This window comes from Platichthys flesus, chromosome 10 (genome assembly GCF_949316205.1).
Source record: "Platichthys flesus chromosome 10, fPlaFle2.1, whole genome shotgun sequence".
Taxonomy (NCBI): Eukaryota; Metazoa; Chordata; class Actinopteri; order Pleuronectiformes; family Pleuronectidae; genus Platichthys; species Platichthys flesus.
In genome coordinates, this window is record NC_084954.1 from 23,765,141 (window position 1) to 23,909,319 (window position 144,179).

The 144,179-nt window shown below is 39.8% G+C and overlaps 3 protein-coding genes and 7 long non-coding RNA genes across 11 annotated transcripts; 7 read left to right on the forward strand and 3 right to left on the reverse strand.

The window, feature by feature from the left end:
• Positions 1–11,533: 11,533 nt before the first annotated feature.
• On the reverse strand, positions 11,534–91,103 carry adck1 (aarF domain containing kinase 1). 2 transcript variants are annotated; one of them, XM_062397657.1, is made up of 11 exons: positions 90,952–91,103; positions 88,877–89,016; positions 72,644–72,727; positions 51,288–51,491; positions 37,358–37,516; positions 36,386–36,544; positions 31,908–32,024; positions 26,996–27,145; positions 25,324–25,521; positions 17,135–17,328; positions 11,534–14,492 (listed from the first exon to the last, which is right to left on the reverse strand). In XM_062397657.1, exons 2-11 carry the CDS (start codon positions 89,006–89,008, stop codon positions 14,333–14,335), a joined length of 1,557 nt encoding a protein of 518 aa, XP_062253641.1. In that variant the 5' UTR covers positions 89,009–89,016; positions 90,952–91,103; the 3' UTR covers positions 11,534–14,332. The 2 variants fall into 2 exon arrangements, with proteins under 2 accessions (XP_062253641.1, XP_062253642.1); XM_062397658.1 differs by lacking the exons at positions 72,644–72,727; positions 88,877–89,016; positions 90,952–91,103 and adding an exon at positions 66,091–66,161.
• Positions 54,036–57,739, forward strand: LOC133962182 (uncharacterized). Its single transcript, XR_009922087.1, has 2 exons — positions 54,036–54,573; positions 56,785–57,739. It is a non-coding gene; the product is annotated as an uncharacterized LOC133962182 (long non-coding RNA).
• A 748-nt stretch (positions 91,104–91,851) lies between the features above and the next one.
• slirp (SRA stem-loop interacting RNA binding protein) lies at positions 91,852–94,602 on the reverse strand. The gene is made up of 4 exons (XM_062397431.1): positions 94,457–94,602; positions 93,903–93,961; positions 93,564–93,671; positions 91,852–92,246 (listed from the first exon to the last, which is right to left on the reverse strand). The coding sequence occupies exons 1-4, from the start codon at positions 94,521–94,523 to the stop codon at positions 92,178–92,180; spliced, it is 303 nt and encodes a 100-aa protein (XP_062253415.1). The 5' UTR covers positions 94,524–94,602; the 3' UTR covers positions 91,852–92,177.
• Positions 94,603–94,691: 89 nt separating this feature from the next.
• Positions 94,692–106,687, forward strand: alkbh1 (alkB homolog 1, histone H2A dioxygenase). Its single transcript, XM_062397430.1, has 6 exons — positions 94,692–94,894; positions 96,872–96,980; positions 99,912–100,074; positions 101,830–101,920; positions 105,332–105,525; positions 105,695–106,687. Exons 1-6 carry the CDS (start codon positions 94,757–94,759, stop codon positions 106,146–106,148), a joined length of 1,149 nt encoding a protein of 382 aa, XP_062253414.1. The 5' UTR covers positions 94,692–94,756; the 3' UTR covers positions 106,149–106,687.
• A 6,270-nt stretch (positions 106,688–112,957) lies between these two features.
• On the forward strand, positions 112,958–114,455 carry LOC133962258 (uncharacterized). The gene is made up of 2 exons (XR_009922099.1): positions 112,958–113,442; positions 114,161–114,455. It is a non-coding gene; the product is annotated as an uncharacterized LOC133962258 (long non-coding RNA).
• A 5,608-nt stretch (positions 114,456–120,063) lies between these two features.
• LOC133962256 (uncharacterized) lies at positions 120,064–121,561 on the forward strand. The gene is made up of 2 exons (XR_009922097.1): positions 120,064–120,548; positions 121,267–121,561. It is a non-coding gene; the product is annotated as an uncharacterized LOC133962256 (long non-coding RNA).
• A 5,186-nt stretch (positions 121,562–126,747) lies between these two features.
• LOC133962246 (uncharacterized) lies at positions 126,748–128,245 on the forward strand. Its single transcript, XR_009922094.1, has 2 exons — positions 126,748–127,232; positions 127,951–128,245. It is a non-coding gene; the product is annotated as an uncharacterized LOC133962246 (long non-coding RNA).
• Positions 128,246–136,580: 8,335 nt separating this feature from the next.
• On the forward strand, positions 136,581–137,730 carry LOC133962249 (uncharacterized). The gene is made up of 2 exons (XR_009922096.1): positions 136,581–136,717; positions 137,436–137,730. It is a non-coding gene; the product is annotated as an uncharacterized LOC133962249 (long non-coding RNA).
• On the reverse strand, positions 137,461–138,791 carry LOC133962248 (uncharacterized). Its single transcript, XR_009922095.1, has 3 exons — positions 138,680–138,791; positions 137,856–137,907; positions 137,461–137,588 (listed from the first exon to the last, which is right to left on the reverse strand). It is a non-coding gene; the product is annotated as an uncharacterized LOC133962248 (long non-coding RNA).
• A 2,027-nt stretch (positions 138,792–140,818) lies between these two features.
• LOC133962257 (uncharacterized) lies at positions 140,819–142,191 on the forward strand. Its single transcript, XR_009922098.1, has 2 exons — positions 140,819–141,178; positions 141,897–142,191. It is a non-coding gene; the product is annotated as an uncharacterized LOC133962257 (long non-coding RNA).
• Positions 142,192–144,179: the final 1,988 nt, after the last annotated feature.

Here is a 144,179-nt window from a genome sequence, read left to right on the forward strand (position 1 = left end):
TAGCAAAGTGCTGCAATCAGAATTAATGATACATTGATTTCACTGTAAATCTGAAGCCAATGAAGCCAATTTGACTCCATCTGCAGTCAAAGTCAAAGAGGTGATCAAGAACAATGGCACAGTGAAGAATAAAGTTCACATAAAGGACTGAGAAGACAATCATCAATAATAATACACCATATTATAGTCTATAGCATGGGTGTCCAAACTACGGCCCGAAGGCCATCTGCGGCCCGCCATCCATTTTAAATGGGCCTGCCTCAAAAAAAAATTAAACAAAAATAAAAATACTATTTTTTTTAAACTAATAATTTAGTAGCACGTAAATGGCACTTACTTATAGCACTTTGAAGTTTTGCTTTATTTTTGAAGGAATTGTACTTTCTTGATTCTTGTTGTTTGGGGTTTGTACACTCGGGTACCCTTGAATGCATTGATTGTAAATCGCTTTGGATTAAAGCGTCAGCTAAATGAATTGTAATGTAATGGACTATGGCCCACTGTATTGTACTTTTCAGATAAGACACTAGTTGGCGCCCAACTCACCCCAGAACTGACAGCTGTCCCTCAGAACGCCGCCACGCCCCCCGCCCTGAGCGACGCAATTGAGGCGCACTGTCAACAGTCCGCTCCATGTCAGGGGGGCGTGGCGGCTTGAGTGGCCCAGACCTTCGGATTTTTTTCTGTATGTGGCCCTCGGGATAAAAAGTTTGGACACCCCTGGTCTATATAATTCTCCGGGGTGAAGAGTAAGTTTTATAGGTGTTTGCACCCATACCTCATGTTAGCTTGTCCACAGGAAATGGATGATAGATGGACCTATAAGTAACTATCTAAAAAAATCCAAAGTCAGGTCTGCATTTTCTCAATCTTTGAAAATTATGAAGAAAATAAAAAGCTTTCAGGAGACAATAGTTCCAACTGTTCATCACCTCTTAGCTGACCAACCACAACATGAATATCATATCATCAGTTTAGTTTCAGAAGGACACAGATCATTATACAAAACTGTCCGTGTGGGAAAAGGTGTTTGTTTCCTCCCTCCTAACCAGCAGATTCAGATGAAACATCCTGGCAGCTTGAGACTGAGTAGCTAATATTGCTACAAACACATGCAGACACAAAATCGCACGCACAAACACGCACACAATTCTCCTCGACACAGTATGTGAAGCTGTGTGGCCACCGACTGTCAGCTGTGAAATTATATCAACCACCCTCCACAGATATGATGGCTAACTGGAAATGCAGCGTGGCACTTTGACAGACACACGGCGGCAGGAGAATGAAATGCGTACAGGGGCCTCATTTGTTGCCCAGTTGCTACTTTGACTCTAATTCTTATTGAATCAGTGTTTGAATGACAAATGAGGGAGAGAGGAATACACATCCTAAAGCAAAGCAGACAGAAAGCAAAGCAAATGTTAGAAGAAAGGGGAGGAGACAACACGATATGAGCTATGTGGTCGAGTTTGGAAGCATGTTTTAGGTATGCATTCCAACTAAGAATAACTGTGTAGATTTCACACATTTGTATTTATATTTAGTTAAATCAAAGTTTTTCACCTTTGGACAAAACTATCCCCTCTTATTTATTCAGTTTAATCCATCCTTAACAATGGAATCCTGAATGTTGTACATATAAAGCACAGTGTATCTAGGAATTATTATGTCCACGTCTTTTTCTGTCTTTTGTCTTTTTTTCTTGTGTATGCATCTGTTGACCTGCATGGTGAGCTACATTGCAGAGATAAATAATGGTTTATTGAACTGAATTGGATGATTTTATAATTGTTTATAATAACAAGCGTTAAGCAGTTTGATTTGAGAGAAAGTATATACTTTAAACTAAGAGTCAGATGCAAGGACATTGGCATGTATTTTGATGGGCTGTTGCTCTAATCTGAAAAAGGCAAACATGTCTACATGGACCTGAATGTTTACAAGTATGGTTTTTACATAGGTTCTTATGTTGCTATATGTTTATATACGTGTTGTTTCTTACTTTCTGCCTGTATATGCTGCAGTTTCATGATGTAGCTTTAAGAACGCAGTATCATTGTGTCCGACTGTTAGAACATTTTCATTTTTATATGGTGTGTATTTATATTTATAGAAACTCTCTCTCACTCGGTCATCACCACCCTCACATGTCCCTGTCTGATTTGTTGCCTGATGCTCAGCATGCTTTCCCTCAATCTCCGGTCTGGAACCTTCTGTTGGTGCTGCATCTTAAATGGGATTATTAGAATCAGAATAAAGTACATCATTGTCCACTGCATTTTCCACTCAAAACTGCTTTGGCTCAGTAGGAGTACCCTATCTATAGGGTCGACTTTTAACTGTGATGACTTATCATGCTTCTCTTCTGTGGGTGTTTTTGAACACCACACCAGGCACCCAGCTCATCAGGTGGGAACACAGGCTTCAGGAGTTCACCTTGACTGTGGAGAACAAAGGAAAGTACATCACCACCAGATGCCGTATCTTAAGGCCCAACAGAAGATTAGCCAACAATACCTGTGTGTTCTACCATCCTTTCTGCTTCTCCGAAACCATCAAAAGAGCTTCCCATCTCCATGGGCCCTGTACCAAAGGTTTCTGAAAAATAGAAAAGTTGTCATCAACTCAAACATCTCCTTCACAATATTCGGGGATCTCATCTACCCTGTTGTTACCGTCCCACACAAAACCATCTACCAACTCTGCATACCTATCTGCTTCAGGATGCAGCTTCTTGACTACTTCAAGCCCCCCCTCTCTATTCATCTTGTGCCTTACAAGACCTTCGGAAGACTGTAGCACCTGGTCGACTTGCTGATGCTGAGCTAGGATGTCCAACAGCATATACTCAACCGTCTAATATTAAAAATTTTACAAACCAGAAAACAGGTAGGAAAACTTCAGCAAACCATGGTCCAACACCCCTGGGAAATGCTTTTCCCAAGAGCTCTAACAAAATGTCCTCTTACTGGTTTCCATGGACTACTAATACCGGTGGGTGGAACTTGAGAAATGCCACTGCAGAGCCATCTCTCAACTTCTAGTGAATGACATCTCGACCTGGTGGGGCATACAACACTTCATACTCTCCAATAGTTGGACACAGTTAGTCTCTTCTGTCTTCATAGCCGTGTGTGTAACCTGGAAGGTTGGTCACAAATTGACATCCACCGTCTAACGTCCAGTGAACTGGACTTTAGAAGGTGGACAGCCAAAGTGCCGGATGTGGACGTTGTATGGCCAGCAGCCCACATCCGGCACTTTGGCTGTCCCTGACCGGCCCGCATGAGGTCAATGGGAAATTAGAAATCAAACATAGATAAGTGTACATCATGTACAGAATACAACTACATTGCTTTTATTTTGAAGGCAACTTTTTTTTCAGAATTTGTCTGAATTCACGTGAGCACATGATGTGTTGACAAATTTGTTTAGGATCGATGCAAGTTATCTGCTAGTCCTTGAAAAAAACAGCTCAAAAAAAGAAGGATTGATACAGAATGTAGAGTTTTTATTAAGACATGGACTTTTAAGTATGTATTTATTGAAGTCAAAGGGAAAGCTTTGTGCTTAGTTTGTTGAGAACAGATCGCTGTGAATGGGGAATGAGAGTGGACTGGCAGATCTTGCATTTGCTGTTGGTGTCAGTGCACTAATAAATGAGCTGAAAACCAAACTGCAAGGCAAGGACCTATTCGCACATGAAATCGACAGCCTGGTGAAGGCTTTCATGAGAAAGTTGCAGTTTCTTTCAAGCCAGTTGGAGAGCAACATTCTCAACCACATGCCAACACTGAAAGAAGCCACACCATCAGTTGATCACCTCCGCAGGTACTCATCCATGTTAGGGGCACGGCATGGTGAGTTTTCAAGGCAATTTCAAGACTTCAGACAGTTGAAAGTGAAATGCACGTGATTTCTTTGCCCTTCACGTGCAGAGTGGATAATGCACCCAGTGATATTCAGCTCAAATTCATTGATCTGCAGTCTGATATACTACTGGCAGAGCACTTTAAGTCAGTATCACTCCTGGAGTTTTAATCTTCTCCCAAAGAGGAGAACTTCCCATACATGATGAGGCATGCTCAGATGTTTGTTCTCTTTGGATCTACTGTACCTACACAGGTGAACAAACATTTAGTTTAACAAATCCAGGTACCGATCCTCTCTCACGGAAATCACCTGTCAGTTGTCCTTTGCATATCCTACCCAGATATTCAACCGGACTTCAGTGCACTTGATCATGCCCATCACAAACTAGATTTATGGGGAGCGGGGGTGGTGGATTCGGAGGCTGGACAGGTAACCTGCTGGGTGGGGCTGGGAAAAGAATGCGATGCCATGATGACATCATACGTAGAGGAAGTACGAAACGTGGCGTCAAAATATTATTTTGTTAACAATTCTTTACAGTTTTTGTAAATGTTGATTAAATAGTGATATAATGTTGGCCTTATCAGGGGAGAGCGGGTAATGTGGGACATTTTTTACATTTGCTCCCCTCTAGGCGAGCTTAAATGATATATCAGTAAAATGTACACATTTCCCATTAATTCAGGATGTTTTCTACCAATGGAAATGATCAGAATGTCTTCAGGACAAAGGGCAGTGAAAATAAGGTTGTTTTAAAAAAAGTGGTCTTTTGTCCAACTTTACCCCGGCTCGTGTTTTTCTCTGCGTATTCAAATGCCAGTTCACGGCACTTAACTGGAGCAAGGCCATGGAACTGGTCAGTAGATGTCTTCCTATAGGATTTGGTTTATGTTCATCTGCAGTTATAGAGCTCAACAACGATCCACACTGTAGGGTGCAACATGATGATATGGAGAATTTTTATCTACAGGTTAAGGGATGATGGGTCTTATATATGCAAAGTTGTGGCAACATGATTTTTTATGTGAATGAACAGTAACATAGTACATTAATTACAGGTGGGAGAAGAGGCATGCACTGGTGAGTGAATAATTCAAATAAGGCAGCACACAACGGTTTCTAGTATAAAGTCACTCTGCTGCAATTTTGGTGATATTAGCAACAAGACTTAACTTGCTAAAAAAAAAATAACGATAAGTTAGATTAAATACTCTCTACCCAATAGATGCTCTGAAACTGGCATAAAAATCAAACTGTTAATGTGGTTGATTCATTAGAGCAAACTAAATAGAACAGCAAAACCCTGTCTTTTAAGAGGCAGAAATCAAATTACCAGATTTATTTTAATTTCCATCTTAAGGAGGAATGAGGTGGCAGCATGCAAACAGAGGTAGGGTCCTTCAATTAGGACAGAAAGTCACAGCCAACCCCAGAGGCAGTAACCCCAGAGGATCACCACTTCACATTCAGCTGCACACCGCCTCAATGTACACAAAGTGAAATGAAGCATACGGAATCACATCATCTGCAAAGAGCAGGGAAAGATTTGCAGGTCCCCAAAATGGACTATCTCTTCCCCCTGGCTGCGCCTGGAGATCCTATCCATGACAAACACAAACAGAATCACAGAAATGGGTGTGACTTCAAGCCGGGGATACGGACACAAAAACATTGCTCTTACTCTGGTCATACAAGGGTAGAATGGCTCATAGCGACATCACAGTACCTCAAACTCCCCCAGCCCCCCAAAAAATATATTTTTAGTGTCTCCAAAAAACACATGATGACAGGATGGGCAAAATCCCATGACCTGTCCAACCACTCTGCATTAGTGAAAAAAATAATCCCGTTCCAAAGCCAGAGCACAATCACCAGCAGGACATTTTCAGCACATTGTATAGTGACTTTTCCATTTGATGCAGTTTTTGATGTTGTTTATTTCCATGTTATATCAAAGTTTTTTTAATTTAATTAATTAGTTATTTAATGAAAATGCAGGACTTTTATTGATAATGCATATGATCATAAATCATAGGTCTAAACACTCCTGGTTGACCTATCTTTCTGAAACAGTAAAAGCGACCCGCAGTATTGGAGGGGCATTAAGTCAAGACTGAAAGTCAGACTCAGTTCTCAGAACCCTGAATCTGCGCCGCAGCTGCTGCCAAAAGAACTGTTCACCTGTTTATTCAAAGTCCAGTGTCTCTCGTCTCAGTACACAGAACCCTGAACTTCAGTTGTTGTTGCTGATGCCATGAACGCGTCTTTGTCGTGACTAACAACATAACTTTCGCTGGTGAGTCCCAGCTGCCATTGCTACAGAGCGCTTGTATGTTTATTCAAAGTTTATTGATAATGAGAGTATCATTTGTCCAAAATGCACCAAATTTTACATTTCACTTCCTTGGGCCCTTAACAATACACCTGCAAGTGTGAAGCCGATTAGATGAACGGTTATTGAGGCATGCGTTCCACAGGCAGACTGACAGAGAGGGACTTATTTGATAGATAACAACAGTTGCAGAGGCAAATGTGTTGATGATTTGAAGACATCATTTATAGTGTTTTAACCAAATGTACAGATATGTAGGGAGATGTCGTAGAAACACATCACATTTTCATCAAGTAATTAAAAGGTGCATTTTGGCAAATATATATTGAAAGAATTTCACTTTTTAGTTTATTTTAAGTGATAAAAGCTGAAGTCGGGGGAAAGATGAGGTCAGTGAACCCAGCATCCATTCTCTGGGCTACACACATTTCCTCACAAAATAGCACCTCTATTTGTCCAGTAGTTGTCCAAACATCTTGCTGTGGACCGAAGTGTTGGAAAGACAGAGACACTGGGAGGGACCATCACTGCCATTAGACCTGCTGCTTGCATGGAGAACAGTACTAAGCCCTGAGGAGACGTTTTTATAAATTTTTTATGGGAGGACATAAGTGAGCTAAAAAGTGGATTTGGAATCAATTCACCCGGCCTCATCCGACAGACAGAAAGTGCACTATTGATTATTTCCACTATAAATTTCTAATCAAACAAACTGCATCACATCGATCATGCTGTGGGCGGGCCACAGTGACTGGCATATTGGAATTTTAAAAGGAGAAAAATATCAAGCTCACTGTAACTAAGAAACCATCACCCAGAAGCCTCTCTGAGTGAACTTTACTGTCACGTTTAACTGTGCACTTACCTCAGCAGTGAGTTAGGCAGAGTTTGGTTTGTGCTGTGTTGTGAACAGCGTGGGCCAATCGACTGTGACACCTCATTTATTACCCAGAACACACTGGAACAGACAATGACACTACCATCGCCCACACTGCAGCACAGGCCACCGGCATCTTTCTCCAACACGCATAGTGTAACCACATTTACTTGCTGTGTTACCTGCTCGTCAATGATGAATGATTCAGCGTTGGGTTTACCGATTTTCCAACTGAAACAGAGACTGTATAGTTTTGTCAACGGCTCTGCCCACAGCCGTTTATTTTTGTTGATCTACTGACGTGAAAAAAAAGTTAAAAAGATGCACAAAGATGTATAAAATGAAGAAATATAACAGTGTGGGTTGTGGTTGAAGTCGTCATCTTGGATAGCTTTTGTTATGCAATAAGACAGCTCAACAGTGTTGTTCTGGATGTAAAACTCCAATAATGTAGTACTAATAAGTAATAGTATTTTTAACCATCCAATGTAGACTCAGCACAAGGTGAAATAATTTAAATACTCAAAGCCAAAAGACTGTATGATATCAACTGCGTTTTCAGAAAATGATTTGAAATGTCAAGGAGAAGTATTCAGGTGTAATGGCGACCTCTGTGATTGGTGAAGATTACTGTAACCATGGAGATTGTGGCAATTGACGATGCCACTGGGGTCTCCCACACACAGTCAGAGACAAAGGAGTTGCTAATCAGCATTTGATTAATTCCTCAAATGCAGCAATCATAAATTAATCTCAACTTAAAGTTGTTATCTATTTCTGCTGGCGCCTCGGCTTTGCAGCTCAGCCTGGCACGGGTTCTTTCAGTCTCTTCCCCATGCGTCTCTTCCTATGTGTGTCCATGTGTTTCTCCTGAGTGTCCCCCCCGGGCAGCTCTGCGGCTGCCTTTTGTACAAGAGGATCGATCAGCTATCAGCCCTCAGCTGCAGAGTAATCCTCTGCTCTCCCAGCCACCTCCATGCCGACAGATATGTTTATCACAACCGTGAAAATCATCAATTGGCTCTGATTGGCTGCGATGAGCTACTATCAGACCATTTAGCATTACTACACCACTATTACATCACAAGCTTCTTGGCTCCCAAGGAGGCCCCTGATATTATGCCAGACTTGATGGTAACAGTAAAACGGTGCGGACCAACTTGGAAGTCTAGAACTAGGCATATTATTGCAGAACTGGGGCGAACATACAGAGCCTCATCCCTCAGTTCTCAGGCCTCAGCATCCCCTACGCCACACATGTAATATTTACAAGGGCATCTTCTTAAAGGGCCAGGCTTGGCTTGCAACACTAGGTTACTGTAGTATACATTATTTGAAATCGGGTAAACATGCAAACAAGAGACAAAGTACAATATATTTTTGTAATATATATTTCTACTATAAGACTATATTAACAAGGTTAAATAGAAGAAAATCATGCTGAAAGTTGTTGGAAAGGGATCGTTCGCAATGGTTTTTAGGATGTGTAGTTCCCTCACAAAAATTAATATTTATATAGTTTAGTTTATTTGCCTTTTTTACCATTTTCCATAAAAAAAATTGTTCCAAATCACGTTTTATAGTAACGATTCATCTCATACCTGGTCATCTTGGTTCCAGATTTAAAAATCATTTATAAGTAGTTTCTGAAACGAACCAGAGTTGTTAAATTGTGGGGTCTACTCTGTTTAGCAATCAAGGCAGTTGTGTATTTACATTACATTACATTACATTACATTACATTTCATTTAGCTGACGCTTTTATCCAAAGCGACTTACAATAAGTGCATTCAAACCCGAGGGTACATACCAAGGACGACAAGAATCAAGAAAATATAATTTCTTCAAATAAAGCAAAACTACAAAGTGCTATAAGTAAGTGCCATTTAAGTGCTACTAAAGTGTTAGTTTCAAAAAGTTGTTAGTTTTTTTTTTTTTTTTTTTTTTTTTATTCAAGGTTAAGTCGGAAGAGGTATGTTTTTAGTTTTCGGCGGAAGATGTGTAGACTTTCTGATGTCCGGATGTCAATGGGGAGCTTATTCCACCATTTATAATTGGTTGTGTATACATTGGGTTTGGAATTGCTTATAGCTGGTGCAAGTTCAATGTATGCCTATTTCACTGTTGGAGCTCCTGTGAGAAGCAAGGATGTCATGAACCCTGAGTTTTTGCTTCTACTGTTTAATGAGGTTGAAATTACGATATGTTTTCTGCAAAACAAGCGGAACAAAGAAGTAGAAATTAAATAAACAGCCATCAATGTAATAGCACATATTAATCATGCTTTCCATGATCATTCTAGCCACTGTATGGAAATTACTATGAGCAATCGAGTAGTACAGTTTAACAGCTTCCAATAAACATGATACTTAATTAATCCGCATTGAGTGGTTAATGTTGCCAAACAAACATTATAACACTATGTCTGTATGCCAGAAAGAAATTACCCCTAATCCTGAACATGTGCTCTAGCTTGCTAGTTAGCTCAATTACTCTTTTGTCAATTAAGGAAATGTCTGCAAATATATATCACAACTAACATACTAAACCTTCTAAATTTGAAGTGCAATGCTGTGTACAAGCCGAACAACAGGTCGACAATCTGAACATTTAACAATACTCGGACTCAACTCAGAGGGAAACTGTTGCCAAATGCCTGTAACACAGCTGAGGACCCACACAAAGACACCATGGCAGTGTGGACTGCCCTTACCGGGCCTGATAAGGGAATTCCGTACAGAGCCCATCAGTGGAGAATGAAGTTGAGCTGTTGTTCGGTTTGAACATAAGGGTCCAGATGAATGTTGTTCTAGTAGTGTTTGTAATGTTGGTGCTGACGTCACGCTAAAAATACTTACAGTTATAGACTTGACCCTTGTGATTAGTCTCTGTAACACAACAGTCCTCAAGCTTTTCAGAGAGTTTCAAGTGCATCTCATAGCCTTCTTCACAAAACATTGCATGCATTTTAAGGGATAATTCCAGGTTATACAGCTAGGCTTGTATTCTTTAAATAGTTTAGCACATGTTTGTCCAAACTGGCTGTAGGGTCCAGAGCATATTGATATGCACCTGGTCTTGTAAGACCTAAATAATCATACACCCTTTTACTTGTGATACTTTGCCTTGAACATGTGAGTGTGTGACCTTTCATCATCCTCCAGACCACTTCCACAGAGGGAGTGAAGGTGAAATGAGGGAGGGAGGGTCAAGGTGTTTGCTCTTTTTTCTTTCTTTGAAAGGAGTGAGGAGAAAGCTGTTCTTATTAGCAAAGACAGGCCTGGGTGGCTCTGTCTGATAGAGATGGATGCTCTTGCGATGGCTTTACACACACACACACACACACACACACACACACACACACACACACACACACACACACACACACACACACACACACACACACACACACACACACACACACACACACACACACACACACACACACACACACACACACACACACACACACACACACACACACACACAGATCATATTCTGTGTGTGTATACCGTGTGTTATGCTGGTCTAATCTTCTGTCACAGCCCAGTTGTAGGAAACGTGTCACTGACATGCAGAGGATATGCCAACAGGATATGCCAACAGAAGTGAAACTAATTTCAATTCACCCGACGGGCATTGCAAATAAGCACAGGCGATTTTCTGTTAAAATACATTTTACACTGGCTCGGATGTGCAACTTGCAGACAAGGAATACTTCTCCCCTTCTCTTGGAAGTTTTTGCAATTATGCACTTTAGCTGGATGAATCCACAGAGAGCCAAATTATCAGCATGTTGACGAGTGAGTGTATCTGTGAGGTTGGCTGCTGCAGGGATTAAAGCATGTGAGGCAGCAAATGTGGAGCTGATATTCAAGTCCTCAGTAGGATGTCCGGAGGAAAAAGTGAGAATACAAGATTATTTATTTCATCTTGTCTGTGTTTTGTTACTAGAAGAAGACTTCACGTGCTGCCTCAGCCAATCACTACAAACAGACAAAGTTTGGGAAATGGTGATTGTGGGTTGGTCCTGCATTTGAGTTCAAACTTGAATGGAATTCCAATAAATATGGTCCAGTCACAAACACATTTTTTTTTCTTTTTTTTAAAGATCCATTTATTCATCCCAAACACATGCACAGACATGCAAAGGCACACTCATGCAGGTAGGGAAATTTAATCTCTGCTTTTAACCCATCTGGTGCAGGACACACAGAGCAGTGAGCGACCATGTACGGCGCTCGGGGAGCAGATGTTGGGGGAGTAAGGTGCCTTGCTCTCTTGGATTTTTGGACAGATCAATCCAGGTTCGTCTTTTGTTGTCTGTCCGTGGAGTCGAACCAGAGACGAACCAGAGACCTTCTCTGCCCATAGTCCAAGCCACTAGACCACAATTAAAATTACTGAAAACATTTAAAAATTCCACAACTCAACAATACATTTGTAACATGTTTTAGACATTTTATTTGGTGAATTTACATATTATAATTTTTAATAATTATATAAATAAATCAAACACTGGTTAATGATCTTACCCACAAACCAAGTCATTTTCAACTCGAAAAAAACAAAACCCATTGTCTGAACTAACATTATCAATCTTCAATAAACTTCACACAAAACAGGACATGACAATAATGATCCCTGTGGTTTATGGAATTAAATGGAAAGGAGACTAAAAAGAAAGTTGAATTAAGAATTTGGACGTTTATTTTTTTCACCAACTTTTTATACACCTCTTTTCTGATTTGTTCTCTCCACCTCTCCTCCTCTTCCACAGTTGTCTTTTGAACCTTTCCTTCTAAGCTTTTCAGGCCTGTCTGCTTTTTTTTTTTTGGGGGGGGGGGTTCTCTCCTCTTACATCATAAAAAGTCTACAATATGTATTTTAGGTTACAGGTTGTTCCCCCCTTCATTTGTAGTATAGTTTGCTTTCAGAATTTCAAAACATCATCTGAGCAGCCTCTGACTCTCTGAATATGTCAGCAGATCTTCCAACAAGTGCACTTTCTGTTCTTGGCAGTGACTGTATGTAAAGATGGATGGCACATCTCCACTTCTTAAGTGAATATATCCTGGATGGTACATAAATCAATGTGAACTTCCTAAAATGACAGAAACCGTCTCAGGTGGGCCGGAGCTGCTCTTTTAGATATTTGGAGAATAGCAGAATATACACTCAAAATTATCTTTTCACTTTCGATGTTTGTTTGTCGAAAATGTCTAGCGTTTCTGTTCCTTTGGACCAGGAGGGAGGAGGTGGGAATATAGACTAAACTGCAGCCATCCACCAGGGGGTGATGGAGAGGATTTCGCTTCAGTTTAAGAAGTCCTTGTGTTGTTGATCGTTATACACAGTCTATGGTTCTTTGTACACAAATTCAGCTTATGTGGAGAGAAAAATGAATACAGATATGAGAAGAAGTTGATTGAAGAGGGGGTGTGTCATTTGTCACATCCTAGGTGATATGCTAAAACTGACACTGGTCTCCCTTCTCGATCCCCTACATAATTAATAACCTGTTTATTGCTGTAACTCATTTTGCATTATCAGTGACAAGTACAGTTGACTATACAAGCCACAAGTTTTAGTCTGGACAGCCAGAAAGACAAATGTTTTGAATCTATGAAGGAGACACACAAAACCATTTGCTGATCGAATCCTTTCCAAAATGCTTGTGTGGACAGAGATTGACAGAGAAAACGCTGTTTTCAAAACAAAACTTCGTCCAATGGATGTAGCCTTAGAATTGTGACAAAGTTTGTGAACTCAGATCCTGCAGCAAATCCTTCTGACATGACTCTGACTTTACAGCACTGTTCCTGAATGAGACAAACGTGATACGACAGGTAGGTCCACAGATCATCTGCAGTTGTGACACACAGTGGCTAATGCACAAAATATGTTTTGGAGGGGAAAAAACAGTGTTTTAGACAGTTACATAGTGCTTTTACTTTGTGATGCTCAATTTACTTTGTGATGCTCATATGGGGATGTTTTCATCCCCATATGAAAACTGCATAACTGTAACCAAACAACAGACGTTCAACAACTGGTATGAAGTCAACAATACAGCGTGAATGTTTTCAAGAGTGGCCGAAGATGACTGTGACTGCCTTTCATAAGAACAAAGCACAGGTTGTAAATTTGGTGTGACATTGAGATTATTTAGCCTGAAAATGTGCGAAAAAACCAACGGTGATCTTTTTTTCACTGATTAGAAAACAAGAGCTCACAAAGTATATATGAGACAAAGATGGGGCAAGACAAAAAATTGAATTCAAGCCAGTTTCTGAAGAAAAAAAAAAGGCATGGTCAGAGAGGAAAGACAGATACGCAATAAGTCAGGTTCTATATTAAACCGACCAACGCAAATCACATCAACGCTTCTCAGTGACAGGAAGAGAGATATCTCACTGTCAGTGATCACAATTCAGTTCACGACACTGAAACCAATAGTAATACAAACTTGTGTGTAATGAGTGTACAGTATTTAACCAAGATACAACAGTAACAATGAAACAGTAAACATAACCCGTTATAATATAATGACAATAACAAGGGTGTTATTGCACCTAAAACAGATGCAACTTGACACAAACTGCATTCTGAGGTATTTAGTTAAGGAGTGCGGATGAATAAGTGGTCCAGCTTCTTCCAGAGGTAACATTTGTATATATTATATTTTTTTAAAATTAAAGTGAAAACGTGGGGAACTGTTTTTTTACTGAAACTGAAATGAGATGGATGAGAATGAGAATCTCATGTCAGTGTATGGTGCTGGTGTCAGGAACGGCTCAGTGGCTTCAGTAATGTGCTGGAACTTACTTAACTTATTACTTGACAAACTGCAGTTAATCCACACACATTATTTCTTCGAGCACCATTTATGGCTGATTTTAAACTCATGCACAATAAATATTGTACATAAGATAAATTTAAGAGAGAAATAATTATCTGACAGTATGTTCTGAACTTAAATAATAGTAACAAATAAAACAAAAATTGACTTATCTTAAATAAAAGAAACATAATTATGATATAATCATGAGAAAAACGACATCAGCCCATGTTGTAAAAGTTGTGATCTTGACAGTCCTGGTGTTAAAAAACCTCAGCGTGTATTGGCCGTGTGTGTGTGTGTTTGGGCACATATTTAAATGTTTTATTATACAATGTTTTACAAACCAGCCAGTAGTCATCTTTTGCGATGTGTTGCTGATGTTCCAGTCTGAAGTCCATGTGTGTCAGTGCAGAAATGGCAGCAGAGTAGTGAGCCAGTGTACTGACATGAAGCTCTTCACCCACAGAAACAGTTCATAGAGAGTGAGTTTCCCCAGGCTGAGAGATTCAGCCAACTTTATCTGCAAACGCCTCCTGCTGGACTGAGCCTTACTCTTCTTGTGCCTGTCGACAAGATCAGCAGAAGGACCGGGAACAGGTTAGACATAGTTTGAAGAGACTGGGTTTCTTAAAAGATGCTCTTTATTTCAGTGAGTGAAGTTAAGACAGCTGTGTGCAACATTAGTATATTTTATATGACTTGCTTTGTACTTTTATCTGAGTTCATTTAGGGTAAGGACGTTTTCTCAATTGAAAGTCCGGACCATCGTCAGAACCCAGGTTCATGTATTTTTTATATTGTACACATCGTACCACTTGATTTGATTAGTTTGGTTTCACATTGTAATTTAAGGAGCACAAAAAAAGTTTTCATATGACATACAAACTCCCTTCAATCACCACCTATGAGGGCTGCGTCTACCTGTACTTGATATTAATTGGTTTGTTGACAGACATGCATCTGACGTCAACGTGTTGTCAATTCAGCTAAAGTGCATAGAGGAAAATAGGTTTTCCTTTGAATGGAGCAAATGACTGAGCTTGTTCACTTTCTTACTTTTGTCACTACAATATCATCATGGTATTACTAAGAGCAAAATTAACCTCATCGTTATATTGTCAAAGACTACAGGTGACCCTGCAAGAATTAGTTTTTGTTCTTCTATTGTTTAATGCTTTCTCAACTTCCCCAATTTGATCTGAAAGTACAAACTATCCCCCCCAAAAGTTCAGACTACATATGATCGAAATCATGGTTTTTATGATACGGACCAAAACTTCCTCTTTTGTCCAGCTTAAATTGTGGTCAGTTGGTCCACAGTGTGGGTCAAGGCACCTTTCACACCTGTTATTGTGGTTCAAAACTTAAAGATCCGGACCACACAAGGTAGGTGTGTAGCCCCCTAAATTATTTTATTTCTCCTTGATAGAGATTTCTCATAATTAAGTAAAAATGTCCAGGACTCTCTCCATCTATATAGTTGTTATTATGTATGAAACACATAGTGTTGACAAGTGATAACCTATTTATCCAGTTTTATACTGTACACAGAGCAGATCATCTGATGACGAAAAAAGACACAGATACCTCAACCTACTACATATAGGAGGAAATCTGAGCAGGCACTGTACCCTCTCACCCATTAACAAGAAACAGGCTCCTATTTGAGTCTTGCCCATGATTCTTCGGTGTTTGGGGCAGTTCAACTGAAAATAAATTGTTATCAGAACCAGAATAGTTGGTTTCAAGATACACCAGAAAACATAAGGTTTTCAAGTGGGAACTGTGGCAAAATCAGTGGGTTTGTCATATTCTACAGATTTTAAAGAGCTTTATTGTGAATTACGCAACCGTCTCTGTTGATGACACATCTTTAATTACAGGGGTTCTGCTCAAAAAAGAGCAATGGGGAAAGAGCTATGGGAGACCATGTGAAGTCCACACACAGGCCCATACTGGCAGGAAGATAAACACATTCATCTACCTTAATCTTCCATTTTCAATTTGGTCATGAACATAGGAAAGTAAAGGTGCAACACACTCCTGAGACAGGTTAGCACATGAACACAGGATTAGTTGTCAAAACGGAAACAGAGCAGCAGATTGTACATATTGCTGGAGATGAGGTGGCACCACAGTATCCCCTGGTGCCTGTATTACATTACTACCCATGGCACTACAATTGGTTAATATTTTATAAGATGTACTTATTCAAACAAGCTCTACCACTGTCAGCAGAACCGCACCAGGCAAGAGACCGTCTGAGTGTGTGTGTGTGTGTGCGTGTGTGTGTCCACAGCCCTGTCCCTCAGCCTTCAGCTGTGAGCTGAAGTGACAGTCCACATCCCTCCTCTCCCAGCCTGTAGTGGCAAATTTCAATTTCTCTTCCAAAGCCACTCACTTGTCAGCTTAGTTTGTCTTTAGTTGTGACACATTTCCAATTTCACCATTTCACTATGAACACATGTATAAGTCTCACAAACTGATGAGTGTTGATGTTTCACTACAGCCTTCAGTTTGTGAGCTGGGACATTATGAAATGTCCCTATAACTGTAGAAGAATAATCACCTAAAAATGGTCAAACTACTACTGACTTTATTCCTGTTTGTTAGTGTTCAATTTGATATGAGTATGGTGTAAAAAGTTGGAAATGTTTCACTTAATCTGAGTGAAGCAGAAAACGTCTTTAACCATTTAACCTAATCCTCAACACCTAGAAGCATCACTTTGCTGTGATTTGGGCTGCAGTATTAAACACATTTACACAACTATAATGGCACCCAGTCGAGCACATACTTCTGTCAAGGCCCAACAGTTCAATTATTAAACCACATTCAAATTCACTAGATCCAGATTTTAATTTTACTCATGAAAATCTGTCCCGAACACATTCCTGATTTGTTTTAAATCAAGATCTCTGAATTATTCTAAGGGAAATAAAACAAATGTTGAAAAATCTCAAAATGTTAAAAAAAGGTGAAATGATGGTGCCGATCTGCCCCCTGATCCAGATCCGCAACATAATTTAACAGGTTTTTCCCTGACCCATACCACATCGGTCTACGTTTCATTTGAATCTGTCACATCATTTTTGTGTACTCTCGCTAACCAATAGAAATAAAACTAAACACAGATGAAAACATAACCACCTTGGTGGAAAATAAAAAGAGGCTGAAAAGTAAAAAAAGCTATAAACTTCCTGACCTGGCCAGGGCACGTATGCAGCAGCGGGACATGTTGATGAAGGATGAGGAGGAGGCTCTGGTCTGTAAGGTGGTCTCAATGCCCCTCAGCAGGTCATTGGTCTTCAGCAGCAACAGCATCTGACGGGGCACTCGATTCAAGAGCTCGCTGATCTGGGGCAGGTACAGAGCTGCGTTCGTCCGAATCTCAACATCCTACCAAAGGAGAGAGACAACGAGCAAAGTTTTTTTTTTTACATTATTAATAATCATATAAAGGCCATGCATTTGCACAATCATTGATCTGATGTTTTCTCTGATTATGTCGGACTAGTTGTCTCTGGGTGAATCCACAGGCCCATCTGGCTTGATTACTCTGGGTCCATCAGACCCAGAGGAATCAGCTAGAAAACATGCTGATCACCATTATGTACTAAAGCATTTTTTTGTGTTTTTATGATACATATTTTGATGCTATTATTTTGTCATCATTACTAGTGGGTCAGACTATTCTTTTTTTTTGTCTGATGGCAAGTTTAGCAAGGACAAACAGGAGAGTCTGACAAGATGATATCTGCCTCCATGATGGCTATTTTGTTTCTTTTGATTCTGAATATGGCTGCTTAGGTCTCCATGTGAATGTCCCTCTGCCACTCTGTACTCACTTGAAAGTCCTCTATCAACCGGTCTAAATGACAGCTGATGTTATGATAAAAGGGAAGAAAATATTTTCACTGGTCTGAATTGTTTACATTACACACTGGGGACACAGAAGTCCTCACATTGTAATGCCTCTTTAGAATATCTACTTGACTGTCGAATATGCAATACTAAAGTACAAAATACTGATATATATATATATATATTACTAAATACTAATATATATATATATATATATATATATATATATATATATATATAAACTGACAATATGAATCAAGTGAGAAGTAGGGTCATTTTCTGACAGAGAAAAGAAATAATGTGTTTCATACCAATCCGACAGTATCTGGTTGTAGCAACTATAGCTAAAGTATGATCCCATTTAGGCAACTCCAAAAACGTCATTGAGATTCAGGAAAGTTGATGGTCTTAAAATATTTAAAAGGTCAAAGGTGACTTGAAACATCATAGGGGGCCAACAAAGTTTATATTAAATCAAACACCAAATGGAACTCTGGACATCAACCTGGGTTCCTACTGTCAAAGTGCTGTGACATCCCTAGCATGTGATCCACAGGTGGCATCTGCAGGTTTGTACAGTGACATGGGATAATACCTGAATAAGAGATCTCAGCAACAGAAGAGATCAATTATTTTTTAGGAAAAATAAATAATTTACATAAGACTATACATGTTTTGGACACATTAGCAGAACGCTTACAGCCCACGCCACATAACGGCTTCCATTATCATATAGCCTGTTTAGAAAACATTAAGTAAATACAAGGACCATCCAAACTTTTTCATAGGCTTGATGTATATGTATTTACCTATTGTGTGTGTGTGCGTGTGCGCGTGAGACAAACTGTCAGAGCTGTCATTGCAGATAAACAGAGTGTTGACAGGCACAGAGAAAGACAGACAGCAAGTCAACATCCTGACACATATAAACTCTGTCTCTGCTCTCTGTCTGTCTGCCTTTGTCTCATGCCCACAGGAAGTGATGTGAATGAACAACACTGACGCAGCAAACAACATCTGATTCAACGGCATTATCCTCTACCTACAGACACAAACACCAGTCCCAAGAGGGCTGCATTGTGATTTGATGTCTGACAGACACAAAGGAGACACACATATACAGTATTTACTTGTGACAAAATGGCTCCATGACTGTACTTTTTGATATGATTTCAATATCAAAAGGGTTCAGATTTATTACAAATTCTCTGTCTTTGTATAACTGCCCATGACAACTTCACTTATGAGCCACACCAACATCAACATTAACTATACCTAGCTCTCAATCAATTGTGACATTTTAGTAATTTGGAGCATTTTAACCTCGGTTCAGTTTATTTTTACACTCTCAGTGAACCGACAAACTACAGAGAATGTTGACTGCATGTGTCTGGGTCTGGAGCAGTGGAGCAGAAATCAGGAGGGTTGTGCCAAATTCCTCATTGCTAATCCAAGCAATACCATGGTTCATTCTCTGTCTAGCTGCAATTACCTCTACAAAACTGCCACAGTTTATTTACGTCTGATTAAACTGGGATAAAATATCCAAATAAAGAGATCTGTAATCAGATATAATCTTATTAGGTGGACACCTCATTAAACACAGCCTGTTAATACCAAAATGGTAAACAAAATGGAGGAAAACCACCTGTATGGAAACAATCAGTATTTTATTCTACAAAGCTTGGAGGGTCTGAGTCAGATTGAATCCTCAAGCTGGAGAAAGCAGCAGGTGATCAAACTATCGATCACAGCTATCAATCAACACCCACATGGCAAACACATTCACAAAGTAACGTTTTAGTACGTTCAACTTAATGCAAAGACGCAAATAGCTACAAACTTCCACTGGGCAATGCTTATAGGAATTTACCCATCCACGCAAGTTGAAAATATTTAAAAATCTGTATCATGCGTTGCCAAAATTATCAGCATTTACATTTTTGTACTTCAGCATGAATCAGAATTGAGGTATTGTCACCATCCATTGCCATATGGAATTGTACAATTCTGCTTTTATAGACAACAAAAAAAAGACTTGAAGAAAAGTCAGCAAATAACTAGAACTCCGATGATTCAATCCTTATTGGACAGCTCTAAGTACAGGTATGAATGCATCAAAGGCATTTTGAGATCTGATCACTGAGACCACATTCAGCAGTCACATTCTTTAAGCAGTGTGTGCTAATGTGTTCAAGGTCACATTGAAGGACCACCTACTCAACTGACTTTGTCTGCAAAAGAACAGTAATATGTACTCGCTTGCGTCCGCATATAGCTGAAGCTGTCTTTGTCCACAACATCTGAAGAAGAAAAAAAGGACCAGGGCAACGACCACCTTAGGCAAATCCATTTGCTTGGAACGTGCCATGGAATAGATCTAGTCTATGTTGATTTGATGTATGATTATTTATTGGGCCCTAACCCTTATTTACCATAACTGACAAAACCAAAATAAAAAACCGAGCTACCAGGCTTAAGACATACAAATTCAACATAATACCCCATCACAAACACCCAGCCCCCACCCCATCCAACTCCAAATAACAGGGGGCTGTGTGTTCTGAAGAGCTCTGCTGAGTCCTGCTTGGGGAATAACAATTACTAGCAATTATAGGAGGTTGGTTAGCAGCCCTCACAGCTGTCAGCAGGACAGAGAGAAGGCGACAGGGCTCTCATTTGCATCTGAAAGCTTCAATAAGGACATATTGTATTGCGAGTGATGCGATAATAGGCTGCGCAAAAGGCAACGCAAATGCAGTTGGGGGGAGGAGGAATCTGTGCCAGTGATTTTTCTTTTCTCCCCAGTGTAGCAGAGAGTTGGCAGAATGATTTAATTCAGCCGCCAGCAGATATTAGAAAACTGTGGGCAGAGACAGGGGAAGAATATCAGAATCTACAGTACGATCAGCTGTAACCAATGGCATTCTGATTGGGAAAATGCAACCGTGCACAGAGCAGTAAATGAATTGCACTAAAGAGATGCAAATCTTCCCTTGCACGTGGTACATTTTTCTTTTTTCTTCAAAATTTCAATGGTGTAATCACTCAAAATTTCTAATAATAGTAATAATAATGTTTCATGACTTGAGGATGTATGGCCAAATTAATGGTGAGGCAACTAAGAATCAAACTTTGCCTCTACCCAGACATTTCCAATGTTGGTGCTGGGTCTGAAGCTGAAATCGATCACGTCTTTTGGACCTGCTGAGGGTGATGTAAGGCTAACAATATTTTGTGCATGATATATCCAGCATTCTTTTTTTTTAATTACCTTACGTAGCAGATTATTATTGACATGAAACACCACTTGTTTGTTTACTTTTGTTCTCTTTTGTTGAACTATAGGAATTAGTCTTGTGGAATATGGAAAAAATGCTGAGTTTAGAATCAAAATTGGAGAGCTGCTTTCAGACATGCACTCCAAATAATGTCCTGAAATTATCTGGAGGAGCTCTATGTGAGAACACAAATGTCTGAGTCCGTTGCTGTGGACATTCCTTGGAGTTCCTCCTGCCAGACCCAGAGTAAAAACATAGCAAAAACACAATGTCCAAAAGCCCATGTACAAATAGTAGATTATATATAGATTATCTAGTAGAGGCAGCGCAATGAAGTGGGGCCGTAGAAAAAAAAAGAAGGAAACACATAGAAAACCCCAAAAAAGTGTCAACTTGGAAAGATGCTTTTAGTGATAAGAGCCAATGCCAGTTTGACAGTGCGAGCCAATGCCAAAGGCTATGTATTTTATCATTTATTTTGCATGATGGCAGTTTTTGCAAGAGGTACCTGTCTGTTCTTTTTCACTTGTTATACACATTGAGTTCTAAAAGGATGTTTCACACAAGATGTAGTCTTGCAGATGAAAATCATGAATTGGCCCTAAATTTGAGAAAACACCTGGTTCTATTTGTGAAAAAATCTGTTTTCAGTGACTGGAAGAGAAACATTCATAAGAATAATAAATGTTCCTGCATATGAAAGAAAGGCAGGAAAAAGCCAGAGCTCTAAAAGCACTCAACATTTTCTGCATGTGACTGCATTAACACTAATGGAATTCATCCCTCACTTGATGAAGCAGGAGTTAAAAAAGATCCATGCATTAAGTGGATAGAGAGGACACAATGAAAAGAGGCAACATAAAGATGAAAGGAAACAGCACATGGAAAAAGAGGAAAAGTCAGAAGAGATGAAAAAGACAAAGCAAAGAAGATGAGTGGTTGGAGCAACAAAAATGTCTTAAAATGTCTTTTTTTGCTCTAGAGTGCTGGACAATCAACAAGTATGTGGAAGAAGAAGGCACTTGAGTGGATTCTGCCTAATGGTGTGTGTGCGTATAAAAACCGGGGACATAAATGACAAAGATGGCCTACATTGAAGTGCTTTCATGTCAGCTAAAGAAGAAGACAGAGGGAGGGAGGAAAACACAACTTACACACATTCTCACACTGGAATACTATTATGCTGAAGAGTGCATAAAATTCCTTAAATAATGTGAAACGATCCAGCTTCTTTGAAAGAACATGATGGATATTTCCCCCCATGAAGCCACCTTCTTAAGCTGTTTGTCCTCTTATAGCCTCTATTGTGTTGTGCTGCATAAATTCATGAATCAACAAGATAATCAACTCATTTTACCTTGCTATTTCGTCCATACCATGATTTGCATTAAATAGCATTTTGGTGTGTCAATCCACTTCCCCACTATGACAATCTGGTCAAATGCCTGAATCTGAATAGCCATAATTCTGTAAAAAAATGTCATAAAACATCACCGTTTGATGTGCCCTACATCAAACGGTCAATACGGGCTGAGATGATGAATAGAGAGCGAATGGAAAAAATCAGGAGGACCAAGGGAGAAATTAAAGAGCAGTAAGAAGTGGAGACAAAGAAGACAGGAAATTAAGAAAGAAAGTCAAATCACTGAGCTGTGAGGAAAATGAAGGAACTACACATGAAATCACACACACACACACACACACACACACACACACACACACACACACACACACACACACACACACACACACACACACACACACACACACACACACACACACACACACACACACACACACACACACACACAATTCAGCAAATGTTGCTTATTTTACTCTGTGGGGTAGTAAAATATCAAAGTGGGGGAAAAATGTAAATTCTGAATTATGTCATAGGAGAATGTGAAATGTGCTGATCATTTTTCTGCTCCTCAGAAGAGGGATATGATTTTGATGTGAGGAATTTATATTTTAATCATAGAACTAACCAAAGTAGAAACTAAACTTTTGGCCCCAAAGCTTTAATTCAATATGAATCATTGGGGATTGTCCCAGTTTACCACTTAGCCCTACCGATTGGCCCTACCCCTTCGTTTTGATCGTGGCTGTGGAGTATTGTTGTCCCATTTCTCTATGTAATCTAGTGGTGGTAGAAATTCTCGAACGCGTTATGAACGTAGGAAGTAAATCAACGTCTATATATCTTAGTTTAATCCAGTAGCAAATGAAAATGTAATTGAATCGCTGTGAGAAGCATTTCAGGAAAATCGCTATTCATAACTTCAAAACAAGCATGTAAACAGTCTGAGTGAGACAAAACATGTCCAGCAGTTGAAACTGCTATTAGTTTTAAAAATTAAATATTTAAAATGTAGATGTAATGAGGGATTATTAATATAATGTATTCAACACAATTATCTCCTTCAACTTAATTCCATAGTTATTATATCATATCTATGACTCTTACTGTCTTCCCACTAAATCTAAAGCATCATGTCCACCGAGAAGGGTTCAATAATTCATGTGCAATAAAATAGATAAAACATTTTAAAAGAGCTTGTTTCATCAAAAGAAAAACTTGATAATACATCATATCAGAGCAACACAGATTTTCAACAGCTTAGACACTCATAATGGTGAATGTACAAAAACACACTTTATAGGTCTATAGCATAATGTGGATGAACAGGTATTTGTGTTTTTGGTGTCTGATGGTGTTGACACAAAATAAGTGATGGCAAAGCAAAAAGCACATTTTGTTAAAATAGAGAAATGTTGGGAGTTTGTCTCAAAGCATAACCTTAGTAGCGTAGTAGACGGTAGATGAATACATGTAGCTTTCAATATTGAATCCTGTTTTGTCCCACTTCTCAAGACTCAGTGATGTACATGTTTGTATGATACTGATATTGTATTTGTGGTTTACTTGTCTATGTTTTACATTTCTGAATATTTCAACATGACAGTATTATGAATATCCTTTTACTGGCATGTCTAATTTTCCAAACATATCAATTTCCTTTTCAGAAATACTGAAGAAGACATGAGGTGTTATTCATGTACTGGCCACTGCCCAGTTCTGCCTTTCCCTGCCCATCATGTGAGGTGCTTTTGTCAGCTTCAAAATGTTGTATAAGAGTGGTATAAATAAACTCGCTCTTGAGAACAGATGGCGTTGTGGAACCCCTGTGGGCAAGGGATACTGAGGCACACAAACAAGTTTTTTTTGCTGGTGGATTCTAAAAAAACGTAGGAACTCCAATCCTAGTCATAAACACTTATGTTGTAATAATTTTTGGGTCGATTTCTGCTCCACTTTGTGCTGGAAATATTTGCACAACATGGGCATTGACAGGCTGCTGTAACATCCTCTACTCATCAGATGTTGAACTTGATCCAAGGATTTACTCCCATTCAGCCAAAGGAACATTAATGTGGTCCACACTGATGGCTGATAAGGTCTGGCCCCCAATTGGCTTTCCAGTTAATCCAATGTGTGTGAAGCAGCTGTGGATGTCAATCAAGACAAGGCTCCTTTTCCACTGATTGTTTTATGGATGCTTTATGGGTCAATGTTCATCACAGTTGAAATGGTGAAGTAGGTGTGGGGCCACTATGTCACTTTACATCACAGCTCAGCTCTGCTGTTGATGGTAACCATCAACAACAGTCTTAAACTCAAAGGACACTAAAGGATTGGGATAGAAATGTGTTTGTAGCTGAGGTTTATGTTAAAAACTCCAAACCTTGCCACAAATTATTTACTTGCTCATGTAACTTGCTAATGTATCTTACAACTGATGGAGCCTGGGGCAGCTAGTTTCTTTGATACCTTAAATGAACTTGTCGATACATTCATGCATTTATTTACACCCACAGTTGACGTTAAATTTAATTATTAATAGTGCTATGTTTGTTATTAATGATGTTGAATAGTACAAACAGAAGAAAACAATTTAAAGTTTGTTTGTCAATACTTCCCTAAAGTCTGTGAAGCTGGATAATAGTTTTAATCATTTTCAATGGCATTGTTTTTCAAAGCTGGCAAGAATACCTCCATTATATGATTTCAACCTAAGATGTACTCTTGTCCAATTTTATATTATTATTGCTGCTTTTTTGTTAGATTATTTATGTAGAGTCTGATTTGCTTTATGAATCTCTGTAAAATACTGTCTAATATATGTGAAGATAATCTTTTAAATGATTATCACTGCATTCACGTTCATGTTAGTGTGTTAGATCATACCTCAGAGTTTGTGACAGGCACAGAGCTGATGCCAGCATTGACTGCGGTCCAAGAGCGAGCAGTAAGGACGCAGGCAAAAAGCGGATACAGATCTCCGGCTCCCAGTCTGCGGCTGTAACGCTCTACCTTGGACATGTCGCTGTTAATCAGAGCCTGCCACAGCCGACAGTAGTCCAACCGGAAGTCTGGTTTCAGGATCTGGAAAGAGAGGAGAAGGTTGATTTGCTGTTTTTTCTAATTAGAATTGTATCTACTTTACTAATAATAATCATTGGTACTTTGAGCTGTAAACAACAAAGTATTTAGAGTATTTCTATCTGTTTATGATTGAAACATCTTTTCTGCAGTATTTTCCATTCAAGTTTCTAAGTAGCTGAGCTAACATGTATACTTGTGGCTATGAGAATGAACACAACTTGTGATGTTTGCTGATGGCAAACCTATAGCGTTTTTCTACTTCACTGCACTAGTCACTCTTGTTGGTTGGTCATAGCTCCTGCACAGTGGCAGTTGGTAGGATTTTTCTTAAAGTCACACCCTCCTGATCAGTGGCTAATATGTCTTTTGCTGCCTTTATTGCAATGCTCCCATTGGCAGTTCAACCAGGATATAAACCACAACATTAGCAGGACCCATTCATAAAAGCATTGCCCTATAGCCCCTCCTGTGGTCAGATAGTAACTTGAAGTCTTTGTTGCTTCAAGTATTTCCATTTTAACTATGTTGGGAGTTTACATTTATTTGTCATAAATTATACATCTTAGGGTATGTTTTAGGGTACATTCTGCTTTCAATATGTTGACAACAAGGAACATTAACAAGCATTATGATAAAAACATTTTCAATAAAGTATAACTATATATATATATTGAGCATTAATTTCTTCATTATGCATGTGTCAATATAAACATTTGCATTAAATTCAAATGTGCTGCTTTGCTGCTTTGTTTTTACACACAACCCATCTACCAGCTCAGAATTCTGTGCCACTCCCAACACTTACACAATGTGTTGTTCCCATCCTGGTAATATTACAGGAAATGTATGTGTGTAAGTGTGAGTGTGTGCATGTGTGTATTTCTATTTGAAGAGTGGATTAAAATTCTACTCCAAAATGACAGCTGAAATTTGAAGTCATTAGGGAATAAATTGGTGCCATTATGGTCGAAGGGAGATCGTTGTGTGTCTGTGTATTGTGTCTGTATTGTGTGTCTCAAAGATTATTTATCACTACATTCTCTTCATTAATACAGGAACAAGCAATAAACAAACTAATTTCAGACCTGTGGGTGTTTGTAAAAGCAAGTGTGTTAACAATCAAAAAGCATGTGTGTGTGGGTGAGTGTGTGTGTACACAACATGAGAGCACACATACAGTATGTGCCATTATAATTAAGGCTGTGGTGAACCAATCCAAACACAGCACACTGCACTCTGCTAAGAACAACATCAAATTGGCTGTTTATCAAAAAGCTTTTATTCTGCTGCAGCGCTAATAAAAGTGTGTGTCTGCCTGTGAGCTTGTGTGCTTTTCATTTTCATGTGCATCTCCACTGTTTGTTTGCAGCTCAACCTATACACTCAAGGCCTCAGGCGGCAGCATGAAAAATGGATTGCAATATTCGAACAAATTGTATTTTCTTTATGTCTGGGCAGCCTGGAGGTCTCCCACCTGATAAAGGCCGTGATCAAGCAGGACAATCTCTGTCTTCTTGTTCTGGGGACACTTTCGGACCAACACGTTGCCTGGATGCGGGTCACAGTGAACAAAGCCGTGGACGAAGATCATCTCACTGTACATCTTACCCAGGCTCTCTGAGATCTGTAGGTCATAAAGTGAAAAAGTGGAACATTAAGTCCAAAGAGACATATTTTGCACAGAGGCTGTACGCCTTCACTAGCCAATCAAGTTGCAGTTTACATATCTGTCCCAACGCATGTCATTATTAAATAAAAGGTTTAAACATTTTTTTGAGTTATAGTCAACATTGTGTGTTCTGAAGTGACAGTGACCCTCAAATTGTAGTCACACACGTCAACGTTTCATCCAAATTTGAAGAAAGTTTCTGGAGGCGTTTAGGGGAAACTGTGCTTATGAGGGGTCACAGTGACCATGGCCTTTGACCAAATTGTAATCAGTTCATCCTTGAGTCTAAGTGAATATCTGTAACAGATGCAATGAAATTTCCTCCGGACATGTTGGTCAATAATTTTCGCAAAACATGAGGTCATAGTGACCTTGCCCTGTGAGCTTGGACCATCAAAATCTATTCAGTTTAATCTCATCAGTTCAATGAATCTTTTGTCTAAATTACAAGAAATTCTTTCACAGCATTTAACAGACATTAAGATCATAAGGCCGGCTTGGAGGGACAGATGGATGCGCAACCAAAAATATATGTGTCTATCTACAGCTTTGGTGGATGCGGCGACAAAGATGGATAAATAAAAAAAATTACATGAAATAAATGAACAGCTGGTAATGTAAGTGTAAACAGATTGGATTAACATCATTATTGTTATAATAATTTATGAAAACGGGGGAAAACTATGTTTTTCAGATCCCATCCATCCCAACAAACAGGCTTGATATTTTAAATAAATGTCAATACAGATTGACCTTTATTTTATTCTGTTTGAATAGACAGCGGTTCAAAATATTTCAAAACATCTGATGTCAAGGTTAAGCACATATTGACAATAAAGGCTGTCACCATTTATTCAATATCACAAATGTTTGATCATGAGAAAACTAGAAACAAATACATTACAATTCAATGTAAAAGTTTAGTGTACAAGTAAAGCACTTTTATTGCTTTTACATTGACCTATTGTACACGTATTATCCTATCAGTAATACTATGTAGTATTTTTTGTTAAAAGTGGTGGAAACTTGTGAGCTATGCAGAACGGAAAGTCACTTTAAAGCATCTAAGAAGAAATATGGGGAAATTAAGTACTTTAAATTGAGCATCATAAATGGAAATATCAAAATTCCCCACTTAACACAACTCTTATTATGAAAACAACTCACAGATCCAGGATTCATATATGTGGTTGGTGCTGAGGGTGGCAGTTCCAACGAGAGTTAACTGTTTCTCTGTCTTTTTACTTATTTACATTCCAAGAAGTCTACTGACAATTATTCTGTTCACTGAACATGTCAGTACCATTGACAGTATTATAGAAAGTGGAAGCTCTGGTGAGGATTTAGTTGCTGGCACCCGCTGCTGTCTTTTCACAAACTTGGCTGTTTCCTCATTGATCTTTCATTAAAAATAATCTACGTGTTTATGCCTGTCCTCCACCAAACCTTACTATGGTACAACTACAGGAGGGGGTGGCATGAGATAAACTATGCAAAGTGCAACAAAAAAACACAACTGGTGGATGGAGGTTGGAGTTAGTTTGGATTGAGTCTGGTAAAACAGAGACAGAAGGGAAACTAAGGGACATTACAATACTATACTGGGGATGCCATGGTTGAACTGGTTGAGAAACCGTTTTGTTGTAAATGTCAGTTCGGTAAATATATACATCTTCCTCTTTCTCCCATGACTCAAATGTCAAAATGCTGGTAACAGGTTTTATAATTTTCCAGCTCTAGACTTAGTCAGAAGACTAAGAGTGCCTGTCCCTTCCTCCTCCGACACTTTCGTTGAAAATGAGGTCAGACAACATATTTTCTCCTGTCAAAATGAAATTAAGCCCCAATATTTATCTGTAACCAGACATATTAAACAATGTTAAATTTAGGTGTCAAGATTTCTTCACCGTGTGAAGAAATCAATGCAAGCGTAATCTGTATCAGCTTCTTTCTTCTCTAGTAATAATGGCTAGGATTCTGTGACTCCTTCATGATCTTTTTATTAGAAAGCCACAAACAGTGGTCAAGAGAGCTCAAAGACGCAAGCAAATTAAGAAAATATCCCTGCAAATCCTCACAACAACTGAATATAAAATCTAGAATTAATGGTTTTATTGCTTGTTTATATTAGTGTCACATTACAGTTAAACATTTAAACACTCAATATTTATCTTTGATAGCTACCACAATTTTGTACTAAATGATAGATAGGAAAAATATGTAGTCACAAAGGTGTAAAATCTGGTTACAAAATGAGTCATTACATTAAGATTGCTATTTCCTCTTTGTTAATTTTAGCATAGCTGAAAACTAGAAATAGACTATGTATGTATACAGTCCATCTCTCTCTCGCACGCACGCGCACGCACGCACGCACACACACACACACGTTTAGCAAGAAAGCTGACAAATTATCTCAGAGGAGTGGGTAGACACTAATGACCATTAATTAGTGCTCTACAGATTGTCACTTGGGAGAAAGCGATGTACAAACGCACGCACACACACACACACACACACACACACACACACGACGATCATGATTTAACTGCTGGATTGCAAACACAGGGATGAGTGAGATGCACTGTTTCCAACTTTACCATTTGGCCTGCAATATCCTGTTTTGTCCCCCTCATAAAACGTCTGAGGCTGTCTCATCTTCAGTTATACAAGCTGTTTCTCATCTGGGTCTGGAAACTTAGTTTTAGCACTATTTAAGGTCAGGCACACATCATTTCGTTTGAATGAAATACTGAGCACAATAATGACAAATTATCTTTTATACCGGTATTTTTTGTGAAATTGTTTGTAAAAACATGTGACATGTTTTTAGATCTGCAACAGATCTATTACAAGGGACAGAAAAACTTGATCCTGAACACTGTAGTCCTACTCTCAATATCTTACATGCGGGCTCCCTAAACCTTTAACTCAGATACATGCATAATGGCCCACTTACAAAAATCAATGGAAATATCAGTGTTCAGCACTCTTCCTTAACTGTGTGAAGGGATTGATGTTACAAAAATCATTACAGGCCATAACTCCAATGTACTTACTGTAATTTAAAGTTAGCGCCAAAGGTTTGAGTTCTCAAAACAATTTTTTATTTTTTGTTTGTTTTTGCCCTAGAGTTGAGAAATTAAGTATTCAGGGAAAATCTGTTTTTTTCTGAAAACCCCAGGTTGCAGGAGGTTATTACAAACAATGCTCAGGTTTTAAAATACTTTTTAGAGGAAAACTTCTTAATGGAATAATAAAAAACAGCTGTACAACTATTCAGAAATCCATTATACATAACACAGTTAATGTTTTTATGAAGATTTGTTTAATCCTCACGTTTGTGATATGAAATGCAAACTTGATCATTGAAAGTATATAACAAAAATCTGTGCCATTGTCAAGTGTCTCTTATCTACACTATTATTCTATCCATCCTGTCACAGTGTGTTTCATCATATCTCCCCTGCTGATTCTGAATGATTATTGTAACTGCTCGGATTATTAAATGCAAATAATTAATAATTTGTTTGTGGTGAGAGTTTTGTTGTTTTGTTTGTTTCAATCTTTGAGTCCAAGGTTTGAGCACCTTTGAGCACCGAAATTCACCCAGTCAAGTCCAAGCTAATTGCACCAGGTGTAGTGAAATTCCGTATGGACAGTCCTATCCCATTCCAAGGACGTAAGGTAAACAAAAACATAAACAAAGTTCTAGAGGCCTTTGTGTTCATGACCTTTGACATTTGTCTTCCAAAATCAAGGGAGCTAATCCTTGAGTCCAAGTGAATGTTTGCGGATGTCTTGAGATCGTAAAAAGATATCACGTTTACAAGATAAAACATTTGCTTTGTGAGGGCACTGTGACCTTACCTATGAACTATTCCTTTAACAACTACCAAAATCTAGTCAGTTCATCCTTGAGTCCAAGTGAATACTTGTACTAAACTTGAAGAAATTCCCTCAAGGCCTTCTTGAGATATCCTGTTCACAAGAATGGGACAACCGGAAACATAATGGCGCCAGCCACTGGCTGTGAGCAGTGCAAAGGTATGAAGACGAAGTTTTACAAAAATGTTTTTTTGTTTGCTAGAGTAGGAACAGTTGGTGTAGCAATCAAAGGTGTAGTGCAATTTAGCAACTAGATTATGACAAACAGAAACCATATGACTTCAAATGTAGTTTTGCTCAAGGTGAGATGAAAAATGGCTGCAGATTAGTGTGTAAAGCTATGAGATTTAATTTTCCTTGAATTAACACAAGAAACAAACACATTTTTTCACTGTTACCAAGCTGTCCATCATGTTAATACATTCATGATTATTCATTTGATTCCATTAAACTTTGATTGTTGCTCTTTTGATATAATTTAACTGGCATCTTGTTGGACCCTCTACTTCAACCTATGACTGCAATAGATGGTACCTAACTGAAGAATGATCCACCTACAGCTTATTATTATTTCATGAATAAACTTGTTACATTTGCAGAGTAAAAAAGAGTAGTGGATGATAACAAACACAGCAATTTCATATTTTTCTTTTGTCGATTTACTGAAAATATGGTTAAAATTAACGACACATTAACGCTCTGTTGACATCCAGCAATGTGTCCGCTGTGTGTCTAACAATCAGTAATTCCGGTCAATAATCTATTTGTTTGCTTAACCTGTGCACATACACGCTGCCTTACAGGTAAAAGGCAGAGCAGCAGGCAGTACCTCATTGACGTTGATGCAGTGTCTCTTCATGTAGTCTTTGTCGTTGACCTGGCCGCCCTCAGCAAAGTCCATGGTCAGGATCCTCTTTGTTGACAGATCCCAGTGGATTGTGGGAACCTTTGGTTGGAAAGGTAGGGATGAGGGGGAGATGTTTTTCAAACTATTACTTTTAATTTTGTAAATTTTATTTGTGAGATGGTGAGAACAGAAAGTAACATACAAGATAGATAAGGCACAGGTATATGAACGTGATGAAAGGACATACGGACAGAACATGATGCAGTTAAAAGGGTGGTTCACAGAAAAATAATCATTATCTACTCACCACTATTCCGATGGAGGGCTGGGTGAGTCTCAGGGGTACACTTTAGGAGTCTCAGCGGTACAGTGCTGCAGCCAAAGTAACCCCTTCTACAGACGTAATGAAACAGAAAAAATATATAACATGCCTCCTTACTACTCATGTGGTGTCATCCAAGTGTATGCAAGTCCCGACATTCATATTCTACTCAAAATAAGGTAATTTACACCATGCTTTAAGCCTTAAAGTATACTACAGGAAGTGGAGATGCCAGGAGACATAGCCACATGAATGCGCACTCAGCCTGTGCCCTTCGGCGATAGTGTGTGCGCCTCCAATGAGGAAATCAGAGGACATTTAGGCTTAAAACAAAATGTAAATGTAAAAACGTTTAAATCGAATTTGAATGTTGGGACTAATGAACAAATTGGTTTCACCGAACGAGCAGTATGGAGGTGTGTTATGTTTTATCTGTTATTTTGTTACGTCTGAAGAATGGTAAATGGTTTTGTATTTATATAGTGCTTATCTAGTCTTGAGGACCACTCAAAGCTCTTTACAGTACAGTTTTACATTCACCCATTCACACACACATTCATACAATCTTTTTGCAGCACTTTATATTCTATGGGGGGCCATTCGGGGTTCAGCATCTTACCCAAGGAAACTTTGGCATGCAGATGGGTCAGACTGGGGATCGAACCGCCGACCTTCAGGTTGGAGGACGACCACTCTACCCCTCAGCCACAGCCGCCCAGAAGAGGTTACCAATTATTTAAATTGTGTTGGATTCCCGCTTTTTACTCCTGAGACTCCAGAAGTTGTGTGGACTCAAACACTTTACCCACCCCTCCATCGGCAAAGTGGTGAATAGATAATGTGTGAACTTAAATTTTTCGCTGAAATATCCCTTTAAAGTGATCTGTATGATAATGTAATGAGGATATAGGGGTTACTGGAGTAGTGATGAATAGGGTGTGTGTGTGTGTGTGTGTGTGTGTGTGTGTGTGTGTCTGCATGAGTCCATGGTAAATGTCAATGTTTAATGCGCTTGGACAAACTGTTGACTGAAATGAGGAATGCGGAGCGGAGAGAGATGAAAGAATGTGGTGTTTATACTTATTACCTACATACTTACATAATAAATATATATGTTAAATCAAAATGGCCGCTATTACAACATTAGCGCTATACCGTTATTGTACGTTTTTTAATAAAACAATAAGTAAACAAAACAAATTATAAATCAAGCTCACTAATCTTTATCAATTTTCAATAGCAAAGAGTATGCTAATGCACAAAACTTTCCGGTGGGTATTTCATGAAATAGCAAATATATATATAATATATTTAGAAAAAGCTTAATATCAAAAGCATGTTATATTCAAGCCATTACAAGGAACTTTTAACTGGTTATGAAACGGTATTATCTCAATATTGATGCCTCTTTATGAACTACAACAGCAAATGATACAATCAGGGAGAAAATAGATTTTTACAAAAAACTTTTCATATTAAATTTCTTAATGTCTATGGTCCGGTTCGGATTACCTGCGAGATAAGAGCAATGATTTTCGACAATCAGGCTGGAAAAGCCTATGTTTAGGCCGGAGAGAGAGGAAACAGAACCAGAGGAAGCAAGCTGGGCTACATGCTAGGCTAATCCATACAGACCAGCACTCCTTAGTCTGTTCCTTTAGCCTGGATGCCAGATGAACTTAGCCCCGCCCACAACATTTGAGGTCGGGAAGTTTGGTCTGGCATTGGTCCGTTGGGGAGAAACTATGCCAGAACAGAATCTGTTCGGACCAATCAAATTGTCAGGGCGGGCTTTATACGATGATGGACAGATGATCAACAGTAACGTAATCAACCACGTCACCAAAGATATGGGCATCATGGCGATGCAACTCAGCGTGCACGACGAGGTGGACATTACCAGCGGTCGTTGCCAGCTCCTTTTCGGAACCCCGGAATCCTAGCTGTTGAACAAGAAGTGGAGGGACATGCTAGGCTCCGATGTTTTTCAAGCCAACGTAACACCGGGTTCACACCGGACGCTGAAGCGACGCCAAAGCGCCACGTAAGTGCAGCGCCAAGCCTTAATTAACAGCTGGCTCCCATCCACTCCCATGTTAAACGTTTGTGCGGGTCACACCGGAGGCTGAAGCGGCGCGCTGCGCCAAGGCTGCCTAGCACCGTCCAGCGATCGTTTCGGCGTCGAGTCTATTTTTTGCGAGCGTATCGCGCCAGGAAACACACTGAAAAATGATGTTAAACGATATGTCCCCCTCTGCCCATCCACTACAGCCACACAAGCAGTCATAAAGATAAAAAGGAGAGAGAGGGGGTTGTATTCTCCACACAGACTTGACTGGAGAATATGTAATTTACCCTTGATACCCGACATTTAGTGTAGCAAATAGCGGAGAAGTTCTTCAACATGGATGACATTAAATTAATAATTAAAGTGGCGAAGTACAGTGAGTTGTATGATCCTCGGAACATGTTGTATAAAGATAACACCAAAAAAGACAAATGTTGGGACGCTGTTGCTTAATGTTGGAGCAACAATTAAGTATATGCTTTTATACTACTGGATCTAAGGGTGATATTATTAGTGCTGTTGTGTGCTTCAGAGTCCGGTGAGAACAGCCAAGCGCCGGCGTGCTAGGGGTTAGCGCTTACGTCCCGCTTTGGCGTCGCTTACGCGTCCGGTGTCAACCCGGCGTAATAGGTATCATCGTGGATGAATTTCATCTAACTTACAAATGGTAAGAGAAAGTCTTGACTGTCTGACTTAGTAAACAACTCACAATGTCGTGATATGAATCAAATGTTGTAAACATAGTATCATAGGTGTCGATGTAAGTTCGCTTGAGTTCTGTTTACAACAACTATGCGTCGCTTAACATGCGTCACATACTAAGTTGCTCTGATTGGTTGTAGGTCTATCCAATTGAGCGAAGAGGCCTTTTTTTTCCCGGGTCTGTCGAAACACGCCCCATAATCACAGCCCAATGGAGCAGTATCAGACTCGTATTCTGACTAGAATTATGAGAATGACACGGCAGGCTACTGTTCCTCTCAAACTCTGTGTATCTTACAAAAAAGACGGATTAGATCAGAATAAGAATTAAGTTACATTGTAACTGTTTGCAGTTATACTTTTTCCAAGCTCAGTTCTTCAACTCCATGCTTTGCAATTCCCCTCTTCAGCTTTTCTCCTTCTCTAATATTCTGTTTAAAAAGAAGAGTCAGTGACACATCCTCTATTTGGCAACAATTGCATAAACCTGTTGGATGTCTGTTTATTAAGTGCAGTGTATTATTGAGTCTGGTATGTCCTATCCTCAGCCTGTCTTTGGTGCTCTTTTTGCTGTCCTCACTGTGTTCAATTCTTGCTATAGTGCAAGGTGTCTCCCTGAGATATGTTATTCAAAAATATAACATTAATAATGATAACAATATATACAAATATTTATGTTTTCTTCGAATTGATTGCCGGACAAAACTTATATTAAACAGTTATATTATTTCGTAAAAAACAAAAATTAGTTTTCTGGGTGTACAAGAAGGCTTTTGGACAATTTGTCTGTCATTGTACCAAGTAGTACGTCTCTCGCATATACCACTTTTAGAATTAAAAAGAGCTGATAAAAAGACAGGAGAAAAAAAACTAAATTAGTCTTAACTGTCTGGATTTGAACGTGGAACAAAGAAAGGCAGCTGGAAAGAGAAATCTATGTCACATTCAGCAGAGCTAATAAAATTCTCAAAGAGATGTATTAAGAAAAAGCACGAAAGGAAATTAAATGATAATGGAAATAAAGTCCAACTATGCCTAGTAAAGGAAGCATGATTTGTGTTGTTCTGCTAACCCTGCTATTACAATTCAGGATGAGCCTACAGGCGGTACAGAGGATCCTGTCATACACAGTCAAAAAGTATGACCTCTATTAACTGCACAAAGTAACTGCATGGAGGACAATTCTGAATAGACATGCCCTAAATTAAATCAGACCGTCTCAGATTATTACCCACTGTTTACTAGCATGTCTGCAGAGATAATGCCAAACCGGTCAAAAATAGAATGTCTTGAACTCTAGAGGCTTTTCGATAGAAAAAGAAGCCTACCGGAAAAAACAGATTCTGATAAGTTATTGTATGTGTTTACCTTGAGGAAGGGGTAGTGGGCCAGCATTCTGGCCACCCTCTCTGCATTGTGTCCCTCATTAAGGAAGTCCAGCTCCAGTGGCATGTTCTTCTTGGCCTCTTCCACCAACCACATGAAGGCAAAGTCAGGGAAGACCTTATTGACTGCCCTCAACAATACCTTCAAATTACAAAATATTATTATACAGTCATGCTGTCAAGTTAAAATAAAAGATGCACTTTATTAGGAACATCACACTAATTCTATCAGTGGTTCCACAACATGTTGGAAACTTTGCTCTATTGATTTGCTCCATGTTGAAATGATGTATCGCATTATTTCTGTAGAATAGTCATTTGCACCTTAAAGCTCCCAGTCTCCTGTTCTACCACATCCCAGAGACACTTAATGAATTTTCTGCATTTCATTGTTACTACAATATTTTTTTGTATGAATAAGCTGGTGCAGGTATTCTTAATAAAGGGCTCAGTGAGGTTACAGTGTATCCTGCTAACAGCTACCAGTTTATAACAGTATTACTGGCCAAGTCAAGTTTGAATACAGAAGCTTCTGTAAAAACAGCTCTACACTAGATAGATGTTAATAGACCAAAATGGTGTCTTTAAATTTGAGTTTTTTAATTTTCTTTACCCACTTAATGTATTTTGTTTTGGGTTAGGAACAATGCCAAACATGGGTGACCTACACTCAATTGGTCTCTGAATGCATCCCACGCAGAGATAAAAGAAGGACTGAAGTTGCTGCTGCTGCTCTGCTAAAGTGCAACTACTAAAATTGTAACTTTGAACATCACAACCCAATAGGATGTCTATATTTCCTTTTTTTCTGATTTCATTTTTTTTCTTGCATTTGCATAGAGCAACAGGTATCAGTGGTTTAAGGTCAGTATATCACTAGTCTGTGTCTAAGAACTCTGAGCCAAAGAAACACTTCTTCACTTATTTCAAAGAGGTTTAACAGAAACGTCCTCACCTCCATCACCACTATGTCCTTGGAGCTTTGTCTCTGGACTTTTGGGTGTTGGACCTTGACAGCCACTGTCCTCCCATCATGAAGCACTGCCTTGTGGACCTGAGCTAAGGAGGCTGCACCCTGAGGCTTCTCCTCAAAGGAGACAAATAACTCGGACAGCTGCAGGACAGAGATAGGGATGGGGAAGAAAGGAGTGGGAGAGAGCAGAGTATAAATGAGGTACAGATAATGATAAAGAAGACAGGAAAAAAAGGGCTTGGGAGTGGGAGAAGAATGTGATCATCAATCTGATCATCTCCATTTACAAGTTACTGTATAAATTAAAACTGAAGGAGGCAGAACACATTCAAAGAAGAGATGTGTACATGTAGATATACAGTAAATTAGATTCATTCTTTTTTTTGCATTGGCAAAGTATTTTATTTTTTATGTCATGGTGGCAACACAACAAACCCAGGATGAAGTAAATGCAATGTGCAATGAAGTTATCCTGATGGTTGGTATGATGCTTATGTTTGACACTATTGAACTGTAAAAAAGACTGAGACCGAGAGGAGGCAGTTAATGTGAGGTAGAGGACGAAATAGAGTCACAACAATGATGGATGGAGAGATGAATGTTAACTGACAAGTGAAGTCTCAAATACTGACTTTATTTACCTCAACTTCAGAGAGAAACAGAAGACAAGGCGTTTTTCCACCAGTTTCAATAGTGATTAAACATAATTTGATGACCAATCGGGAGGTTTCTCCTCCATGGTGAAAGATGGTCTCTTTTTACACATCAAAATAGAGCTTTAAAAAAGTTTTAAAGTTTAAAACATGTTGTAAATGACCTTGTTTTTAGTCGAATATGAATGTCGGGGCTACGGTCGTCGGTTTTCGTTTATACTAAATTACGAGAAGAGCCGGTCTTGGTTTGGTTCAATCAAGTATTTATTAAGAAGCAATGAAAAGGTATGAAATGTACAGTAACGCATTGGGCACCCAAAGTAAAACCCTGGCAGTCTAGCAGCAACGAACAGTTACGAGTCCCGCTGAACAGAAGGCGTTTAAAATATTTTATAACAGTAGGTATAATTTGATTGGTCAATAATGAAGGGGAGTCGAGACTTGGTTCTTCCTCGATGGTGCGCAGGCGTAGTCCACCCTCTTGACATTGGAATCAGGAAGTGATGAGGGGCCACTCCATTTCGCTCCTCCTCTGATAGTTGCTGGGAAACAAGCCTTGACACAGCTGATGCCTTGTGGGTCGATTTTGTTGTTCATTGGAGTAAAGAATATTGTGTTCCTGCTCTATCGGCTGTATGTTCTGTTTGTGTAAACATTCGCATTCCTCCAAACCAAAACAAGGCCTTTATATCTTCCGTCCTGAAGCTGGGGCGCTGGTTAAAACTCTGTTTGATGTTGATTGAATATATATAGGATTTAATATGAAAAGTTAGGTATAAGAACAAGCTAAAGTACAGTGTATTGAATGGTACAGATTCACAGTCTCCCACAGGCCTTATCAGACCTTTTTTCAAGACAGGTGTGAGACTGACCAGCGATGTGACACACACACATTGTAACTAACTTCAAGATTAACAACAAGCAGCAACGGTTATTATAAATTATTGTGTGAAGGCCATATATCTGGCCCAAACTGCTCCTGCCCCCACCCTCCTTTCTTTTGTTTAGAGTACAGTGCCATAAACATCTTCACACACACACACAAACACAGAGAAGCTAAAATTTAAAATCCCCACACTACCCAGCTACCAATAACAAGGACCACTAAAGTCAGTTCTTTTACAAGATCAGTTGTGACAATGACTGTTGTCGTACAGATTTGGGCGCAGGGTTTGATGCCTCTACTGTAAATATGCCGTTTCTGTTTTGCATCTTGATATGATCTCCCCCACGCCCTTTTTACAAATCTGCTTAACATTTAGCATCTCGTAGTGTGCCCCTTGAGCAGAGGTAGTCCCTCATTAGCTTCCACTTAGCCCTGTGGACACAGAACACGCACACACATTAATTAGTGTGTGGGTTTGAAGGTTAAAGAGGCTTCCCAAGGGACCTGGAGTCATTACAAGAGACTTATTGTATGCTCTGGAACCTCCTCAGCAGCCTGAAGCGGCCCTGCCTCATGGATACAAACCTGTTAACTGAAAAAAAGGTGGTGTGCAGCTTAAAGAACACCGCTTCTACTTAGGCCCACACATCTTTATGCACTTTAAGTATTTAGTGTTATTCTCAGACCCAACAGTGCTTTTACCAGACAAACCTGCACAGACAAATCTGAGCTCTAGGAAGCCGTCCTCATCACAAAGTGTCTTATACAGGGGTCAATTGGTCAGTTTTGCATGCTTCCACAAACCTTTGGCTTTCAGCAAACAACAAAAAAAAAACAGCAAAAGTCTGTCTTGAATAGTTAAAAGCCAAAGTATTTAAAACTGGTGAATGTCATTATTAAATTTGTATTGTATTGAATAAAATGTTTGCTCTCATAAAAGACACCAGTTCAAATTGATTTGTGTCTATATAACTCAGGCCCTCAATTTTCTACAAGCAAACACAAATTAAACAGATTCCTATGATATTAAGGCTTGTTATTGATGTTCAATATTTCATCACTTTTACAAAGGCTAAATGAAGAACATTTACTTTTCAGTGGCCTTTCAGCATCTGTTCAAGCTGAAATTCTTCTAACCTCTCTAAAACATGATTGAAATGTTGATCATCAAAGATATGCCAGTCATATCATGATATATAAATGCAGGTTCTGCCACAAGCAGTCTCTCAATCAAAATATTAATAAATTATGTGACTTTGTGAAGTAGCCTGAGGTCATGGGAGTTCTCCTCATCACTAATGCCATCATTGCAGTCTGCTCCCCCGGTTAGGATTTCTTTAGTGTTTATGGTTCTGAAGGTTTGTATAAGGAGCTTAATTATCCAAAACAAACAGACACATGTGAGCACATTTTAAAAGCAATTTTACATTAAAAAAATCCATGTTTCTCGGACAGTAGTGGAAGATTCGAAGATAATTAAGATCCAGTGATGCTTTCAGTGTGTTCCATCTAAATTGTACAAATTGTTGTTTTCATTACCCTATAATTGGCCCTTTATATTTAAATACTTTATATTTACATCAGGAGTGGGTTCTCTCTATGGAGCCCCCCCATGTTTCTTTTAGTAGCCTAAACAGGAAAAACTAAACATCTTTTGAGTTGTTATGACAACTGAGGGCAACCACAGGTTCACATGTTTGGAAGGGGAGGTTGAGTTGAGGGGTATTTACCTGCAACATGCAACCTCACCACTAGGTGTCACTAAATTGAACAATGAACCTTTAAGAACATCCAAGATCTTAAAGGTCATTGTTAAAAAATGACTTAAAATTCCACTTTGACTCTTCTAGTAGAAAACAACAACGCTGATGTGTGAGTTAAAGGGAGTTAACGTCATTCAGAGGTAAACGAATGTAGCGGGCCGTTACCTTCCATAAAAACCAACAGGTTTGAAATTTACTGTAAACATTCAGAATTATTTACATATTAAATTAATGTATAACAATCTATAAGTTCTGGTTGTCTTTAGACAGTCAAATCTAAAAACCCATTGGGGGGAATTCCCCTGTTGTTAGTACCTGGTGAATCATGAAAAATGGGCTAATTTGAACATGATGTTGGCCGATCAAGTAAAGGCTGAACATGAGCCCTCTTGGAGATGCCATCAGATCATAAATTATGCAAGTGGCAAGGGATCCTGTGTGGGAACAGCTGAGTTATTCATTTAGCAAATATGCTAAATGGAATGAAATTGTCTACACCCACCAGTTTCCTCCCTCTCTGATGATGAGCACCCAATGGGACTTGACATGCAGAGTGTACTTTCATGGGTTAAGGAAAGGTGTAATTTCTCAGATGGAGCTGTCACTCTAAGCAACATTGAAAATCTGAGAAACATACTGAAATGTTTGGATAGTTTTTGCATAATATTTTCAAAAAATGTTGGCACTAACAGCCAAACCTCTTGTCATGCAGTGTTTGTGATTGTAGCTGTGTGAGTTAATAAACATGGTAATGTATGCGTGTGGGCCCAAGTCCCAGAGGGGAGACCCACAGTGACATACGTTCCCTGAAATGAGTTATGGCACAAATAAAGTGGCCCCTGAGGCATCACAGTTGGATGGCAACACATCGGTGTCTGCAGCAAGGTGGCCACTTTGGAATGCGCGCGGCTGGCAGCAGCCCCAGCTGAAAAAACATAAATCAGTACAACACAGACAACAAGCAATGAGAGAGATTACTTTACTGGTGAGAGGAAATCAAAGTCTCAACTCCAAAAATCCCTATTGTCCCTATCCAAGCGTTCCAATGTGAGGCTCAGGGTCTGATAATAAAGAAGAAATCTGTGGAAATACATACTCAGTGGTGGGAGGTAACGAAGTACAAATACTTCTTTCCTGTACTTGAGTAGATTTGACACATTTCTGTACTTTACTTGAGTATTTATTTTCCTGACGACTTTTTACTTTTACTCGCTACATTTGGAGACTATACTTTCTACTTCTTACATTCTCAAAACTGTCTCGTTACTTGAGCAGCGGAGGTTGGCGCAACGTGCGCCTGTATGCACGGCGCACCTCTCTCTCTCTCGCTCACTCGCGTGCCCGCTGCCTCAGGAGATGTGCAGGTCCGGCGGCGTGAGGGGGGGCGCGAGACCCCAATCACGCGAGACCCCAGCATCCCGAGGTCGGTCAGGCTGCCTTGGTTGACCGGGGACAAGCACGCTGTACCGGTAATGATCCCTCCGCAGGTTCACCATCAGGAACCCTGTTACGAGTTTGACTTCCTCTAGAGTCCAGTTTGATCGTCTTCTCGGCGCTCCGACTCTGGCGGGGCCGATTCAAGGACCTCACTAAACCATCCAATGAGGAATAGCGATGTGTGTACAAAGAGGAGGGACTTAATCAACACCAGCACATTCCCCACCCATTTATTCCCTTTATAATGATCCAGGGGCTCCTGCAGGAGCTCGGTTCAGTTCAGTCTTTATTATTCGTTCTGAAATTTTGGCAGCAAAACAAGACTATGTCCATTGAGTTTTTCTTCTTTGTACTAGCAAAGTGCAGCTGTTAACAAAAGAGAAACTTTCTTATTTTGTGTGCCTAGAACTTGTTTCCCTTTGCTGAGTTATCAGAAGGGGCATTGTGTATCACCCCTGCTACTGATGAAAGGTCCAGGTTTAGTGATATTTACAGAATGTTTTAGTGGTTATACTGTGGTTTATTAATGTTCTTAGGCAGACACAAGAGGCAATTGTTTATTCTGTTGTGTTGATTCTTTGTTGTCTCTAGAAGTTCAGATGCACTGGTCTACTATTTGAACCTCAATATCTAGGGTTCAAAATTTGTAAAATTATACGTTATATGCATATAGTTTTCAGCCAGTTGAAATAAATTTATTTTGGGTAGTTTTGTGTCTGTATAGACTATAAAAGTCACTTTCATTTTTTATTTTTATACTTGTACCTTTACTTTTGATACTTAAGTAAATTTCAACACCAGATACTATTAATACTTAAGTACATTTAATATGAGCTAACTTCAGACTTTTACTCAAGTCATTTTCTGACGGGTGACTTTTTTTTTACCGAAGTCACTTTCAAGTAAGATATCTGTACTTTTACTCAAGTATGGCTTTCAAGTACTTTATACACCACTGTACATACTGCATGGGTCCATTTACTTCAACCAGGCCTGTGGTTGAGTTTAATAGCTAAACAACTATTATTTATTTTTCATTTTTATTTAATGCACTGTTTGCTTGGGCCTGCAGTGAAGTTGAATTAAGTATTCTTTTGTATCTTGAAAGGTCATAATAATTAGGGTTGGGTACCGAGAACCGGTTCCAATATGGCACCGGTTCAAATACAACCGGTACCTACCCGGATCGAAATGTAACGCAGATTTCAGTGCTTCATTTCGGTGCCTGAGCCAATTGAATACTGAGGTCGTCGTTCCTCCTGCCTCCTCACACTTCCACTTCTTCCTTCACGGGAAGGGGTGCCTTCCGTCGGGCCCCTGCATGAGTCGGGCGCGTCTGCCGGTGGACATACTCTGCCCGCGTGTGTCAGGGCGTCCGCGCTGTTAGAATCCGGACGGTCGGCTTCTTGTTTGATCTTTTTTAAAGTCATCGTAGGTCGCTCTGAGCTCGTAGCGGAATCCGCTTTTTTTTTTACTTCTGACACCAATGTAGCGTCATCACTTACACAGGACAAGGAACTCCTTCGTCGGTTAACAACTTTTTATTAACATTTACACTAACAGGTGTAGTTCCATCTCCTGCGTCACTCGTACACCACAACAACCTTCACTTCCTCATTGACTCCCGCTCATCCACACAACCAGCCAATGAGAGACTGTCTTCCCCAAACAAACCCCATCCTATTGGTCCAAACAATCACATGTCCCATCCTTGACCCCTTTACTGACCCCAGGATATCACTATACACTCCTTGAACACAGTGTTTTACTGAACAACGTCAAAAACGCACATAAACATAAACTCAATCCGTTACACTAATAATAATTGGTTGATTATCATTAATTATAATAATAATAATATAATGATGATGGTGATAATAATGATGATTATTATAATAAGAAAGCATACAGGCTCACATAGCTGCTAATATTAATAGCCTACTCATAGGCCTACTACTACTGATCATAATAATAATAATAATAACAATAATAATAATAATAAATAGTAAAATAGTAATAATAATTGTCTGTATGGGCCTAACAATAACAATAGCCTAACCTTGACATGTCAGGCCTATCAATAACAATATGCTATCTATCTATCTATCTATCTATCTATCTATCTGCCCAGCTTGCAAAAGTTTGACAAACCCTTATTCAGAGCATCGGATCGATTCCCTCACATCAGTGGATCCTAACCTCCACTCAGGGATATTTTTTGGAATGTCTCTTCATTTCTTGTAATTGATCTTCTGAGCACTCTGTGCGCTCTGTGCGCCTGATGGCACAGTCACATTCACTGCAGTGATTTGATGATACATGCACAGTGTTAGAAGATATTATTAAAAACTATTAATGACTTGGCTCTGTAATTCCGCTGTTTAATTGAATCTTAACAAAATTTGCTGTAAATTGTTTTTATATATTTTACAAATCAAAACTAAGCTGTTGGTTTTAATGTAAATGATGAAGTGGATCAATAATCTGGCTTCAGTTCACCACCTCACGTCTGCTTCGCCACTTTCCCATCGTGTGGAAATACGCAAATTTTCCTGTCAAGTTTATTTTTATAAATCCCAACGTTTGCATGAGAAGTGGCATACGCCCGTTTCAGGCCCCGTTTTGTGTGTACGCAACTGTTATAAATGATACCCCTTGACTTTCTATGGAACTTCTCCTGCCAGCCGGCTAGTCAAAACTGAGCCCATGTAAGAAACTAGCAGGAGATCCAAAGGGTGATTCACCACGTGTGCGTGTTGAGGATGTTTCTAATTTGCAACAAACATAAAACTAAAAAGATGAAGAATTTGAATATCTCAGGATCAAAAAGTGGTAAAACACATGACGACACCCTTGCATGCTATGCCATCCCCTCATCTATTTGCTATAGATATTCCTATGTTGTTGTGAATACGTCTGATAGGAGAATCATGTGCTGCATTCTTCACTTGTGAAAGGCAAACTCTGGATTAAGTCAAGGGGCAACATCCTGAGCTGAGCAATGAGGCCATACGGAAGTGTAAAAAGCTGCAGTTTACTGGGTGGCCAATAGTGGCTGGCTCCAAGAAAGAGTCAATTACCATCGACTCCCATGTTAAAAAGCGAGACGTTAGAGCAGAATTAAACCTGTTTACAGCCTGGTTAAAAAAACGGTTTTAGTCTCAATCACAAGGTTCTTCCTTCATGACAACTCTGAGGGGAGTAAATTTCTTTATAACTCACTCGTATTAACGATATAGAGGTTTGAAATTATGAGTAATTCTTATGTGACATCACAGTCAGCGCGACGACTGCAGCTCCTAGGCTAGTGAATGATTGGCTTCACCTGAGCTAACAGGCAAATCCCCGTCATTGAACAGAACCTGAGTCTGTGGAGAGGGTTTCACTCACATATGAATAATAGGGTTTGATTTTCGGCTTGTTCTGCTGACGGACAAGTTAAAGACGTCTGCACTCGTGTTTCTGTGGTAAGTAAAGTTTAGTATTTTATTTATGTGTTAGTAGTGATTCGCAGGTATCGTGTCTCTTTACCTGGCTTGTTAGCTTATCTACGCTAGCCCGCGGGCATGAAACCAGCAGTAATGCTGTTGCTTACGAGACCATACAGGAGTTATTACCAACACACCGACATGAACCGATCCACCCAGCAGATAGAAGCGTTAGAGTTTGATGATGAATCTTTTAAACTGAGACATGCGACTGTGTGTGTCTGGAGAATAAGCTCTACCATGTAAGATATATATAATGTTTTGTAAAGTTGTTTCACTCGCCAACCCATTTGACTTGACTATGTTACACAGATTATTATTCTGTAGAAACAGATTTACTGTGATCAACTGAAACGTGAGCATTTAAAGTCACATCTGCATTTTAAGAGCAGCTGTTTAAAGTAGCATTTCATCTCCTGAAGCTCTTTATTCGTGTTGTAACGTGTTACAGTGAAAACTAAACTTGTCTGCATACCCTATATATATATATATATATATATATATATATATATATATATAGGGTATGCAGACAAGTATATATATATATATATATATATATATAAATATAAAAAGCTATCATATCTGATTTTCTTTTTGTTCTTTTTCATGGCACTAGAAATTGTTGGGAGTGACCGATCAATTAGAGGCCAATAAACAATTTAATAAAAGCCCAAACTGTTACATTTCAATATGAATATTCTTATACATTCTATTGTAAACTAAGTAAACTCTCAACTGGTACAGTTAAAGGTTTTATCTAGTACAATAATGATGAGGATGCAAGGGCTTCAAATTGATGGCTATTTAATACATTTTAAGATTAAGATTAAGATGCTTTGTGGCCACCTTGCCAAGTCGTTTTCAGACATTGGGATGAAAACTGCTTGGCAGGGAAGCACCTCTTGGTGTTATTGCCATGCAGTCATTGCCACTTCCTAAAGCTCAGCATCCACAGACACTCGTACCACACTGCCTTGTCTAGACGCCAACTACCCATGATGCTTCTCTTCTGTTGTGGCTCATCCCCAGCGAAGTGTGATATTCAACCTGGATACAGATTCTGTGTGGTAAAAACGACATATTGCACATGCTGGCCTTTCGGCTTTTTTACTACAGAGGGGATATGATAGCCAGAACAAAGGGGAGGCCATCCAAATCATACACAGCGGGAATGCAAACGTCACCATTAACGGTGCCGAAAACAGCACGGCACCAAATGCTACTCTCTACTCGAGAAAATGCTTACATATGTTCAGAAAGATGCATGTGAGTCAAACTGAAATTATGCTGAGGCTGTTTTCCCAGCACAAGAGCTGCCTGGCACCGTTCATCAGTGTCACTTCTTCTCCTCACTCCAAAAGGGAGGAGGGCTCATTCATTCTGCTGCCTTCTTTGTTCACAGAGAAGCTGTACCCAAAAAAATTTCAAGGATCATGACGTCTCATACAGATACAGGAAGAACTTAAAAATGAAAATACATCTAATTAAAAAGCAATGAAAGAGAGGAAAAAAATACATTTGTATTAGTGGGTTTTAATTACAGAGTAGCAATATCGGTTCACTGTGATTTGAGCTCATATTCATCCTATAAGCATGCAACACTGGTTTCTAAATTACCTAACAATACATTACATTTCATTTAGCTGACACTTTTATCCAAAGCGACTTACAATAGGTGCATTCAACCCCGAGGGTACAGACCCAGGACGACAAGATTCAAGAAAGTACAATTTCTTCAAAATAAAGCAAAACTACACAGTGCTATAAGTAAGTGCCATTTAAGTGCTACTAAAGTGTTAGTTTCAAAAACTTTTTTTTTTAATTCAAGGTATAGTCGGAAGAGGTGTGTTTTTAGTTTTCGGTGGAAGATGTGTAAACTTTCAGATGTCCGGATGTTGTTGGGGAGCTCATTCCACCGTTTAGGCAAACAGTTTTTTGACGAGTGTTTAGCTTGCAGTGAGGGAGCAACGAGCCGATTAGCCGAAGCAGAGCGGAGTGAGCGTGCTGGGGTTTAACATTTGACCATGTCCTGGATGTAGACTGGACCTGATCCGTTCACAGCATGGTACGCAAGAACTAGTGTTTTGAACCGGATGCGGGCAACCACTGGTAGCCAGGGAAGGGAGCAGAGTAGTGTGAGTGAATTTAGGTTGGTTAAAAAACAGTTGAACTGCTGCATTCTGGATGAGCTGCAAAGGTCGGATGGCACTAGCAGCTAGACCTGCCAGGAGGGAGTTACAGTAATCTAGGCGTGAGATGACCAGAGCCTGGACAAGAACCTGCACCGCCTTCCGAGTGAGAAGGGGGCATTCTAAATGTTTTCCTGGATGTAAAAGTCTGGATAATAATGAATGTTGCTTAGGTCAATGTGCCCTTTTGCTATAGGAATCTCTTTAAAATAGTGTCCTGTCAAGGTTGAAGTGTTGTTCTTTCTTTCAAGTTAATATTCTATATTACTGTCAGCAAATTCCATGATGAAAAGATAAAGTTAGTAACATCAAACATTGTGGTAAATCCAGGTTAGCTATTATTAGTAATCAGTGCAAGTAAATCTGGAGACAGGATGTTTTTCTCTTTAAATATTTTAATCCTGGAGGCTGCTGGCAGACAGAACAGCTGAGTAACCAACAATCAGAGTTCTCAAAGGCACTGATTACACATTCATGTTGTACACTGAGCTGAATGATATCAGAGAATATAGTGACACTGATATGGCGCATACTACAGTTTTTGTAAAAGCTCAAATTAAAAAGCTTCAGGTGGAAAATACTGATGAGGCTCTGGTTGCTGGGATAGACAAGTGCAAGCCATGTGATTTTGAGTGGTAAAATTCTCACCTTTCTCTTTGTGTTCAGTCATTTTATGAGTAAATTTATGTTCATATCCATTAAGTGACTCAAAAATTTATTGTAAGGGCTCCAAATGAGTCTACACCTCTCTTGTATTTGTAACTCAAACAAAAGTGTAAAGGCATTTCTTTTGTTTTTGCTATTTTATTGCTACACTCATAGATATATATAAAGTCTAGATGTCTCGGCCAACGGAGTCGAACGTCGGCACATGGCGGCCATCTTGCCACAGGCAGCTCGCCCAACCATAACATTGTGTTGTAGTGGTACGCACTTTTAAAATCACCATAACTTGCTAAATTCTCAACCGATTTTTAAACGGTTTGGTTTGTTACAAACGTCAGAGATGTAGTTATGACACTGCATACTTATGAATAATTATGTTATTTTCTAAAAAATAGAATAATGTTCTATATAGGTACAAGATTTCCCTTTACAAATATACATTTTTTTTTTTTTTATTTAAAAAGTACATTTACCACTACCAACACAATGTTATGGGTGGGCGAGCTGCCTGAGGCAAGATGGCCGCAATGTGCGGACGTTCGACTCCGTTGACCGGAAATGCAGATGAGACATCTAGCCTTTATATATATTTATATCTATGGCTACACTGATATGATCTATGTGTCTGAGGTCGTCTCTTGTGTGAACATTAATCAGTATCTATATTTTCTACAGGCTACTCACCCTATAAAGGCACAGTGAAGGTTGTTTGAAAGGTTGTTTGAAAGAGCTGAATTAGAAATTGAATGGAAAATTAGATTTTAAATTCAAACTTTAGATTTGAACCTTGACGTTTGTGTGAAAGTTGAAGTATTGACACAGATATTTAATTAATGAAGACCTTTAAAGCATTGTAGTGTGGAAGCATATTGACCAGTCTATGATACACAGTATTGAGCCTCTGACCTCCTAAGTATCACTCAAACGTCTTGTGTGTTTGTCTGTTTATACATCAGAGCAACAACGTACAGCAGCGAGAAAAGATGTAAAGGAAAGGGTATCTAGTGTCTGAAGTTTAAACACATATATTTCGCTTTTTGGACTTGTGTAATCATTTAGGGCTTTTTGCTGATTTGACTTTATCTTGTGATCATTCCTCTTCTGTTAGACGCATATACACAGACAGACATACTTGCCATCATAAAAAAAAGATAGTAAAATAAAGTACACAACCCACCAAGATCAATACACACATAAAAGGGTGATTTTGTTTAATTTAAACATTTATGAAATCTACCCAGACTGGGTCTATGGCATGTGCAGCAACATGTTCACCATTTGTGGAATTGCTGATGTAAAATACTCAACTGAGAATACGAAAGGCACTTCTTTGACAAGCACAGACAGACACACACAACACTATGGGAGTGTGCGACAGAGGGAGAAGACTAATGTACTTTATCTGAGCATAACGGAACAATTGCCTTCCAACCGGCAGCCTCTAAAAGGCTGTCATAACAACTAGTTTGAGAGTAGACGCCGCACTCTGTGCTAACAGCAGCAATAACAGCTACATCAGGAGTATGGCTTTTGGTTATGAAATGAAATGAGGACAGAGCGTCTGACATATCCACTTCTGCTTAATACGTCCTTTTTTCAGCTTCTTGCAGTTCCCACCCGTACAGCTTTAGTCAGGCAGTAAAATTAAACTGTAACCTCAAGAAATACAAAGATACGTGATTTACATGAATACAAAAGAGAAAGAATATGTTTTGTCCTACCTATACATCAATAATCCATGAGTGCTTGGACTTAACTTACTTATACACAAGTTAAATAAATCCATAATAATGGCTTAACAAAAACAGCTGTGGGGGGGGGGGGGGGGGGGGTCCCCAAAATACTGGATAAATTAACCAAAGATTCACTTGGAGTCGCAGAGCGCGTGTCCATGCGTTATATGGCAGATGGTTGCGCATAGTCAAAGCATTAATTCACCTGAAGAGCAACCTAAAGTGAAATCTAGCATAGGTCAGCGTTAGTCAGACCGCGGTCGGAACCGGATCCAGAAGACACTCTGTACGGACACCGACACTGATATTATTTTAACCACCTTATTCCGTCTTAACGGTAGTAAATCCTGGCAGCACACGGTAGAGTTTACCTTTCTCGCTGATCAAGATGTTGAAACTGTTTGGTTGTTAATGTTTGTTGAAATTGTTTATATGTGAAATGTAGTTATATATTAACAGAAAAGGGGAAACTCAAACTACATCCTTTATATTTTTTTCAAAAATTAAGCACTTTATTTGGAGATGCTGTTTTCAAAAGCTCTTTATTTTGTTTTAAAATGCAAACCTTATTTTAGCTGCAACGAGAAAAGATTTTAGAGCACAGTTCAGTGTGAAAATGATTTATCATTTTTTTTTAAACACTATTGAATTATACTTTTTTTTATTTATTTGTTAGTTTCTCAGTTCTTGACTTCATACAGGCAATGATACAACTACTAGGATACTTCAAGATTTATTTTTTGATAGACTGCTAAACTTGAATTTACAGTGTTTTAATATTGATATGTTTTACTTACTTACTTTTTCATTTATTTTGTTGTTGGACAGCATACTGTAGATTGATATACTCCTTTCACTTGATTGGAACAAGCTCTTGATTGGAACAAGAGATTTTGTATGGGATCCTTATTATATTAATTAAGCAAAAAAAATAATCGTGAGATACGTATATCAAAAACATAATTGTTTGATTAATCGATAAGAAAATAGTCAATAGGTGCAGCCCTAATTTAGATAGAGCATCAGTTTGGATGTTGGATTTGGTCTGTGCCTTCCTGAATAATAGCAGAATCCAAGTCCAGTCTACTGACACTTACCTCCTTACCGAGGTCTTCTCTGATGACCTGCTGGATCTGCTCCATGCTGCTCTGAGGAGCTCGGCTGTGAAGCACCTTCAGCGTGGATGTGTACTCCTCAGGCAGCAGGTAGTCCAGAGCACCAAGGTGCTGGCCCACCTTGATGAAAGTGCCACGATTGGCACAGCACAAATCTAGGAGACGCTCTGCTGACCGCCGGTGAACCTGCAGACGATGGAACAGAGAAAAAACAACACACTTTTATAAAATGGTACAGGGATGGTAAGGAAAGGCTTGAGGGTCACTGAAATCAAAAGATATCGTTTCCTTGGAAGAATGAGTGCTCAAAACAATGTTCATGTCATTCTTACATGAAATATTTGGCTTATATGAAAACAATTGTTTTCCTTGTTCGAAAAAGAAAACATCATACCTGAACATGAAGCAAATAGTTTTATGTGCCGAACCTAAAACACACACTCATCCACCATAAATTAGCTAATTTACTTAGATACAAACCAGAGATTATTTGTCACATTGCTATTGAGGAATATATATTAGTCAAGCACAAGAAACAAGCACAAGTATTCACTTCATCAATGTAAAATTTCCACTGATTTGATATTTTACCATAAAGTGTGGTCTGGAGTCATGATCCACACGCCTGTGTCCATCCATGCCCATTTGGGCTAGTCGATTATCGTAACCACGATTTGTTTGGTCAATATTGTAATCATGATTATTTAACAACTTTACTCATTGACTTTGAAAACATCACGTATTTATTGAACTTCTCCAAAAAATACATAATTTCAGCACCAATTTTAACAGATAAGAGTCATTCACTGCCTGAATGAGCAGAAAAAAACTTCACTCCTGTCTGCAAGAGTATGTGTGAATGCAGGGAAATTTAACCTCTGCTTTTAACCCATCTGGTGAAGGACACACAGAGCAGTGAGTTCCCCGTGTACGGCGCATGGGGAGCAGATGTTGGGGGAGTCAATCAATCAATCAAATTTTATTTGTATAGCCCATATTCACAAATTACAATTCATTTCATAGGGCTTTAACAGGGTGTGACATCCTCTGTCCTTAACCCTCAGCAAGAGTAAGGAAAAACTACTAAAAACCCTTTTAACAGGGTAAAAATACGTAGAAACCTCAGAGAGAGCCACATGTGAGGGATCCCTCTCCCAGGACGGACAGAAGTGCAATAGATGCCACGTGATATAACACTGCTGGTTGAACACAGTGCTATATATATATATATATATATATATATATATATATATATAAAACACTGCTCAACTGGCTACTTAACAACAGTGACTGAAGTGACATGGCATATATATATATATATATATATATAGTCTTAGAAGAGCATTTCAGCATTCTCACTTCCAGCTTCTTTAAATCGGACATATGGAACAAAACCCACAAATACATATTTGTTAAATACAATATATATACATAACCAAATGAGGGTAATAATCAGATGAGACTGGGTTTGAGTTGATGGTGTGTGATGGTCCTGTCCCGTCTGCTCTACTTGAACCAGCTGGAAGTGATAATGCTTAAGGAGCTCCTCTCCAGAGACCAGTGGAAATAAAAAGCCGTGAAATTAGCTCCCCTTAACCTCTGTAACCCGACTACACACACAAACACACACACAAACTCCCATAGGACATTTTGACTTGAGTGTCATCTGGGCACTGATGACAATGCAATGACAGAAACAAGTCGCCAGAGATTACCAGATGAGCCTTTTCTCAAGGAAAAAACATTTAAGCCACCTCCTCTGTGTTGGACCATATGGAGCACTATACGCAAAAGCTTTGACTTTGCACGAAACTTAAATGATTGCTGAGGCAGTTATTTATACTAAAAATATTTTGGGATTTAAACTTCGACTCCTACCCAACTTCCATAATAAAACAGACTTTTTATATATCTAAACAACCAAATAATAAAAATTAATTAATTAATTAACAACGAAACAATAAAGGAGACTATTTTAAATCAAGTCAATTTAATTATTTGAGGCATGGGTAATTAAAATTAAAAAAATAATAATAGTTGGCCGCATATGGAAAAAATAACTTCTGAGATTAACCGTTTTCAAAATTGATCTAATAATGCTGTTGAGTTTATTAAAAAGGTGTCAGAATCAACTTAATGTAGATAGTTCTCAATTGAAATCCTACGTATTTCCCCCGTTAATTGGGAAAATATGTAGGCTTCTCATATATTTTGTCATTTGAACTGGAAATACACACACTAAATAATAAAACACACCCTGAAAGCCTGAACTTTAAACCTTACTGGCACAATGCGGTCAGAATTTTGATAAAAACAATAATGGTGACATTATTAATGCTGTGCTTTAAATGTACAACTACAAAACAGTTGTATTGCATATTAGCAAGTGTTCTTTTGTATGTCTAAAATATATCGCTGACAAAAGAGAAAAATAAAGTCATCAATTATTGTGTCTTGACTGTGCTGTATAATTTCTCAGTCCAATTAACAAATCAATGATTTGAACTAAGCACAGCCTCTGCCTCCAGACAGCCTCATCACCTGAAGTCCCGTCAGATCTATTTTTGGCAGACTGTGTATGTGAGCTGATTATAGGCTCTGATCAGAATGAAAATCTGGCATCAGTTTGCCCATGGCTTGTAGCCTAATCATCAGATTCATCATCACGGCTCTCTCTCCCCTCTCCTTCAGTAATCAGTATGCTTTGTCCAATGGAGGTGGGCTCACAGCTTGAGGATGACATCACCATGGCAATGGTGCTCACTGACAGCCTGAGAGGGAATGCTGCTCTGGGATAGGCTGACGATGGACAACACCCACCATCTCCACACACGCAGCATCCAATCAAAAGGACCGTTAGTGAATTAGACACGGGGTTAATTTGTGGTACATCACAGAGACACAGGAGCTCAGTGCAGAATGCCTCTGGGTATCTCTCCACTCATCCTCTTCACACAGTTGGCAAGGACAGTAAATAGAAGGCTGGAGGTGTGTTGGTGTGTGTGTGTGTGTGTGTGTGTGTGTGTGTGTGTGTGTGTGTGTGTGTGTGTGTGTGTGTGTGTGTGTGTGTGTGTGTGTGTGTGTGTGTGTGTGTGTGTGTGTGTGTGTGTGTGTGTGTGTGTGTGTGTGTGTGTGGTGTGATGGATGCTGGAAGGTGGAAGAACAAGGGAATGACAGCTAGAAAGAGGAGACAGTCGGATAGAGCAAGGTGGAAGTGGAGCGGGAAAAGAAAGAAGGAAACCTTGAAATGCTGTTATTATACAAAAATGTAAGTAGTTAAACTTTGCAGCTATCTATATATCAAAATGATCATCATGCTCATTCAATGGTCTGATAAGAGAGAGATCTGACCCGTCAAATTGTAGCCTCTGGACTACATTATGGATCAGAAATTATCGTGATGATGGTCATTGTCTAAATAAATAACAGAGAGATAAGAATGCCAGTCTTCTGCCTCCATAAGAAAACAATTGAAAAAAGTTGTTCTCTGGTGTTGTGTCAGCAAAGAGAAACCTTTACATAATTAACAAAACATAAATACTTTTGGAATCTGTGGATGGACACAGAGTTGTACTTTATAAATGGTAAGATTAGCATTAGAACAGTGACTCATTTTGACGAATATCTACTTGAAATCAAAGGCTGACTCATACATTATGAGCCAGTGGGTCAGTGCAAACACCCCAATCAAAGCTTTTAACTGTATAAGTAACAAGGTTCTTCAGAGGAATCAGATTACACAGGTAATAAATTACAAAATACAAGGCTTTACTTATTTTGATCTCTAGAGGCCATTTCGTGCAAGTTTCAGTTTTAGTATGACTAGGTGGATTTATTTAAAACAAAATGTAATAATCTCTCTATTCATCCAGCTGCTTCACTCTAGTTCTTTCTCATGAAAAACAATGAACGTTATTAAGAAGAAACCTGATAAATTAGGTTTTGTTAATCCTCTACCCTGATCACAACAGTTAACAAATCAGTTTATTAAATACCGTAACATGGTTACTTTAAGGCAGGCCATGTTTACTGTGGTGAAAAACATGTCAAATCCAATTCTTTAATCCATCTCTGGCCTAATTTACTATACTTACACAATCTTAAAAAAACGTGAAGAACTATAAATAAGCCTAATTCACTACACACTCTCAAAGGCCTTTTTGGTCATCAACATTAGGCAGACCGGGCATCTTGTCACATGGGTAATTTGGCACATTGTTGACATCTTAACCTCTGGAGGGCGACGCTTACAAGTAGAATACTAGATTTGTGTATCTGCTTGGTGTGATGTCATATCCGGTCTTGGAAAAGCAAGGCACATTTGGCCTGTGCACACCTGGAATTAACATGTGTTTTTTGTGTCCCGATCACAAGTGGACAGCTCTAAGTACAGGTGTGAACACATTCAGAGCATATAAAGATCTGATCAAAGCAGACCACATTCGGTGGTGGTCTAGGCCACATATGACCTAATTCTTTTAGCACATTGAATGCACATGCTCCTACACGACCTCTGATCTGCTGTAGTTCACTTTGATCCAATATATTTGTTCTCTTCTTATAGTTTTTTTTTGTGACCACCGACACTGTATCAACACTGATCACCACATAATTATTGATACTTGAAATTGGTAAAATCCTTTTTCACAGCTGCATAATTATTATAATGTTTAACGAATATTAATTTGGACTTGGTAAAGGAGAGAATGAAGTATCTTGGTATACCCTTGCTAAATTCTTACTTCGAACAAATTTTAAGATTTAGCTAACATTAGAAAACATGGGAGTTTGGGGCAACTTGTTTCAATGATTTTGGATTAAGTTGTAAAATGTCTCAAGTCAGTATAATGAAAACGCCTGATCACAGCACCAACTCTGCCTTTCTGGGCCCCAGCCCTGCCCATTAGCAGCAACTCACATAGAAATGTTAGTTCGACCCGCCAATAAACTCCAGAGGAAATTTGACGACAACCAAAAGCCAGTCCAAGAAAATCATCTCGACACCATCAAAGACTAAATCTAAACCACTATGACACACCAGTGAAGCTGGCAGTTATGGCTGAAATTCAGGTGCATGGCAAATATTTTGCAAAAAGTAGGTGAGGGAATAAAATCTTTAACAACATCTAGTAGTTGTCAAGTATTTTTATTTGCAACTGATTTAAAGGCTACATTCCAGAATCGGTTCAAGATTGGGAGTTAGTAATCCTTTTAGTTTGTGGCTGATTTAGATTTTTAATTCCAATTCCAAAAATGACCCACCAAAGTACTGGGCAAAATCCATTATGATCCCCACATAGTGCAACAACTTACCGAATGATGGAGCAATACTTCATTTGACCACCGACTATTTATATGACTATAACGCTGTACTGAAATAAGATGTAGAAATGCAATTAATACACAATAATTGCTTTAGACTTTGATCTTTCATTTTATATGCACTGTTTAACAAACACAGACCTTTCATTCTCTTCAGTGAGGCCACTGTGACACTGTGGAAGAGCCAACACACAGGACTCTGGGTTCAGGGTTGCCTGGCAGAAAAGACTGAGCATGGCTCAACTTCTACTTCTCATTCTCATTTCAGGTATCTCCTATCTGTATAACATCATATTAAGATTTAAGACACTTTGATTTAAAACCAATGTTAAATGATTTTGTATCACCAGTCTAATTATACTCTGCTGATAAGAGGGGAAAAGATGGGTGTGACGGTCGTCTCTTCTTGCCTCAATGGTTCATTATCAGATTGATAGTCACAGTGAAATAATCGCATTTCCCAGTAAATAAAAACACAAGCTGTCAAAATGTCCAGGCTGTAATACACAAAGTGAAGCTCGCCCCCCCTATTTGGAAAATATTTGGCCCATTGTTGACAGCTTCAAACCGTAAATATCCTTCTCAGTTTTATGAAAAAGTGCTACTGTTTAGGGAAAAACTGTTTCAAAGTTCACCGCTTTGAAACAGTTTGGTGCACTGGTTTTTTGTTTCTCTGTAACTCACTCTGTCTCTATGTATGTAATTAAAGCATTGGCCCTGGGGCCAATTCCCTGCGGTGCAGGTCGGTGGACAGCCTTCTGATGCCATTAAGCACAGATGGCAAATTGTTTTCTAGGAATCGCTCCTCCTCTCCCTTTGTGCTCTCTGATTGTGTGCAAGTGTTGCAGGGAGAGGCAGAGACATAAAGCCAGCAGAGTCCACACAATTCTGAAATCAATTCCACTGATTCTCACTGTAGACAGAAAGACAGACAGAGAAGCAGGCAGACAGGTTCAATGAACTCAACCAAACTGCAATAAAATACTTTTTACCAGACAAATAAATGATTGTGAATTGTTTTTATGCTATTGCAGTATTGTTAATATGTCTGTATGATAAATAGATACGTCCAATGTGACTGGCTTATGTGTGTCTATAAAATGTATATAATATCATTATTGTTATTGTCATTATGTTTTTGTTTTACACCTTTGTCTAACCAGCACTTTACATTTGAATGCCGTGACACGTTTTTGAGTAGGGGTGGGGGGGTTAGGACCTTTTAATAAAGGCAATATGTTTTCAAATAGGTTCATTGGGTCAGGGGACTTACAAGAGAGGGAGTAAAATAAGTCAACATCTGTATAGCAGAGGCTATGATATTCTGACTTACACTATATGGACAAAAGTATTGGGAGACACCTCTTAATCATCAAATTCACGGGTTTCATTCAGTTACATTGCCATTGGTTGGACTGACCCCTTAGTTCCAGTGAAGGGAGATTTAAGTGCTTAAGCTTACAAAGAAATTTTGAAAAATGATATGCTTCCAACTTTGTGGGAACAGATTGGGGAAGGCCCTTTTCGGTTCCAGCATGCTTGTACTCAGTGCATAAAGCAAGGTCCATAAAAGCATGGTTGGGTGAGTTTGCTGTGGAAGAACCTGAGTGGCCCGCACAGAGCCCTGATCTCTACCCCATCAAACACATTTGGGATGAACTACAACGGAGATTGCGAGCTATGTCCTCATGTCCAACATGAGTGTCTGACCTCACAAATAATCTTCTGAATGAATGGGCAAGAATTCCCACTAACATTCCCCAAAATCTTGCAAAAAGCCTTCCCAGAAGAGTGAAAGCTGTCATTGCTGCAAAGAGGGGACCAACTCCATATTAATGCCTATTGATTTAGAAGGAGATATCATAAAAGCTGCTGTAGGTGTAATTTGTGTATTTGTGAATTTATTTTTTCATATTTTATGTTCGAAAAACATTGACTCCAATGATTCCATCATGCACCTGGATACCATATTTCATTATCCTTTGTTCACATCAAATTAGATGGTTTGTAGACATAGGGAAGACATTCCTTTGGGCGATTGAGCATCAGCTGAAACTCAAACCCATGGGGAGAGGTTAATAAATAATGTATGTTGGCCTCCATTATATTTGGTTTAATGTGAACAATAGGCCAGACTTAAGCTGATCTGGGGCTCCAATAATTGTTAATGTTTTCCTGCACTTTTCTTTTATTAAAGGAACAATCCAACACTTTGGACAATATGCACTGGGAGAGAATATCAACACCACTCCTGTGTGCAATATGTAGGAAAGGATTTCAGAAAGCGTTATCACAATAAGTTTGTCTTATAAGACTTTTTTGTACATGCTTTAATTATGTATCCTCTTCTGTCTAGTATCATTATAAAGTCATAATGTATGGCGTCCTTGTCTTGTGGAAAATGCATTGGTCTTTAGATAATTGATATCATGAATGCAAAGCAATATACAACAATAGCTTTATACTTGTGTCTCATTGTGTAGCGGGTCCAAGGTGTGACGCCGGGTTCACACCGGACGCGGAAGCGACGCCGAAGCGAGGCGTAAGCGCAGCGCCAATCCTCTGGCTCCCATCCACTCCCATGTTAAATCGTTGTGCTGAAAACACCGGAGGCTGAAGCGTAGCGTTGCGCCGCGGCTGCCTCGCGCCGTGCAGCGATCGTTTCGGCGTCGAGTCTATTTTTTTCGCTTGACGCGAGCGTATCGCGACAGGAAACACACTGAAAAATGATTTTAAACGATATTGACGACATATTTTTTATGAGATAAATGATCAAATATGCATCCCAGACTTTGTATTCACCTTCTGTTGTCCAGGAGTTTTAATTTTACCACTTTTACCGAACACATTATTAAATGTCCCCCTCTGCCCATCCACTACAGCCACACAAGCAGTCATAAAGATAAAAAGAGAGAGGGGGGGGGACTACGTATTCTCCACATAGGCTTGAGGGGAGAATACGTAATTTACCCTCGACACCCGACATTTAACGGAGCAAACAGCGAAGTTCTTCAATATGGATGACATTAAATTAATAATTGAAGTGGAGAAGTACAGTGAGTTGGATGATCCTCGGAACATGTTGTATAAAGACAACACTAAAAAGGACACATGTTGGGACGCGGATGCAGTTAATTTTGGAGCAACAAGTAAGTATATGCTTGAAAAAAATTATTAAATGCCGTTATTACTGCAGGCTGATAACAGCGGCGCTTCGGCGTCGCTACAGCGCCCGGTGTGAACCGCCAAGCGCCGGCGCTTTAGGGATTAGCGCTACCGCCTCGCTTCGGCGTCGCTTCCGCGTCCGGTGTGAACCCGGCGTGAGTGTATTGTGTGCAGCTGGACACCAGAGCAGAAAGCACGGCCCTATACTGGGAGCCCAGCTGCAGTAATTGATTCTGCTGCCATACCACTGCTAAATGACTGGGATTAGTGGACTATGAACAAGGACTATTTATTATTGGGCTGTTCATGATTAGCTCGTTATTCAGCTCACTGAGGCTCATCTTGCCTCCTGTCACGTCCTATATGTGGATGTGCATGTTTGTGAGCAGATTTAAGCCTGTGTTGTCAAGAGGCCTCATCTACAAGTATTAAAGCAACGAAGCTTGAGGTGTTAGCAAAGGCATTCACAAAAAAACTCTTCAGCGTTTAATAAAATTATACTGAATGTTTCTCATAGTTCTGCCGTGTTTTAAATGTCATTTATTTTAACAAAGGCCAACAGCAATACAACAGGGTAGGAAAAATAGCAACTGTTCGTTATCGCTTGCAGCCGGCAGTAGGCACAGGCACTTACTTTGCTCCTGAGATGCTGCCGTTTTCTCTCACTGTGACGTGAAAAGCATAGCAAGGGTGCAGGAGTCAGTCTCAAATGTGGTAATAAGTGAAAGAAATGAAGAACGGACGCGAGAGTGAGATGTGCTGGAGTTGGGTGGTGATGTTTCACTGCAAGCCTCAGTTCATTTCATTATCATGCTTCAGTAATTGTGTCTTAGTCCCACATGAACAGAAACGTTCTCTGCCACGACCAGGTGGATACTGGGACTCAGTGAGGATCAGCAAGACTGTCCTCCTCCACAAAATGCCCACATCGTCTGTGCCAGTTGCTTATTATGACTTATCTTTATGTTTTGTCATTAGACGACGAAATTTTGCAGAAGAGTGGGGCATGAACCAGGGAAGAACACATCCAGGATTTCGCGGACAATAATTCATGAATCATGATGAAAAAAGTCAGTCATATTTAGAGAGAAACTGATATTTATGAGTATGTGAAATTAGCTGCAGATCTAAATTAAAGTCCAGCGGCCTCATTTATAACACAGTGCATAGGACTCATACTAAAAGTGTGCATGCCAGAGAAGCAAAAAAATGGCGTACAAGCAAAGGCCAAACTACAGTGAGTTATGAATGTTTCAGCAGGAGAAACAGCAATTTAAGGTGGGTGTATCACATCACCATCTCATTTTGAAACTTGAAAAAAAAATCAAAAGCTAGCACTTGTTTGCAAATGACCGACTGGTAGATAAAGTACTTAGGGTATTTGGTTTTAAATAAGCTTTAACTATAACCTTGATCAGACCAACTTGATTGCAGGTTCACACCTCTACAATTTCCAGCACGTTGTGAACTCTTAGTCCTAAAAAAGACTATTTGTATATCTGATCTAACTGAGCATGTTTGCTCACATGCTACAGAAGTAACATTCAGTACCTCCTTTGGAGAGGACACAGTGACGGCTTGTTGCTGACTAAGCTAAAATGATTAATAGGCTGAAATGAAATGACGACTTTATTACAAATTATTTGTGTGGTTTCACTGAGTAAAACAAGCTGGGATCATAGAGTTGAGTCCACTTCTAAAAAACTAAAACTAATCATTACAAACTTCAAGAAGAGAGCATTTATTGCATGGGTCTTGTAATGCATTATAATAAGAATAATAAGAATAATAAGAATAATATTAATATTAATAATCATTGCATTAAATGAACTAATAACTTACAAGTATATTTTCATCAGTGTAATATTATTGTGAATGTCAGTTTGTGTGTCTGATTAGGAGTAGGGTAAATATTCATCAACCCACACTAAGAGCATTGCAACCAGACCAGTGTGGTGTATCGGTACAAACAGAGGAACACACACTTACCCACTAGGGCAAGAAAAGCAATTACCCAGTACACCACAATAACACTAGAGGATGGAAAGGCTAGTAACAGAGTCAGAAACTATGGTGATGTATAAGACCAGTGTTGCACCTAAATGTAGTTCCAAGCTGCTTGTAGGTGATTTGTGAGATTTTAATAAAGTGCACGACATGATAATGTAGCTAAAGGTGCTTGCATAAAACACATCGACACATTAAATCTAGATATCTATTACATATTGCAGATCCACTCCAATGATAACACCACATGTTTCTTGTTAAGAAGTTTTTTTTTTTGCATTGTAGAAAAGTATCCCTAAATTTGTAATGGTACAACTAAGGCCGAGAAAAGGTGTCAGTAACAAGGGACGATAAGGATCATTATCTGCATATGAACTCTTTCGGTGATCTGGAAGGCCTTTAGAATACCTCTGCAATTAAACAATGATTGGAATAGAACTTGATTTCAGAGTTATTGTTTTTTTTTTCGGGGATGGTGACCCAAATGTTCCCTCATTGCTCAAGGGGTCTGAAATTATAGGGTTGTTTTCTATCTTGACCTAATTAAACATTTACTGCAGGCATCATCACTCCATCATAAGATAAAAGACAACAGAATAGGAGTGATTAATAATATTTACAACTTGAACCAACTTCCTTTGGGATTTTTGGGTTGCAGTATTGCTGTCCATTCATCCTGTGTCAGGACCAGATGCAATATTGTGAATGTTTGTATAAAGGTTTTGGTCTCTGTTTCAGAATCATTATTCTCCTGTTTGGACTCCATACGCCCTATCACTAACACTTCTAACCTTCAGACTGTTGATTATTGACATTTTGAACAGTCTTGCTTTTGGTCAAAGAAAATTCCAAAAAGTATTTTTTTAAGACATGAAACATTTGTTCGCTATTTAGAGCAAAGATATTTTGTCTTTCATTAAATTTCAGAAGTTATTTCTAATGTAAACGCAGGCTACAGATCAACTCAACAGCAAATATTTATCTTTAACTTTTACCTGTACTGTAGCAAAAACTGCAGATAGCATGTGCTATTGGCACTGTTTGCCCAAATCTGTGCAAAACATATTGAAAAGTTGTAAAATGTGTTTAACTGATGAAAAATGCTAGATCTTCTCAATCTTTTTTTAATAATGACAAATCATGTTTAAGTGTACACTGCTTGAAAAACATACAGCATTTAAACCTCATGCTCTGTGGTGATGTACCAGCTGCTGTTTGACTCCTTTGCCCTGGGTGGCACAGAGACAACACCAGTGAGTATTTGTGCTGCTGTTGTTGCTGCTGGGGCTGGAGATCAGCTTGTCAGCAGTGATCTGACTACAGCAGACAGCTGGGAAGCAAATGTTAAACGTTTCCCATTCTTCATATCCCTACAGGATTTTACCACCTCAGACTCGTTTTGCTGACACGCTGGTTCCATGAGCTCCTCAAGGTCAACAATTCGCTAGCTCCACCCTAGTATTTACATAGTGTGTCCCTGAGAAGAGCCATAAGTTGACGTTGGGCTATTATCTGAGTGGAACATTGTCCCTTTTTTCATAAGGGAAGACAGCAGTAGTGATAAACTGAGGAATGCAGTCAGTGCTGACATCTGCTGGTGGAAAGATTTAGTGCATTCCAGTCCTACATCAGATTCAGAAGAATGGTTGCCTTAGTGCAAATTGATACTCATTACAGATGCAAAATAACCCTTTTACAAATACTTGTATTTAGAAAAAGACACCACATCATTGTAACATGATTAAGATGAATCTGAATAAGTTACCATCCCATTCAAGTTTTGCAATATTGCCACTATAGGCAATATTTAAGGTAAAACTGAAAATGAATATTGAATATAATGAATATTTCCTGTAATGCTGGAAACATGAAAAAAAATGTCATTTTATGTACTGAGAACCATCTTTCTCATGAGAGGGCGAACGCTCTTACTCAACCCTAAAGGCCCAAATGCAAAAGAAAATACTTGAGGTTGTGCTCTGAGAATCATCGGTCAATATGTTGTGCACTACTTTAGTTCATAGGTTGCAACAAACAGTGCAGCCTCCAGGCTTGGACACATTTAAGGGGAAACGCTCACAATACATCCTGAGGTCTCTGTTTTTTAGGGGGAACTGGGTGTTAACTCTAGCTACATGCATCATGCTGCACCGTAATGCTACAAAAATTTAAATCCAGCTTCAGACTCTACTTTTAATGCACTGTGGATGTCAATGCAGAGTAGATCAAATTTACATTCCACGCAGTTATTGCATCTCTTTGCAAAGTTTTTATGAATGAGCTCAAGGAAGTAACCCAAAAGAACAAGAGCCTCTCTAATACTTGACACATGAAAAACCCCATCAATCCCAAATTGTAACAGCTATCCATAGTGTCTAGAGTCTAAGTCAGTGGAAGTTTCAGGGCTCAAGAGATGGGCTCATAGACAAACCGATGCCAGGAACCTGACTCTGACCCCAAGAGACCCAATAGAGTTAGAAAACAAACACTGACAGCAGCATGATGCCACATCATTTAATCATCAAATATTGCTAAAAAAACGATCAGAGACCCCTGGTTTAGAACAGCACCCCTTACTGAATCAAACTTTGAATATAATTTGGATCCATTCAAACTCAGGTGATAGTTCAGATCTCAGTTACTATGAAACAAGTGGATCTGAAAACCACTTATCTAGGGCAGGTAAATGGTGGCAGCAGGAGAAGTAGGGTAGTCCAGATGTTCCTCTTTACAGAGACATTTTTTAGCTAATCCTAAAGAGGTCCATCAGCCAGATGAGACATAAAACCCAACCAAAGTTAGGAATCCAGGATCTCCTCCCAGTTCGAATACCCAGAAAACCTTTAATGGGTGCTGTGTAGGCTTCCGATATTTTTTAAACCTTCTTTTAGGTACGAAGGAAGCAACGAGTTTTCTTTAGATGTCTGCTCCTACAGAGGTCACTAATTCCGTCAACTTTCTAATTATATTGTTCATTAGACAGTGCTCATGATAGGTGAATGTTGAAACATAGATGAACTGACAAATTAAGGGCGCTCTAAAGGCCGATGCTACTCTGGTTTGATGGAGACGGACTCATGGGAATGCCTTCTCCGACGTGGAACCCCCTCTACGAGCACCTCGGAGAGCCCTCGAAGAGCTCTATGTACACCTCTGAATTTTCTTACTATACGTCGGAATGTCAGAGAGCCTATGGATACCCCTTGGCTGTGATTGGTCCGCTAACAACATCATTTCCGAACAATATCGTTTCCGGAATCTCACATTTCCGGACCTCCCACTTTCTGTTTCATCCAGAGCCGCCAAAAGTCTGCTGCTATCGCTGTCCACCGGCTGGTTGAGGTACAGGGTAGGTAGTCTGGCTGTGTCCACACCGCCTTGTACACAATGCCGGACACTGTGCAGGATGCATGTTTGTAGCTCGCCGCTACAGCCTGTTGGTTTCCACCAGAGGCTAAATAACCGTTGCGCCACCTACTGTTCTGGCAGTGAATTGTTTTCAGCGCCCACAACCTTCGGTGAACCATAAATGAAAAAGAGTCCGTCGTATCGTCCGTCCATCCGTAAAGGAGTCAAAGTAGCATATTTCAGCTTTAAGTACTTTAAGGGTTCTTCATGCTAGACTTCCTCTACACCACAACGAACCAGTAAAGCCCCTGCATTATGTGGACACTATCTACCTCTCCATCAAGCTCCATTTTCGCATCTTTACACTCCGCTGCAAACATCAGTAAATGGTGAAGGTCCCATTCTGTATAAGGCAAAGATTATTCTGAGGCCCCCAAACTAGAACACTGAAACCGATTTGTTTCAAGAAAGGACCACAAGTGGGACACCTGAAAAAGTATTTATACAGATTAACAATATGTCTGTGAAGATTCTCAGTCATCCAGGTCATGGTATCTGTGGTATTGTTCAATGTTACTCACAACAGTTGATTGACATGTAGGTTTAGCCAATAGGAAGCCCCTATGTTGGTAGGATGTGGACCAATAGGATGAGGTAAGGAATGTGGGGTGTGGGGGGAGTGAGGGATGTGAGGATCCAAATAAACATGTTAACGTAAGTACACAGTCTGTCTCACACACATTATTAAGCGTAACTAGACAGTATCTTCAGAAGTTGTACAAGTGTATGTAGGCAATTGGAGTTGGAGAGGCGGTGGTCTAGTGGCAGAAACTTGGACTATGGGTAGAGAAGGTCTCTGGTTCATCTCTGGTTCGACTCCACGGAGAGACAACAAAAGACGAACCTGGATTAATCTGTCCAAAACTCCAAGAGTCTCCCTCACCTGTCTAGTGCCCCTGAGCAAGGCACCTTACTCCCCCAACATCTGCTCCCGAGCGCCGTACATGGTCGCCCACTCCTCTGTTTGTCCTGCACCAGATGGGTCAAAAGCAGAGATTAAATTTACCTACCTGTATGAGTGTGCCTTTGCATGTCTGTGCATGTGTTGGGGACTAATAAATGCATCCTATTCATAATCTTTAATTTTATTCAACCTTTGGTCTGTACTGGTATTGAGAGGGGAGAGCGTGGCCTAGGGGATAGAGCGGGTGTTCTGCAACAAGAAGGTTGCCGGTTCGAATCCCACTCTATCCCATCTGCATGCCTAAGTGTCCTTGGCAAGATACTGAACCCCTAAAAATGGCCCCTCATAAATGCTGAGTGCTCTAACAATGTAAGTCGCTCTGGACAAAAGCGTCAGCTAAATGACATGTAATGTAATGCATTGGGGACTCTTTATGTGCTTTGATGTGTGGAAGGGGGGACAGATGAGGGCTATGCACTAAATGCTTCTCATTACATTCCACAAATCACACAAAAGATAATTTAACAGAGGTGCTCTATGACACAGACTTTCAGCCACTTATGATGTTCAAAATCTCCTTCCCAAAGAAACACCCAACCAAACTCCGACTCCAGAGACCCTAATGACTCACACAATAGCAAGGTGGCTCAACAACTTAAGCCCAATTCATGCTTCTGCATCAAAGCTACGCTGCAGCCTACTTGTGGATATGTACCCTACAGACCCAGAGGTTAAATACCTGAAACCTTCCATTAGTCAGTTTGAACTGAAGAAGCATCTTTGATGAGAGGTGAAACATCTTCAAGAAACACAAACAAGTCCAGTTGCCTCCGTACAGCTGTACAACTTCTGAAGCCAGATTAACAATAAGTATCATGATGATGTTGCAATTTATCGTTAGGTGAACACTTTACAATCATAAAACTGGGTGACCTGAGGTCTGAGAACAGTCAAAAAGAAGAATTCCGACTGTTACGACATTTCACAATGAAATCAGCTAAATGATGGATATTGAAAATGAAAATGTAGAACTCTCGAACTCTCACTTTAGCTGACTCTGGGAAGATATTTCCTCTAGTGAGTAGTCCCTAATCAGGCAGAGACTTTGACTTTCTCCCCTGCTGTGCTTTCATATTACTACGACAACCTCAGACACATTCATGAAAATAGGGGTAAAGGACAACTCATCTCTAATCTTGGGGTGGTGCTGAAAGAGAATTGCATGATACTGTGCATAAGTGCCGAGTGAATCAGCGTTTTGTTCTCCCTTTCTTCTCAGCCATAACAAGCCCGCTTCAAAATGGCTGCTTCCCGAAATCAGCTCCACGCTCCTGCCTTCTTCTCATGCAGCTGAGAAAGCAAGGCGATCATTAGACATCAGCATCTCTTTGTGCTTGCTGTTGCCATTTCAGAATCTTTCCCTTCTCCTCTTATCCTCCTCTTTTCACCCCGATCTGTAAAATAATCTTGTGACTTGTAGTGTACCGGCATCTCTTAATGAGGCTGCTTTCAATCAGCCTCACAATCAAAGACAAAATCTATTTATTTGTATTTCATCATCAAATACAGCATCGAGAAAGCATGTCACCTTAATTTATTCAACAATAATTGCAATAGAAACACCAACAGAAATACCAAATTCAAACAAAAATTTACTTAATACAGCTAATACCAACCTTGCATTTATTTAATATAAAATTCATGCATTAAACATTACATCTTTTATATTACAAATGACTTCATAACCAGAATCCGAACCATGCACATTTATGTGAGTCTGCAAGATGTAGACCAGAAAAATAACTTATTTTAAGTAACTATGACCACGTTTGAGTGTGAATGATGGCTGACTCACACATTCTGCATGCATTGGTATAATAGAAAGTACCTGTATGGAAGATGCGATAAATGCATATGGGCGGTGGGGGCAGTGAAGTGACAAAATGGCGGAAGGTTTTGAGGACAAGCTGATGTTCTGTATGATACCAGCTGGAGACAGATTTGCACCATTATAGAAGTCGACATGGAAACCTGATTGGGAACAGTGCAGATGGCATGTTTTGTCAATCAGACATCAATCGCCTGAGCACACAATTCCATTTTTTTCACCTCGACTGAGACCAACTTTGCATAAAATAATACACAAATCGCCATGTTGAGCATGCATTTTACAAGAATGCTTTTTAATAGAAAGCATTATAGAGCCACTAGCCATATCCATGCCAAAAAAAAAGTAAATGGGATGGGTTCTTTTTAAAGACAGAAGTTCTGTCTAGGAGACATACCCATTACTGAATTTCCATATTTAGAGTTAATATATCAAGTTCATCGCTGGGGTATATCTTTCCTTTTAACCTTGCCCATAAGCCTCTTCTGAGGCCATCATTGCATTATTCAAACAAGCTGAGTAAGCTACATTTAATTTCCCAGTCATCTGTTTGCATGTCTTGTAATGAGATACTAAAAGTTGAGAAGCCTGAACCTAATACTTTTTTGTGTGAGTCATGAGTATGCAGACAACGGTTTCACAGAGTTGCATTGTTCTGTGGAAATGAAAAACTACAGTTATCAGTGGTTTCATCTCCACTGCATGATTCACAAGCAAATATCCAGCAAGAACAATATATGCTGTTCACTTGAGTGCCAGAAGCTGCATGAGAACTGTACAATATTGTACCTCCTCAAATACCTGATATTTTATTGTGATTTAAAAGTATGTATAAGTTCATGTCATGCTTGATTAGTTTTGTTGTCCAAAAGCTTGTGAAATTACTGGAAAAAGTAAACATTTTGAGGTTTGGTAAAATGCCATCTTTTAAGTCTGGCTTGGTGGATCTGATAGCTTGTCAGTCTTTTTTTCTGTGACATCTTGGTATAAAGGAGATATGAATTAAGAACATGTGCAGAGGTTTTGGATGAGGTATGGGTGTAAGAGTCTTTTATAGAAATATGCAGTGTTTTACATTCACGAATAGATTGTGCAGGCAACATTTATATCAGTGCTAGACTACGCAGGTGTGATTTACATGCATGATGCTACACATACTCTCAAACCACTGGATGAGTTCCCTAAAGTTTATTACAGGTGACAGAGACCGAGCTCTGCTCTCAATTGGTTTATACCCTGTCTAAATAAAGCTTATCGATCTATCTATACCTTGAAAACAGTTAGTGAACTGCCTAATGAGCACCCTTCTTCTGTGTCTTAAGGTCTGGGGTCCTTTATTTAGTAAATTAAGAAGAGTAGGTGTCAACTGGGAAACTAATCATATGAGACTATTGTGCTTTGATATGATCTTAGTATTTGAGTCTTTATATTAGTTCTTCTTCAACTTCATTTGGGCTTCCTTCCACATTTTTATTCAAGCATGTGTTCTTTCAGTTTGACAGCAAGAATGAATGATATCATGTCAATTTCACATCACGAGGCTTGGCCGAAATTTTTTTCTAAAATGATAAAACAAGTCAGCCATTTTGATACTATATCTGGTGGGTTACACCACCATTTTGAGTTTCAAACCCAAGGGTTTTTTCGGCCCTCTTAATTTCATGAGTCTTTATCGACCCCCCTCCTTCAACGCATGCACGCACACACGCATAGCCTGTGCTCGAACTAAAAACCTGTCATTGTTCATTAAACAATCATTAATATTAAATATTGAGATTAGTAATTGAACTTTTATAAACTGAGACTGATCCTTACAGATTAACAGTTGGCCCCTGTTACCAGGATGGTCCCCCATCATCGACAGAATAATAAAGTTACAGATTGTATTATTTTTAATTGATAATTGTATTGTTTTCATTCATTATTTAACTATTATTAATTGATAACTGTATCATTTCTAATTAATTATTTTATTATTCTTAATTGATAGCTTTATCATTTTAATTATTTTTAATAAATACTTTTTATAATTTCAATAATCCTATTTTAGGATTATTAATAATTAGCCAACGTCAAGTCTACTGCTATTGCACAACAATCACTAGGATTATTTTATGTTAAATTGCTGTCAAAAGATCCTTTTAATCTAAATCTTACACACTCGAAGGAAAAGTAAGGCTTAAGCAGAGCTCAAAATTCCTTAGCAGAAATGTATCAATGAGTAAACAACAATAGGGTTCCGGACGCAAAATGACTGCTGGAATGTTGGCCCTGGAAAATATATTTCTCAGGTCCTGAGGGCAGAAAAGGGGGCAAGGCCCTTGGTACTATCACAGCTTCACCATGAAATGCAAGACTTACAATGTCATTTATGAGCAACACTGCACCAAACTAACAAAAACACTGGAGTCAACCACTCACTACTATATATCAAGATCACACCAAGGATGGCCTGCACAAAAGTCAGTAAACAAAAAGTAATTAGCAAATACAGAACAGTGTAAAGTTCACAAGGAAATGTCAACACTGAATCACGATAAAGAAAAGATGACAATTACACTTTTACAAATAATGACTGTTGTACCAGTACAGATGAGAAAATAAAACAGCAGACACAGACACTTCATCACCGGATCAACAAGAGTAGATGACAGCTGCTAGTGTAAGTAAGCACTCCACGAGAGTGCCCCTGCTTCCCTGAATGAAGTGAAAAAGACACAGGCTAACATAGAGGCTTCCAGAGCGGAGTGAAAACATAGTGGAAAACCTGAATAGCTACGTTTTTATAACAGGAAACTGCAAAACGTACATCAGATCACCTGAAAGTATTTGCTCTTGCACAGATTACAAAAGGGGGTTTGGTGTATTGTGCAGCCACGGTGTGTTTCTGAGGCTGGGGGGGGACAAAAAGATGTCCATCTGTTCTATCATTGCAGGTCATGTTCCTCTACTCATTTGGCAGACTTCAGACTTCTCCCGTGCTCGTTCTGTGATACACTCTAATTGGCTGTGAATGGCCCCTCAGTTCTCTCTGGGCAGCCTTTGATGAGCCTGGAAGAGTGGCTGCCTAAGTGGCCTTTGAGTGAAGCTTTTCATGAGAGTCTGAAAGCAGCTTGGCTGCACCGCTACGAGACTAACACGGGGTGACACGCATAAAACAAGGACGATGAGATGCGGAAACAAGAGCTAATTTACTGTGCAGTCAACACACAGCTGGAGGTTGAAGGGCACTGACACGATGACTTAATTTGACACAAAGGCTTTCATATATAAAGCCTACAGTCAAAACCTAGTATAATTTTATATAATCCAAGAGTTGTGTAATAAATCTAGCCCTCATCAAGGTTGTAATGTTTGTGTCAGTTTTTATTGACCATGTTTTATAGAGGTGGTTATTATACACATGAAGACATTCACCCTAGATCTCAAAATTGTTACAAATAGTGTGTCTGCACTGGAGGGCTCATCAGTAATTAGTTACAAAACAAATATGCCTTCCAACCACTCCAAAGCCATATAACCCACGCATTAGATCCTTAGTATTTAACATGGTCAAATAGAAACAGCAAAATATTGATAAATGTCTCAGCCAGCCCAAATATTTACATTTTGTGTTTGTTCTTAATCATCCACTCTGCATGCAGCACCCAACACAAGTCCGTTCCTCACAGTGAAGACAACTTCTAACATGATACAGGTGAGTGAGTCCCAGCGCAATGTCTTCTCAACCAGACCGCAGTCCGTTCGGCCTACTTCCCCTGACAGCAATGGCCGCAATCAGCCAAGAGAGCATCTTTGCAATAGTGTAGGACTATTTCCTAACAACGACAAGGGCCCACAATTCCACTTACTTTGACTGTGTGGAAATGATATGCTTTCACATCGCAAATGATGAAAGCATGAGTCATACAGGTAAAATGTTATGGACATCGGCTCTTATTTGGTAATTTAATAATGAATCAATACTTGAAATAAAGTCTAGATTTAGCTTTAACCATTTCAGTAAATGGTCTGTCAGTGACCTTTTGTCTCTCTTTACAGACAGAAAAGTCATGCTGCAGGAAAAATCAGCAGCATAAAGAAGCTAAACACGTGTGGAGCCGCTGTACTGTCGCCTCACCTCTATGACTTCATAATAATTAGGTGGCATGCCTCCTCTCTGTATTAAATCAGCAGCATGCATTAATTCTAATCAGCATGTGTAGCCAGGCTTGACCAACGGGGCCCGAGGGGCTGAACAGGGTGTCTGTGTGTGACACACACACACACACACACACACACACGACCAGCCAAGCTGAACCATGCTCTTGAAGGTTTGCTGCAGCAGGAGCACTTTTTGTCAAAGCAGGTGGTCTCTGACCTTTGCAGTAGCGGTCTCCAGAGTGAACCTGACTGAGCTGTGGCCTTTAAACAAACACCAGCACAAATCACTCACTGTACATCAACTGGCATTTACTGTTATTACCTTTTCCCCTGCGTGGAGGATTTCTCATTCAAATATGATCCTGTTAAGTGAATTTGCAGTCATTTTCAAGGCCAGCAAACTCTTTCACCTTGTAGTGCTTTGTGAATCACCCCATTAATGGTTGCATCTTCTCTCTGCTCTGATTTAGTTCCCTATGGAAAAACATTGTGTTTATATACCTTGGACTTGAGCGCCCAGTATTCCTCTGTGCCGTGTTCCACATGTTGGAAAGCAGTCAGATAGTCGTAGCTGATAACCACCGTCTGCAAAAAAAAACACAACATGTAGAGAACATCACAAAATGTGCAAAAGCAAATACACTGCAAGTCTCATTGTGGAATGCTACAGAAATTATCATCTGCATGCTTAGGATACGTATGGGGTATGTTATTGTACACCGAGATATCCAGTCACCTATCTGAAGCTAGTTTCAACTCTAAGCTGATTCCAGTGACAATTGTTGTCTATCATGAAGCAAATTCTAGTGAGACTAACTTTCTTAGGATACTTGCTTCAGTTGGCCCAACACTATTGTGTAATCTTTATTCTGAATAACTTGTATCATGAGGCTGGTTATAATGGAAAACAAAGCTTTCTTTAGCACTAAGTCACTGTTAGGTGTTGAGCAGCAGGCAGCAGGCAGAGGCAGATAGTATTAATTCTGCTACGGAAATCACATATTCTTGTTTACAGCACATCGATACCTGCAACGACCCTTATCACCAAAAGCTCTCCTGACATTTTTTGCCTGTGTCTTCTACGTGTATTGCACCACATTTTTCATCCTGAGATATTCGTATTTTCTTTTCAGTCTTGCGTCTGGCCCGTGTTAGAAATATCATCAACACGCCCACTTGCTTATGGTAAATTGCCCAGAGGATCTCCTGCTGCTGTTTCACATGGGGTCGTTCGCACATTATCCTGACTTTTTACGAAGGGATTAGCCAGAGAGCCTTCAGAGAAGTATCTCACTTGTACAACTGCCTTCTCACATACTATGGAGAATGTCCAGATATTATGCAGAGTTCAATTTATGTCTGATAGTATCTTTATACAACAATACATTTTCATAATTGTCTATTTTGACAATCCTCCACCCCTGTAAAGTTAAGGGAGTCTGCTGTTCAATGACGCTTGTATAATAAAACGGTTGAAAACAATTTTAAATGTGCTTAGGCAGATTGATATACGCATTCCATATTTAAGGCGAGCACAAAGAGTAATGGAAAGGTCTGGCTTAGGGCAGCCACATGATTTTTGGCATCATGAAGTGAGACAATTAATACTTCCTGCCGTCATACTTCTACTTGGAAAGGTCAATACGATGTTGAGTTCTCCACTTCAAGCGGAACTTCCATACTTATATTTATTGCAAGGTTAAACATCCAACCCATCCATTAGCAAAATCCCAAGCAACATTGGGGCGAGAGGCGGGATACACCTTGGATGGGTCGTCAGGCTTAAGACAGTGCTGCCGTGAAGACAAACAACCATTCACACCACATGCAATATTGGAGTCACCAATTAACCTGTATGTCATTGGACTGTTGAAGTAAGCCGTAGTGAGGTTAACATCCTAAATATAAACAGAGCAAGAAGCTAGAAACAGTCAACGTTAAAATATCCAAATAATTAACAAAATGCCACAATAAGTGTTAGAATCATTATTGGCCTCTTTTAATATTGTCAACATTTTCTGTAGTTCATGAAATTCAAAATAAATATAGCGAAAATTCCCCGCAAAAATGACACCTTGAAGTGTATCCTGAGAAGCTGATATTTCACTTTTTGGATAAAAATTACATTACCTCATCATAGGGCTGGGCGATAAAACAATAGATATTATCCCGATATAACTTTTCCTCAATAGAAATTTAAATAAATATAACGTCGATAGAACTCATTCCATCCATGTTTTGGCCGACAATATACACAGCCAATGATAATGAGCATAGCGCCCCACAGCACAGAACGTAGGAGGCGCAGCGCATGTGTTAACGTTTGGGCTCCTGCATAGAGGTGGACAACTCTGCATCGATGCAGTGATTGAACCTAATCAGGTTTTCAGCTACGTTCATTTTTTAGTTTCCACCACTGAATAATTATAACACTGCTGCTTAAGTGTAGCCTGACGTTGTCAGACTCACAATTCTAGTCAGAATGTGAGTCTGAGACCGCTCCATTGGGCTGTGATTATGGGGCATGTTTCAACCGTACCAGGAAATAAAATTCCTCTGCGTTCAATTGGATAGACCTACAACCAATCAGAGCAACGTAGTATGTGACGTATGTTAAGCAACGCATTGTGAGTTATTTACTAACGCCGGGTTCACACCGGACGCTGAAGCGATGCCGAAGCGACGCTTCAGCGCAGCGCCAAGCCTTAAATAACAGCTGGCTCCCATCCACTCCCATGTTAAAACTTTGTGCGGGTCACACCGGAGGCTGAAACGCCACGCTGCGCCAAGGCTGCCTCACGCCCAAGGGGCAACATCCTGGGCTGAGCGATGAGGCCGATACGGAAGTTTAAAAAGCTGCAGTTCACTGGGTGGCCACTAGAGGCTGGCTCCAAGAAACAGAAAGTCCCATTGGCTCCAATGTTAAAATGCCCAACTTTAGAGCAGAATTAAACCTGTTTACAGCATGGTTCAACCTTTGGTTTTAGTCTCAATCGCGAAGTTCTTTTTTCATGACAACTCTGAGGGGGGTGAATTTTTTTCTAACTCCCCCGTTTAAGCGATATTGAGGTTTAAAATTACGCATAATTAGGGGCGTGGTCTATTGATTGACACCTGGGCACAGGCTACAATGCGGGCACAGCTTGTCACTAGCCGCTCGTTAGCTCCCCTCAAGCCACCTGCAAGCTGCTCGGTCCACTCGTAGCTTCATGTCGGCGGAACCCCGTCGATTCACTCGACACAAACCATGGCTGGCTGTGCAGTTCATTGAACTAACAGACCGTCTCACAGCTCTGTTGTCAAGTTCTTCCGGTGAGTGAAAATCGATTTTTATTTAATTCATATATTAGAAGCGTAGCAATGATTAGCAGGTAGTGTTGCTCACGATGCATGGCTTGTTAGCTTATGTCGAGATTAAGCTAATGTTGTTTAATCTTGTGTTCACCGCATAGCCTGTAGGTTCCTCTCTGAGCAGCACAGCCCGATGCGCTCCTCATGCTACATTATGGAGCGTTAATGCTAGTCACAGTAAACCGGTGCGCACTTTAGACATAGTGGAGAAGTGCTTCAATGTAGACATGGGAATAATTAGTTACAGCGATCAATGTTGGTGCGTCATATAAAACTACTGCGCACATATGTAAGCCTGGTCACAGGAATGAAAGCTTAAATGATGTTATATTATCTCTTTAGCATGAGTTTTATTATCGAGACTAACCCTATTTTCTAATGTTAAGGCTATATACATCTGGCAAGGGTAGTTGATAATAATAATAGTTATTATATTTATATATATTTGTTTCACTAGATGATGTCATCTGTGGTTACAGTGAATACTTAGTATGTGTTCCATAATTGTTCACTTTCAAACTCTATTAAACTTATCTCACTTGTGTGTTAGAAACGTGAATATGGCATGAAATAGTAACTATATGAATATGAAATAACTTAAAATATAAGTGTAACAAATAGGCCCATAATAACACAAAGAGGCAATGCAACAGATGGATTATGTGAACTGGGATATCTAAAAAGACTGAAGTTATTGACATTGTATTGTTTGCATATACATAAGTATGAAGATGGTAACCTGACAGATATTGTTTTTTACGTATTTTTTATTCGTTTAGTTTTCCTCTAGGTGATCCTGAGAGGCTAGACCTGTGGGTGATCAACATGAAGAGACAGAACTGGATTCTGAGCCTCTGCAGTCAACACTTGAGAGACAACACTTGAGCATGACAAAAGGGTACACATAAATGTTTTAATAACTTCTGAGAAATCAAGCAACTTGATTGTTACATAGCAACTACAATTTTAGCATGAACTGTGTACTGTACATTTCTCATCTATTTACAATGAATTTTGTAAAATCAGCGTATCACATATCGGTGTGTTTTTGAGTTTTCCTCCAGGTGACTCAGACAGCCTGCACCAGTGGATGTCCAACATGAGGAGACAGAACAGGACTCCAACAAGACTGAACACTAAATTTCATCACCTATGCACTGACTCCAGGTACAGACCTGTTTTCATACCTTACAAACAATCAAAGCAAAGATAATGTGGAAGAACTCCATACTGCATTGTCTTGGTAGTGCACTGTTTAATTCAAACACAGAGTTGAATATCCACAGAATTTTTTGGACAGAAACTTTGTTCATAAGTAACACTTCCTATACAATAATGCCATTCTTTATGTCTCCTGTCATTTTATTAGGGACAGACGAGCCTGAAGGACTCAGCTGTGCTGACGGTGTTCTGTCTCTTATGGGGAATTAGAAAAATAAAGCACTGGGTTATTATCTAAAGTGTATCAAATCAGATTGTAAAAGATAATAATTTTTTTAACCAACCATAATGAATATAGAAATTAAATCTATTATCCATGATACATAGCAATGATTGCCAACTCTAGACAGTTGCAGGCCATCTTTAGTTGAGGGAGAAAACGTGAAGTGTTGGGCCGATGAAGCTTGTGCAGGTCGTCCTCGTGATGACCAGCCTGAAGCTGCCGATCTCCACCATGTTGCTGCTGAGGACAGATCCGGTGCTGCAGTGCTTCATCTAATGAAAAGAAGAAACTCATTATAAAATAATGTCTTATGTTGTGTATGTTCCAGCAAAGACTGGTTCTTACAGTTTATTCTGTGTTCAGCGCCACAGATTTCAGACAGAACCGATGTACTGGGCTCTGGGTTTGTACCCTCATAGTTGAACCACATATTATAAGTAAGTTTGGATCAAAGTGACAGCCAAATGAAATGTAATGTACTGACAGAAATAAAACATAGTACAAATAGATAAAATGTATTTCTACCTCATCTGTAATATTCAAGGTGATAATCTCCCACAGAGTTGTTGAAAACAGTCCACATAAAGTCTCCACTTCCCTCTGTGGAAAAATAATTATATAATTAATGAGAACTGTTTACAACACTGGTGTGTGGAGATTATAATCATATCTAATCTGTCCAATTCACTCTAAAATTCCATAAAAGGCTAAATAAACGAGGTGGGAATGGAGGATATACCAGCCTGTATCAGCACATTTGTGAAACATAGTTGCTTACACATGTAGTGTATTGATATTAACTTATTAAAATCAAGTCACAACTAAACACACAACTCTCTAGTTAACTTGCTTCAATCTTTTCATTAGATGTGTTAAATAAACGGTAATTTTTATAACAATAACATTAAAAACCACTTGAGGCATGTAAGCATATGATTATGATGATAGATAAAGCATAGGTTTTGTTGCTGTTGTAGTTTGAAGGTTACTTACCTCTAGTGAGTTCGTAAAGATCGCGACCAGCTACAGCACAGCGCTAACCGGTTAGCAGCGTCGGGTAGCATGTAGCCTAGCTCCTTAGCACTGAGTTAACGTGGACACGCTGAGCTCCGCGAGCATCGCTCGGCTGTCAGTCTTCACTCGCGCTCCTCCTCTTGCCCATTGATTCGTTAACCAGGACCGAGGAGGAGTAAGCACCGGCAAGATGGCGCCGGGGGAACGCCTCCTACTAGCCTCATTCTCACTATGCAGAAACCAATGGGTGACGTCACGGACCCTCCGTCCATCTATATATACAGTCTATGCTCGCGCCGTGCAGCGATCATTTCGGCGTTGAGTCTATTTTTTGCGCTTGACGCGAGTGTATCGCACCAGGAAACACTGAAAAACGATTTTAAACTATATTGATGACATTTTATATGATATAAATGATCAAATATGCATCCCATACTTTGAAGTCCCCTTCTGTTGTCCTGGAGTTTTAGTTTGACCAATGACATTATTAAATGTCCCCCTCTACCCATCCACTACAGCCACACAAGCAGTGATACAGATAAAAAGAGAGAGAGAGGGGGCTACGTATTCTCCACATAGGCTTGAGTGGAGAATATGTAATTTACCCCCGACACCCGACATTTAACGGAGCAAACAGCGAAGTTCTTCAACATGGATGACATTAAATTAATAATTGAAGTGGAGAAGTACAGTGAGTTGTATGATCCTCGGAACAAGTTGTATAAAGACAACACCAAGAAAGACAAATGTTGGGACGCTGTTGCTTAATGTTGGAGCAACAAGTAAGTATATGCTTTTAATCTACTGGATCAACGGGTGATATTAGCGCTACCCGGTGGTTCAGCGTCGCTTCAGTGTCCGGTGTGAACAGCCATGCGCCGGCGCGATAGGGATAAGCGCGGTGCTTTGGCGTCGCCTCCACGTTCTCTGTTCCTCTTTCAAAATGAATGCGCTGTCGATGTCTTCTAAAACAGACTCAATGGCAGCATCTACACATCTCAGCTCTCCAGCAAGCTGGAGTTGACGAATTCAACCCAAGGGCACTTTGATGACGTGGTTGATTACGTTACCGTTGATCATCTGTCCATCATCGTATAAAGCCCGCGCTGACAATCTGATTGGCCCGGTCGGGCATAATTTCTCCCCAACGGAGCGACTCCAGACCGAACTTCCCGACCTCAAATGTTGTGGGCGGGGCTAAATTCGTCTGGCATCCAGGCTAGCTTAAATGAAGACGCTCATTAAAAGTCTAGTCGTCCTGTGTCAGAGTCTCTCGGAGTCTGCTTCCTCCTCCTCTTCACCTCCTACTCTGACCTGCGCTCACTTTACACTTTAATAATAAACACTGATCAGTTGGTTATGAGACTCGTACAGGACTGCCTTTTTCTTGTCTTTGATTGTCTCCAGAGTATATGAGACACATGTTTAAACCTGCTACACAACACAAGGTGTAACGTGATGCGCCCAGTGAGGGCATCAGGGGTAAAGTGACTAGAACGATCCGGAGTCATTATCTGACATCATCGATTAATAACCATTTTAGAATAGAGGAATTTATGGGGAATATCCCAAGAGATTATCAGTTTGTGTGTGAAGAGGGACAGATACTAGCGGGGACACACATAGACACACACACAAGTTTTTCCCGAACAATAACAACATAACGCAGTGTTTTAGATAGATAGATGGAAACTTTAGTAATCATGTGGGAAATGTAGGTCATCCAGTAGCTTATAAACCTATACACTTAACCGACATACATACATAAAACACATATACTAACAATCTAACAATAACATTACCATCATATCATCAGTACTATTACCATCATCTGCCACTGCACCTTATCTACCTATTTATCTTGTGTTTCTGTTTTTATTCTTTCTACCACAATATTTTATATTTCATTCTATTGTATTGTATTTTATTGTATTCAAATGTACCGGCTGCTATGACAACTTAATTTCCCTTCGGGGATGAATAAAGTTATCTATCTATCTATCTATCTATCTATCTATCTATCTATCTAGAACATTGCAGATACAGGTACATTAACGGGTCTGACCCTATGGTACAGAATGTGATGATTTGATTGTGTCAGTGTCTAGTATGAAAGTGTTCTTGTGCTGCTGGAGTGGACAGTATAAACAGATATATATATAAATATAAAAACAACAAAATATATATATATATATAAATATTAAAATATATAAGAATATGTAAGTGGTAAAAGGTAAAAGTCTGTGCATGGGGCTAGTATGGCCAGTAAAGGGATGGACAGTGGGTTGGTATATGATGAGATGAGAAGAGGGAAGATCCCAGAAAAGGGTAGAAATTAGAATAAAGAAATAGACAAATTAAATGAAGAGTATGTACATTATATACGACTTTTCACTGTGATGGTTTTTATGAAATGCTTTAGTAAAGTGCAGTGGCACAGGATGATTGTATGAGCATGTAAAATCTGTTTTGTTTATAAGAAAAAAAGTCTGTACATAAGAAGAACATTTTACATAAACACATGTGCAAAATAATAATTTCTGGTTATTTGATTTATATCACGATACATATCGCTATCGCCTGATGTGAAAAAAAATGTGGTAATAAAAACAGATTCCATATCTCCCAGCTCTACATCATCATTTTATGCTGTCAAACATTTGTGGGAATGGGCATATTTAGCATATGGAATTAGTTCAAGTAGGTCCCAGTGACCTTGACCTTTAACATCTGGCCTCAGGTCATCCTAGGTCAATAGGTGCATTTGAGATGGACTTGGTCCGACTGCAGCTTAATTCGATACGTGATCTACCAATGGGTGCGGGTTGTTTAAACAGACAGACATCAAATCGACACTTTCTACTTTTCATAGCGTCAGTGAGACGAAGGCAAAGACCTTTTCACATCTCAATTATATCAAAGATTCATGCAAACATACATGATGATGGGTTCAGGGTTCATACACATTTTGACCAATGGATTTCCATGACCTTTCCATGATTTTAAACCAAATTTCCATGACCAGACATTTTGTGAAATCTCTGTGTATTCGCGAAAAGGTGACAATGTAGTATTCAAACTAACAATGAGAATTCCAAGGCATACAGTATACTTTAAATTACACAAACCCAAGTATGCCTGCTTATATTTTAGCGTATTTCTTTAAAAGCATATGAATTATTTAAAACACAGCGTAAATGAACTATGGATGGGCATTCGATAAAATTGTCTTAATCGATCGTTGGGAGAATTAACTATCGATTTTCGATTAATCATTAATATTTTCATATTAAAATTCACTATTAATAGGCTATATTAAAATGCAGTGAAAATAGAAAAAACCTAGAGTGTTTCCTCATTGAGATCTTTATTCGAAGATGAACAACTCCTGTGGCAGTTAAACGGGATCCGTTCACTGATAACACTTGAAAATATGCAATGCTGTACTCCCGTTTGGAGCTAGTCGAATCTGACTGTTCTCGCCCTCTCAGTCAAGTTATTGTCACGCCTTAACTCCCGGAACCCCTCACACAGACCCGGGTCTGTCCGGGTTCCCCTCCCCGTGGACTGACGGTCTGTGTGCGGACATGAAGCCGAGCAGCGCAGGTTAGCTCTTGGCTGCTTTCTCCAACTGCTAACATCCTCGCCGTGCTGCGTTCAAGGCAACTCGGATATTCCGACGTCCTGCCACATTAATTATGCCCATCCCTAAAATGAACAACATGACAATTTTAATATAACAAATTTCCATGACTTTTCCAGGCCTGGAAAAACACATTAAAATTCCATGACTTTTCCAGGTGTTCCATGACTGTACGAACCCTGTGGGTTAATTTATATGAGGGAAAAGTCACACATGTAATATACACTCACAGCCACTTTATTAGCCACACCTGTTCAACTGCTGCTCAATGCATTTAGGCATATAGACTAGCTGAAGACGACTTGCTGAAGTTCAAACCGAGCATCAGAATGGGGAAGAAAGGGGATTTAAGTGACTATGAACGTGGCATGGTTGTCGGTGCCAGACTGGCTTGTCTGAGTATTTCAAAAACTGCTGATCTACTGGGATTTTCAAGCAGAACCATCTCTAGGGGTACAGAGAATGGTCAGAAAAAGAGAAAACATCCAGTGAGCGGCAGTTGTGTGGACGAAATGCCTTGTTGATGTCAGAGTACAGAGGAGTATGGCTAGCGAGGTTCGAGATGATAGAAAGGCAACAGTAACTCAAATATTCACTTGTTACAACCAAGGTATGCAGAATACCATCTCTGAACGCACAACACATCGAACCTGGAAGCAGATGAGCTACAGCAGCAAAAGACCACACCGGGTGCCACCCCTGTCAGCTAAGAACAGGAAACTGAGGCTACAATTCGCACAGGCTCACCTAAATTGGACAATAGAAGACTGGAAAAAATGTTGCCCTGTCTGACGAGTCTCGATTTCAGGTGCAACATTCAGATGGTAGGGTCAGAATTTGGCGTTAACAACATGAAAGCATGGATCCATCCTGCCTTGTATCAAGGGTTCAGGCTGGTGGTGGTGGTTGAATGGTGTGGGGGATATTTTCTTGGCACACTTTGGGCCTATTAGAACCAATTGAGCATTGTTTAGACGCCACACCCTGTTGAATCTGTGCTACGATGAATAAGGCAGTTCTGAAGGCAAAAACGGGTCAAACCAGCTACTAAGGTGTACCTAATAAAGTGGCCGGTGAGTGTTTGTGAGAAACGCACTGTTAGAGAAAATACATTTATTTCTGTTTCTTGGAAATCCAAAGACTTGAGAGTACTGAACAATACTATAGATACAAATAAATCTAATCAATATTTGTCCTTTCTGGCTGTTTTTATCTATGAATCATTGGAAAACATATCTTCTACTACATATACTATGATAAAAAAACGTGTGTCTCTATCTCTCTACATGAAAATATTTCAGTATTTGTTCAAGTACAGTGCATCATGGGCACTTTTTCAATGAGGGGCAATTCGGCGTCCCCCTCTAACCAGAAGGACGGTGATTCAATCGTAGATGGGAAAGACTGCGATCATATCACTGACCTTCTGGTTAGAGGATGACCGCTCTACCCCCTCGGCACCAGCCAGCCGTATAGCGGATCTGACCTTCTAAGAAGAAACAGTTATGACATGTGTCAGTAAGGGTTTCAGACAATCAGGGCAGAGTTGTGTCATCACATAAGTTGTTCACAGGTGCCACAATGGGAAGAGGACAACAGTGTGGTCTGACTGCTACATTGCTAGGAAGACCTGCACATTTGATTATACAGTACATCCGGAATATTCACACCACTTAACTTTTTACACATTTTGTTATGTTACAGCGCTATTCTAAAATAGATTCAATTAAATGTTTTCCTCAAAATTATACACTAAATACCAGATAATGATAACTTGAAATCGTTTTTTTGAAATTGTTGCTAATTTATTAAATATAAAAAACAAAAAGATCACATGTACAAAGGTATTCACAGCCTTTGCCATGACACTGACAATTGAGCCCAGGTGCATCCTGTATCCACTGATCATCCTTAAGATGATTCTACAACTTGGGTTGAGTCCACCTGTGGTAAATTCAGTTGAATGGACATGATTTGGAAAGGCACACACTGTCCATATACATGTCCCACAATTGACAGTGCATGTCAGAGCACAAACCAAGCCATGAAGTCCAAGGAACTGTCTGTAGTCCACCGAGACAGGATTGTATCGAGGCAAAGATCTGGGGAAGGGTACAGAAAAATGTCTGCAGCATTGAAGGTCCCAACGAGCACAGCGACCTCCATTATCCATCAATGGAAGAAACTTGGAACCACCAGGACTCTTCCTATAGTTGGCCACCGGGCCAAACTCAGCGATCGGGGGAGAAGGGCCTTAGTCAGGGAGGTGACCAAGAACCCGATGGTCACACTGACAGAGCTCCTACGTTGTACTGTGAAGAGAGGAGAACCTTCCAGAAGGACAACCATCTCTGCAGCACTCCAACAATCAAGCCTGTATGTTAGAGTGGCCAGACGTAAGCCACTCCTCAGTAAAAGGCACATGACTGCCCGCCTGGAGTTTGGGACAACTGTGAATGTCCTTGAGTGGCCAAGCCAAAGCCCAGACTTGAACCAGATTCATCATCTCTGGAGAGATCTGAAAATGGCTGTGCACCGACGCTCCCCATCCAACACGAATTGAGAGGTCCTGCTAAGAAAACTGCCCAAAAATAGGTGTGCCAAGCTTGTAGCATTATACTCAAAAAGAGTTGAGGCTGTAATTGCTGCCAAAGGTGCTTCAACAAAGTATTGAGCAAAGGCTGTGAATACTTGTGTTAAAGAATTTTTAGGAAAAAAAATGAAATAAATCCATTTTGGAATAAGGCTGTAACAGAACAAAATGTGGAAAAGTGGAGCGTTATCAATACTTTCCGGATGCACTGAAGTTCCTGGCAATTTAAATGAACAAACATTTTAATCAACCACATACAAGTGTGGAAGATCAGAAGCTTTGAAGTAAAATTACTATGTGTTGTTTGATATTTGCATATTTAAACAATTTCCTAAAGACATTCTTGAGCTTCCATGTTCACAAGAAATGGATGGATGGATAGGCGGCCAGAGGGACAACCCGAAAACATAATAATAATAAAAGCAGTTACATGTTAAGTATTTCTACTGCAAATCATAGAAGCAAATAAAACACATTCTTTGAGAGAAAGGTCTAAAGATAAAAATTAAATATGCCTATCTTTTAGGGCTGTGCAATTAATTGAATTTTTATCGTGATTTCGAAGTTTGGGTCAAACAATCTCCAAACTAATATAATGGAGGTGAAACGATTTATTTGGCATTTGGGGTGATGGTTGAGGCTCCTATGGTTTGATCAAAGACTCCACCTGGCCATAGGTGAGTAGTAATTATTCTTATGTGAAAAATGCCATGAGGGTTAGATTAGTGATGATACTCAGTGAACCAGATAACGCCGGGATTATACCTGGCGCTGATGCGCCGCGCCATTCTCAAGCGCGCAGCCATCTGGTTTTTCACACCCCCGCTTGTTTTTGTATGTTGCCTGTTCAATGTAGGGGTTTGGGGGTAAATGATGATGGTCCTCATAGCCATCCCCAACCCTCTCTTTCTCTCTCTGTCTGCGTTTGTGCTTGTAGTTTTTTAAGGGGAAATTTCAAAGTTCTCAGTTACAAGGTATTTTTTTAGAGAGATATACTGAATAAATGCATCATGTTTTCAAACTCAAAAGTAATCGTTTGAATAATCGTGATTTCAATATTGTCCAAAATAATAGTGATTATGATTTTTTTCCATAATCGAGCAGCCCGAATATCCTTCCAAAATGCTGCATCATTTGCAGTAAAGCTCCAATAATGTGAAAACATTCAGACCAGGTATCAATATCTGTCCTGAGCGATCCAATGACCAGTGGTCAGCATTTAGTTCGATGTGAACACACCTAAATGCATCCTGCAATCCGATGACTCAAACTTCCTTCTCAGCTGACGCAACAGTTTCACAATTAATTAAAAGTTTTTAATCACTCGACAGTGACAATACACTAATTTGTTTTGTGGCCACCATCTCGATATCGACACTGATTACCATATTATGATTGATATTTTTCTTGGATCGGTAGAAATCTTTCTTTACAGTACAGCTGAATGAGATTAATTTAGCACATCTCTACCTCTCTCTCTTGCTCGCTCATCCACACACACAGACACAAACAGGGACATCGGACACATCAGTAAGCTCAGTCTGGCTTAATTTGTGCTTAGCAAACAGATATGAAATGTTTGTTTGTATATAGAGCGGGGATGTGAAATCTGATCACAATTAGTCACAGGAGACAAATTCAGCACACATTTTAAATTCCAGGTATAAACAGACCAACTTAATTCTGACCATTTATGATCTGATCTCTCAGGACGGATGTTAATACTCGAGTCTGATCAGGGCCTATTTTCACAAGTCATTGTTCTGTGGGTGTGGTTAACTTTCCATTGTGTTAATAGTCTCTACCTAAAGTCTGACAAGACACAGCAACATAGACGGATTACCGCATGGGCAAAGTGGGCGTGTGCCCAGGGCCCCAGAGCCAATGGGGGCCCTTGTCCTTCAGAGTTTTTTTTTTTTTTTTTTTTTCTAGTAAAAAAAATAAAATAAAAGAATAAAAAAATATATATTGGAATGGATATGGTTTTGAAAATGTAGTATGATAATAAAATAATTTGAATTTTTGAGAAATTATAAGATTAAATGTGTAATGACACAATGACGTACGCACGCTGGAGGTCAAACGTACAATGCGTTTTCAAAATGGAGAATCGAGCGCTGAGTGGAGCAGCTAAAAGAAAGCAAAGGAAAGAAAAAGAAGCCAAAGATGTCTCTTTGTTGCAGCAAATTCCGTCCATCTCCTCATTTTTCACCAGAAAAGTGAGGCAAGGTGATGGTACTGACAGCAGCGGTGTCAGTACCAAAAAAAAACTCTGATTGGCTCTGGGGGCCCTGGGCACACGCCCACTTTGCCCATGCGGTAATCCGTCTATGTTTGAGGATGACAGCGCAGAAAAAGATGCGGTATTTGATGGGAAAAGCTAATTCCAAATAGAAACATTCAATGTGGCTATCGATAAGTTAGTCAGCTGTCTCAGTCACAGAATTGATGCATACAAGCACCTGTGTGATCTGTTTGGTGTTCTTTTCATGCTGGAAAACACACCTGACTGTGAGTTAATAAACAAAGCGAACTCACTTGCCTCTGCCTATCCCGCTGACCTGGACAGCAATCTTGGAAATTAACTGATTCACTTCAGAGCTTTCATCAGATCAGACGGACAGAATGTGCCTCCACCGAAATGTCTGAAAACAATACTTGATTGTGGATTATAGTCAACATTTCCTAATGTGTACATTGCCATAAGACTGTATCTGACGCTTCCTGTGACAAACTGCGAGGGAGAACGGTCATTCTCTCAAATGGCCAGAATAAAAAATGAACTAAGGACAAAAGTGACCCAGAGATGCCTGAACAGTTTATCACTCATGGCTATAGAGTCCGAACTCGTTCGAGACATGAACTTTGATGATCTGATAAAGGACTTCTCATCAAAGAAAGCCCGGAAAAAGGCTACGTTTTAGGTGAGTCTCACTGTGGTTTTGTGTGGTCCTAGCTGTGGCTCTTTACTGATGTTGATTCATGTTGCCTTTATTACTTTAACGATTTGTGTCATATGGTTGCCTATATTTTAATTAAGGTGTGTTTTACTCTATAATACTGCGAGGACTGGCTGTGCGCTTGCTGTCTCTCCCATAATATGTTTATTGTGCTGTACGTGGCACGTGCCAAATAAAACAGACCTAAAATTAGTTATTTTTGTGTGGTTGTGTGTTGCCCGGTGTTATGTGCGTAATGGGAAGCCGCCGTTCCGCGCGCACTGTTTGCGTGTGTAGACAGGGGCCTGTGGCGAGTTTGTGTCCAGGGCCCATGGTCATGATAATCCGTCTATGCACAGCAATGAGTGTTCATTTGCATTATCGTAGCTGTAAACAGGTAAGGAAGCCGTCCCGTACGGACCGACAGCCAAAACAGAAGTTTATGATTTAAAACCTGACGGGGCCCTTCTATTTGGAACCGGCGCAGCTTTTGTAGTCTTTACGGTAGTGGTTTAGCGGATGAGGAAACGCACAGACCAATTGCATGTCAGTTAGGACGGATGAGGAAACGCACAGACCAATTGCATGTCAGTTAAGACGGATGAGGAAACGCACAGACCAATTGCATGTCAGTTAAGACATCCCACGAGATACGACTCAGCCAATCAAGTCTGTGTATTCCGGGCGGTTAACATTGCGACTCTACAATTCAGACACATGAGAGAGTTAGAGGCAAGTTACACATGAAAAGACAGTAGAAAGAAAAAGAAAGATAGCGATACAGTTAGAGAAAACAAAGGGAGAAATACAGACGATTGAGCCAGAGAAAGTTGAGAAACAGAGGAGTGAGACGGAGAAAGTTGAGAAACAGAGGAGTGAGACTGAGAAAGTTGAAAAAACAGGAGTGAGACGGAGAAAGTTGAGAAACAGGAGTGAGGCGGAGAAAATGCAAGAACAGGAAGAGTGAGACGGAGAAAATGAGAGAAACAGAGGAGGGAGACGGAGAAAGTGGAGAAACAGGAGACGAAGAAAGGGAGAGAAACAGAAGAAAAGAGTGTGGGAGTAGGTTATAAGAGGGGAAAAAAGTGATTCTAAAACTGTTCAATTGTTAAGATGTGTTCTGATTTATTATCTGTAAAATTGGTTGAGACTTTTGAGTCAAGATGTGAAACAAAAAAAAATTAACTTATAGCTTTAGCTCCCTTTATTTTATTTCTGAAGTTAAGCCCTTTATTTGAACATGCAAAATTGCATATTTGATTTATTTTCTCGTTTTTGAAATGCAGCTCTACTTTTATTTACTTAATGAGAGAACATTATACATATCTGCAATCAGATGTTGATACAACTACTAGTCCACTTTAATATATATATCACACTAAATAGTTAGACATTATGATTTTCCGGACCTCTGCTTCAAGAAATTGTCTCTAACTGGACCTCTTTCAATTTTAGTTGAATACCCCTGCTATAGTAGTTTCTGATCTGGTGGTCAGGCGGTTGGCAGGTTTTGATCTGATTCTCTGTAATTAATATGATCCTTAGCAGGTTAATTATGCAGATTACGTTAATTATGCAGATTACAAAAAACTGGCTAGTCCGTTACTCTTGCTTCATGATACAGGTCCCTGGGTGGTAAAATTAATATCAAGCATCAAGGCAAACACATTAAGCATCTAAACTGTGGAAGTGCATCACATCCAAAATCTCCGAATCAAGACAGTTGGGGCAGAGGTGTGAAATTACTCACAGTGGCAGCGGCTCGTCCAAAGCGGATGATACTGAGGTCATTGAGGTCCAGCTGTCTGCTATACAGATAAAACCCAGACGAGGCAAATGCCACAGTAGCCAGAGAGGAGACTTTGAGGAGTCGACCAGCCATCAGAGGCTCTGCAGGGAAAACAACAAGAGTCGGGCAAGTGTTTAAGAGTTTATAAGGCAATGTTTCATCTGTAGAAAACATGTAAAGCAAAGGATACTGACGTTTCAGTAAATTATAAATGTATACTATTTCCCCCTGTGGTGGTCAAGCATTCACACCTCTACTGTTCTCTTGGTTTATGACAAATTCCTCTGCTTATGTTCAGTGTTACGTCAACACCGATAGACACAAGATGGATGCGGAACTCATGCGTCACATTGATTTGAGTGTAAACAAGCAACAGTGAACCCAACTGCTGTGCAAGTTTTTGGCCATGCGGTTCCTCTCACCAGCACACACTTTGTGGTGCACACAGTCCTTACCCCACTTCTACTGAGGATCCAATATGCAGCTGCCGGTTAAAGACATACTACTCAAAACAGAGAGAAATATTTATTGTGTCATTGTTTTTTTTAATGTGGATAGAAATCTAGTGATGGCACAGCTTCATTTCCCAGATCTGAAACAATGACTATTATGGACACATCGTTCAAGGAATCAACTATTATTGCTGTCACTAATGCCATAAAAAAAAACTCCCAATGAAATATCTGAATTTGTTGACCCTTTTTAAAGCCTCCTAGATCTTGTATCAGAGCCATTGGTCACCTGTTCCCATCAGAAAACTTTCTGACTTTAGATAAGAAGACTGTCATCGTTTCGCTTCAAATTGTTGCTTGTGAGACAGTCCACAGACCTGCTTCGATATCTGTAAGGCTGCGTGACTAGAGACATTAGTTCAGTCTTGGTGTTCAAAGCTGTATGTATGAGGAAAGTTCCGAAGTGAAAGGGCCAATCAAGATAAATCAAATCATTTACAGTTTTCCAATGTTAAAAAGGAAGAGTATGAAAACAATGTTCCCCACCTACACTACTATGTAGCTTTTGTAGTTGACTGCTTATTATTAACTGGTACTGCCGTTGTTGACTGTCATATATGAATGTGCATTGTCTGATACTATGCTAGCCCATGTTACTTAATGTACTTTATGTGTTCTGTTTCTGTTAGCGATCACAGCACATTTGTAATAATACTGAAAACATTTAGAGGCTGAAAACCCTCCTGACATCGTTTTGTGGATGATGCGACAGCGCTGTCATGATGATTACTAAACCAATATAGAATAGATTTTTTTCCCCTAGAAAGAAACTTATTTGGAGATGAAACTAATTTCTTAACTTTTATTACAGCGATTACATAATTTTCCATAATTCTTCACTGGCAGCTAGGAGTCTCCAGTTCATAAAATATAGTCTCCAAAACCAAACTGAGGAGCTGCCATCACTGACACAAAACCTCGCTTGATTTTATTATTGCCCAGCCAACTGAACTTGGAAATTGGAGGAATTTCCCTTTAAATAAGCCAACTATGTTATTATATCTGACAGGAGGCTTTTTGTAGCCATATTGACATGAAGCAGGAGGTGAACACTGGTGTAACTGGTCTCTGTTCTCTGTTCTATTTAGATACAGCTATGTTAGTACCACCTCTGTTTACATGCTGTTTCAAGTAAAATGGCTGCCGTGAAAGGTTCTGTTTGGGCAAGGTTCTGTTTGGGCAGATACACATGTAATGTTCTTATATTACACAATGATACATAGTGGACATCACCGAAGCCACTTTTCAATTTGACAGTTACAAACTCAGAGTAACTTCCCCTGTCACTCTCTTATGTGACAACTGTGTTCCTGCAGAGCCCAGGAAGGAACAGGTAGTGTAAGAGCTGCTTCACGGTTTGAGAGTCTCACGTTAAAGCTCATTTGAAAACACGTTGATGTACGGTTTACAGCGGCTGTTACCGGGAACACTTGTGTTACACAACTACACGCAGCCTTGTGTAATTTACGACACATGTCACAGGAAATACACTCACATTTCCACACAGACAGAAAGCTAACTCACCAGTGTCTACACCACACGCGTTGCCTGACTTTCCCTAGCCGGTTTTGTTTCGACCTCTACGTCGGTTTACGACGTGAAAGCGAGGGACTCTGGGTAACGTAGTTCCACGGGGGCCGAATATCGTTCTGTTAACATGAACCACCACACCCGCTAAATACGCGGATAGACATGGAGACAACCTTCACGGTGCCCATCATTGAGGTCAGGGTTTACTTATCACAGCACGAACGTGTTCTTTGATTGTCTCCGTTTAGCACAGACTAAAAACTAGCGAGCTGGCGAAAACGATGACGTATTTAACACGCGCCACACGGTGATGAGCTGTTCTTCAAAGATACTTTATTTACGGTGATGTAATTGTGATAAAAGGCCAAGAAAAAAATGACATTATAAATAAATACGTTAAAAAAATGAATGGTATCAAAAAATAAAAAAATTTAAAATATTCACTTATATGCATTCCTTTCTGCTATGCTCAAACTTAAGATATTAAAAGAGGCACCTTGAGTCGTAAAACGAGTCAGGAGACCCATAAATGTTTCTGATGCATGGATTGACCACACATCAAGAAGATTAAGTAATTTCCCTTTACATTATTCTTCTCAGCAGCAGCATGAACTGAGGAGTAAATAGGAAAAATTTTATTCAACAGTTTAAAACTTATTTTACTCATGTCAGTAAAATCCTCATTTCTTGAAAATCCAAATTAACACCCAGGTCAGTGGACAACAACAGAGGACTTAAACTGCTAAAACTTACAGGATGATTTGATCTGCCAGGAACTTTCACCTGTTCAGCCCACACAATGCAACTCCATTACCAGTTTTAGAGGAATTACTCAGACAAGATACAAGTCTGAATTACAAATACAAACATATAAACAAAGAACGAAACACGCAATGGAGTATAACACTTTTTATTGCCCTACAGTGGAATGATGTATAATCTCAGCAGCTACCACCAACCAGCGACTGTTGACAATAACATGACTGAGAATAAATAAAGTCAATACTACTGGTAAACTTATTAAAACAATGACAACAAAGCTAAGGCCCAAATTTACTGAGGGTGTAATACAGAGACTTTGACATAGAAAATAAACACAACAATGCTGGTGTACTGCTTTAAGTCTTCCCTAAGTGCCTGAAAAGAATTGTACAGTTTTTGAAAACAGAGAAAAACAATAGCATGTCTTTAGGTCTTTAATGCAGTAACACCAGAGAGCTTCACTCAAGTTCACTGCCTTTGTTTGATTTCTGCCCTGCAAATGGCCGTCTGTTCCTCTGAACCTGGAGCTTGAAACAAACAAAAGAACAAATCAATTAGGATATAGAGCAATCAGAAAATAAACTTTCGCATATATTTGAGTCATATTTCTTATATATATTATTTCTTCTTTCATTTAATGCAACATTTCCTGTCCCTTCTTTCAAATGAGCTTAAATGTATAACATATCTTTGGCTGAGGGTGCTTTAAATTATTAACATTTGGACTTATTTAAAAGAGTCATAATAAGTTAAGCAATTTGTGAAAAACTGAAAATAGTAGAATGAATATTAATATAAGATTAATAAAATATACAGTGAGCTACATATTTAACAAAATCATAAAACCATAAAAAATGTACAAGAATATATAAAGCGTTGTTCTAATAAAAGAGAGTAGACATGAGAGTGACATGAAAAGGAGCCTGTTCACACCTGTTATTAACATCCATCCTTAGTAATTTGATCGCAAGTGGGCAGCTCTAAGTACAAGTCTGAACCAACTCAGACTCAATGAGTCTTCAGATCTGGTCATTCAAACCACATGTAGAGGACAAAGACACACGTGACCACATTCTCTGTAGTAGCAGTGCGAACATGAATATTTCTTGGGTCACATATGAAGAAACACTAACACCCGAGGCCACACTGGATGCTTGAGAAGCCCCTGTCTTTCCCAGAATGTCTTGCTTTTCATTTCGGCCAACACTACTTGTGTGAGATGTGCTACTCTTCTGGAGTGTGTGGGTTACACCTATTTTCACCACATACCGCACATTACCGTTTAAATTTTGTGCTGTAAAATATGTCGAAAACATGAATATATGTAGTAAATCCTTCTTTACCATTTTAAAGTAAAACCACTCTAGTGTTCCTGTGGACTGAATACATTCATTTATGGTTTTCAGAAGGTTTTTATTGTGAAATATTTGAAGGACCGATGAGAAGCTGCACGGCTTCATAAAGTAGAGTCCTGATGTACATTTGACGTAGACTGCATAAGGATTTCTAGGTTTTTTCTTTGATTGGTAAAATCTTATTCAATAGTAGAGCTGCTTACAGTGCATCATTCAATCAGCTCCCACTGACTCAACTCCCTTCCTCTCTCTGGGTAAAAGCAACATAGTTTTAAACATAGTTTTCACTAACAGAAATGATGTACGTGTTGATTTGTAGGGGGACTAAAATGGAGGAGTAAAAATCTATCACAAGTGGTCACACGAGACATTCTAATGTCAAGCATGAACAGCCAAATGTGATTTGATCTCCTAGAAAGGATGTTAATACCAGGTCTTCACAGGGCCAAGAACAAAGACGATGCTGGGTGATGATGTTTTAACTTGTACCTTGGCTCCCTCCAGAATATGTGGGTCTTTCTCAATTGCATTGTTCAGTCCCTCCTCTGTCGAGAATCCAACCCAGCAGAAGCCTCTGTGGAAGCCTGTTTCTTTATCCTAGTACCACACACAGTACACAGTAAAACACAAGTGTAAGAATGAAACCACATAATACATTTATTAGGACAAATAACTTCAGTTTTTGCAAGTTAATGTTTTGTTTAGAAAGTGGCTGCCAGGAAGGAAGAACACTGTTCACAAAATCGGAACATGAGCATTTGAGTAGGAATTAATGAATAGAAAATTAAGTACTAAACACCCTAACATCCTAATGCTGTGAAAACTTACAAATGGTAGAAGGCACTTCTTCACTGAGCCAAACTGCACAAAGTACTCTCTCATCTCCTCTGAAAAAAGAACACACGTCATGTAAGCACAATTCAGTTTTCCTCGACTTCTTCTGAAACAAATGTACCTCAGCATATGTCTCTCATGCACTGATTTTACAGTGTGTTATCCGGCTAAGATCAAGGTTGTGTTGTACAACACATCCTACATATGTTACAGCTTTTTATGGAGTTTTTATTATAAATGTACACATACTGACGATAAGGTTGAAACAACAGCTCTGAAACACGACACAGTACAGCATGTTAACCTTCATGAGAGACCCTTGAATTGCATTCCACCAGTTTTAGCTGGGTGTGGTGAATAAACTGGAAACTGAGTATTTTAGCATTCTAGAGGCAAGTGACATTCAATTTGAAAACATCACCCTCCTCGCATGCTGGAGCTGATAACTGACGATACACCACAGCAGCACAATAACGAACGACCACTACTGACACATGCATCGCTTCAAATAAATCTGAAAGACAAATTAAAACGCTAATTTAACTCACTGCTGGCTACGGTCCAAGGTATTTTAGACACGAAGACCTCGAAAACTTTCTTAGCTGGCGCCGCCATGTTGCGTCCTTGAAATTCCCCTTTGACCTATGACGTCAAATCACATGACAAAAACGTCTACGTCATGCAACCACTGACTCTAAATAAAAAACATTATTGTTATTATTGTTAGACTGTTTAGCTTTAATAGCAAACATTAGATGGCAGCACTATGCCATTGAAGCGTCTAATCTTTTAATCCAAAGAAGAAGATTCGCGTTGAAGCATTGCGTTGAAAGGCGAGTTACGTCATCATGGCCAAGATGGCAGCCTCCATGGTGGAGAGTGGAGAAGATGCATTTCGGAAAATATTTAAGTTCTACAAGAGAAGAAACCCACCGCCAGATTTCAGCGACGTCATTGACTTCTCAAGAGGTGTACCGAGTGACAAGGTGAGTGGAATGTTACGAGAAGCACGTTGTTGACTCTACGTGACAGGTTGTTATATTTCGCCGTGCACATTTAAGTTTGTAGACACATCTCCAGTGGTGTTATTTATAACTAATAGCAGCCACTGGACGTTACTCCAGTTCTGCGAGTGTGTTTGTAACATAGAACCATCAGAATGAAAGTGAAGGCGAGCCATTATAAGTGATTAGAGTAAATAACCTAACCAGTCTCCACATGCAACTCTCCCAGGTCATAACTAACCTGAAGACGAACATTACTTGTACTAAAAAAAACATTATCTTATAAAACTGTACTGGGATCACACGGATATCCTCTACAGAACATTGGATACACTTAAATTCACACGTCTTGTTTCATTATGTTGACATATTCAAGCCAACGGTTTTTTACCTGTTAATTAGTTAATACTTTCTACAGCTTTTAAATATATATCACTATTTGCTAGTTATAACATTTCTATGAGATTTGGTTGTGAGTGATGTATGAACAAAGCCCTCATAAAAAAAAAAACCTCTAGAATAAAAATAGGAACTAGAATGGCACTCAGTAGAGCGTACACATGTCCCCTTAAATCCAATCAACTTGCACCAAATTACACACACTTATAGAGATTCATTCCCCTATGTTTGCATGATTATTACCATCAAGATCCCGGCATGATTCCCTTGGAAACCTGTGAAAATGTTGAAAATATCACCATCTCTCAATGTTATATTAAGTGAAAAATTCCTGGATCTGCTACAAAACCTTATGAACTATACCAACTATATCCTTCCACCAAGTTTAATGAAATCCGTTTAGTTTTTGTGTAATATTGCTCACAAATGGACAGGAATGAAAACATCCCTGGCGAAGGTAATGAAACTGGAAAGTTTGCTGACTGTAACAATGATACTGTTTAGTGAAGATTTCTGACTCAGGATACTAGACAAATGTCATTATTGTAGTTGTATTTCTACTTAATGACTCAAACAGAGGTATTTCTGTTTGATTAACACCTGTTCTCTTTTCACTGGACTGATATAAGAGATTTTCTGGAAACAAAATAGCCCCACCACAAAGTTGGTCTCAGTGGGAGAAGTACGCTCATCCATTAATAACCCAACGTAGAAGCAGAATGAGTTGTCTGACATTATACCTCAAGCACAACATAACTGTAGTAACAAACATTTTTATCTTGGAGGCTAGCAGAACCATGGGACATAGATTACTAATGTAACACAGTATGAAAGAAGCTATAACCATCTTTCAGCAGATGTCTTGAAGTGCATTTGAAACAGGAATGAACAACTGCAAGTGCCACTGAACGTAAGATATATTGTGTTTTTTACACAAACGGTTGCAATATCAGTGGAAAACGATGTATTGATTCAGACTGTAGTCTTGTATAATGCAACAACAGAACAAACCTCTGCATTGGTCTCTCAAATGATCAGAAATAAATCAATCATCTTCCTTGTCAACATTTGATCTGAACTGTTTGGCAAGTCTACACAGTCAAAACTTAAAGTTCTAGTGTGTAGAAGATGGGGGAATCTACCGACAGTAATGGAATATAATACTCATGATTACGTTTCTATATTTTATATTACACAAAGGCCACTTTAGAAAGGGGACGTGAGAGGCATTCAGCTGTTTACAATATTCAGATTTACCACTAGATGTCCCTAGAACCTACACAATGAAACTTCATAGAGGGGGATGATTTGGAGACAGAGTTAAGCCATTCTTAAGTGTGTGTGTGTGTGTGTGTGTGTGTGTGTGTGTGTGTGTGTGTGTGTGTGTGTGTGTGTGTGTGTGTGTGTGTGTGTGTGTGTGTGTGTGTGTGTGTGTGTGTGTGTGTGTGTGTGTGTGTGTGTGTGTGTGTGTGTGTGTGTGTGTGTGTGTGTGTGTGTGTGTGTGTGTGTGTGTGTGTGTGTGTGTGTGTGTGTGTGCGCATGTGATTGATTGATTGATAGGTTATTTCAGCTAAACTGGACCTTGTTGCAGTGACTGATACAGATGCTGCCAGGGTTGGATTACAGCCCGTCAGAGACTGGAGAGCCTTCAGCCTGCAGGGCTACCCAGGTAAAAACAAATGGAGAGACACAAAACATGGAGTTCTTGACATAAACCAAATACCAAGAGGGTGACACAAACTTAATCCAGTGCTTACTGGTGAGAAAATGTACATGGAGCAAAAAACAGATGAATGACAAATGAAAGTAAAATACAACACCCAGTCTGTCAGTTGGGAGCACAGAAGCTGACAAGGGCCCTGTACTTCGAAACCAAATTTGCTTATATCGGGGTAATTTCAGGCTAAATTCAGCGTTTCCGGTCATATGAAGCTCATTCACTTGTTATCGGTGGAAACCACCATGGCTATCCTGCTCCGGAGCAGGTTAAGTTGGAGATACGAGATCAACCTGTCTAAAAGTTATTCCAACTGACCAATCAATTTCTTTTAATCATGACATAAGCGTTCTTAGAGGATCCCGTGGAGATGCATGTAAATTGGTAAGGCCTATGTATGCTACTCCGTTTTGACGGGCACGGACACATGGCAACGCCTTCTCCGCCGTGGAACGCCCTCTCCGGGCACCTCGGAGAGCTCTTCGTGCAGCTCAGATTTTTCTAACCACACGTCAGCATGGCGGACAGCCTAGGGATAGCCCTTGGCATGGATTGGTCCGCTAACAACAGCATTTCCGAACGACAACATTTCCAGACCTCAAACTTCCTGTTTCATTCCCTATAGCACAATAAACACAACTACGATTCTGGGATTAATGTGACAAGTGTGTTAAGACAGTGGAGTTGTCTGGTTTACGGTGACTGGTTAGAGCACTAACGGCATGTGTGTACGGTCACATAATGTTATAATGTCCTGTCATAAAGGCGCTAGCGTGACAGCCACCATGCTAACTGCGTTGGTAACAGCGCAAAAACCTGCTGTCAAGACTTTAATTCCAGGGCTATCATGACACTGAATTAGCAACGCCGTTCGGAAACAAGACAGGGGAACCGCTGTCTTGTTTAACGATAACATAAGCATTTTGTTTTTTAGTTGCCATCGTTCACTATGTGTGAGGAAAGTCGCGAGGAGGTAAATAAACAATCGTGGACTTCTACTACATACGCCATGAGGGAGGCTTCTCTAAGCTCGTCTTCCGTTTCGCCACCTACTGTTCTGGCGGTGAATTGTTTTCATAACCCACAGTAGATTCTCATCAAAGGGAATGATAAACCTTTGTCAGCTGCTGGAGCTGAACATCAAAATTACACTGAACTGTTGCGCGATGCACCCTCTCCTTAATATGATGGATAAAGGAAGTTTAAAACAAGGTTGGTTGGTCATAATCCCCGCCGCTTACACCCCCAGTACATCTCAATCGCTCCCTGTTTCCAGATGTCACCTAGATGCCAAATACGCACGCCACATTCTGTTCGCCATGGTGTACGATATTAGGTGCATTTGTGTTTATTGACTGGTAATTGCAAAGGTTTCCACTACAGTGTGTCCTCAAAGTCTATGCAGAAATTGTGTCAAACTAAAGCTCATTATATAGGCTACATCCTGTGATTTAGAGAAGCGTTTCATCGCTCATCAAGAGGCTTCTTCTCTTCAGTTCCACAGATCTTGTTAGTAAAGAGTTATTTATTTCATTCCCACACATTATTCTATTAATGTTTTACCAGCAGTTTTTTTTTGCATTTAGCAGCTGTAACTGTGATTATCTTAGTCTGGATAATATGTATGTTCTCCTCCTATTTTCTAATATAACAGTTTGATCTTCCTTGTGAAATATGCTGTCATTTCACTTGTCCATGTCTGCGATTGGTCATACAAAGTAGACACGCCCCTTTCATGTGCATGCACTCAGATAACATGTTAGGAAATCCTGGGTTGACTATACAAATCCTGGGTTGACTATACAAATTGATAACCAACTTCCTGTGACTGACTGCGATTGTTAGGTTATGTTCAGCCCTGGAGGATCCTCAAAGAATAACATGTTACTGGGTTCTCTTTAATAGAGAACACATTATTCCAAAACATAATAATAACAACTTCCTTTTAATAGCCCTTTAAAATCAGAGAAGAAGATGTACACCGTATTGTCTATAAACAGTCTTCCTGTAAAAGTAGGTTGTTAGGAGTGATTTTAAAATGCAACACTAACTTTCCTAAAGTTCCTCAGGCAGGAAGTTCCACAGATACAGGACTTTGATGGAAAACACACAATTACCTTTTATAACAAGACATGCTGTGAGAGCATCTAGGGGAGTCCTGCTTAAGGAGTTTAGGTAGCAGCTAGGCTCATAGGGTGCGCAACGTTTTATGATGTAGGGAAGAGCAAGGCTATGTATGGCTTCAAAAGTAATAAGAAAAAGTTTAAAATCAATTCTGAATTAAACATGTAGCCAGTGCAGTGTGGCGAGGCTAAGAGTGGCTATATATGATCTTGTCTCTTGTTACCTAGAATAGAACGAATGTTACTAACCCAAATTTTTTTTCCTGAATTGGAGGAAGCATGATTGCATTACCTTTGTGATTTATGAGTCAAAATAAAGAGGGCAGACCTATTTTTGCACAAATAACCAGTCACATGTCAGCTTTTGGGGGGACTGTTAAAATAACCTCAGATATGGACTCATTGAGCCAGAGGAATATGTACACATTTGTTTTTTGTTGATATTATTAGATATTCTCTAGCTTGTTATTTTGCTGATGAATTCTACAAAGCACTGTCCAACAGGTCACCTCAAACCATTTTTGTACAAGTATTTTCAATCATAACCGTATACTAACAGGCATCAGACAATGGTCATTTCTAAACTTTCAAATTAATACGGAGCCAGCAGCATTTCTAAACACCATTTTAAGTAGTGTGGGCGCCAGTGTAGGCGCCAGGCGTGTCCATAGCACAGCTGTATAACTATGGTTCAATGTTATGGAGCTTTTTTCACTTCCCTATACTGTGTTTCATTACCCTGATATTGTGTGTTTTTCAGGGTTCATCTTCATCTCCAACCCGTTCCTGCTGGGCTCCCAACCCTTCTGGGTACGACAGTGTTTGAAGACGTATCCTCAGAAACCCAATGTCTGCAACCTGGACATGCACATGTCTTCATCTGACACTCAGGACATCTGGGGCAAGAGCATACATGGCCTCAGGTGAGACTGACCTGGACCAGTTCAGCATTTTTGGACAAGCAAAAGAAAGCAGTGCTCCCAGTTTCTTTGTTAAAACTAGTTTCAGCTCACCACAGATCTTCTTGTGTAGTAACAAAACAAGCATATTTCCCAAATTGCTATCAAATTCTCTGTTTTTCTGAGTCATCATTTATTGCAGTTTGTGATACGTCTGTCAGGTAATGTAGCCACCAGGCTTTGACAGGGAAGAAGTATTTGAAAGAAGAATGTGTGGAATAGAGGAAATTATATCTGTTGTCCTGCTGTAACACTGCCAAGGAGTGCAACTCATTTAGATTTAAGCTTCTTGTTAGAAGTTTGGTTTGCTTAGTGACAGTCTACGGCAGTGATTCTCAAATTGGGGTACGCGCACCCCTGGGGGTACTTGAAGCTACTCCAGGGGGTACTTGAGATTTTTTTTTAATATATTTAAAATTAGCATCCATTCAAAAATCCTTGAAAAATTGTTATTTAACAAATGTTCAACAAAATATAAGTGTAAGTTCATGAACTAAATTTTATATTCAGTAGGCTTTTCAATTTTAATTATCCTAAAAAAAACAGAGTCTCCCCCATACCGATGGTTTGACCCAACGTGGCACACGCCGCCTGTCATCACCTGTCATCACCTGTCATCACCTGCCTTGAAAACTTCAACAATGGAGTCGAGTTGAAGTGCAGCAGCAATGCTGCTGAAACACGGAGGGACAAGTACCAAAGAAGGCGAAACCAGAGCAGAGAGCCTTCCCTAAACAACACCGTGAGAGCTTGTGCCTCTTCGGAGGGGCGCTAAAATGTAAAAGTTTTCCGTTGTGAAGTTAATGATTCATAACAAGAAGTCCGCGTCTCTACCGGTACCCTTTCAAAATAAAATAAAAGCATGTAATACAACAGCGGAAATGAAATTGTATGACCTTAAAGCGAACAAATATTTCACAATAAAATAACAGAAAGACACTTCAATAATATTAACAATAACATAGATTGGGTTATTTACCCTTTTTGTTTTTTCTGTGGGGAGAGATTAGCCAACAGCGGCATTAAGCCACCACATCTTCAGCGGTATCTCCAGACAAAACATGAAAGTCATGTTGGTAAGCCACCTGAGTTTTTTAAGAGGAAACTTCCTGAATTCAGGTCATCTCAAGACACGATGCGAAAAGCCTCCCCGGAAGCAAACGGAAACAAGCTACCCGTCAGTATTCTTTTCGATCCTTAAAGAAGATATTTTAAGATGATAAATATTTAAAAAAATATGTTTTGAGCTAATCTTTTATTTAAAACTAAGTTAATGATTTATTTTTTGGGAAGAAGTGTTTAGCTATAATTAAGTTCATGAGTTCAGATTGAGAACATATCTTTATTATGATCCCAAAAGAGTTGATAATTATTTTGAGGTGCACAAATCTTTATTTATATTGAGATAATAATAAAAGTCTTTAGTTATTTTTATATCTTTTTATTTCGAAATAGTTCAAGAGAGACCACTACAAATGAGCAATGTTATGGACATTGATGGAGTTTTAAATTTGAATGTGTCTAGTTACAAGGCTTAATAAATCACATTACATCTTTCTTTCAACCAAAAATGCTTTGGGCTGGTTAGGGGGTACTCGGCAGAATTTTTTCTTCGAAGGGGGTACATCACTGAAAAAAGGTTGAGAACCACTGGTCTACGGTCCTGATTTCTAGCTGCTTGCCTCTGTAAGTGTGCTCTGTGTTTGATTCCCTCCACAGCTGTCCTCCCTCTGGAAAGAGAGAACCAAAGACTCTACTGGAGAGGCTGCGCTGGGTAACTCTTGGATATCATTACAACTGGGATACCAAGGTTGGTGATACACCCTTCTTTTTCCAAGGCTATTCCATCCATACCAAATTACGTTGTTTGATAATGCATTAAATTGCTGCTTGCCCTTTTGACCCAGACACCCGTGTTCACTTCCTGATAAGGTCTAATCAGTCAAAATGTATCCTTCCCTGATTTATAACACTCCTATCACTCCACCCTATTTCAGAAAAAAGCAAATGGCATTAGCCTCGGCTACCAGTGGAGAAAGCGACATTGATTACTGTTGTGATTATTATACTTTAAGCGTGACACCATTAAATGGTGTGACTTTGGGTATTCAATCAATTTGGCTATCAGAAAAATATTGAATATTTATATAAAAAATACAAAATAACTTATTGATTAAAAAGGGCACAACCCTTCAAAGGAAGGGAAAGATAGCAAATTTATTGATTAAGTCTCATTAAAGTACTAACTACAAATTTGGAACTCTGATTTATCATTGAATTAATAACTATAACCAAAATTTCCACTTACACTACCATTCAAATGTTTGGGATCACTTAGAAATGTCCTTATTTATTAAAAAAAAACACTGTTTTTTTCAATGAAAATAACATCAAATTAATCAGAAATACACTATACATTGTTGATATGGTTAATGACTATTCTAGGTGGAAACGTCTGTTTTTTATTGAAATATCTACATGGTGTAAGTAGTTAACAAAGTTGAAGGAAATGAGTTCTTTACAGTGTAGAGGTTGGAAAAACATTTATTATGAAAATGATCAAAGTATAAACACACAAACTAAAAGTGTAATTACTAAATACATGTGTGTGTGTATAAGTATACTTTCAAAATGGCTGCTGGCTACTTTGAAGACTGTGTGGGGTGTTGGTACCAGGTTAGAGGAAGTAGTTAGTTGCATGCAAAGAAAGAATATGATTCTATGAAGAGCAAAGCAGAACTAACATTTGGTTTCAAATAACGTAATACCAAATATTACAACATCACAAATCAAACTTATAAAACAACATATGAATATAATTCAACAGTCCTGTCCATAGCCTAATGTAATTATTAAGCCCAGTTGTGTTACCAGTCCATGAAAAGGGGGGAAAAGGTTAATGTGCGGTTTGAAGTCCAGTGAGTAGTTCTGCTGGCAAGACGTTTTGTCGATGCAGCTCTCTGAAGTTCTAAGGCAGGCTCTCTCATCGCTGCCTTTCTGAAGGTTTTAGCAGTCTGATCAAGGCAGGTGGAAGTGTTTGGTTAGGGAGAGTTTCCCCCTGGCTGGTTGAGCAGGAGAGCTACACCTCTCCTCCAGAAAGAGAGAAAAGAGAGGGAACTAGACTTATATAGGCCTGGGCCAAGGCTGCCTCGCCGTGCAGAGATCGTTTCAGCGTCGAGTCTATTTCTTGCGCTTGACGCGAGCGTATCGCGCCAGGAAACACACTGAAAAATGATTTTAAACGATATTGATGACATATTTTATATGATATAAATGATCAAATATGCATCCCATACTTTGAAGTCCCCTTCTGTTGTCCTGGAGTTTTAATTCTACCAGTGACATTATTAAATGTCCCCCTCTGCCCATCCACTACAGCCACACAAGCAGTGATACAGATAAAAAGAGAGAGAGGGGGGGGGGGGGGGGGGCTACGTATTCTCCACATAGGCTTGAGTGGAGAATACGTAATTTACCCTCGACACCCGACATTTAACGGAGCAAACAGCGGAGAAGTTCTTCAACATGGATGACATTAAATTAATAATTGAAGTGGAGAAGTACAGTGAGTTGTATGATCCTCGGAACATGTTGTATAAAGACAACACCAAGAAAGACAAATGTTGGGATGCTGTTGCTTAATGTTGGAGCAACAAGTAAGTATATGCTTTCATACTACTGGATCAACGGGGGATATTATTAGCGCTGCCCGGCGGTTCAGCGTCGCTTCAGCGTCCAGTGTGAACAGCCAAGCGCTGGCGGGATAGGCATTAGGGCGGCGCGGCGCTTTGGCGTCCCCTCCGCGTTCTCTGTTCCTCTTTCAAAATGAATGCTCTGTCGATGTCTTCTAAAATGCAGCATCTACACATCTCAGCTCTCCAGCGGCAGGCATTCAACCTAAGCGCACTTTGACGACGTGGTTGATTACGTTACCGTTGATCATCTGTCCATCATCTTATGAAGCCCGCCCTGACAATCTGATTAGCCCGGTCAGCTATAATTTCTCCCCAACGGAGCGACTCCAGACCGAACTTCCCGACCTCAAATGTTGTGGGCGGAGCTAAGTTCGTCTGGCATACAGGCTACTACCAAGTGTAAGATGTTCCAAAAACAAGAAATTGCCTGTTGCCACCAGGGGGAGCTGTGATTTTAATTCATAATTTCTGTGTAGATGGCATCAGGCCAGGACTCTTGGCTTACATGTAAACTTTGGAGTCGATTGCACAATGTATGTATGAGATACAGAACATCGTTTTTTGATGGCGTGTAATCAAACTTTTACGCCATTCCACTGGCGTTGTGATGACACTCATGTCCATATGAAGTTGATCTGATGAAAACCCTGGGACAAGTACGTCAAAGAAATAATTTAGAAAAAACTGCCAAAATGGCCACTAAATCCAAAATGGCAGGCTTCCTGTTGCGTTTTTCCCATTGCACCTCAGACTTTTTTTTTTGTCTAGTCATGATACACCTGGGCTGCGATTTTTGTGAAGATCGGTGAAAGTTAACTGAGGGGCTTTTCCTTAGATGGCGTTGTTGAGCCATTTTGCCACGGCCATTTAAAATTACTCCACAATACAATTACTTTTCCTGCAAACTTCGGTAAGAATTTGAGCATGTCTAGGACCTCAAAAAGCACAAAAGGGAAATACAAATCCTTCAAAATACAATAGGGCCTCCCACCGTAGGTGCTCGGGCCCTGATTAAAATTCTAAATGTGCAGATGAGATTAAAGAAATTACTGGAGGGTTTATGGTAGGAATCTAACAACAATAAGCATTATTTGAAAAATACAGAAATCATGAAATCCGAAAAAGTTCAAAAGGCTAAAACTTGACAATCCACTGATGAAGAAGATTAAAGGAGATAAAAGATTGTGTTTGTTAGTTAAGTGTTATTGTGTGCACATATTATTGAGTCTGTATATGAACATATTACATTCAGTACAGCAGCGTTGTCTACTTTATAATTCCTTTTTTATTCTTACACAGTTTATGAGATGAGGGCCAAAAGGAATATCCACACATCCAGACCGTCATTGAGTAAATAATTTACTAGTTCACTTTTTAGTCTATTTAAAATTTAGTTTTGAGTACTTTTGGTTATCTGGGACCAAGTTTGTACATATGAAGAAATAAATCACTTATAGCAACATATCTCTTCACATTGCTTTGCTTGTGTAATGGACCAAGTATTTCTTTTATTGTTCCATTCACAGACTTACTCTGCAAACCATTACACTCCTTTCCCAGCTGAGCTGAACCGACTGTCCTTCCAAATAACAGCCGCCTGTGGGTTTCCAGGATTTAACGCAGAGGCTGGAATCCTCAACTACTACAGATCAGATTCCTCTCTGGGAATCCACGTAGATGAATCTGAACTGGATCACAGCCGGCCGCTTCTGTCATTCAGGTGAGAGGGGCGAAAAGTCTGCTGAGAGGATGGAAATCTTCCACCCTTGTAGAGTTTTTGAATCCTGATGCCTTTGTTTTATTGCACTAGTAATCCAGACTGCAGTTTGGTTAACCACAGAAAAATATCGCCACCCCTTAACTCTACATCTTGTTTTGTTTTTAAATAGTTTTGGGCAATCAGCCATCTTCCTCCTGGGAGGTACATGCAGACATGACCCCCCAATTGCTATGTACATGCACAGTGGGGATGTGATGGTGATGTCGGGAAAGAGCCGCCTCCTTTACCATGCTGTCCCACGCATCATCCCAGCGCCAGAGGGACATACTGCTTTAGAGATGGAAGGCTACAGCCTGGCCTCATCCCTGCGGGACAGCACTGTGGTGGAGCAGATGTCAGAGCAGGACTGGGCAGTGTGTTCCAGGTACATCCAGAGCTCCAGAGTGAATGTGACCATCAGACAGGTGCTGGGGCCCGGACAGAGCTTTCCAGAAACACCCTCTCTTCACCACAGGACTGATGCAGGCCAGACAGACGGATACCATGAAGGATCAGTAGACGGAGAGAGGTCGAAGAGAAAGAGGAGTAGTAGCTGTGACTTTGTTGATATAGGAAAGACATGAAAGTGACGAAGAAATAAGTTCATTATTTACATTCTATATTACACACCTTTGATAAAGTTAATGCTCAGCTGAGTTTGTCTAACAAGCAGCTTCCACAAGACCACAGTTTGACAGAGACAATGTTACACTGGAATATTTTGTTTTAACTGAGCTAGGGGCTAAGAAGCGGAACCCTTATTCAGGAGGACAATTTGTGAAGTAGCCGTGTTGCTGCTGTTGGACCGCCAAAACCAGACGATGTAAAATTGGTCAAAACTGTCAGTTTGTGTCAAAAAAACACTGAAAGATATTGTCTGAAACCAGCTTCGAGTAACTTCATCATCTGACATCAACTACCTAAAATAATAAGTTAAAATACTATAATATTAACTCTTTTGTGAAATACGATTGGTTTATATAACGGAAACTGTATATACCAGTATTGAAATAATACATAGGTGGCCATATATGGTGTCAATTCACCATATCCTACTGTACATTTCATAATATTGGTTTTTCTTTTATTTAGATGTGTTTTATTAAAGCCTCTCTTAAAGTCACTGCACTTTCTTGACTCTTCTTCCCAGTCTTTTTAAATTGAAGTTTTCAGCTGACAGAAGGCAACTTAGATTTCCTGCTCAGTCATATGCCAGTTTATGTTGTAGTCTGGTCTTTAGACTAAATGTTTAAACTAGTCTCTATTCTAACAACTAGAGATAAGTTAAACTTTTTAGATCTCAATTTTAGGTTTATAGGTTAAGCTATACATTTTTAAACAAAATCATATTTGTATGGATGGTGTGTGTATTGCTAACCTTGGTATCTCAGTCTAAAAACCACAGAGAGATGAGACACAGTGCTCATCTTAAGTACCAGATATAAACCTGTTTTTCCAATCGACAGTAAATGTGACATATTCTGTTTCTTCTCTCAGAAAACAAATGCAACATTTGTTAAATATGCAGGTGTTACTTGAATCAAACCAGCAGTGTTCAGAGGTGGATGTGCAAATTAATTTGAGGATTTATTAGTGTGGAGGGAACATCAATCAATCACATTTTATTTGTATAGCCAGGGTTCGTACGGTCATGGAAAACCTGGAAAAGTCATGGAAAAAAATGATCTCCCAAAAGTTTTGGAAAAGTCATGGAAATTTGTTATATTAATATTTTCATGTTGTTCATTTTAGGGATGGGCATAATTAATAGACGATGAGTTTCGTCGATGACATTATTTATTCATGGATGAAAACTATTGCATGTTCGCTATGTGGCAGGAGGTCGGAATATCCGAGTTGCCTTGAACGCAGCACAGCAAGGATGTTAGCAGTTGGAGAAAGCAGCCCGGAGCTAACCTGCGCTGCTCGGCTTCATGTCCGCACACAGACCGTCAGTCCACGCGGAAGCGAACCCGGACAGACCCGGGTCTGTGTGAGGGGTTCCGGGAGTTAGGGCGTGACAATAACTTGACTGAGAGGGCGAGAAAAGTCAAATTCAGTTAGCTCCCAACGGGGCTTAGTTTAGAGTACAGCAGCGCATATTTTCAAGTTGAACCAGTTCAACGGATCCCGTTTAACTGCCACAAGAGTTGTTCATCTTCGAATAAAGATCTAGATGAGGAAACACGCTTTGTATTTTCTATTTTCACTGCATTTTAATATAGCCAATAAATAGTGAATTTTAATATGAAAATATTAATGATTAATCGAAAATCGATCGTTAATTCTCCCAACAATTGATTAAGACGATTTAATTATATGCCCATCCCTAGTTCATTTACGCTGAGTTTTAAATAATTCATATGTTTTAAAGAAATACACTAACATATAAGCAGGCATACTTGGGTTTGTGTAATTTAAAGTATACTGTATGCCTTGGAATTCTCATTGTTAGTTTGAATACTACATTGTCACTTTTCCGCGAATACACCCAGATTTCACAAAATGTTCAGTCATGGAAATTTGGTTTAAAGTCATGGAAAAGTCATGGAATTCCATTGGTCAAAATGTGTATGAACCCTGTATAGCCCATATCCACAAATCACTATGACATTTGTACCATAGGGCTTTAACAAGGTGGGACATCCTATGCCCTTAACCCTCAACAAGAATAAGGAAAAACTACAAAAAAACATTTTTTTAAAAGAACCTAGGAACCTGAGAGAGAGCCACATGTGAGGGATTCCTCTCCCACGACGGCCAGAAGTGCAATAGATGCAACGTGTAAAGGAGAACATCAGAAAGATAAGGGTATTTAGCAGCATTGATTAGAATAAACACTTTGTAGCATGATGGAAGGTGAATGAATTGATGGATTATTGTCAGTAATGGTTGATTATCTGAGGAGACATATTGTATATCAAGTATCGTCTTGTGGTAATCATAGTCCATGTTCAGCAGCCATCATGATCAACCATCAAGATCGGATGCCACTATAGTCCACAGACATTGTCCACTGCCGCCATCATGATCCACCATCAGCTGCCACCACAATTGTGGTCCACTATCAGATGCCAACATGATAGAGGTTCCGCCATGCTAAACTGTTGAAATACTGACCTCTCATGAGTATCAAGTATTTCCAGAGTGTTGTGTATCTTTCAGGACACAAGGGCAGAACACACTAACATATTTTGCTGGTAGTTTAGAATTAAAACAATATACTTCATTATCCTCAAAATATTAAGCTGCTGCAATCACACAGTTGATAAAAGTATCAAGCAGATATATGAAAGCACTTGGTGACACTAAAAGTGAACTGCAGCAGTTATATCTCTCCAAAGTCTGCAGACAACATCAAACAGCAAAATAATAAATTCATGGTGACAAATCAAGTGACCCCCTTTCTCTCTCTGGAACTCTCCCAGCCGAAATACGCAAAGCTGAATCCCTCGAAATCTTAAAAAAAATCCTCAATCACCACCCCTTCACTAATCTTGTTTTGTACGATTACTTTTTTCCTATTTCTTCTGTTTGGTATTCACCAACATATTTAAAGTGCCCTTGGGTCCGCTGAAAGGCTCTACGTAAATGCAAGCCATTATTATTATTTTTTAAACAGCCACAGTTCTTTGTGACATTGATTCAACAAGATGCTGGAAGCCTTCCTCTGATATTCTGCTCCATGTTGACAAGATCAAAACATTTCTGCAGATTTATCAGCTGCACATTTGTGCTGCCATTCATGTTCTACCACATTCCAGAGGTTCACTCAGGAGAGACTTGATTTCCAATTACAATATTTGTTTTGCAAACACAGAAGATATGAATGTTTTACAGTCTGGCATTTTAGACCCCTGTGAGATGTCATCAGGATTAGAAGGGGGTGGAGCAGAGCATCGAACAGGAATACCCCTCCCCTGGGTCTAGACTCTGGTGGTGGTTCATCAGTCAAACAACAGTATTGGCCAATATTCGGGATATTGTCCTGTTGGACTTCGCCAATTGCAACATCCTCTGCCCTTTACCTTGGGAGAGCGTGGCCTAGGGGATAGAGCTGGTGTTCTGCAACAAGAAGGTTGCTGGTTTGAATCCCACTCTTTCCCATCGGCATGCCTAAGTGTCCTTGGCAAGATTCGGAACCCCTAAATACTGAGTGTTCTAAAAATGTAAGTCGCTTTGGACAAAAGCGTCAGCTAAATGACATGTAATGTAATGTAATACCCTCAACAAGAGTAAGGAAAAACTACAAAAACCTTCTTAAAAGGGAGAGCAACATGCGAGGGATCCCACTTCCAGGACGGACAGAAATGCAATGGATTAATAGGTATATTGTCAGGCAGTTTGTTGCTTTTTTAGTCCGCGATCAGCCGCCACCGTCATCGGGTGCCGCCGTAATCACGATCCACTGACACTTTGGGATCCATTATCAAGGTCCAAGATTGCTGCCAACGTGATGTGAGATTCGGCATATAATCATTTGAGGTCGATGAATATCCTACTGGAGACTGGTGGAAATTTGGGGTGGAGGAGGGGTGATGCGCGTCACTGAAGGACGCCTGACTGCGGAATAGAAGAGAAGGGATTTTTAAAGTTTGACAAGTCCTGAATGATTGGCTGAAAAGGCCGCGGCAGACCTGATTTGACAATTAGGAAAGTGCTCCTTTACGATCAGCTGATCGTCTGCAGCTTAAGTCTTCCTCACTGAATTTACACTAAGCTTCATTTCTACTGGGTTTGCACCTGGTAAGGATGCTGAAGTTCACTGAACTCACATAGAGGCAGTATTGACCTAATTAAACTGTTCTACTTAATTATGCATGGTAACAGGGTGGCTACATAGTTACAGGGTGTGTTTTAGTGGAGACCAATTTTAATTATTTACAATTTTATCAATTATAATATTTTGTCAGTGGATTGGTGCTGATGTCTGTTTTATCTCTTATGGCGTTTGTCTCTTGAGCTGATAAATTCAGCTCTGCCTATGTAGGACTTATCCGTCCATCCTCCTCCCCAGGCAGAATCCACATAATCCTTATGGCCTGCATTTCCAGGGTTGAAAGAGAGTACAATTGTTCCTCTGGGGTGTAGGCGCCGGGTAAGACGTTTATCGCAAAATTATAATCATGTTGACATGGTAATGAGGTTGCCTCAGTCTTGTTAGAAAACTTCCATAAGATTATTATAAGACTTAGGAACTTTAGACAGATCAGGATCCACTGTGTGTGTAATGGGATAATCAATGATTTAACAGGGATGTTGTGAAAACCGAGCGAGAAATAATAAAATAGTAAGTTCACAGGCAGACAGGTACCGAAGCAAATAGTCCAAATACTTGTTATTGCGGGCGGCGTTTCCAGCCAGTTCCAGGATCTCAGCGGTCAGGTACAGTTGCAATCAGAACTAGGGCTACGTTGTAGCACTTGCGGGCCCGAGCACCCGCACGTTGAAGCCTGTTGCGGTCGGTGGAGAGAGCGATCGATGACCAAGCGCACATCATCGATCGAGCATGCACTTCTACACGTTGCATGCGTTTTGCGCTCTGCGGCAGTAGGTTTGCCAGTAGGTGGCGCCATCACTATTATTACGCACAGACATATAGATCTGTTCAAGTAGGCGCTCTGATGTAGCGTGAGAAATTTTGTGTCAATTGGACAATGTTTCCGCAACTTAATTTTCACACTGATCAGTAGGTGGCGCTATGACCCTGAACTAATATTTATATGTGGAGCTGTTCAGATCAGTATTGTGATCATAGGTCAGTAGTTTGGAGCCGGTTGGATAATGCAGAGTGGATTTACAAAGTACTTCCTGTTTCCTGGCGAATCAGTAGGTGGCGCTATGACACTGAGGAAATATTGACACATAGAGCTGTTCAGGCTTGGACTCTGACCATGTGACAGAAGTTTTGTAGTGATAGGACAATGCACAGTGGAGTTATGATAACATCGTGTCCTTTGGCGAAGGAAAATCCTTCGCCGCACATCAATGTTTACACGGTTTGAGGAAACGTCACAATTCTGACCATGATCTAATGACTTGACTGATCTGATTTGAGCTGTATATTGTAAATCACACAGGAGCAGTTCATCAAAGTATAAAACATGTCACTTCCTGTAGCCACCAGGGGGCGCTGTAATTTCAAGTCATAATTTCTGTGTAGATGTCATCAGGACCCATTTGATACAGTTTGACATGGTTGAGGTCAGTGGATGAGGAGAAATTCATCCAAGTGTAAGACAAGCAAAAAACAAGACATTTCCTGTTGCCACCAGGGGGCGCTGCGGTTTTAAGTCATCATTTATGCATAGATGTCATCAGGCGGGGACTATTGTCTTACATGTCTAGTTTGGACTTGATTGGAACATGTATGTCCGAGATACAGATGCCCGTGTTTTGATGGCGTGTAACCAATTTTTAACGCCATGCCACGGTCACACGGTGTGATAAAAAAAAAATCCCTCAATCATTTTTTATCTCCATCTTGTTGTGATGACACTCATCTGAATTTGAAGTTGATCTGATGAAAGCCCTGGGACAAATACGTAAAAGTAAAAATGTGGGATATTGCCAAAATGGCCACTAAAAGCAAAATGGCGGACTTCCTGTTGCGTTTTTCATAATGCTCCATGAGACTTTTTTTCATGACTGGTCACGATACACCTATATCCAGATTTTGATGAAAATCCGTTATGTGGAAACCTAGGGGCTGGTTCCAGGGGGCGCTGTAGAGCCATTTTGCCACGCCCAATTCCAATTACTCCAGAATACTAAAATATCCGCAGACCTTGAATTTCCTGCAAAGTTTCATAAGTTTTTGAGCATGTCTAGACCCTGAAAAAGCCCCCCAAAGGGAAATAATAATAACTAGGGCTACGTTGTAGCACTAACGGGCCCGAGCACAGGCAATTTCAAGTCTGTTGCGGTCGGGGAAGAGAGAACGTTCGATGACCAAGCGCTCGTCTCCACATTGCCTGCGTTTGCCCTGTGCGGCAAGGAAGATCGCTCCACTTCTTCTGGCCAGCCGCTGGTGCTGAACTAGAGGTAAGTAACCTTGAAACTATCCAACATAACCTATTGCTTTATCTATCATCATATGCTTACATGCCTCAAGTTTTTTGTAATATGTAATTGTTATAAAAGTTACCGTTTATTTATCACGTCTAATGAACAGATTGAAGCACGATAACTCAACAGTCTTGTTTTGGTTGTGACATTATTTTTTTTAATGAGTTACTATCAATACGCTACACGTGTACGTTTCATGTGATAGTAACTGTTTCACCAATATTCTGATACAGGATGGTATATCCGCCATTACTATTTTCACATCGTTTATTTAGTCTGTCATGGAGTTGTAGAGTGAATTAGACAGTAGTGATAACATTATAATGTCCACACATCAGTGTTGTAAACACTTCTCCAATTAATTATATAATTATGTTTTCACACTGAGGGAAGTGGAGAGACTTGATGTGGACTGTTATCAACAGCTCTGTGGGAGATCATCACCTTGAATATTACAGATGAGGTAGAAAGACATTTTATCTATGTGTACAATGTTGTATTTCTTTGTCACGTTTTATCAAAAGCGATTTAAAGTATGTGCATTTAACCATTAGGATACAAACCCAGACCCTAGTACATCGGTTCTAGCTGAAATAAGTAGTGCTTCATAAACAACACAAAACATTCATAACAGTACGCTTCTGCTCCTCATTAATGCAGCTCCTGATGTCCCCAGCAGCAACATGGTGGAGATCTGCAGCTTCATGCTGGTCAACTGGAAGACAACTGATTAAGATTAAAAGATTAAGATTAAAATCCATTTATTCATCCCAAACACATGCACAGACATGCAAAGGCACACTCATGCAGGTAGGGAAATTGAATCGCTGCTTTTTACCCATCTGGTGCAGGACACACAGAGCAGTGAGCGACCATGTACGGCGCTCGGGGGAGCAGATGTTGGGGGAGTGAGGTGCCTTGCTCATGGGCACTAGAGAGGGTAGGGAGACTCTTGGATTTTTGGACAGATCAATCCAGGTTCGACTTTTGTTGTCTCTCCATGGAGTCGAACCAAAGACGAACCAGAGACCTTCTCTGCCCATAGTCCAAGTTTCTGCCACTCGACCACCGCCTCTCCTCATGCATCATCAAACTAGTAATCTACACATCACTCCATGCGTTGCTCCCTTAACTACAGATGGCCTGCGAATGTCATGGAGTTTTACAGTGAATTAGACAGTTTAGGTATGATTTTAATCTCCACACATCAGTGTTGTAAACAGTTCTCAAATTAATTATAGAATTATGTTTTCACACTGAGAGAAGTGGAAAGACTTGATTTGGACTGTTATCAATAGGTCTGTGGGAGATTATCACCTTGAATAGTACTGATGAGGTAGAAAGACATTTTATGTATTTGTACAATGTTGTATTTCTTTCAGCACTTTTATCAGAAGGGACTTAAAATATGTACATTTCACCATGAGGATATAAACCAAGACCACAGTACAACAGTTCTATCTGAAATCTGTTGTGCTTTATACACAACACAAAACATTCTTTAACAGTGCGTTTTTTCTCTTCATAGATGAAGAACTGCAGCACCTGATGTCCTCAGCAGCAACATGGTGGAGATCTGATTTGATACACTTTAGATAAGAACCCAGTGTTTTATATTTCTGCTTTGCCATAAGAGACAGAACATGGTCATCACAGCTGTGTCCTTCAGGCTCGTCTGTCCCTAATAAAATGATAGGAAACATGAAAGTGATCGTCATTATTGTAGAGGAAGAGTTACATATGAACAAAGTGTGTAATCTTATTTTCTGTGGATATTCAACTGTGTATTTGAATATGCTTTTGGATTAAAACGTGCACTACCATGACAATGAATGTTTTTAATGGAGCTATTTCACATTAAAAGTATTGCATTATAATTTAATACATTATGTATTATGTGCAATACTTTGATTGTTTTTAAGTAATGAAATCAGGTCTGTACCTGGAGTCAGTGTTCAGTCTGGTTGGATTCAAGTTGTGTGTCAAGTTGGACCTTCTAGAGGAACATGAAACCAATACACAGATATGTAAAGTCATACATGGGCCAGGTTAAGTAATTAACAGACTTTTAAATGGTAAAAATAAAATATTAGTTCAAAGTTAATCAGAGCATAATCATTTCAGATTAGGAAATAGGTAGTGCATATAAGCCCACAACTCTGTATGACACTGTCTGTTCTAGTAAAGGTACAAGGCTATGACTTACTCATATTTACCAAAAGAATTCAGTGAAGTCTGTCTGAGATTAACGATTTAAATACTGAAGGTGGGAGACACGGTTATTTTTCACTGTAACACGTGACAGGACATCAACACCGTGACTCTGAATAAAGAGCCTTAAAAGACGTAGTGCTCCTTTGAACAGCTGCTCTTACAATGTGTAGCAAGTGCTAAATCTCCATTAGTATAATAGTAACAAAAATCACCCTTAAATAATTGAACATATATTTTCCATGTGAACCCCTTTAACACAGTTCAATTCAGGAGCAAAATATAATTTATACAGTATTTATTAGAGCTAGTATTAGTAAACAGATCAAACAAATGCAGTACAACACATCACACATCCACAGTGTCTCTTTTGCTTATCATCACAGTCAGTCAGAAGTGTCCGTTTAACTTACGTAGCAGTTGAGAGATGCTTCGTTGGAGCTAGCAGGAGCTAGCTCATAGCCAGTGCTGCTGTTGAGAGCGGCAGAGTTCACACAGGAAAAGACACAACGGGAGAGGGGAAAAAAGCTTTGAGTCCCACACTCTAACCTGCTGAGCGAACAACGTCCACAGTGACTCCGCCGCCGTCCTCTCATCCAGACTCGCCAACTGTTCTCCGGTTCTTCGTGATACACAGCTCCGCAGCTTGTGACGACGTAACTTTGTTCAGAGTCTCATGAGGCGTTCACTTGCAGCTGTGTTAAATGCAGCTTCGTTTGTCATGGCGAGTTGAAGAAGTCTGCTGCAAAGCTATGAATAATCCGCATGATGAAAACTCACAGCAATGTTATGCCTACATTATCAATATATTGAGACCCATGTGACACAGTTTGACATGGTTTAGCAAAGTGAATGAGGAGAAATACATCCAAGTGTGAGACGTAACAAACCGAAAGTGGTCTCATGCTGCGTTCAGGGTAACTCTGTTAAAATGGGTTTCATTGGTCATGGTGAGCTGATGAACTTTGATGCCACGCCATTAACAATCTGCATGATGAAAAGTCACAATAATGTTATGCCTACATTATCAATATCTTGAGACCAATTTGACACAGTTTGACATGGTTTAGTAAAGTGGCTGGAGGGAAATACATCAAAGAGTAAGATGACCAAAACAAGACATTTCCTGATGCCACCAGGGGGCGCTTTCCTTTTAAGTCATGATTTCTAGGTAGATGTCTTCCGGTCGCGACTCTTGTCTTATATGTGTAGTTTGGAGTCGATTAGACAAAATATGTCTAAGTTACAGAAGCTCGCTTATATTGGCGTTTAGTCGAACTTTGAGACCTCACCACGGTCACACGGTATGATGAAAAGTTTAAATTCTGATAACTTTAGATCTTCATCTTGTTTTGTAGAGTCTCATCTAATTTTTAAGTTGATCTGATGAAAGCTGTCTGAGTAGTACATAAAAACATAACACGTACCAAAACAAGACATTTCGCGTTACCACCAGGGGGCGCTGTGATTGTAAGTCACAATTTCTGCACCCATGTCTTCTGGTGGCGACTCTTGTCGAATGTGTCTAGTTTGGACTCAATTGGACAAAATATGTCTGAAATATGGAAGCTTGTGTTTTGATGGCGTTTCATCAAACTTTAACGCCAAACCACGGTCAGACGGTTTTGCTAAAACGTAATCCTTCAATAACTTTAGATCTCCAATTTGTTGTGATGACGATCGTCTAAATTTGAAGTTGATCTGATGAAAGCTGTACGACAAGTACATCAAAGAAAAAATATGGAATATGACCAAAATGGCCACTAAAGTCAAACTGGCGGGCTTCCTGTTGCGTTATTCATAATGCACTGATGGACTTTTTTGTGCATCTAGTCATGATACACAATAATCTTTGTTTTTTTTGAGGATCGGTGAATGCTAAATGAGGGGCTTTTCCGTAGGTGGCGCTCTTGAGCCATTTTGCCACGCCCTTTTCAAAATACTCCAGAATACGTAATTTTACGCCGCCTTCGAATTTACTGCAAACTCCTACAACTTTTTGAGCACATTAAAGCCCTCAAAAAGCCAATTCATTTAAGCTAAGAAAAATAATAATAACTAGGGCTACGTTGTAGCACTAACGGGCCCGAGCACAGGCAATTTCAAGTCTGTTGCGGTCGGGGAAGAGAGAACGTTCGATGACCAAGCGCTCGTCTCAGCGTTGCATGCATTTGCGCAATGCTGCGATATAAACGCTTCTCTTCCTGTAGCCAGCAGGTGGCGCTATGATTTTAAGTCATGGTGTCTTTGTTGATGTCATCAGGTCGCGCTTCTTGTCTTACATGTGTAGTTTGAACTCGATTGGACCAAATATGTCCAAGATACAGAAGCTTGTGTTTTGATGGCGTTTAGTCACATTTTGACGCCTCGCCACCGTCACACGTTGTGGCGAAAAATTGATCTTTCAATAACTTTAGATCTCCATCTTGTTGTGATGACACTCGTCTAAATTTTCAGTTGATCTGATGAAAGCTCTCCAAGAAGTACTTGAAAATAAAAAACATGGAATATGGTCCAAATAGAAAATGGCGGGGTTCCTGTTGCGTTTTTCAGATTGCTCCGAGCGCGTTTTTTGTGCATCTGGTGATGATACACAACTGTCTTCAATTTCCTGAGGATCAGTGAATTCTAAATGAGGTGTTTCTCCATAAATGAGGGGAAGCTCCGTTGGTTGCGCTGTTGAGCCATTTTGCCACGCCCATTCTTTAAAACCATCTGAATATCTTCAAGGGAGGGGGGCTGATGATACACACATGTAGTTTGAGGGAGATGGACCCATGAACACGGAAGTTAAAGCGTTTTCGTGTGTCATGGCGAGCTGATGTGACGCCCCGCCACAGTCAGACAGTGTGACGAAAAGTTGTTTCTTTGATAACTTTAGATCTCCATCTTGTTGTGATGACGCTCGTCTAAATTTTCAGTTGATGTGATGAAAGCTGTACGAGAAGTATATCAAAGTAAAAGATTATGGAATATGACCAAAATGGCCACGAAATCGAAAATGGCATGCTTCCTGTTGCGTTTTTCATATTGCTCCGGCGCGTTTTTTGTGCATCTGGTGATGATACACAACTGTCTTCAATTTCGTGCGGATCAGTGAATGCTAAATGAGGTGTTTCTCCGTAAATGAGGGAAAGCACCGTTGGTGGCGCTGTTGAGCCATTTTGCCACACCCATTTCCAAATACCCCAGATTACGTAAATTTTCACGAGGCCCATAATCTGCCCTATAGATGTTGAATGCATTCTGTAGTGAGAACACATTCAAGCACATGTCCTACACCTCCATGAGAGGGGGGAGGGGTGAGAAGGGGGAGGGATGAGAGGGGTGAAAGGGGCTGGGGTAAGATGGGGGCGGGGTGAGAGGGGGGCGGGGCCTTCAAAACAGGTTGATCTGAGGAGGTCTGTTTTAGACAGAGTAAAAAGGTGCTGTTTTAAATTATCCTTGGGGTATTTTTACCAAAATATTTTACAGACGTTTCATTAAGACCCCAAGGAACCATATCAACTGTGTTGAAATGGAAATAATATGTCCCCTTTAAAGCGAATATGTCCCCTTTAAGCGTTTTCGTGTGTCATGGTGAGCTGATTTGACGCCCCGCCACAGTCAGACGGTGTGTCGAAAAGTTGTTTCTTTGATAACTTTAGATCTCCATCTTGTTGTGATGCCACCCGTCTAAATTTTAAATTGATGTGATGAAAGCTCTCCGACAAATAAATCAAAGTGCACGATGTACAAAAACAAGACATTTCCTGATGCCACCAGGGGGCGCTTTCCTTTTAAGTCATGATTTCTAGGTAGATGTCTTCCGGTCGCGACTCTTGTCTTATATGTGTAGTTTGGAGTCGATTGGACAAAATATGTCTAAGTTACAGAAGCTCGCTTATATTGGCGTTTAGTCGAACTTTGAGACCTCACCACGGTCACACGGTATGATGAAAAGTTTAAATATTGATAACTTTAGATCTTCATCTTGTTTTGTAGAGTCTCATCTAATTTTTAAGTTGATCTGATGAAAGCTCTCCGAGAACTACATAAAAACATAGCACGTCTTAAAAACAAGACATTTCCTGTTGCCACCAGGGGGCGCTGTGATTGTAAGTCACAATTTCTGCACCGATGTCTTCTGGTGGCGACTCTTGTCATATTTGTCTAGTTTGGACTCAATTGGACAAAATATGTCTGAAATATGGAAGCTTGTGTTTTGATGGCGTTTCATCAAACTTTAACGCCACACCACGGTCAGACGGTTTTGCTAAAACGTAATCCTTCAATAACTTTAGATCTCCAATTTGTTGTGATGACGATCGTCTAAATTTGAAGTTGATCTGATGAAAGCTGTACGACAAGTACATCAAAGAAAAAATATGGAATATGACCAAAATGGCCACTAAAGTCAAACTGGCGGGCTTCCTGTTGCGTTATTCATAATGCACTGATGGACTTTTTTGTGCATCTTGTCATGATACACAATAGTCTATGTTTTTTTTGAGGATCGGTGAATGCTAAATGAGGGGCTTTTCCGTAGGTGGCGCTCTTGAGCCATTTTGCCACGCCCTTTTCAAAATACTCCAGAATACGTAATTTTACGCCGCCTTCGAATTTGCTGCAAACTCCTACAACTTTTTGAGCACATTAAAGCCCTCAAAAAGCCAATTCATTTAAGCTAAGAAAAATAATAATAATAATAATAACTAGGGCTACGTTGTAGCACTAACGGGCCCGAGCACAGGCAATTTCAAGTCTGTTGCGGTCGGGGAAGAGAGAACGTTCGATGACCAAGCGCTCGTCTCCACATTGCCTGCGTTTGCCCTGTGCGGCAAGGAAGATCGCTCCACTTCTTCTGGCCAGCCGCTGGTGCTGAACTAGAGGTAAGTAACCTTGAAACTATCCAACATAACCTATTGCTTTATCTATCATCATATGCTTACATGCCTCAAGTTTTTTGTAACATGTAATTGTTATAAAAGTGACCGTTTATTTATCACGTCTAATGAACAGATTGAAGCAAGATAACTCGACAGTCTTGTTTTGGTTGTGACATTATTTTTTTTAATGAGTTACTATCAATACGCTACACGTGTACGTTTCATGTGATAGTAACTGTTTCACCAATATTCTGATACAGGATGGTATATCCGCCATTACTATTTTCACATCGTTTATTTAGTCTGTCATGGAGTTGTAGAGTGAATTAGACAGTAGTGATAACATTATAATGTCCACACATCAGTGTTGTAAACACTTCTCCAATTAATTATATAATTATGTTTTCACACTGAGGGAAGTGGAGAGACTTGATGTGGACTGTTATCAACAGCTCTGTGGGAGATCATCACCTTGAATATTACAGATGAGGTAGAAAGACATTTTATCTATGTGTACAATGTTGTATTTCTTTGTCACGTTTTATCAAAAGCGATTTAAAGTATGTGCATTTAACCATTAGGATACAAACCCAGACCCTAGTACATCGGTTCTAGCTGAAATAAGTAGTGCTTCATAAACAACACAAAACATTCATAACAGTACGCTTCTGCTCCTCATTAATGCAGCTCCTGATGTCCCCAGCAGCAACATGGTGGAGATCTGCAGCTTCATGCTGGTCAACTGGAAGACAACTGATTAAGATTAAAAGATTAAGATTAAAATCCATTTATTCATCCCAAACACATGCACAGACATGCAAAGGCACACTCATGCAGGTAGGGAAATTTAATCGCTGCTTTTTACCCATCTGGTGCAGGACACACAGAGCAGTGAGCGACCATGTACGGCGCTCGGGGGAGCAGATGTTGGGGGAGTGAGGTGCCTTGCTCATGGGCACTAGAGAGGGTAGGGAGACTCTTGGATTTTTGGACAGATCAATCCAGGTTCGACTTTTGTTGTCTCTCCATGGAGTCGAACCAAAGACGAACCAGAGACCTTCTCTGCCCATAGTCCAAGTTTCTGCCACTCGACCACCGCCTCTCCTCATGCATCATCAAACTAGTAATCTACACATCACTCCATGCGTTGCTCCCTTAACTACAGATGGCCTGCGAATGTCATGGAGTTTTACAGTGAATTAGACAGTTTAGGTATGATTTTAATCTCCACACATCAGTGTTGTAAACAGTTCTCAAATTAATTATAGAATTATGTTTTCACACTGAGAGAAGTGGAAAGACTTGATTTGGACTGTTATCAATAGGTCTGTGGGAGATTATCACCTTGAATAGTACTGATGAGGTAGAAAGACATTTTATGTATTTGTACAATGTTGTATTTCTTTCAGCACTTTTATCAGAAGGGACTTAAAATATGTACATTTCACCATGAGGATATAAACCAAGACCACAGTACAACAGTTCTATCTGAAATCTGTTGTGCTTTATACACAACACAAAACATTCTTTAACAGTGCGTTTTTTCTCTTCATAGATGAAGAACTGCAGCACCTGATGTCCTCAGCAGCAACATGGTGGAGATCTGATTTGAAACACTTTAGATAAGAACCCAGTGTTTTATATTTCTGCTTTGCCATAAGAGACAGAACATGGTCATCACAGCTGTGTCCTTCAGGCTCGTCTGTCCCTAATAAAATGATAGGAAACATGAAAGTGATCGTCATTATTGTAGAGGAAGAGTTACATATGAACAAAGTGTGTAATCTTATTTTCTGTGGATATTCAACTGTGTATTTGAATATGCTTTTGGATTAAAACGTGCACTACCATGACAATGAATGTTTTTAATGGAGCTATTTCACATTAAAAGTATTGCATTATAATTTAATACATTATGTATTATGTGCAATACTTTGATTGTTTTTAAGTAATGAAATCAGGTCTGTACCTGGAGTCAGTGTTCAGTCTGGTTGGATTCAAGTTGTGTGTCAAGTTGGACCTTCTAGAGGAACATGAAACCAATACACAGATATGTAAAGTCATACATGGGCCAGGTTAAGTAATTAACAGACTTTTAAATGGTAAAAATAAAATATTAGTTCAAAGTTAATCAGAGCATAATCATTTCAGATTAGGAAATAGGTAGTGCATATAAGCCCACAACTCTGTATGACACTGTCTGTTCTAGTAAAGGTACAAGGCTATGACTTACTCATATTTAACAAAAGAATTCAGTGAAGTCAGTCTGAGATTAACGATTTAAATACTGAAGGTGGGAGACACGGTTATTGTTCACTGTAACACGTGACAGGACATCAACACCGTGACTCTGAATAAAGAGCCTTAAAAGACGTAGTGCTCCTTTGAACAGCTGCTCTTACAATGTGTAGCAAGTGCTAAATCTCCATTAGTATAATAGTAACAAAAATCACCCTTTACATAATTGAACATATATTTTCCATGTGAACCCCTTTAACACAGTTCAATTCAGGAGCAAAATATAATTTATACAGTATTTATTAGAGCTAGTATTAGTAAACAGATCAAACAAATGCAGTACAACACATCACACATCCACAGTGTCTCTTTTGCTTATCATCACAGTCAGTCAGAAGTGTCCGTTTAACTTACGTAGCAGTTGAGAGATGCTTCGTCGGAGCTAGCAGGAGCTAGCTCATAGCCAGTGCTGCTGTTGAGAGCGGCAGAGTTCACACAGGAAAAGACACAACGGGAGAGGGGACAAAAACCTTTGAGTCCCACACTCTAACCTGCTGAGCGAACAACGTCCACAGTGACTCCGCCGCCGTCCTCTCATCCAGACTCGCCAACCGTTCTCCGGTTCTTCGTGATACACAGCTCCGCAGCTTGTGACGACGTAACTTCTTTCAGAGTCTCATGAGGCGTTCACTTGCAGCTGTGTTAAATGCAGCTTCGTTTGTCATGGCGAGTTGAAGAAGTCTGCTGCAAAGCTATGAATAATCCGCATGATGAAAACTCACAGCAATGTTATGCCTACATTATCAATATATTGAGACCCATGTGACACAGTTTGACATGGTTTAGCAAAGTGAATGAGGAGAAATTCATCCAAGTGTGAGACGTAACAAACCGAAAGCGGTCTCATGCTGCGTTCAGGGTAACTCTGTTAAAATGGGATTCATTGGTCATGGTGAGCTGATGAACTTTGATGCCACGCCATTAACAATCTGCATGATGAAAAGTCACAATAATGTTATGCCTACATTATCAATATCTTGAGACCAATTTGACACAGTTTGACATGGTTTAGTAAAGTGGCTGGAGGGAAATACATCAAAGAGTAAGATGACCAAAACAAGACATTTCCTGATGCCACCAGGGGGCGCTTTCCTTTTAAGTCATGATTTCTAGGTAGATGTCTTCCGGTCGCGACTCTTGTCTTATATGTGTAGTTTGGAGTCGATTGGACAAAATATGTCTAAGTTACAGAAGCTCGCTTATATTGGCGTTTAGTCGAACTTTAAGACCTCACCACGGTCACACGGTATGATGAAAAGTTTAAATTCTGATAACTTTAGATCTTCATCTTGTTTTGTAGAGTCTCATCTAATTTTTAAGTTGATCTGATGAAAGCTGTCTGAGTAGTACATAAAAACATAACACGTACCAAAACAAGACATTTCGCGTTACCACCAGGGGGCGCTGTGATTGTAAGTCACAATTTCTGCACCCATGTCTTCTGGTGGCGACTCTTGTCGAATGTGTCTAGTTTGGACTCAATTGGACAAAATATGTCTGAAATATGGAAGCTTGTGTTTTGATGGCGTTTCATCAAACTTTAACGCCACACCACGGTCAGACGGTTTTGCTAAAACGTAATCCTTCAATAACTTTAGATCTCCAATTTGTTGTGATGACGATCGTCTAAATTTGAAGTTGATCTGATGAAAGCTGTACGACAAGTACATCAAAGAAAAAATATGGAATATGACCAAAATGGCCACTAAAGTCAAACTGGCGGGCTTCCTGTTGCGTTATTCATAATGCACTGATGGACTTTTTTGTGCATCTAGTCATGATACACAATAATCTTTGTTTTTTTTGAGGATCGGTGAATGCTAAATGAGGGGCTTTTCCGTAGGTGGCGCTCTTGAGCCATTTTGCCACGCCCTTTTCAAAATACTCCAGAATACGTAATTTTACGCCGCCTTCGAATTTACTGCAAACTCCTACAACTTTTTGAGCACATTAAAGCCCTCAAAAAGCCAATTCATTTAAGCTAAGAAAAATAATAATAATAATAATAATAATCATTTCAATTTCAATAGGGCCTCCCACCGATTTCGGTGCTCGGGCCCTAATAATCATTTCAATTTCAATAGGGCCTCCCACCGATTTCGGTGCTCGGGCCCTAACTAGGGCTACGTTGTAGCACTTGCGGGCCCGAGCACCCGCACGTTGAAGCCTGTTGCGGTCGGTGGAGAGAGCGATCGATGACCAAGCGCACATCATCGATCGAGCATGCACTTCTCCACGTTGCATGCGTTTTGCGCTCTGCGGCAGTAGGTTTGCCAGTAGGTGGCGCCATCACTATTATTACGCACAGACATATATATCTGTTCATGTAGGCGCTCTGATGTAGCGTGAGCAATTTTGTGTCAATTGGACAATGTTAACACAACTTAATTTTCACACTGATCAGTAGGTGGCGCTATGATCCTGAACTAATATTCATATATGGAGCTGTTCTATTCAGGATTGTGATCATAGGTCAGTAGTTTGGAGCCGGTTGGATAATGCAGAGTGGATTAACAAAGTACTTCCTGTTTCCTGGCGAATCAGTAGGTGGCGCTATGACACTGAGGAAATATTGACACATAGAGCTGTTCAGGCTTGGACTCTGACCATGTGACAGAAGTTTTGTAGTGATAGGACAATGCACAGTGGAGTTATGATAACATCGTGTCCTTTGGCGAAGGAAAATCCTTCGCCGCACATCAATGTTTACACGGTTTGAGGAAACGTCACAATTCTGACCATGATCTAATGACTTGACTGATCTGATTTGAGCTGTATATTGTAAATCAGCCAGGAGCAGTTCATCAAAGTATAAAACATGTCACTTCCTGTAGCCACCAGGGGGCGCTGTAATTTCAAGTCATAATTTCTGTGTAGATGTCATCAGGATGGCACCCTTGTCTTACATGTCTAGTTTGGACTCGATTGGACAATGTATGTCCGAGATACAGAACCTCGTGTTTTGATGGCGTTTAATCAAACTCAAGACGCCACGCCACGGTCACACGGTGTGACGAAAGGTCAATCTCTTAATCACTTTTTATCTCCATCTTGTTGTGATGGCACTGATCTTAATTTGAAGTTAATCTGATGAAAGCCCTGGGACAAGTGCATCAAGTAAAAATGTGGAATATGGAAAAAAAATGGCCACTTAATCCAAAATGGCGGCCTCCCTGTTTGGTCAAGCATACCTATCCAAGATATTTTTTTGTTTGTTATGAAACGACACATGTCCCGATAGATTTGTATAAATGTCGGTCATCGTAGTGCCGGGGTTGCCCTATAGGGGGCGCTGGTCAGTTTTTTTGCCACGCCCATTTCTTAAAACCATATGAATATCTTCAGGGGGGGGCTGTTGTTACACACATGTAGTTTGAGAGAGATAGAATCATGAACACTGAAGTTACAGCAATTTCGTGTTTCACGGCGAGTTGATGAACTTTAATGCCACGCCATTCATATGGCGTTTGACGAAAAGTCACGGTAATCTTATGTCTTCATTGTCAATGTCTTGGGACCCATTTGATACAGTTTGACATGGTTGAGGTCAGTGGATGAGGAGAAATTCATCCAAGTGTAAGACAAGCAAAAAACAAGACATTTCCTGTTGCCACCAGGGGGCGCTGCGGTTTTAAGTCATCATTTATGCATAGATGTCATCAGGCGGGGACTATTGTCTTACATGTCTAGTTTGGACTTGATTGGAACATGTATGTCCGAGATACAGATGCCCGTGTTTTGATGGCGTGTAACCAATTTTTAACGCCATGCCACGGTCACACGGTGTGATAAAAAAAAAATCCCTCAATCAGTTTTTATCTCCATCTTGTTGTGATGACACTCATCTGAATTTGAAGTTGATCTGATGAAAGCCCTGGGACAAGTACGTAAAAGTAAAAATGTGGGATATTGCCAAAATGGCCACTAAAAGCAAAATGGCGGACTTCCTGTTGCGTTTTTCATAATGCTCCATGAGACTTTTTTTCATGACTGGTCACGATACACCTATATCCAGATTTTGATGAAAATCCGTTATGTGGAAACCTAGGGGCTGGTTCCAGGGGGCGCTGTAGAGCCATTTTGCCACGCCCAATTCCAATTACTCCAGAATACTAAAATATCCGCAGACCTTGAATTTCCTGCAAAGTTTCATAACTTTTTGAGCATGTCTAGACCCTGAAAAAGCCCCCCAAAGGGAAATAATAATAATAACTAGGGCTACGTTGTAGCACTAACGGGCCCGAGCACAGGCAATTTCAAGTCTGTTGCGGTCGGGGAAGAGAGAACGTTCGATGACCAAGCGCTCGTCTCCACATTGCCTGCGTTTGCCCTGTGCGGCAAGGAAGATCGCTCCACTTCTTCTGGCCAGCCGCTGGTGCTGAACTAGAGGTAAGTAACCTTGAAACTATCCAACATAACCTATTGCTTTATCTATCATCATATGCTTACATGCCTCAAGTTTTTTGTAATATGTAATTGTTATAAAAGTTACCGTTTATTTATCACGTCTAATGAACAGATTGAAGCAAGATAACTCGACAGTCTTGTTTTGGTTGTGACATTATTTTTTTTAATGAGTTACTATCAATACGCTACACGTGTACGTTTCATGTGATAGTAACTGTTTCACCAATATTCTGATACAGGATGGTATATCCGCCATTACTATTTTCACATTGTTTATTTAGTCTGTCATGGAGTTGTAGAGTGAATTAGACAGTAGTGATAACATTATAATGTCCACACATCAGTGTTGTAAACACTTCTCCAATTAATTATATAATTATGTTTTCACACTGAGGGAAGTGGAGAGACTTGATGTGGACTGTTATCAACAGCTCTGTGGGAGATCATCACCTTGAATATTACAGATGAGGTAGAAAGACATTTTATCTATGTGTACAATGTTGTATTTCTTTGTCACGTTTTATCAAAAGCGATTTAAAGTATGTGCATTTAACCATTAGGATACAAACCCAGACCCTAGTACATCGGTTCTAGCTGAAATAAGTAGTGCTTCATAAACAACACAAAACATTCATAACAGTACGCTTCTGCTCCTCATTAATGCAGCTCCTGATGTCCCCAGCAGCAACATGGTGGAGATCTGCAGCTTCATGCTGGTCAACTGGAAGACAACTGATTAAGATTAAAAGATTAAGATTAAAATCCATTTATTCATCCCAAACACATGCACAGACATGCAAAGGCACACTCATGCAGGTAGGGAAATTTAATCGCTGCTTTTTACCCATCTGGTGCAGGACACACAGAGCAGTGAGCGACCATGTACGGCGCTCGGGGGAGCAGATGTTGGGGGAGTGAGGTGCCTTGCTCATGGGCACTAGAGAGGGTAGGGAGACTCTTGGATTTTTGGACAGATCAATCCAGGTTCGACTTTTGTTGTCTCTCCATGGAGTCGAACCAAAGACGAACCAGAGACCTTCTCTGCCCATAGTCCAAGTTTCTGCCACTCGACCACCGCCTCTCCTCATGCATCATCAAACTAGTAATCTACACATCACTCCATGCGTTGCTCCCTTAACTACAGATGGCCTGCGAATGTCATGGAGTTTTACAGTGAATTAGACAGTTTAGGTATGATTTTAATCTCCACACATCAGTGTTGTAAACAGTTCTCAAATTAATTATAGAATTATGTTTTCACACTGAGAGAAGTGGAAAGACTTGATTTGGACTGTTATCAATAGGTCTGTGGGAGATTATCACCTTGAATAGTACTGATGAGGTAGAAAGACATTTTATGTATTTGTACAATGTTGTATTTCTTTCAGCACTTTTATCAGAAGGGACTTAAAATATGTACATTTCACCATGAGGATATAAACCAAGACCACAGTACAACAGTTCTATCTGAAATCTGTTGTGCTTTATACACAACACAAAACATTCTTTAACAGTGCGTTTTTTCTCTTCATAGATGAAGAACTGCAGCACCTGATGTCCTCAGCAGCAACATGGTGGAGATCTGATTTGATACACTTTAGATAAGAACCCAGTGTTTTATATTTCTGCTTTGCCATAAGAGACAGAACATGGTCATCACAGCTGTGTCCTTCAGGCTCGTCTGTCCCTAATAAAATGATAGGAAACATGAAAGTGATCGTCATTATTGTAGAGGAAGAGTTACATATGAACAAAGTGTGTAATCTTATTTTCTGTGGATATTCAACTGTGTATTTGAATATGCTTTTGGATTAAAACGTGCACTACCATGACAATGAATGTTTTTAATGGAGCTATTTCACATTAAAAGTATTGCATTATAATTTAATACATTATGTATTATGTGCAATACTTTGATTGTTTTTAAGTAATGAAATCAGGTCTGTACCTGGAGTCAGTGTTCAGTCTGGTTGGATTCAAGTTGTGTGTCAAGTTGGACCTTCTAGAGGAACATGAAACCAATACACAGATATGTAAAGTCATACATGGGCCAGGTTAAGTAATTAACAGACTTTTAAATGGTAAAAATAAAATATTAGTTCAAAGTTAATCAGAGCATAATCATTTCAGATTAGGAAATAGGTAGTGCATATAAGCCCACAACTCTGTATGACACTGTCTGTTGTAGTAAAGGTACAAGGCTATGACTTACTCATATTTAACAAAAGAATTCAGTGAAGTCTGTCTGAGATTAACGATTTAAATACTGAAGGTGGGAGACACGGTTATTTTTCACTGTAACACGTGACAGGACATCAACACCGTGACTCTGAATAAAGAGCCTTAAAAGACGTAGTGCTCCTTTGAACAGCTGCTCTTACAATGTGTAGCAAGTGCTAAATCTCCATTAGTATAATAGTAACAAAAATCACCCTTTACATAATTGAACATATATTTTCCATGTGAACCCCTTTAACACAGTTCAATTCAGGAGCAAAATATAATTTATACAGTATTTATTAGAGCTAGTATTAGTAAACAGATCAAACAAATGCAGTACAACACATCACACATCCACAGTGTCTCTTTTGCTTATCATCACAGTCAGTCAGAAGTGTCCGTTTAACTTACGTAGCAGTTGAGAGATGCTTCGTCGGAGCTAGCAGGAGCTAGCTCATAGCCAGTGCTGCTGTTGAGAGCGGCAGAGTTCACACAGGAAAAGACACAACGGGAGAGGGGACAAAAACCTTTGAGTCCCACACTCTAACCTGCTGAGCGAACAACGTCCACAGTTACTCCGCCGCCGTCCTCTCATCCAGACTCGCCAACCGTTCTCCGGTTCTTCGTGATACACAGCTCCGCAGCTTGTGACGACGTAACTCATGAGGCGTTCACTTGCAGCTGTGTTAAATGCAGCTTCGTTTGTCATGGCGAGTTGAAGAAGTCTGCTGCAAAGCTATGAATAATCCGCATGATGAAAACTCACAGCAATGTTATGCCTACATTATCAATATATTGAGACCCATGTGACACAGTTTGACATGGTTTAGCAAAGTGAATGAGGAGAAATACATCCAAGTGTGAGACGTAACAAACCGAAAGCGGTCTCATGCTGCGTTCAGGGTAACTCTGTTAAAATGGGTTTCATAGGTCATGGTGAGCTGATGAACTTTGATGCCACGCCATTAACAATCTGCATGATGAAAAGTCACAATAATGTTATGCCTACATTATCAATATCTTGAGACCAATTTGACACAGTTTGACATGGTTTAGTAAAGTGGCTGGAGGGAAATACATCAAAGAGTAAGATGACCAAAACAAGACATTTCCTGATGCCACCAGGGGGCGCTTTCCTTTTAAGTCATGATTTCTAGGTAGATGTCTTCCGGTCGCGACTCTTGTCTTATATGTGTAGTTTGGAGTCGATTGGACAAAATATGTCTAAGTTACAGAAGCTCGCTTATATTGGCGTTTAGTCGAACTTTGAGACCTCACCACGGTCACACGGTATGATGAAAAGTTTAAATTCTGATAACTTTAGATCTTCATCTTGTTTTGTAGAGTCTCATCTAATTTTTAAGTTGATCTGATGAAAGCTGTCTGAGTAGTACATAAAAACATAACACGTACCAAAATAAGACATTTCGCGTTACCACCAGGGGGCGCTGTGATTGTAAGTCACAATTTCTGCACCCATGTCTTCTGGTGGCGACTCTTGTCGAATGTGTCTAGTTTGGACTCAATTGGACAAAATATGTCTGAAATATGGAAGCTTGTGTTTTGATGGCGTTTCATCAAACTTTAACGCCACACCACGGTCAGACGGTTTTGCTAAAACGTAATCCTTCAATAACTTTAGATCTCCAATTTGTTGTGATGACGATCGTCTAAATTTGAAGTTGATCTGATGAAAGCTGTACGACAAGTACATCAAAGAAAAAATATGGAATATGACCAAAATGGCCACTAAAGTCAAACTGGCGGGCTTCCTGTTGCGTTATTCATAATGCACTGATGGACTTTTTTGTGCATCTAGTCATGATACACAATAATCTTTGTTTTTTTTGAGGATCGGTGAATGCTAAATGAGGGGCTTTTCCGTAGGTGGCGCTCTTGAGCCATTTTGCCACGCCCTTTTCAAAATACTCCAGAATACGTAATTTTACGCCGCCTTCGAATTTACTGCAAACTCCTACAACTTTTTGAGCACATTAAAGCCCTCAAAAAGCCAATTCATTTAAGCTAAGAAAAATAATAATAATAATAATAATAATCATTTCAATTTCAATAGGGCCTCCCACCGATTTCGGTGCTCGGGCCCTAACTAGGGCTACGTTGTAGCACTTGCGGGCCCGAGCACCCGCACGTTGAAGCCTGTTGCGGTCGGTGGAGAGAGCGATCGATGACCAAGCGCACATCATCGATCGAGCATGCACTTCTCCACGTTGCATGCGTTTTGCGCTCTGCGGCAGTAGGTTTGCAAGTAGGTGGCGCCATCACTATTATTACGCACAGACATATATATCTGTTCATGTAGGCGCTCTGATGTAGCGTGAGCAATTTTGTGTCAATTGGACAATGTTAACACACCTTAATTTTCACACTGATCAGTAGGTGGCGCTATGACCCTGAACTAATATTTATATGTGGAGCTGTTCAGATCAGTATTGTGATCATAGGTCAGTAGTTTGGAGCCGGTTGGATAATGCAGAGTGGATTAACAAAGTACTTCCTGTTTCCTGGCGAATCAGTAGGTGGCGCTATGACAGTGAGGAAATATTGACACATAGAGCTGTTCAGGCTTGGACTCTGACCATGTGACAGAAGTTTTGTAGTGATAGGACAATGCACAGTGGAGTTATGATAACATCGTGTCCTTTGGCGAAGGAAAATCCTTCGCCGCACATCAATGTTTACACGGTTTGAGGAAACGTCACAATTCTGACCATGATCTAATGACTTGACTGATCTGATTTGAGCTGTATATTGTAAATCAGCAAGGAGCAGTTCATCAAAGTATAAAACATGTCACTTCCTGTAGCCACCAGGGGGCGCTGTAATTTCAAGTCATAATTTCTGTGTAGATGTCATCAGGATGGCACCCTTGTCTTACATGTCTAGTTTGGACTCGATTGGACAATGTATGTCCGAGATACAGAACCTCGTGTTTTGATGGCGTTTAATCAAACTCAAGACGCCACGCCACGGTCACACGGTGTGACGAAAGGTCAATCTCTTAATCACTTTTTATCTCCATCTTGTTGTGATGGCACTGATCTTAATTTGAAGTTAATCTGATGAAAGCCCTGGGACAAGTGCATCAAGTAAAAATGTGGAATATGGAAAAAAAATGGCCACTTAATCCAAAATGGCGGCCTCCCTGTTTGGTCAAGCATACCTATCCAAGATATTTTTTTTTTTGTTATGAAACGACACATGTCCCGATAGATTTGTATAAATGTCGGCCATCGTAGTGCCGGGGTTGCCCTATAGGGGGCGCTGGTCAGTTTTTTTGCCACGCCCATTTCTTAAAACCATATGAATATCTTCAGGGGGGGGCTGTTGTTACACACATGTAGTTTGAGAGAGATAGAATCATGAACACTGAAGTTACAGCAATTTCGTGTTTCACGGCGAGTTGATGAACTTTAATGCCACGCCATTCATATGGCGTTTGACGAAAAGTCACGGTAATCTTATGTCTTCAATGTCAATGTCTTGGGACCCATTTGATACAGTTTGACATGGTTGAGGTCAGTGGATGAGGAGGAATTCATCCAGGTGTAAGACAAGCAAAAAACAAGACATTTCCTGTTGCCACCAGGGGGCGCTGCGGTTTTAAGTCATCATTTATGCATAGATGTCATCAGGCGGGGACTATTGTCTTACATGTCTAGTTTGGACCTGATTGGAACATGTATGTCCGAGATACAGATGCCCGTGTTTTGATGGCGTGTAACCAATTTTTAACGCCATGCCACGGTCACACGGTGTGATAAAAAAAAAATCCCTCAATCATTTTTTATCTCCATCTTGTTGTGATGACACTCATCTGAATTTGAAGTTGATCTGATGAAAGCCCTGGGACAAGTACGTAAAAGTAAAAATGTGGGATATTGCCAAAATGGCCACTAAAAGCAAAATGGCGGACTTCCTGTTGCGTTTTTCATAATGCTCCATGAGACTTTTTTTCATGACTGGTCACGATACACCTATATCCAGATTTTGATGAAAATCCGTTATGTGGAAACCTAGGGGCTGGTTCCAGGGGGCGCTGTAGAGCCATTTTGCCACGCCCAATTCCAATTACTCCAGAATACTAAAATATCCGCAGACCTTGAATTTCCTGCAAAGTTTCATAACTTTTTGAGCATGTCTAGACCCTGAAAAAGCCCCCCAAAGGGAAATAATAATAATAATAATAATAATAATAATAATAATAATAAAAATCCTTACAGATTCAATAGGGCCTCTCACCATTCGGTGCTCGGGCCCTAATAATAATAATAATAATAAAAATCCTTACAGATTCAATAGGGCCTCTCACCATTCGGTGCTCGGGCCCTAATAATAAAAATCCTTACAGATTCAATAGGGCCTCTCACCATTCGGTGCTCGGGCCCTAATAATAATAAAAATCCTTACAGATTCAATAGGGCCTCTCACCATTCGGTGCTCGGGCCCTAACTAGGGCTACGTTGTAGCACTAACGGGCCCGAGCACAGGCAATTTCAAGTCTGTTGCGGTCGGGGAAGAGAGAACGTTCGATGACCAAGCGTTCGTCTCAGCGTTGCATGCATTTGCGCACTGCTGCAAGATAAACGCTTCACTTCCTGTAGCCAGCAGGTGGCGCTATGATTTTAAGTCATGGTGTCTTTGTTGATGTCATCAGGTCGCGCTTCTTGTCTTACATGTGTAGTTTGCACCTCGATTGGACCAAATATGTCCAAGATACAGAAGCTTGTGTTTTGATGGCGTTTAGTCACATTTTGACGCCTCGCCACGGTCACACGGTGTGGCGAAAAATTGATCTTTCAATAACTTTAGATCTCCATCTTGTTGTGATGACACTCGTCTAAATTTTCAGTTGATCTGATGAAAGCTCTCCAAGAAGTACTTGAAAATAAAAAACATGGAATATGGTCCAAATAGAAAATGGCGGGGTTCCTGTTGCGTTTTTCAAATTGCTCCGAGCGCGTTTTTTGTGCATCTGGTGATGATACACAACTGTCTTCAATTTCGTGAGGATCAGTGAATTCTAAATGAGGTGTTTCTCCATAAATGAGGGGAAGCTCCGTTGGTTGCGCTGTTGAGCCATTTTGCCACGCCCATTCTTTAAAACCATCTGAATATCTTCAAGGGAGGGGGGCTGATGATACACACATGTAGTTTGAGGGAGATGGACCCATGAACACGGAAGTTAAAGCGTTTTCGTGTGTCATGGCGAGCTGATGTGACGCCCCGCCACAGTCAGACAGTGTGACGAAAAGTTGTTTCTTTGATAACTTTAGATCTCCATCTTGTTGTGATGACGCTCGTCTAAATTTTCAGTTGATGTGATGAAAGCTGTACGAGAAGTATATCAAAGTAAAAGATTATGGAATATGACCAAAATGGCCACGAAATCGAAAATGGCGTGCTTCCTGTTGCGTTTTTCATATTGCTCCGAGCGCGTTTTTTGTGCATCTGGTGATGATACACAACTGTCTTCAATTTCGTGCGGATCAGTGAATGCTAAATGAGGTGTTTCTCCGTAAATGAGGGAAAGCACCGTTGGTGGCGCTGTTGAGCCATTTTGCCACACCCATTTCCAAATACCCCAGATTACGTAAATTTTCACGAGGCCCATAATCTGCCCTATAGATGTTGAATGCATTCTGTAGTGAGAACACATTCAAGCACATGTCCTACACCTCCATGAGAGGGGGGAGGGGTGAGAAGGGGGAGGGATGAGAGGGGTGAAAGGGGGTGGGGTAAGATGGGGGCGGGTTGATCTGAGGAGGTCTGTTTTAGACAGAGTAAAAAGGTGCTGTTTTAAATTATCCTTGGGGTATTTTTACCAAAATATTTTGCAGACATTTCATTAAGACCCCAAGGAACCATATCAACTGTGTTGAAATGGAAATAATATGTCCCCTTTAAAGCGAATATGTCCCCTTTAAGCAGTTTTTTGTGTGTCATGGTGAGCTGATTTGACGCCCCGCCACAGTCAGACGGTGTGTCGAAAAGTTGTTTCTTTGATAACTTTAGATCTCCATCTTGTTGTGATGCCACCCGTCTAAATGTTAAATTGATGTGATGAAAGCTCTCCGACAAATAAATCAAAAAGCACGATGTACAAAAACAAGACATTTCCTGATGCCACCAGGGGGCGCTTTCCTTTTAAGTCATGATTTCTAGGTAGATGTCTTCCGGTCGCGACTCTTGTCTTATATGTGTAGTTTGGAGTCGATTGGACAAAATATGTCTAAGTTACAGAAGCTCGCTTATATTGGCGTTTAGTCGAACTTTGAGACCTCACCACGGTCACACGGTGTGATGAAAAGTTTAAATATTGATAACTTTAGATCTTCATCTTGTTTTGTAGAGTCTCATCTAATTTTTAAGTTGATCTGATGAAAGCTCTCCGAGTAGTACATAAAAACATAACACGTCTTAAAAACAAGACATTTCCTGTTGCCCCCAGGGGGCGCTGTGATTGTAAGTCACAATTTCTGCACCGATGTCTTCTGGTCGCGATTCTTGTCGTATGTGTCTAGTTTGGACTCAATTGGACAAAATATGTCTGAAATATGGAAGCTTGTGTTTTGATGGCGTTTCATCAAACTTTAACGCCACACCACGGTCAGACGGTTTTGCTAAAACGTAATCCTTCAATAACTTTAGATCTCCACTTTGTTGTGATGACGATCGTCTAAATTTGAAGTTGATCTGATGAAAGCTGTACGACAAGTACATCAAAGAAAAAATATGGAATATGACCAAAATGGCCACTAAAGTCAAACTGGCGGGCTTCCTGTTGCGTTATTCATAATGCACTGATGGACTTTTTTGTGCATCTTGTCATGATACACAATAATCTATGTTTTTTTTGAGGATCGGTGAATGCTAAATGAGGGGCTTTTCCGTAGGTGGCGCTCTTGAGCCATTTTGCCACGCCCTTTTCAAAATACTTCAGAAAACGTAAACTTGCGCACATTTGTAATTTACTGTACACTTTAGAAACTTTTTGAGCACGTTAAAGCCCTCAAAAAGCCAATTCACTGAGCGAAGAAAAATAATAATAACTAGGGCTACGTTGTAGCACTAACGGGCCCGAGCACAGGCAATTTCAAGTCTGTTGCGGTCGGGGAAGAGAGAACGTTCGATGACCAAGCGCTCGTCTCCACATTGCCTGCGTTTGCCCTGTGCGGCAAGGAAGATCGCTCCACTTCTTCTGGCCAGCCGCTGGTGCTGAACTAGAGGTAAGTAACCTTGAAACTATCCAACATAACCTATTGCTTTATCTATCATCATATGCTTACATGCCTCAAGTTTTTTGTAATATGTAATTGTTATAAAAGTTACCGTTTATTTATCACGTCTAATGAACAGATTGAAGCAAGATAACTCGACAGTCTTGTTTTGGTTTTGACATTATTTTTTTTAATGAGTTACTATCAATACGCTACACGTTTACGTTTCATGTGATAGTAACTGTTTCACCAATATTCTGATACAGGATGGTATATCCGCCATTACTATTTTCACATTGTTTATTTAGTCTGTCATGGAGTTGTAGAGTGAATTAGACAGTAGTGATAACATTATAATGTCCACACATCAGTGTTGTAAACACTTCTCCAATTAATTATATAATTATGTTTTCACACTGAGGGAAGTGGAGAGACTTGATGTGGACTGTTATCAACAGCTCTGTGGGAGATCATCACCTTGAATATTACAGATGAGGTAGAAAGACATTTTATCTATGTGTACAACGTTGTATTTCTTTGTCACGTTTTATCAAAAGCGATTTAAAGTATGTGCATTTAACCATTAGGATACAAACCCAGACCCTAGTACATCGGTTCTAGCTGAAATAAGTAGTGCTTCATAAACAACACAAAACATTCATAACAGTACGCTTCTGCTCCTCATTAATGCAGCTCCTGATGTCCCCAGCAGCAACATGGTGGAGATCTGCAGCTTCATGCTGGTCAACTGGAAGACAACTGATTAAGATTAAAAGATTAAGATTAAAATCCATTTATTCATCCCAAACACATGCACAGACATGCAAAGGCACACTCATGCAGGTAGGGAAATTTAATCGCTGCTTTTTACCCATCTGGTGCAGGACACACAGAGCAGTGAGCGACCATGTACGGCGCTCGGGGGAGCAGATGTTGGGGGAGTGAGGTGCCTTGCTCATGGGCACTAGAGAGGGTAGGGAGACTCTTGGATTTTTGGACAGATCAATCCAGGTTCGACTTTTGTTGTCTCTCCATGGAGTCGAACCAAAGACGAACCAGAGACCTTCTCTGCCCATAGTCCAAGTTTCTGCCACTCGACCACCGCCTCTCCTCATGCATCATCAAACTAGTAATCTACACATCATTCCATGCGTTGCTCCCTTAACTACAGATGGCCTGCGAATGTCATGGAGTTTTACAGTGAATTAGACAGTTTAGGTATGATTTTAATCTCCACACATCAGTGTTGTAAACAGTTCTCAAATTAATTATAGAATTATGTTTTCACACTGAGAGAAGTGGAAAGACTTGATTTGGACTGTTATCAATAGGTCTGTGGGAGATTATCACCTTGAATAGTACTGATGAGGTAGAAAGACATTTTATGTATTTGTACAATGTTGTATTTCTTTCAGCACTTTTATCAGAAGGGACTTAAAATATGTACATTTCACCATGAGGATATAAACCAAGACCACAGTACAACAGTTCTATCAGAAATCTGTTGTGCTTTATACACAACACAAAACATTCTTTAACAGTGCGTTTTTTCTCTTCATAGATGAAGAACTGCAGCACCTGATGTCCTCAGCAGCAACATGGTGGAGATCTGATTTGATACACTTTAGATAAGAACCCAGTGTTTTATATTTCTGCTTTGCCATAAGAGACAGAACATGGTCATCACAGCTGTGTCCTTCAGGCTCGTCTGTCCCTAATAAAATGATAGGAAACATGAAAGTGATCGTCATTATTGTAGAGGAAGAGTTACATATGAACAAAGTGTGTAATCTTATTTTCTGTGGATATTCAACTGTGTATTTGAATATGCTTTTGGATTAAAACGTGCACTACCATGACAATGAATGTACAGTATGGAGTTATTTCACATTCAAAGTATTGCATATATTATTTAATACACAATGTATTATGTGCAGTACTTTGCCATGGTTGTTTGTAATTAATGAAAAGAGGTCTGTACCTGAAGTCGGTGTTCAATGTGGTTGAATTCCAGTTGTCTCATGCTGGACATGCTAGAGAAAATTTCAACATAAATATACAAATGTGTAAAGTCATACATGTGCCAGGTTAAGTCCTTAACACACTTTAAATGGTAAAAAAGGAAGTGTATTACTTCAAAGTTAAACAGATCATAATCATTTCAGCTTAGGAAATAGTTAGTGTACATCAGCATCAAATTCTCTATTACACTGTCTGTTCTAATAAAGATACAAGGCTATAATTTATTTATATTTAACAGAACAATTCAGTGAAATCTGCCTGAGATTACAATGTAAACAGTGCAGGCAGCAGAACGTTTAGCTTTCTCTGTAAGACATCATAACAATACTCTGAATAAAGAGCTTTGGAAGTTGAATTCCCCTTTAAACATCTGCTCTTAAAATACAGATGTGACTTTAAATACGCACGTTTCAATTGATCACTGTAAGTCTGTTTCAGTAGAATAACTAACTGTGTAACATTGTCAAGTCAAATGCCTTGGCGAGTGAAACCATTTTATAGCAATAGATATCCTGATGGAGCTAATTCACCGGACACACACAGTCTCCTGTCTCAGATTTAACCTCATAAACTAACGCATGCCACTGCTGGGCGGACCTACTCATGTCGGTTCATATCGGTGTGTGTCGGTAATAGTGCCGTTCGCATTAAACAGGAGTTAATGCCCCAGATCGGAGTTCGTATTTAGCCTCCATGCTAACGGACGTTAGCTCGAATGCATGGTACTAAAACACCCTGCGAATCACTTCTACACATCTAAATAAAATACTGAGCTTGACTTACCACAGAAACGGGAGCGCAGACGTCTTTAACGTGTCCGTCAGCAGAACAAGCAAAACATCAAACTGTGTTATTCATCCGATACTGAGTGGGAGGTTTCGAAAGTCTCGAGTTGTGTTCAATGACACAGGAAAAAGTAAGGAGAAGGGAGGGCGCAGCTCACTGTGACGTCACGTAAATTTCAAACCACTATATCGCTTATTATAGCGATATAGAGGTAGTTACGAAAAAGTTCACCCCCTCAGAGTTTTAATGAAGGAAGAACATAGCGATTGAGACTAAAACCAAAGTTTGAATAATGCTGTAAACAGGTTTAATTCTACTCTAAAATTGGGCATTTTAACATGGGATTCAATGGGACTCTCTCCGACGAGCTGATGAACTTTCAAGCCATGCCATTAATAAACCGCATGATAAAAAGTCACAATAATCTTATGGCTACATTATCAATGTCTTGAGACCCATTAAACAAAGTTTGACATGGTTTTGCATATTGGATGAGCAGGAATACATCAGAGTGTCAGCTATACATTTCCTGCTGCCACCAGGGGGCGCTGTCATTTTAAGTCACGATTTCTGTATAGATGTCTTCATATCGCAACTATTGTCTTATGTGTCTAGTTTGGACTTGATTAGACAAAATATGTCCAAGATACAGAAGCTCGTGTTTTAGTGCGTTTCACCGAAGTCTCATCAAACTTTAGCGCCACGCCACAATCACACGGTTTGACGAAAAGTCGATCTTTCAATAACTTTAGATCTTCATTTTGTTGTGATGACAGTCGTCTAAATATTAAGTTGATTTGATAAAAGCTGTACGACTAGTATATAAAAACATAAAACGTGACAAAAACAAGACTTTTCCTGCTGTCACCAGGGGGCGCTGTCACTTTAAGTCACGATTTCTGTATAGATGTCTTCATATCTCTACTCTTGTCTTATGTGTGTAGTTTGGACTCGATAGGACAAAATAAGTCTGAGATATAGAAGCCCGTGTTTTGATGGCGTTTAATCAAACTTTAACGCCACACCACGGTCAGACGGTTTTGCTAAAACGTAATCCTTCAATAACTTTAGATCTCCAATTTGTTGTGATGACGATCGTCTAAATTTGAAGTTGATCTGATGAAAGCTGTACGACAAGTACATCAAAGAAAAAATATGGAATATGACCAAAATGGCCACTAAAGTCAAACTGGCGGGCTTCCTGTTGCGTTATTCATAATGCACTGATGGACTTTTTTGTGCATCTAGTCATGATACACAATAATCTTTGTTTTTTTTGAGGATCGGTGAATGCTAAATGAGGGGCTTTTCCGTAGGTGGCGCTCTTTAGCCATTTTGCCACGCCCTTTTCAAAATACTCCAGAATACGTAATTTTACGCCGCCTTCGAATTTACTGCAAACTCCTACAACTTTTTGAGCACATTAAAGCCCTCAAAAAGCCAATTCATTTAAGCTAAGAAAAATAATAATAATAATAATAATAACTAGGGCTACGTTGTAGCACTAACGGGCCCGAGCACAGGCAATTTCAAGTCTGTTGCGGTCGGGGAAGAGAGAACGTTCGATGACCAAGCGCTCGTCTCCACATTGCCTGCGTTTGCCCTGTGCGGCAAGGAAGATCGCTCCACTTCTTCTGGCCAGCCGCTGGTGCTGAACTAGAGGTAAGTAACCTTGAAACTATCCAACATAACCTATTGCTTTATCTATCATCATATGCTTACATGCCTCAAGTTTTTTGTAATATGTAATTGTTATAAAAGTTACTGTTTATTTATCACGTCTAATGAACAGATTGAAGCAAGATAACTCGACAGTCTTGTTTTGGTTGTGACATTATTTTTTTTAATGAGTTACTATCAATACGCTACACGTGTACGTTTCATATGATAGTAACTGTTTCACCAATATTCTGATACAGGATGGTATATCCGCCATTACTATTTTCACATCGTTTATTTAGTCTGTCATGGAGTTGTAGAGTGAATTAGACAGTAGTGATAACATTATAATGTCCACACATCAGTGTTGTAAACACTTCTCCAATTAATTATATAATTATGCTTTCACACTGAGGGAAGTGGAGAGACTTGATGTGGACTGTTATCAACAGCTCTGTGGGAGATCATCACCTTGAATATTACAGATGAGGTAGAAAGACATTTTATCTATGTGTACAATGTTGTATTTCTTTGTCACGTTTTATCAAAAGCGATTTAAAGTATGTGCATTTAACCATTAGGATACAAACCCAGACCCTAGTACATCGGTTCTAGCTGAAATAAGTAGTGCTTCATAAACAACACAAAACATTCATAACAGTACGCTTCTGCTCCTCATTAATGCAGCTCCTGATGTCCCCAGCAGCAACATGGTGGAGATCTGCAGCTTCATGCTGGTCAACTGGAAGACAACTGATTAAGATTAAAAGATTAAGATTAAAATCCATTTATTCATCCCAAACACATGCACAGACATGCAAAGGCACACTCATGCAGGTAGGGAAATTTAATCGCTGCTTTTTACCCATCTGGTGCAGGACACACAGAGCAGTGAGCGACCATGTACGGCGCTCGGGGGAGCAGATGTTGGGGGAGTGAGGTGCCTTGCTCATGGGCACTAGAGAGGGTAGGGAGACTCTTGGATTTTTGGACAGATCAATCCAGGTTCGACTTTTGTTGTCTCTCCATGGAGTCGAACCAAAGACGAACCAGAGACCTTCTCTGCCCATAGTCCAAGTTTCTGCCACTCGACCACCGCCTCTCCTCATGCATCATCAAACTAGTAATCTACACATCACTCCATGCGTTGCTCCCTTAACTACAGATGGCCTGCGAATGTCATGGAGTTTTACAGTGAATTAGACAGTTTAGGTATGATTTTAATCTCCACACATCAGTGTTGTAAACAGTTCTCAAATTAATTATAGAATTATGTTTTCACACTGAGAGAAGTGGAAAGACTTGATTTGGACTGTTATCAATAGGTCTGTGGGAGATTATCACCTTGAATAGTACTGATGAGGTAGAAAGACATTTTATGTATTTGTACAATGTTGTATTTCTTTCAGCACTTTTATCAGAAGGGACTTAAAATATGTACATTTCACCATGAGGATATAAACCAAGACCACAGTACAACAGTTCTATCTGAAATCTGTTGTGCTTTATACACAACACAAAACATTCTTTAACAGTGCGTTTTTTCTCTTCATAGATGAAGAACTGCAGCACCTGATGTCCTCAGCAGCAACATGGTGGAGATCTGATTTGATACACTTTAGATAAGAACCCAGTGTTTTATATTTCTGCTTTGCCATAAGAGACAGAACATGGTCATCACAGCTGTGTCCTTCAGGCTCGTCTGTCCCTAATAAAATGATAGGAAACATGAAAGTGATCGTCATTATTGTAGAGGAAGAGTTACATATGAACAAAGTGTGTAATCTTATTTTCTGTGGATATTCAACTGTGTATTTGAATATGCTTTTGGATTAAAACGTGCACTACCATGACAATGAATGTTTTTAATGGAGCTATTTCACATTAAAAGTATTGCATTATAATTTAATACATTATGTATTATGTGCAATACTTTGATTGTTTTTAAGTAATGAAATCAGGTCTGTACCTGGAGTCAGTGTTCAGTCTGGTTGGATTCAAGTTGTGTGTCAAGTTGGACCTTCTAGAGGAACATGAAACCAATACACAGATATGTAAAGTCATACATGGGCCAGGTTAAGTAATTAACAGACTTTTAAATGGTAAAAATAAAATATTAGTTCAAAGTTAATCAGAGCATAATCATTTCAGATTAGGAAATAGGTAGTGCATATAAGCCCACAACTCTGTATGACACTGTCTGTTCTAGTAAAGTTACAAGGCTATGACTTACTCATATTTACCAAAAGAATTCAGTGAAGTCTGTCTGAGATTAACGATTTAAATACTGAAGGTGGGAGACACGGTTATTTTTCACTGTAACACGTGACAGGACATCAACACCGTGACTCTGAATAAAGAGCCTTAAAAGACGTAGTGCTCCTTTGAACAGCTGCTCTTACAATGTGTAGCAAGTGCTAAATCTCCATTAGTATAATAGTAACAAAAATCACCCTTTACATAATTGACCATATATTTTCCATGTGAACCCCTTTAACACAGTTCAATTCAGGAGCAAAATATAATTTATACAGTATTTATTAGAGCTAGTATTAGTAAACAGATCAAACAAATGCAGTACAACACATCACACATCCACAGTGTCTCTTTTGCTTATCATCACAGTCAGTCAGAAGTGTCCGTTTAACTTACGTAGCAGTTGAGAGATGCTTCGTTAGAGCTAGCAGGAGCTAGCTCATAGCCAGTGCTGCTGTTGAGAGCGGCAGAGTTCACACAGGAAAAGACACGACGGACGGGGGAAAAAAGCTTTGAGTGCGTCCCACACTCTAACCTGCTGAGCTAACAACGTCCACAGTGACTCCGCCGCCGTCCTCTCATCCAGACTCGCCAACCGTTCTCCGGTTCTTCGTGATACACAGCTCCGCAGCTTGTGACGACGTAACTTTTTCCAGAGTGTCATGAGGCGTTCACTTGCAGCTGTGTTAAATGCAGCTTCGTTTGTCATGGCGAGTTGAAGAAGTCTGCTGCAAAGCTATGAATAATCCGCATGATGAAAACTCACAGCAATGTTATGCCTACATTATCAATATATTGAGACCCATGTGACACAGTTTGACATGGTTTAGCAAAGTGAATGAGGAGAAATACATCCAAGTGTGAGACGTAACAAACCGAAAGCGGTCTCATGCTGCGTTCAGGGTAACTCTGTTAAAATGAGTTTCATTGGTCATGGTGAGCTGATGAACTTTGATGCCACGCCATTAACAATCTGCATGATGAAAAGTCACAATAATGTTATGCCTACATTATCAATATCTTGAGACCAATTTGACACAGTTTGACATGGTTTAGTAAAGTGGCTGGAGGGAAATACATCAAAGAGTAAGATGACCAAAACAAGACATTTCCTGATGCCACCAGGGGGCGCTTTCCTTTTAAGTCATGATTTCTAGGTAGATGTCTTCCGGTCGCGACTCTTGTCTTATATGTGTAGTTTGGAGTCGATTGGACAAAATATGTCTAAGTTACAGAAGCTCGCTTATATTGGCGTTTAGTCGAACTTTGAGACCTCACCACGGTCACACGGTATGATGAAAAGTTTAAATTCTGATAACTTTAGATCTTCATCTTGTTTTGTAGAGTCTCATCTAATTTTTAAGTTGATCTGATGAAAGCTGTCTGAGTAGTACATAAAAACATAACACGTACCAAAACAAGACATTTCGTGTTACCACCAGGGGGCGCTGTGATTGTAAGTCACAATTTCTGCACCCATGTCTTCTGGTGGCGACTCTTGTCGAATGTGTCTAGTTTGGACTCAATTGGACAAAATATGTCTGAAATATGGAAGCTTGTGTTTTGATGGCGTTTCATCAAA

Coding starts and splice junctions, on each gene's coding strand:
- slirp (XM_062397431.1), bottom strand. CDS start 94,523: ATGGCGGCGCCAGCTAAGAAAGTTTTCGAGGTCTTCGTGTCTAAAATA. Junction 93,962..94,456: donor ACCTTGGACCGTAGCCAGCA/GTGAGTTAAATT, acceptor TTCTTTTTTCAG/AGGAGATGAGAGAGTACTTT. Junction 93,672..93,902: donor AGAAGTGCCTTCTACCATTT/GTAAGTTTTCAC, acceptor GTGTGGTACTAG/GATAAAGAAACAGGCTTCCA.
- alkbh1 (XM_062397430.1), top strand. CDS start 94,757: ATGGCCAAGATGGCAGCCTCCATGGTGGAGAGTGGAGAAGATGCATTT. Junction 96,981..99,911: donor CAGCCTGCAGGGCTACCCAG/GTAAAAACAAAT, acceptor TGTGTTTTTCAG/GGTTCATCTTCATCTCCAAC. Junction 105,526..105,694: donor CGGCCGCTTCTGTCATTCAG/GTGAGAGGGGCG, acceptor GTTTTTAAATAG/TTTTGGGCAATCAGCCATCT.
- adck1 (XM_062397657.1), bottom strand. CDS start 89,008: ATGGCTGGTCGACTCCTCAAAGTCTCCTCTCTGGCTACTGTGGCATTT. Junction 51,492..72,643: donor ACTGGGCGCTCAAGTCCAAG/GTATATAAACAC, acceptor CATCGTCTGCAG/GTTCACCGGCGGTCAGCAGA. Junction 37,517..51,287: donor GAGAAGACCTCGGTAAGGAG/GTAAGTGTCAGT, acceptor TCTGTCCTGCAG/CTGTCCGAGTTATTTGTCTC.